Raw genomic sequence first — 129,178 nt, 5'->3', positions numbered from 1 at the left:
TCGCGAAAAAGATTTTCTATACTCTGAATTACATTTAATACTTAACTTTTCGGACAATTTATGTTAAGTAAATAGGCAATTTAAATAAACCTTAATCCTAATTTTACAGCATTAAGAGAGTTAATTAAAATAATTACCTATAATCCAGAGGATCCTTGTCTAAAAAGTTTCCCAAACCTCTTGGTGTCTTCTCATCACGTAAGAAAGAAACACCAGTAGCCAAACTGAATGATTCTGTTTCATCATAATGATTCAAATTAGCTAATAATTCTTCACCAAAACACACTCCTACTTCTACACCTCTTTTAATATTTAAACACTTATTCAACTGCGATGTTGGAAGTTGATCTTCTATTATATCTCCATCATGACGGTCTATTTGTATAGGTATCACTTCAGAAATCAAAACAACTATTAAGAACACATATTTGTTGATTAAAGTCATTATTATTGAATGTTTTTGATGTAACTTTACTTCTATTTACATCACATACTAATTTAGTAATTTTAGTTATTTCTTCTACTTTAGCTTTGATAGATCCTCCTTTGTGAAGTTTATTATTACGTATAACGTTATTGTAAGAACTGGTCCGTTTTATAAGCTTTCCTTGTTATGTCTGGTTGAATTCTGTCCATTGTTTTCTGAGGCCCGTCACGGGTACTTCCCACAGAAACGACAATGGGGTGAAAATTGGACGTGGATTTGCGTAGCAATCTCTGAGAGCTATTTGCATTGCGAATACAATACGTAATATGTTGTGTAATTTAAGTAACTTATAGTGATGTGATTTAATTTGTAACATTAGGTACGGATAATTTAAGTGCCCACATTTTTTGGAGCATGTTATGCTAGAAACAATGAAGGTTACATAAAACTAGCTGTCGTCCGCGAATCCGAATATCAGCGAATTTATAATATTAGTAAGATATCTGTGACATTCTTTATTCAGAGAAGACATAATGTAAGGTAGCAAGCTGTCATCCGCGACTCCGTCCGTGCGGAATTAAAAAAAAACTTAATTAGTAGCCTATGTGTTCTTCCAGACTAATTTCAGTGAAATCCCTTCTAAAAAACATCTAAACTTGCGCATTTTATAATTTTAGTAGAATTTTATCGACTTTATGAGTAAATTCACAACGATTTTGTAGAAAATTCGATGATTTTTTTTAATTTACGCTTTGCTTATTATTAAAAATTCTTTGGAAAACAAAATTTATAACAATGACATCATTAACTATTCAGAATTTTTGACGTTGAATGGCTTCATAAATGAATAATTGAATGGAAATATATTGTGGTCAATATTGTTGTTAATGGTAGCATGTGTCCTAGGTACAATCTCATGGTTGATAAAGTTGAACAGTACGGAACTAAAATAGGATGGTTTTCGAACTCTAATAGTACGTAGAGGGCCTCTGACCTCTTCATTGTCTCACAACCTGCTCAATCGACTGCGTCATACATTTGAACGTATCAAATTGCTAAGCAAAAGTCAACTCAATTTCTCAGGTGATAGAACTTAAATTCAAAGTCCATCGTTTTGTCCGATATAGCATTTAGGAAGGACAGACATGATGAAGTGAAAGTGTACATTTTTTTTTCTTACATGTCCGGTTCGGTTTAGTAAAAGTTTTGTTTGTCTGACGTAACATATTCCCAGACTTAACTCAGTGTGTGTTGTTTTAATATTATTACTTAAATGCATTTATATTAGTTAATCCTCTTAAGTCGACTTGATCCATTATTTAAGTCGACTTGGTTTGAAAATTTTGTAATTGACTCATCAATACTAATATTATAAAGAGAAAAGATTTGATACTTCATTTGTTTGTTTGCATTGAATAGGCTAGGAAACTACTGAACCGATTTGAGAAATACATTCACTGTTGGGAAGCTACACTATCCCCGGGTGACATAGGCTAATTTATTACTAGATTATTCGAAAATGCTATACATATAATGTACTACAATACATTATGTTTGTAGTACCTAGTTTTTTTAGTTGAATAGTTGAATATTTTGTAGTTGAATAACAGACAAAACAATTTTCTCATCGTTTAGACATGTAAAAAGCTACACTTCTTGGTAGTAACTTAGTGATTTTATATAAATATGAATGTTTTGTAAATTAATGTAAACCCATGATTAGAAAAAAAACTGAGTTTCTTTTGTTAAAAGGATAGGTCATTCGCCTTTCGTAAAATCAGATGAACTTATCTTTAAATGGCATTTTTTATAAACACAAACCCAATGAAGATAGTAATTCATGAATGGAATGGATCATGAATGAAACTTTAAATTTTTCATTAATTTTTTATTAATAATTTGTAACGTAGTTTGTAGGTAATTTGTAAATGCCTTTCCATTCCATGACCTTAAGCGGGGTCCCATACATTAGTCATTGACGAGCTTTCGCCTCAGACGCCAGAGGCGCTCAGGCTTTCTGTGTCTCACGTGTTTTATGTAATATCCCCCTCTATCCCCCTTTCTCGTACATACAAAACTAGTCTTACTATACACGAACTACATTTCAAATCAAATTAGAACTTATTGCTGATGTATTAGACTCAAATTTCCGTGATGTTCAGTTTTGTAATGGAATAAAAAGCCGTACAACAGGTTGCGTCTTTACGTAGAATTGAGTTGGAGATTTTATAACGATTGAGTCGGGATTTTTCAAAAAGGAATAAGGTCTAAAATTGCTTAACGTTTTTTGAATACATACATGACGATACAACTTTAATAATGCGGTTGTAAAATCCTATTCAAAGCTTTATTTTGAAAGTGTTAAGGTATATTTTAGTGTGCTCAAGGTTTTGTGATAATTAAGTTTGCATTGTATAGATTTAAAAGAAAAGCGGATGTAAACCGGACATAGGGACTCGTGTGAAGAGAAACTAAAGTCAGTTTTTATTCAATTTTCTGAAAAGGATGTCGTGGGTCGTTCGGCACACTTACATCTGACGTCAAATTACGTGAACCATTCAATAAAACGATTGTAAATTTTACATAATACAAGACTTTTGTGTAGTTATGTACCACTTTTGAGTGACTCAACCTTGGTGTGTTTCGCGTTCTTTTGTTTTCTTTTCAGATGTTTCTCTCTAAAAATATATTACAATAGTTTGCTTACAGTTTGTTTCTGAGACCAAAATATCTGTTTAAAACAATTTTTTAAATGGGAATTTTGGTCTCAGAAACCCAGGGTTAGTTAAATATTGAAACCATTCAATACGTTGATTACAATTGACCGTAGATTTTTTATAGCATAAGGAGGCAAACGAGCATCGGATCGTCTAACATTAATTGGTCCGACGCCCGCAGATACGTGGGCTGGCCTTTAAAATTAACATAAAATTTATGCCAAAAGCTATTCTCAGATTATGTTGTACTTATTGCTTTTTGTAGGACTCTTTAGATTGTCGTAGTTTTTTTTAAATATGCTAATATTAAATTCGTACTTTTATATACGTATACTTTTTAATTAATTATTAAATAATCGAGTTGAAACTAAACTTGCGTTATAACTAAAAAGACACAGAGCGAGTGACATTAATGTTTTTGAACATATAAAGTATAACTCGACTACTTAAAAATAGTCGCTTAGCTCAGGTATAAATAATATTTGATATATTTTTTAAGAATCGATATCCATAGTTAATTTAAATGATACACGATCGTTCTCAACCAGTAATGTTATACAACTTAATAAAACGAGAAAGCGAAAATCAATTTGTAAAAATTATGGGTGTGTTCAGTTCGTGTCATTAAATTACATCTTGTTTGAGCTACTTATTGGTAGTTTCATAATTTATAGGAAATTCTACAACTTTCGATTAATTTATAAATCAAGTTTGGCTCTAACACAATGACTTATGCCTTCCTTAGTATACTAGCTTATATAGTTAGCTATTTAGTTAATTAGCTAATTAGTTAGCTAGTTATATAGTATATTAATCCGTTCAGAATTAAAAAAAAAGCTTAATTAGTAGCCTATGTGTTCTTCCAGACTGTGTTCTACATTTATTTCAAATTTCATCGAGTTCCATGCAGCCGTTCTAGAGATGGAGAAGGAGAGCGTCGGTGCCTTAGGGGTTAAGCACTTGACTTGCAATCTGCAGGTCCTGGATTCGAATCCCGCCATTACCAATGTGTTTTTCGATTTTCGATTTACATATGTACATTTATCCGACGTTCTTACGGTGAAGGAAAACATCGTGATGCAACCTGCACATATCTGAAAAGAAATTCAATGATATGTGTGAAGTCAACCAACCCGCACTTGGCCAGCGTGGTTGACTATGGCCTAGTCACCCCTAACTTGGGGTAGGCTTCAAGACCCTCAGTGGGGACGTATACTGAGCTGATGATGATGTTCTGGAGATAACTTGTAACAGACATCTACTCATCCATCCAAACATTCGCGTTTATAATATTAGTAAGTTAGATAACCCAAGTTATAATTAATAAAAATCATATCAGTTAAAAGTGAATCTTCAGTTCCCACCGAATTCGAACCTGATCTAGTTAATACGCACAGGTTACAAGATATTTTTGAATTTAATAATGCCTCGAAGAAAATGAGATGGCTTTAGTCTATTGATAATTTTCACAAAAGTGAAATTAGTCTCAGAGCACCGCATGCAACAATGTGCTAATGAAATGTGACAATAGGCTCATATTCATAGCCATGTTTAACTTTTATTAATAAAGTAAAAAAGCTGATTGTTTCGAAATTTTATATTTCCAGCATTACGAGATTGTAATTGTATTTTTAAGGTGGGATAGTTCTGCCAGCGTCAAACGGAATTTCTTAATCTCTGCCCTAATTCTTTGGGTCATGGACGTGAGGTGTAGTTTTTGAGGGCGTCCTAATATTTGTGTATTATTAGGCCCTTATAAAATAATCAGCATTTATTTTTTATACCAGACGTACCTACACGGATTCGTCGTTTTAATTAATTATCAAAGGCGATAAAGTTGTTGCGTTACTTCTTTATAATTTTATGAAGATGGATTTATATAATAGTAATAAGTGACATGTGAAGGATCGTACTACACATACGCGCTTTATTATTTTAAATGAAGAGTTTCGTTCAATTCATTAAACTTGGTAATGCGTCGTTTGTCCGCTAAAAGCGTGATCGTTGCATACTAGATTTTCTGTTTTTTATACTTATAATCTACGCTAGACATAAGATTTATCTTTGATCTTTAAAAATGTTTAATAAACTCTGTTTTGACAAAAAAAGTTTTCATAAACTTAACTTTACTTACTTTAACACTTTGTGTAAGAGTTTCACAGTAAAGTGTACCACAAAACTTGAAACATTATGGGATAGGATAGGGCTCTCTTCGGTCTGATTAATTCCATAAATATATTATTATTAGAGTGATGTAAGAGCACTGACCATATATCACAGATATGTTCAAATATTTTTTCACCTAATTTACTTATAGGGAAAGCTCCTAATTTACAATGTAGGATTAGTATTTTACTAATATTATAAACTAGCTTTTACCCGCGACTCCGTCCGCGCGGAATAAAAAATAGAAAACGGGGTAAAAATTATCCTATGTCCTTTTCCTGGTTCTAAGCTACTTGCCCACCAATTTTCAGTCAAATCGATTCAGCCGTTCTTGAGTTATAAATAGTGTAACTAACACGACTTTCTTTTATATATATAGATGTAAATGTTTGTATGGATGTTTGTTTGAAGGTATCTCCGAAACGATTGAACGGATCTTGATACAATTTGGCATAGATGTAGAACATAGTCTGGAAGAAAACATATGTTACTTACTATGTTTTTTTTTTATTCCGCGCGGACGGAGTAGCGGGCAATAGCTAGTATTAAAATACATATAAACATGAAATTGAATAAATAATTGACACAAAACATTAAAGTGTTATTTAAAGTAGAAACTAATTACTTTCTGTAATTCATCAACAACTTTAATAACCCAACAAATTAGTTCCGAAGTTACATCGAATCACGTGACAATAAAACCGCCTAACAAATAATATACATCGAAGTCGTGCGTTAAAAAAGTACATGAACATTTCATGCGAAGTATATAGTATATAGAACATTTCCTTGTTCATGTATTTCGTTCGTGTTTTATTTAATAAAAAAAAATTAAAGCACCAATAGCCTAATAGTTAAAAGTACGATATACGACTGCGTAGTAGTGGATTCGAATCCAGCTATTCAACTATTTTAATCTCCGGTATTAAATTAAAAAGTCTTAGTACCCAGAAGTAAAGTCGCTTACTTTCGACTTGCCGACTCAAGCATTGGGCATTTGGTATGATTTCCGATACTTCATACTTATTATTCACATATTGACACTAGTAAGGTCAACATTGAATCACGTTTGAAATGTTAATCCAATGCTGAATACCAGTGTGCTAAATACCATACACACCATAAGTGCATGTAACAGATGGATATTTTCTTTAATACTTTTTAGTATACTTTAATAAACACTATTTTACGTATTATGATAATGATATGATTTTATAGTCTGTTAAGAAGATTATATTGAAACCACAGATTTCTATCATTTTTTTTAATATGAAACACTACATTGCTTCTACAAAACCTACTTATTTCAGTAAGTAAGTTTATGTTAGTAAGCAAATATAACGCAAGAAAACCAATGTCTTAAATGAAATTATTGACACACGAATATAGTATTAGTTTTTTAGTATACTAAAATCATGCGACATTGATCAATACTAATATTAAAAAGAGAAAAGATTTGATTGTTTGTTTGTTTGTATTGTATAGGCTGCGATATTACTGAACCGATTTGAAAAATTCTTCTACTGCTGAAGCTGCGCTTTCCCCGGGTTACATAGGTTTTCATATTTATTACTAGATTTTATCTAGATTACTATTCCGCGTGGACGAAGTTGCGAGTAACCAGTACATAATATAAAAAAAAACTTTCTGAAATAAAAAGAAAATTTTTATTAACAAACTTCTTCCCGTTATACTTTTTTCTAATAATGTACAGATGAAATCATTCTATTCAATCAAAGCATAGCTGTCGACGGAGAATTGGAACCGTTTGTACAGTCAAGTGAAAAAGTTTTATTCTTTTAATTATAGTATTTTACATATTCATATCATATTTACCTCTCGACAACAACATTTATAGTTACTTGGTGACAAACTCTTACAATACTAACCGAAGGTTCTGAGACCAAAATCTTTGTATAAACTATATCCCATCCCATCTTTGACAAAAAAGAGATATCAATGTGTTTTAGACGTTGATTTTGAACTCAGAAAGAAACCTATGGTAGGTGTTCCAAAGAGTTAACTTTAAAGCATTGAAGACAATATCAAAGGGTACTACAGAACTAAGAATACAGATTTTTCGAGATTCGGAACATTGTAATTGTAAGTAATTGTTACAATATCGGTTGAATTAAGACTATGATTTTTTTTTAAATTATAATCAGATGATAATTTTGTATTCTATACATAACTTTTTTATAACTTTAGCTGAGAAGAAAATATCGAGATATGTAAAGTACAATACAAATAGATACCCTTTATAAGACTTTTCTTCCCGATTGTACATACAACTGCATAAATGCATCGATGCATCCCTCTCGGTAACACCCACTGTAGCGTGACACTAAGCGCATATAAACGCCAACACTGTTCTAATTCCAAACAGAGTGCCAATAGGCAACGAAGTGCGAACGAAGCCAAAATGGTACCAAACTACCTCCTAATTCTGACTCTGGCAGTCGCCGTAACCGGCAGAACAGCTTCAACGCATCAGAACAAATTAGAAGAAGCCAGAAGTTCAGAGGACGGTGTTTTGGGTGATTTGAAGATCGCGTATGAAACATATAAAGATTGCAGTGGCAGTGAAATTGGTAATTGTCTCAAATTGAAATTAGCCAAAGCTCTAACAAGAATAACGAAGAGCGATGAAATAAATCTACTCAACGGAGTTACAATTTCAAAGGACAAGAATGCAATCGAAAATGTTGAAACTGAAGAAGCGATTCCAAGGAGTCTTGACGAGAACTCATTGGACAGCCTTATTTTGGACAAGATCGTTGGATTCATGCGAACTCATACCATCCAGGTAAAGTATAAACATTACACAAATAACATTAAAAAAACTATCTGGAAATTAACAGACAAAATTCCCAAAATTAACAGAGAAAATTTCCAATCCCTGTTTAAGTAACTATTATTCAATTGAGAGGTTGATAGTTAATCGTCAAATCCTTTCTCGTACTAAAATATAAATTTGACTCTAAAATTACATAACACTCACTGCTGATCAAAATCCAGACATAATATTAAATGCGAATTACTCTTTAAAGATTCTTACTTACTACATATTAAACAATATGAAGAGGTTTAAACATACAAAAAAAAAAAAACTTACTTTCAGAGCTTTTTTATTTTACTAAAAATCAACACTGGTTAATCACAAACAAGACAATCTAATTTCTTTAACCAATGTCAAACATATCCAAGTGTTCTATTATGACGTAACGTAAGTAATTATGACGTAAGTAACGGGGTTAATGTCAGATTACCCGTCACCCACAATAGAAATGAATCATGGTAATCATTATTCAACACGTGTTCTGACAATAAAAAATGTCAGTCTATTAAAATGTAATAGTAATAAAATTTGGATCCATGACGTGTTCAAATTAATTAAACGAATTTAATTTTACTGCCGAATTCTGACAACATGTAACATTAAAAAGTATCTATTTTATTATATTGAGATCAACTTTACTGGTCAAAAGGTCAAAAGTACAATTAAGTACAAAAGCACATAGGCGTCCCGATGTCAATGTCAAAAACGGCCAAACAAATCTAATAACAAAGTAAAAAGTATGGAACCGTTAATAACTTCTGATAAGTCGAGTACTAAAAGCACTGTTCCTTTGTCTATGGATTTTAGTCCGATTGTAACTTCTTTGCTATTTCTTATGCCTCAGTACTTATGTTTAACAAGTTTTTTCACAAAAATAATCACCATAACTATGCTATTATCAAACTATTGTAATAGCGGTCGCCTATGCCTTTGTCAGCGCCTACTTAAAAAAAAAGTAGCCTTAACATTACCATATTTATTAGTTTCCCATCAAAGTCCCGTCAAGTCAATAGAAATAATCGCGGACTTGCGGACAGACAGACAAAAATTTTAGAAATAGGATTTTCGTTATGAGAAAGCATGAATCATATTTTTTAAATAATATACTGAGCTACTTCAAGTATTAACAAATTTCTCCATTTCGAGTAAAGATTAGTGACACTTGGTAGCACATGACAACTAACTAGTAGTGTGCAAGCATTTTGTCACAGTTCGTGGAGCACTGTAACTAGTAAAGTCACTAGTTTAACGAGATGTGATCAAAAGAAATACATTATAAAGTTACACTGTGTCATACCGCACTATAACCATGCTCTTCCATTTTCAAACACCCGCATAAAATATATTGTTATAGCCTAACCAGGAATATAAAAACCCTCATCATATTGCGTCATATTGCGGACATGCAACTAACTTCACTATGCACATTACACAGCAGTGTAATGGAGAAGCTGATTGAAGCGCCCCCATGTCAGGATTTTTATATTCGTGGTTACGCTATACTTGTTTTTTTTTTTGTACAGAAGTAAGAAGAAGAATGTTATTTTCGAAAACCACATTGATGTTACTAACGATATTTAATGTAAAACTGTATTTTGCTGATCATTTATCATAAAATTGTCAATTATTTTACTTAGCGGAAGACCAAAATCTCTTTATAAAACACTAGCTTTTACCCGCGACTCCGTCCGCACGCACAATGCACACAAGATAAAAAAGTTCCTATTCTAAGCTACCTCCCCATCAATTTTCAGCTAAATCAGTTCTACCGATCTTGAGTTATAAATAGTGTAACTAACACGACTTTCTTTTATATATATATAGATATCGTCATCCCCGTCATTATCTTTAATAAAACAAAGATAACAGTATTTTTTTTAAAGAAGATTTAGGTCTCAAAAACCCACAGTTAACGATTAACGATTAATTGTTAAACTGCTTGCTAAAAAGTACCAAATCCAATCTTGATATATCACTAAAAAATCGTCAAATTGTATGTAGAATTCTAAAGCAAAATATCGCGCCAGAATCTTTATAAAATTAAAAAATTACCACTCCTATTTCTTCTAATAAATATTCATAGAAAAATATCAGCAAAAAAAAAATAACACCACGCAAAGAAGGGAAACCAAGTAATGATTATTCGAATAATAAATCACACGAAATCAATTCCACCACGAGAACGCATTAAAAAAATACAACATACCGTACACAACGCACCGTGACCGCTTTCACGGATCTTTATAATTTCACATTATTAATTCATATTTACAACTTTTTTCACTAGCACACTCTATTTAACCGCTCTTGTGACGCCCTACTTCACTAACAACCGTTACTAACTAATTAACTTGGACTTACTAATGCATTAACTATATACGAGTACATATGTATATACTGTATAATATAATATACTTTATAAATAGTCTAAACTACAAAATTCTTATATTTACGTGTTTACATTCGATAATCCGTAACTTTGACATTTCTTTAGCACGTAAATTATTGTAAAACTAGCTGTCGCCCGCTACTCCTTCCGCGCGGAATAAAAATAAACTTAATAAGTAGCCTATGTGTTCTTCCAGACTGTGATCTACATCTGGGCCAAATTTCATTAAGATCAGTTGAGCCGTTCCGGAGATACCTTCAAACAAACATCTATCCATCCATCTATACATTCGCATTTATAATATAAGTATGATAACAAAAATTAGCACTCAAAAATTCATAAATAGATTCAGTATGAATTCTCAAAGAATTTTCGGGCAAATAACAAGCATTAAATATTCAATTATCATGTTTTTAAAATAAAATAAATAGTGAAACACTAAGAAGAAATTATTGCCACAATGACTATATCTTTAAATGTGGAGGGGTACACTAATAAGGGTAGGTACAGTGAAAGATGGATAATGTGAAACGTGACTTGAATAAAAAGGGGATGACGACTTAAATACGAATGATAGATCTATTTTGAAAACGGAAATCTTGTATGTCTCACATAGAGTGGAATAAGGAAAGGAAGATGATGATGATGATAACAATGGAAGTTTTATTATTATCATTAACCGTGAATTGACATCCAACAATTTGACCCATAATTTATAATTTGATTACGTTACAGATCAAATTCCCAACCGGTTCTGATTTGCAAGGCGCATTCGAAGAAGGCCGAGGCAGGAGAAAGAAGATCGCTCCCCTGCTAGCGATTCCCCTGCTCATCGGCGGTATGATGGTACCCATCGCATTCGGTGCTCTTGCGTTACTCGCGGGCAAGGCTCTGATCGTGTCGAAGCTAGCGCTGGTGCTCGCCGGTATAATCGGCCTTAAGAAACTGCTGTCCTCTAGCAGTGGTGGAGAGGCACATGAGGTTGTTGTATCTGCAGGACATGGCGGCTCTGGGTGGAGCAGGTGAGATATTTTTTCATCTGTTATGTAAACTTTAAATTTATGTCTCGAATAACTGTTGTATAAAGCAGTACTTCAAAAGCGTTAAAGCTTGTTGGTTCTTTTAAGGAATTAAGTGGCTTTATCCTTCAAAATTGTCATGTCTTATTTTCAGTCCTATCTTTCTTTTTGTCTTATGTTCTTTTTTATCTAATGTTGGCATGACTCAGGTATAGCTTGTGAACGTATGTGGCATCTAGTCGCATATAATTGCTTCTTTGAGCTGCCTTTTCCATTTCTTTGGCTCTTTTATAAAAATAGAAATGGAAAGTACTTCTTTTTTATCTTCCTTCTATTTCTGGAGCCAATCTAGTAATATGTCTTATTTTACTGTATTAAATGTACTGACTCTTCTTTCTTTAATTTTAATTGTTCGAAAATTTGGAGGAAGAAATAATTATGAGTATTAAATTGTAATCGCTAATATTTATTCCCAATTTATTTCAGATCACTCGACAACGCCCACGACCTAGCTTACAAAGCATACGCGCACTAACCAAACCCACCAAAGACGTTGAATAAATTATTATAATAACTGAAAACTAATTTATTAATAAGCACTATTTATTTACACGTAAATGTGACACATGCATATAAAAAAAAATTGAAAAAATATATACAGATAGAAGAATACGAAAATATAATTAAAATACTATTTGATTTTATAGAAATAAGTACAAGAAACATAAAAAGTTATACATAAAAGCGTTATATACATCGGCCATTTTCGGATTTAGATATCTTTTCAAAACTTATATAAAATTACTAATTAATATATTTATTTTTAACTAAGTTATTTTAAAAGTACCTCAATACTCTTATTTATATATTAATATTATATTAAATTATATTTATTAAGATATACATATATTTAATTTTGTATATAACTTTAAATATTAATATACTAAGGTATATTGATAAAAGTCTTTGGATATGCTTTAATATTATAATGAAAGGAATTTTATAACTAGGATAAAAATGTTATTTAACTCATTTTATATATCGTATATATATATTTATATATTTATCTATCAGTATTATAATATATATTATATTTTAAAAGTTGTATATCACTAATATATATATGGAAATATAGTATGTGTGAGTTTTAAAGTATGCATAATATAGTATTAAAATATTATTTATTAAATAAAATGTACATATGTAAATATTATTTTGCATTTATTATATTTATTTATATATGATTCTTACAATTCCATTCAAAATGTAATTTGATATACGAATAAATAATATTATACGTACTTTATATTTTCTATAATATATATTACAGATCTCAATTATTTATTATTATTATTATATTCATACAAATTCTTTTATAAATGGTGCTAATAATAAATAATGCAAATATGATTTTTCATTTCATTGTTTATTTACAATGAATGTACCATGAAGTTCACATATCTATTTATTTATGTTCACAATAAATCAATTAAACAATTTGTTGCTCGGATTTTTTTTATTTATAATAATACCTTTTTTATTATGATACATTTTTTAAGCTAATTTTCATATGAGTTCTAAATTAAAGAGGAACGTAAATAGTGACTTTATCAGCTATGTTATTACATATATTACTTGTTACTATTTTTTCAAAAAAGAAATTCGTTTTATATAACAAGCTTAGTTACTAGGGAAGTCTTGAAAATTTATAAAAGAAAAAAAAACTTTCTAAATTCATATTAATCTTTGTAATTAAACATAAATTATTAATTCATTTTAAAATAACATCCTGTTTTGTCTTTGATACATTTCCGATTAATTCAGACTTTCAAATTATATTTAAAATTAAAATAAAATTTATGTCAAATGTATATTTATTATTTAGACTTTCACTGATCGTGTTACTCAATATACGATACGTCTAATATGGTGTTGCCAACGGTATCAGTCAATGAAGTTCATGCATAATGTAAACTGAATTCGCATTGTTGCCAAAATACGACACAATTTATGTCGGACACGGCGCAATGGTATTTATGTCGGACATATTTAATGATTTCCCTTGACCTTCATGTATACAAGTTATCATCATCAGCTCACTATACGTCTCCACTGAGGGGCTTGCCGACTACCATTAGTTTCCTAAACCGTCCTTCCCAAAGAACGTCGGTTAAATGTACATATGTACTCTTATGTAAATCGAAAAACACATTGGTACATGACGGGATTCAAACCCAGGACCTGCAGATTACAAGTCAAGTACTTAACCCTTGAGCCACCACAAAGACATTGTAATTTATATTTTGTATAAATTGTATTTATATTTAAACATTCGCATTTATATTATTAGTAAGAGCAAGAAGTAAAATAAGGTGCTAATGATGTCAAATCTTTTACCACACACAAACTATTCAATTTAATTATATTTTAATTATATTATTGTAAGTTCGTGAGGTCAATGAACTCCGGTGAAAGTATCAAATCTCCAGAAGTACTCAATGTATTAATAATTCCCTTCAATTACACATCTTCGATGGTTAGAAGAAAATTATAGGTATGTTTGGAGAGAAGATAATCAATGTTCAGATGATAGCAACAATTATATTTATTCGGGATACTACGGAGAGATGAAGACCTTAAATTAATATTTATTTATTGCGAAATAACCAATTTCAAACAAAATATGTGTAAATGAAGTCATGGGTAAAGTATAATAATAATAAAACGATTTTATCACAGCAATATGTTGGGACGTGATTGACGTTCACTTGTTTTCACTTTTGGTATAAATCAGGCAAAATTATAAACACTTTCCACACGATTTTCACAAATTAACAACAACTCAGTTACAGGTTGTGTGGGACTTTGTAATAATAAGTAAGGTTAGGTTTCCACCGAAACATAATATTTAAACAAGTGAAATAAGAATTAGATAGCCATTTTTTATGAATTTAAATTTTACTTGATTGTAAAACTAAACAACTTGAATAAAATTAAGTCAATCGCAATGTTTGTTTCAATATTTGTTCTCAGGACTAAACCTCACCAAATCCATTACTAGTTTTTCTAGATTCACATCGGAAACAATTTTATTTATATAGATGAAGACAGGATACTCTAAGCAATAAAGTTTCAACTCCATTTATGATAGGTTGCATTGAAAGCTGTCTTGCTACAACTCGAGTAATTAAACGACCTTATTTGTTCTTATTTACTTTTCTCACGTTGTCAATTACTAGACATGTATACATGGTATTAAGTACATATACCTTTCTCATCTTTTAATGTAAACTTAAGTTGCTTGACTGTATCAAACTACGTACAAGAAAGAATACAAATCGAATGACATCTGTCCAAAAACAAACAAAATACTATCTACGCGACTATTCTTCGTTAGTCGGGCAACAACGGTGAAGTACGTAGAAGATCTGCATTGATATGTTAATATTCCGTAGTCTGGTTATTTTTTAACCGACTGACAAAGAGGGTAATGTTTTTCCAGCGTATGTAAGTTCGTTTCTCTGTATGTTGGTTTGTTTAACTATTACAAAGTGACGACCTAGAGGCTACACGAATGAACCGATTTTGAAGAGGATGGTGTCATTTTTTTTTTTTAGTCGATTAAGCCAGCGCTTGAATACGATCCCACCTGATGTTAAGTGACGATGAGGTCGAAACATGTTTGTGGTTCAATTCATCTTCTTCCTCAGAAGGTCATAGAGTATCTTGCACCGGTAAATAATAAAACAAACAAATGACGTAAGAAATAACTTTCATCCATTAGAACCTCAGTTAGTCGACTTTTTTCTGGATTTTTATAATTAGGTAATTACTAATTTGAGAAAATACTCTACCATCTAGATCTAGATAACTAACAGTCTACTATTAAGTGAATCACGAAGGTCGGTGACTTTAATAGATTATGAAAAAAAAAACGAACAAAAAACGTGAGTTTGAGATAAAAAAAGTAATGAGGTTACATCACTAAAGTTATTCTGTGGTCAGATTTTTTCTTTCAAAAAAGAAAGCAAAGACCAGATGCAGTTGTAACTAATTTTTATAGTGTTACCATGTTATTTGATTTTGTGAGACATTTCCCATTTTACTAGGAAATTCCACATTATATTTATCGTAGCCATGTCCATATTTTCCAGGTAAAGTATACCATATAAATATAATATTATTTAACAAGAAAGGAAAATAATTATTTTAAAAAGTTACTCAGGTAGTTCAATTATTATTAACAGAGCTAACTTTTTATCAAAATTTACTAACATTTTACATGCAATCGTTTAATCGCCCCTATTTACTAATGGAATTATTTATTCCGTCTCAACTCTAAAATTTTATATATCAAATAACTCTTAAATTAATAACGCTTTTCTTTTCTTTTTAAGTATTTTTTTATTCATGAAATAATAAAGTTAAAAACAACATTTTCCTTAATTGATTTTAAAATGTATGGTCACATTAGCGTCACATGTCTACAAAACAACATTACATGATATAATTGTATTCGTTGTATGTCGAACGCATTATCCACTTACTAAGGATAAGATACTTAAGTGAATTAAGTAAATAGTCTGCAATCAAAGTCGTTGACTACTCTTAATTATAATATTTAGTTTAAAAAATAATTTAGTTCCAAAAAAACAATTATCGTAAACACTATTTTCTACAACTCTTTAAATTGACACTTGGCAAATATTATCGTAGTGGTAGCTAAAAGTTTAATTTACATCGATTTTTTTTTTGTTGGGACAAACCATCTACCTAAGAAATATTTATTCTGATTTATGAAGAATAATAGAAGATAGAACATTATATCTGTAAAGTGTTAGGTTTCTATTAAATATCCTCTCGTTGCGGACACCGCAATGAAGTGGACGTCGTTTTATGACGTACGTTTCACGACAACGTATAGTTCAACCAAAAGATCATGATACTTGATAATAATTTGCATTACTTTTAATTCTCCTCAATAATTTATTTTAACTGGAAGTCAAATTAAAAAGATGAACAAAAACTAAATACGTTTGAAATTAGATGGAAGTATTAACATCGGATTTCTTTTTATTCAATACAGCAGGTGTGTTAATATCGCGTCTTTGCCTCCTCCTCTAGCTTACGGGAGTATTCTTGTTTATGAAGGCATCAACTGAAATAATTAAGTATGCACACAATTTACTGAGTTATATCTATATATATTAACAAAATTAGAGTTCGAAAAGAGAGATCGAGAGAGAGAGAGAGAGAGAGAGAGAGAGAGAGAGAGAGTATTTGCATTGCTGATGACGAAAAACAATTTTAAAATTTGTCTGTTTGTCTGTCTGCATGGATTGATTTTAATGAGGCTTTAACGGAAAAGTAGCTGATGCATGCAGGAATATTATACGCTACTTTATTTTAAATTCCGCGATGGCGAAGTTCGCGGACAACCGCTAGTCTTGAATACAATGTAACATAAACGCAGTAAACAACATTTAATTCAGTATAAAGTAAAACAATAAAATTAACGAGAACTCAAGAACACTAATGGAAAGTATAACATGTGATTTTTGTTCAGTAGGCATTGTTTTTGATGAGAACACCAATATACTTATAAAACTTTGCTTTCTTTCATGGTAAATTATAATTGTTGCGTTTATGGGAAGTATGCGACTCTCACGCGGTTCATGTTTTAAATGCTAGTTGTGACCGGCCTAGTACGAATGATAATAAAAACAGTCTATATTTCTGTATGAAGCTTTCTTGTGATGAATATTTAACATATCCATTAAGTACAGATTTAATCTACCAATGTTTCTTATTAATTTGATTAGAACTAGCGTCGCCCGCTACTCCGTCCAGACTATATTCTACATCTGTACCAAATTTCATCAAGATCCCTTCAGCCGTTCCGGAGATATCTTCAAACAAACATCCGTATCCATCCGGATGAACGGATGGATAGATATCCATCCGTTCATCCATACGTCTATTTAAACATTTGCATGTATAATATTAGTAAGATTTATTCAGATTTGTAATACATATTTATTTTACGATCTTACTAGTGAAAAATAAGCTTTTAATTTGTTCTTCTCCGGTTTTATATAATTCCGAAATTTATATAGATCTTTAAAATTATAAATGCAAATATAATAAAGTATGTCTAGACATATGAGTCTTCATTAAAACACGTATCGTTTTCTTATTTAAAAATAAATTGTATCAAAAGTAAACGATTTCATTATACTTTCTTTACGTAGTTAAATATGGATTTGGGTATTTTGTTATTTGATCGTACAAGGTTTTGTACAGGTATTTTTATTCATCATCATCAGCTCACTATACGTCCCCACTGAGGGGCTCGGAGCCTACCCTAAGTTACGGGTGACTAGGCCATAGTCAACCATGCTGGCCTAGTGCGGGTTGATTTCACACATATCATTGAATTTCTCAGATATGTGCAGCATCACGATGTTTTCCTTCATTGTAAGAACATTCTATAAATGTACATATGTAAATCGAGACTGGAAAAACACATTTGTACATGGCCTGGATGGGATTCGAACCCAGGACCTGCAGATTGCAAGTCAAGTACTTAACCTTGAGCCACCGACGCTCTCTCATTATCTTGGTTAATGGTTTTCATTATCATTACGTAAAATAAGAATAAAAGATTTCTTTTATACTATTTTAAAAAAAAATATTTTTCCGACTGACAGAAGGTTAATTTTCATGGTTATAAGCCTTAACGATTGTACCGTTTTGAAAGTAAGAGATGATAATCTATTCGAAGTCTTTCCCAGAGATGAACATGAGTTAAGTCAGGATTGATGATTTTTAATTTAATTATTTACTTGTTATTTATATGAAACTCTCACTAGTAAGTCAAACTGAACTCAACATATAATAATATAGTAAAAAAAAGTATCTCCAAAACGGCTCTTGGATTTCGATGATGATGAAACTTGGCATAGAAGTAGAGCATAGTCTGGAAGAACACGTAGGCTGCTAATTAAGTTTTTTTAATTCCTCGCGGACAGAGTCGCAGGCGATATCTAGTCGATTATAAAAATAAAACGTGAACTAGATTCATAGTATCAAGAAAGTTTTTATCTAGTGTTGAACGCATCCGTGCCGTAGCCTGTCCTACGTAAGTAGTACCATTGATCCGTGAACAAGTACACACACATACAAAAACATTACTACTACATACATTCTATGTGAATGAACCCAAAATTCTAACACACATTAAATTGATCGTGTTAACGTGAAATTATTTCGTTGGTGCCGCTTTAATCGGACCGCCTTTGGGTTCACTTTTCTTGTCCGGCCGGTAGTGGGGTGATGCGTTTAAAACAGTCCGTCTTATGCACCGTAGCCACACTTTGTACTAAGCTTTCTGGGGTTGTAGACAAGATGAGAGGTTTACTCGCCCTATTTCTGGTCGCGACTGTGCGGGCTATGCCTGCCTTCGACCAAGATGCGAAAGAACAAGGATTGATGACCAGCGTTATGGGAGTTGTGAAGGAGTGTGTTGAAAACGACGTATCTTTGTGCTTAAAGGTACTTTAGTGTCTAGTGTAGTGTTGTGAAGTGTTTGTGTATTCCGTGATTACTAAGTTTATCTTTTGGTTGCAGGAGAAGGCTTTGAAATACGTTGAATCGCTGTCGACTGCTAGAGAGATGGATTTGGCTGATGGAGTAACACTTCTTGGTACTGGATCCCCGAGGTCGGCGAGGGCGTTTGAACCTTTATCTGATGAACCACAAGCAAGAGAAGCTCAAGTGGAATCAAGACTATTGGATTCAGCTGCTGACTTCTTAGAGAATCACGTTATACAGTTCAAACTACCAACATCAGCTGTTGAAGGCATGAAGCGATCCTTGGAAGAGGGTGAGTTTTAATACTGACATATATTATTATTTATTAGATGCAAAATAACGACTATTGCGGAACAATGTTCTAATAAAAAAAAGATCTAAATTGATGAACTAATTTTGATATAATTTAAATATCGAACAGTAAAAAAAAAACTTTTATCAAATTATGTATTCCGAATATTTCCATTTAAATTTATACAAATAGTACTGTTATAATTAGTACTAGTCTAGATTATACAAAAACTTATTTTTGACCTCAATATGATTCTTACTAAAAAAGTAAAAAAAAAAATGCTTTAAATATTTGCATCAATTAAATATTTCGTTACTTAATAAATTCAATCAGTTATGCAAATAAATCTAACTAATATGATAAATGCGAATGCTTAGATGGATGGATGGATGGATGTTTGTTACAAGGTATCTCCACAACGGCTCAACATACCTCGATAAAATTAGGCATAGATGTAGAACATAGTCTGGAAGAAAACATTAGCTACTAAATAAGTTTTTTTTTTAATTCCCTGCGGACGAAGTTGCCGGCGACAGTTAGTCTAAAATACAACACAAATCTCAGTTATTGGAACTTCGCCAAGTACTTTCGTTTTCAATACACAAACTATTACGTCAGTTACGAAACAAAAAGGAAGTAAGAAAATGAAATAAGAGACACAAATAAGTAAAACAAACAACAATGTGGGTCGGTAAACAGTAGAGAGAATAAAAGAAATGCTTAGTTAAATACGTTAGTTCACGGTCTGCGTTTCAATGTTAACCAAATAAAAGATAACGCTAATAGTTTGTATTTTTTAACGTAGTTTATACATCACATATTAACAATGCATTTTTAAATTAGACGGATATAATCTAACATTTTCTTTGAATTAAAAATAAATAAATAAAATTAGCTTATAATAAAAAAATATCCATAAATAACTAAAATTAGTGGGTAATTAGTATTTGTTCAAATTTTAGAAATAAATTGTCGTATATTTTTTATCTAATTAGGTTACTAAAAATAGCAACTAACCAGTAGGGTTAATTAATTAAATCTAGTATTTTTTTAATGTTTAATTAGTAATTCGACATTAACATGGGACATTTGATAAGCATTTTTTTTACACATAAGGTGAGAATGGAATGGTAAGGATGAATGGAAGAATGTATACATGTATATTGTATACATTCTTTGTCATAACTTAACTCCAGAACGACTAAACTCTGTCTCAGATCTCGATACAATTTGGAAGAGAAATAAATCATGTGACGTATAAACTTATAAGTAAGTTAGAAAACGTTATTTCAGATTTTTCAATTCAATGATGAAGTATGGAGCAATTGTTTAAAAGACTCTGAAATTTTTGTATTAACTTTCCGAAACAACTTTTACTTTCCGACGATCGGTTTTTGTTTAATTGATCTTAATATTTTCCTTTCTGTTAAATAACAATTTTAGTTACTTTCTCCCGCATCAAGGATCTGACGACTTTCACTGAGTCACTGGCCGCTATATTACCATAAGTACGTTTATACGGCCGTAAATGTGAACCAGTCCTTACTATTATGTCTGTCGAAAACTTATATTAAAAACTTTTATTTAAGCCACATTGCTTATCTGTATATGTGACTTACAGTGGATTTCTGAGATAAAAATCTCCGTTTAAAACATATTGTCATCCCTGTTTTGTCAATGATAATGAAAGGGATGACGATATCTTTTATATAGAAATTTCGGTCTCAGAAATCAACGGTAAAAACGGTACTCATAAGAAATAAATTAATTAAATAACGCAAATAAAAAAAATTAGATTACATAATTTCATCGCATTATATTAAACAGTTCCAAAGATTACCAAAAACAAATGAATTTAAACTAAATAAAGAAATCTACTTGTAAAATATCTGAAACTTGACTTCTATTTAAATTGATATAACATCCATTATTAATAAAAGGTACAAAAAGAATGGAATACTTTTGACCCAATTGTTTTGCAAATAAGTGTATTCGTATGCCTAACAGGTGTGTAATACGTGATCACACGTTAGTAAACACAACGCCCACTGGGTCAAGAAAGTGGAACTTAAAGTAGAACTCAAAGTGGAATTCCTATTACGGCCATTAGACGAGTTCCGTAGTCGGAATCCTTATGTTCCAAGCTTTCAAACCAGTTTCCTTGGTCAAGTCATCGTGAAATCTTACCATGATGTTCCGGAAAGAAAGTTGTTTCACCATTGATGGACAATTATGATTCATCATTGCTTACTGTCGAATCATTCAATCATTCATTATTGAATAGCGTAACTGTCATTCAGTTATTAATTTTAAGAAATCTTTTAATACATTTCTTTATTAAATAAAAACAAATTCGAAAGTTCAAAGTAATAATGAAAAAGAAGAAACATTACAAGAATAACGGAAGACTTATTTGTTTAACATTCGACCTAAACAGTAAAAAGAGTCCCTTCAAGTTCATTTTAAAACATTATAAATTACTGGCTACTGTCTGTGACTTCAGCCGCTTTGAAAAAAAAAATTGGGTCCTTGTGTACTATGAAAATAAAAGCAATTCTATTTCACGGGCAATTCACATTTTTCCAGAATGAAAAATAGCATACCATGACAGATTATAATCTACTTAAAGAAGAGAATGTGGTCATGACTTCTTCGAGTCATGTCGGGTTCGGTCAAGACTCGAAGAAGTCATGACCACATTCTCCTCTTTAAGATCTCCTCTTTAAAATCTATCTTAAGATTAATATAACAGAACCAAATTTTAATATTTATTTTACATTCCAGCTCGTGGCAAAAAGAAGAAGTTGAAGCAACTCATCCCACTCTTAGCGATCGCTAAACTGAAGATCATGGCCCTTATTCCTCTGTTCTTGGCTATCATCGCCTTTGCCGCCGTCAAGGCTCTCCTCCTCGCTAAGATCTCACTTCTAGTCGCTGGTATCATTGCATTGAAGAAGCTTCTAGCAAGTAAACACCAAGAAACTAGCTACGAGGTTGTAGCACATCCACATCACGAAGAGCACTTCGCAAGCAGTGGACATGGTTGGGGACGGTCTATCGATGATGCTCAGAACTTAGCGTACTCCGGTCATATTAAATCAGATTAAGCGATGCAGCCCCTTAAGACAAAGTAACATAAGCGATATCGGTAATCGGAAAATTAAAATGCTCGGTATTTCCAAACCAGTATCTAAATTACGGTCTTTCAAGAATAGAACACACATCACATCACGGGACTTTCACGTAATTATACATTTTGTCACACTTTGACCACGACTTAGGGACCTTCAAGAAGCAAGCATCATTTCCTCAAAGAGCGGCAGCGCACCCGCTTGTGTTGCGGATGCCCTATTATCTTATATAAAAAAACTATCGATATTGCTAATCGAATTTGACTTTGTATGGGCTTAGATGAGTCATAGCTATTTATGTTATTCTTAAGGAATATTTATTTGAGTATTTATTCAACGTTTTGATGAACGATTAAAAATAAGATTGTTGTTGTTTTCATAAAGTTGTTCTGAATTTGTATGATCTTGTATGTATACTATATTAGTATTGTATAACCCAATACGGTATCCGTATTCGTTGAATTTGTTTTAAAACAAATTTGTTGTATGTTTATGTATTTATTAATTTCATTCTAGTCCTATATTCTCATAATGTATAACTTATAGAATACTATTTCTATCCACCTGAATAATATTTTAAGTACTTTAAGTATATTTGTATATTTTTGTAAATATATTTTAGTTTAACTCTTTCCTCATAATTTCTGTATCTATAAATATTAATTATATAATATTATTATATTTTTATTCCTATTACATATTATTTTTCTATATTTCAATTGACTGTCATTATTTAAACATATTTTAGTATTATATTTACAGAAAATATATACACAAGTTACATATGACTATTGTATATTACTTATATTTCAGTATTTAGATATAATATATACTTGTTTTCTATTTCAGTATATACATATAATATATACTTGTTTTAAATGCACGCACGTTTGTTACAAATATTATTATCGATATATTGTTTAACGCACATTTTATTTACGCACGAGAAGATTCGTACAAATAAAGAACTGAAAAATAATACTTGTTTTCATTTAAGCTTTATAAAATAAATTAAACAAATTCGTAAAATCTCTTACGAATACTATGAATAAGGTCGGTTAGCGTGGTAAGTACACATTATGCGGAGAGATAATGATCTCATAAATAAGGAAGTAATGAGACTGAATGTGTATAGCTACAAATGAAGAGGATGACTGATGAAAGACTTCATGGGTTGTAAGAAAGAGTTGTTTAAGAAGGGAGTTATTTTAGATATGACGTATGATAGAGATGTATGGTAGAGTAGTACATGTGCCGACCCTCCGTAGGGACAAGGTCAAATTGGTTCTGATGATTATAGTCACTGCCATGAGAATTTTTAAGTTTAACCGATCATGCGTATATATACTTGGATATTATTCCAAAATACATTACCTGCTGGTGGACTACATTAGGTATTCAACAAGTGGCTATCCCGATAGCCTATTGATGAAACTTTTAATGAAAGGTATTTTCTTAAAGCAATATAACTGGGATGTTGCTCAAAAAACTTGCTCTATGCAGAGTTGTAATTATGTTTATTAGAACATTAACCACAAATAAAAACTGATAACAGAAAAATATCAACTCATATATCAGACAGGATAGAATTTTTCTAGATTTAAACTTAAACTTAAAAAAAAAAACTTCTAAGAAATTAAATTAATACAAGGCATTTTAGATTTTATTCCATTATCAAATAATATTAAATGATTTTATAGGATAAATTTTTATAAATAATGCTTTTATAAACCTAACCATAAGTTGTCACAGACCTTAACAAAATATACCAAAATTCATATTTGTCATTTTCCTCAATCTTTTACAAAAAAAAAAAAAAAAATAGAGATAACAATAAGTGTAAAAAGTATAGACGATTTTGCAATTTTAAAAAGTTCTCGAAAACACGTTTTAACCGATAAACACATGAATGGCAATAATCTCACATGTATCATCATAATTTTTAATGGCGTTATAATAATTAGATTACTTTTCAAAAAATCTTGACTGGAAAAAAACTAAACCATATGTAAATAACATAACTAAAGCACTGAAAATAAAACGAAAAAAATATTTAAACAAATTGATTTTGAAAAAATCTTGTCGAATCAAAATAATTGCGCAAGTATTGCTAGTGCGTCCACTTGTCGATAGATGTCACTGTTACAAATTTTTAAAATACATTTCAAAATGGTTTCTTGCAAAGCTTTTTGGGCAAACAAAACCATTATTATTATTATGAAATCCACTAATGTTATGAAAAAAACTACGATTTAAAATAATAATTCATTGTAACTTCGAATAATCTTACTTTACATTTATTACGGTCATTAAGTTCTTTGAGTTAAATATTATTTCAGGTGCTCAAAAGTTTGTAATAAATTTCTTTCAATTTTCATATTCCATATTTAAAACTTTATGCTATAAAAACACTTAAGAGATATTTAAAAAAATTTTACGAACTTGCTAACGTGTGTAAGAATCTCATTGAAACCAAACGTGAAAGTTTAAGGATGTCATAAATCTGAACTCACGTAATAATGACGCGACAACGACGACCTAATGTTTAACGGATGAGGTGAATAAAACAACTTTCATCCTTATGACTTCATTTGTTATTTAAAACATAAAATTATGTCATAACAAAATACGATATTTTTTTAATTAAGTTTGTTTTGTACAAAATAATGTCTGGTTTAATAAAACTATTTGTTTGCACTCCAATATTTGGTTTATTATTTTTAATTAGAATTTCAGTTATCATTTTGTTCATCTAGTCATCTACATGACCTTATTAAACATGGGGTCGACGCACAAGATTTTATAAACCTTATTACTTTGATTCATCTAGTAAGATGTGAATACTTTGCTAGTAATAAATAAAAATATAACGTAACTTAAGTTACATTAAGTAGACCGCATAGGCTAAGAAAACTTGAGTGATCAAGGATGTGTAAATTAATAGTAGATAATTACTAGTATGACAACTTTTCTAAAATAACTTATACAAAATATTTAGGTTTATAACTTTCTTCTAATATGATACTACCGGTTCAAATATGATCGCGGTTCCCACCTAAATATTTCATCAATGAGTGAATATTGTGTAACGCTTGATTCCGGTTACACCCATCGTAAACGCGAAACACAAACAAAGAAAGTCACGTATCGTAAGGTGTAAATATGTCATATCCTCTTTTTCATTTCAATGTACGTTTGTACGTATTAGTAATTTAGTAATAAAACATATTTTTTAACGAAATAGATGAAGAGAAATAGATATAAATCGTTTGTTGAATGTTTTCATTATTCTAACATGATTGTGTAAATTTTTTTTTTTTTGGTGACAATATCTAATATTGGACTTATAGGAATTATTGCAATGTTAAACTCTACTGGATTATAGCACATAGCCATGTCTATATTTCGTGAATAATTTTATATCAACAAGTGATTTTGTAGACACTCCCGTTTATGTCTTTTATATGACGGGACTAAAATGTACGATCCTTATTATTTCTAGCAACCAGTGGGCTAGCACGAAAATTTTCAAGAATTTGTTCGTTACGTCATCGATAAAATTTGTATTAGATAAAGTACAATGACAGATCTCATACAAATTTTGATCTATTATGTCGATGACTTTACGAAAACGAATGTCGAAAATATTCGTTTTGACCCTCAGAAGATTCACCTGCCTGGACTGGACTACCTTGGTACTTATACGATGTTCATGGTAGTGTATTGGTAAGGTTATCCCTCTATAAGGTTCTATTGGGTACTTAATTGTTAATATGACGTCACTTCGGTTAACATTAAAAATATTACATATTTCGTAAATTACATAAAACTATACCAAGATATTTGATAATTTAATCATTACATGACGATAAGAGAAATTCACTTTCAAGTTTTATCACAGAATAGCAATTCAACTTCCGTTGAGAAAACATTTAACTTAAGGAAACTAATGGAGTAAACGTTAGACAACGAGTATTGACTACGATAGTCATTTTATATAACTTAAACACTATTACGTGTAGTCATAGAGACTAGAATGACATTTTATACGAACTTGCGTTGATAGATGACTTGGTGCTAACTTAGCATTTAAGGGAAATTTCTCCCAATACTTAAACATTCAACTAGTGCCCGTAGGCGTATATTTTTGTCCTTACAGCCAAGTTCACATTTAGAAAATGCAGCTACGCGACAATCGATTCTGAAACTAAGTTTGTTGCTAGTAAGGTTCAATTTTGTATGTGTTTTCAATTCTTTGGATGTCGCATTGAATATGGATACTGGACAAATGCACTCTCACCGATTCAGATGTGATTGTCTGAACGTCAATAGAACCTTTTTGTTTTGTTTAAAGAGAATGGGTTCTTAAGTGTGATGTCTGAGAATCTTTTGAACTGGATTATTAATTACATGTGAACTGCTCAACCGTATGAGGCAAAGGATGAAAAGCTTCTAAACTTTTTCAAGTTTACATATACATTTAATAATGTAAAAGCTTCAAAGACCTTTTCTACACAAATACTATCTATTGTAAACTAAGGTTTGTTCAAACATTTGACGAAATTAATATAATTTAAAGATTTTCAAGGAACGCAGACACAATTCATCTATTTTTGACCAGTTAAAGACATAGTTCAGAAGGACAATGAAAATAACATTGTCCAAAACTGAATGGCATGAAAATAATCCATAAAACAGTTTTTATTTTGATTTGTTCTTGACAAACAATCTGTAATAAATAAACGCTGAAGTTTTTTATTAATTAGTACTATTATATTAAAACTTCCTAACTAACTTTAAAGGCTATATCCAAAAATAATAAAATTACCATTAGTATATTTCAAACAAAATAAATTAGAAAAATAATTACTCAAACAATTTCACATTGTATTCATTATGGCTAACCTAAGCTAAAATTACATAAACTCTCGTAAGTGAAATTTGCCCAAAAATACATAGGCGTTTTTTTTACGAAGTAATTACATAATTCGATAGTTTATATTCAGCAACTTTGTTCATATTTTGTTTCTACTAAACTTTCGCTTAAATGCTACGCCTTCAAATAGGCTCTATAATTTTTTTTACGGCATACAAATGGCATTTATTACGCCCAAGGATCGACACCTCGATGTTTAATGGGAAAATTATCAATGACTTTCGAAAGTTCGATGCACGAAAATGTCAGTACTTCTTATGCAAAAAAACATGAATGAATCGTAGTAATTTTAACATGAAATCACTTGCCGAACAAGTTTTTTTATATTGATTATAGATTTTGTTTTTGCATAATTACATATCTGTAGTAAAAAATTACGTATCATTAAAATTATTTCGAAAGATCAAACAGAAATCGATGAAAAAAAAAAAAAAAATCAATGTCTCGAAATTCAAATATTTTAAGGGAACTCTACCACTAGAATAAAAGTTGTTTACTGTTCACAATATTACTGCTTGATTACAAGATAAAATTGAAGTTAAAAAACAAAGTTACAATGTTTTCAACAAAAAGTGAATCCTTAGATTTAGTTGTAGAAATTATATAATACCATGCGTCATACATATTTTTAAAATATAGGTAAAAAATTATGTATCTAGCAATTTAAACAAATGAAATCTAAGTGCCATACTTTGTGACATAAACTTCAACTCACCGTAAGAAATTAAGTGAAAAGTAACTTAACATAAACTTAAAAATAGAAAAGTGAAAATGCGCGTCATCTGACCTGTAATGTGATGATAACATACTTATTCTAATACACCATTAAAAATAGCGGTGTAATGTTAATTTGTTTAATGTGCGCGAGATTCGTGTGCTTTGTGTTTCGTCATAGCCCCACACATCTGCCACTACGTGACATATGGCAGTTTGAGGAGGGGGGTACAAAATAAAACTCTCCGTCTTACAAGGTTCTATGACAATTGAACATTGGACATCGTGGAAGATGAAGGCGTTCGTGATATTATGTTTGGTGGCTGTCACCGTTGCCATGCCAACGGCCAAAGAAGATGGAGTCATGGAGAGGTTCATCTCTGCTCTAAGAGATTGCGTGGAAACCGATACGATGCTGTGTCTTAAGGTGTGTGAAGTGAAGTGTAGTGAAGTGACAGAGCATAGTGATAAGTGACGTCATTTAGTTCGGGAAAGATTAAACCTTTTTAGATGATAGAGAATAATTATTTAAAGTTAAATTAAGTTACTTCCAAATTATTGCAAAGAAAAGAGAATAACGATCATGTTATTTAACCGTTAATGATAAAGTGATTAAATTAAAACGATTCATTTCTATGAAGATCTAAGAAGCTTTAATCTTACTTACATTCTAGACTTCATACTTTTTTCCCGATAAAATAGCGTTTTTACAAAATAGAAATTTTTTAAATGGGATAAAACGGTTAATCAGATCTAGTTACATACTTATATCTCATATTTTCTCTCATGTCAATTATAAATGTCTCGCGTAAGCCGTTCTATAGTTCACACAATTAAACGAGAAAGCCTGGGTTTAATAGACAATGACGATCTGCAAAAAAATTAATTCAAGTCAATTCAATTTATCAAGCGTCTCAATTATGTTTAAGTCCTCGTTGATGAGTTAAGAAAGCAAAAATTGACTTATTAGCTTTTTCATTTTAATAGTTGAACTATTTACGAAAACTATATTAATTTTATTTTTTATTTTACAGGAGAAGGCGATGAAATTCACGGACAATCTTGCGGTGGCAAAGGATTTGAATTTAGTTGAAGGTGTGACCTTCGCAAAGACTGGCAGTCCAAGATCTGCGCGTAGCTATGAACCTTTGGACACAGATCCTAAGGCGAGAGAGATGCAAGTCGAAGAAAGGATAATGGATAATGTGGTTGATTTCTTAGAAAGCCATGCTCTGCAATTAAGAATGCCGAAATCTTTCATCGAAGATAACTCTGTCGAAGAGGAAGGTGAGAAATATATTTTAATTGACCTGCGAAACTGCCAGTGATCTATATAAATACAATATTTTACCAATTTCTTAAAAAATTACAAATCTATTTAATAATTTAATGCGTCTAGCATATGTTTATTTATATATTTTGGTGTTTTTTTCTTTATTTCTGCTTTTCCTTAAATTAATAAAACCTATAAAACATCGATATGCTTGATGTCAGTGATTTCAAGAGCAATAGCAAATGTCTTGTCAATCACTCTGATAATCTACAATTTTTTCTTTAAGTTTCATTTTTATTTCAGCATTTAATAATATTCTATCATAATTTACTTAAATGCTTATTAGTTATAAAATATTAGTTCATTTCAATACATTATTACTTATCTATCGTCCAGATAATATCACTACCTATGGCTAATTTATTCATGTTTAAAGTAAACGCACGGTTAGTTACTCTAGCCTTGGGTAATGTTAGTAATTTTTAAATCAAATAAAATATAATAATCATAAAATATAATATAATCTAAATGGATTCTTCTTATTCGGTTCTTCAGAAACTATTAGAATATCAACGATGAACGGTTGATCTTTCAAATTAAATTACAAATTATTGTTGATATTTTCATTAAAATGCAAAGCAAATAAATCAACAGAAAGTATTTAAAAAATAGATACAGTGATTTTAAAGTTGTTACAATCAACTTTACTCTTTTGTTTAATCTTAGTTACAAAAATTAACAGTTAAACAATTATTTACATTTCAATTCAACACTATGTCGCTACTTTAATAACCTATAGAGTTAATCCGGAGGCCTAATATTAGTCCTCTTTCTTTTCATACTCTTTTCTTATAAAGAAAGAATGGAATAGGGAATTAGCGGAGGAAGGGACGCATAGGAAACATTATCTGTCAATGCGTCCCTTCTTCCGCGGATTAAAGGTAGGCAACGCATATTCAATTGTTATTGTATGGATAATGGTCGCTTCGCTATTACGGCGATTTCAAGCTGCCGCTTGCACGTTTGCCATCTTATCTTACTTATATTGTGATTCTTGTCCAGGTCGTGGTAAGAAGAAGAAGAAGCTGAAGAAACTCCTTCCTATCTTAGCTCTGATTAAACTAAAGCTCGCTGCCTTAGTACCTTTATTCCTTGGTATCATCGCCTTCGCTGTCTTCAAGGCTTACCTCCTCGGCAAGATAGCTTTCATCGCCGCGGCTTTCGGAGCTTTGAAGAAGCTTTTAGAATCAAAGAAGAATAGTGGCTGGTCTGAACCTCCTCATGAGGAACATGGATGGGAAAGCGGCGGCGGATGGGGAAGATCCCAAGATGCCCAAAACTTAGCTTATGCTGCCCACGCTAAGCAATCATAGATTACAATTTAAGTTATTTATTTATTTATTCGTGTACACTAAGTCTTAAAGCGTTTTTTTATATCACGTATTTCAGTTTTATTTCTTTACTTAACCACCGTTTATGACACGTTTAATTTGTGTGTGTGAAAGAGGATTGTATGAACTTTACTGCACAGTATTTTTTATCATTTTTATGTATGTTTATTTTTTGTTTATTAAGTTCATGACTGATTTTAATTTAGTTTATGTATTTATGTAATTATGATATTTATGTAGTATATTTTTTATTTACGAAATGCTCTTTTTATAGGAGATATTAAGTAATACTGGTTGTTTTTACCAAATATTTATTTTTTAAGTTTTATGTTCCAAAGATATGGATTCTTTAAGTTATAATTTTTATGTTATATAAATATGTTAGAAGGATGTGTGCATTGAAAACGAGTCAAATATTTATTACCAATTTTTATATATATACATATATATCATATGAATATAACATTTTAAGTTATTAAATGAAACATTTGCAATAAATACATGAGAGTAATAAAAGTTTTATACAAGAATTCAAGAACTTATTTCACACCCAAAAAATCTATCTCACAACACAATTTTAAAAGGTAAAAAAAATAACTACATTAAAAATATATTTCAATGGAAAGTAGGTAACAGTCTTCCAAGTGATATCTTGGCATGTTTCCAACATCAGTTACCCTACAAAAGGTCATTGACATCCTTGAATATGCGATGAACTTTCCTACAAATTAGTGTCAAGTATATGCCTTCTGCATTCCAACAAAAAGTAAATAATCATACCTGTATATAAAACATATATTTTTATATATTAATTTTGGGAAATTCTTAATGAATATTTTATACCCATTGTATTGTAATATTGTTCTAGTATTCATTAGGGAAAGTGGTATTAATTTAAATACATTTGAAATAACTGCTTTATTAACTAAATTAGCTTAATAACAATGTTTCTGAGATTCGATAAAAAAAATTGACGCAGTGTATACCAGAATTAGTGAACCTTCACGTAGTACTCGTATAAAAATGCCAATTTTCTAAAGATCTAGCTAGACCTTTCTAAACTATACTAGAACTTAAATGTAATTTCTAAAGAAGTATATAACGTTAGATTTTACTAGCTTTAACAAAATGGGTACACATAAAAACTATTTATTATTTGTTGAAAGTTTTGTGCAATTAGTACTCGGTACATCAAACATTAACTTGTAGATAGCTTTGTCAACAGAAATTTATTTAAACAATAGGTTACTCAGCAAAGTTTCACAGGTCACACAAGTACAAATAACTTTCACTCTTAAGTTTAAAGAAAGTAGGTCTATAGTGGCATACACCGTGAGATGATATAAGCAGATGTGTTACGTTGTGTACAAAAAAAAACTTTCATTTTCAAGTAAAAGAATTTTCGATGCTTACACAATGTCCGTGTGTGACCGGACTGTTTCCTATATCTTATAGTATCGCTTCTGACTACGTGTGAAATTAAAAAAAGTCAGAAGCGAATGTGCTCTTCCAGACTGTAATGGTCTAAAAGAACACATAGGCTGCTTTACATCCTGAAAATAGTTGGATTTCCCGTGGGATACGTATTTTTCTATTTTTAAATATTTACTCGAAAATTCCACAACGATTCAACGCATCTTATTGAAATTTAGCACATAAATAGAACATAGTTTCGAATGACACATGAGATACTTTTTATCCACACAATACACTAAGTATGTTTTATATAATACTGCGCGGATGAGATCACGGGCAATCGGTAGTTTACAAATAAAGCGATGTACACATGACAGCCGAACTAATCCCTTATTATCGTATCGTTTTTATATAACTTAGAAGATTAACAACACTCAGAAACGTTAAGCGATCTCCTTAGTATAAGAGATTTACATACAACACTCAAAACAACAAAGGATCAGTGTATTTATGTATGTGTGAACGTGAGTATGAATAGATGCAACGCACTGCATCGCGTGAAATCGTCTGCTTAAATGTCTTGTGCGTTAGGGTTGCCAAGTCCAGTTATTTTTTCAATTGAAAAACAAAAACGAGTTACCTTTTCGATCTATAGAGGCTTTGAATTTTTCATTTTTATAGAATTTTCATTCGATGTGTTGCAAAAATTTAAACTGACAAAGATATATATATACATTGCTTTAAAAACCTCTGACGTCGTAAAACGATCTCTTCAGTAGTTCTTAAAATATTTATTTATTTATTTATTCTTTAGCACTTTTATAAGTACAAGGAGGACTTAATGCCTAAAGGCATTCTCTACCAGTCATCCGGTATATGAGAGGAAAGTATAATTATGTGCAGGGCAGATATGAATTGAAGATACTATTTTACTAATACAATATTATGTAATACAGTAATATATTAGAAATAATAAACAAGTAATATATTAGAAATAAAAAAAAATAGGGGACAAACATACAATTTTGTCATTGAAATAGATTTACAAACAGCTTTTTATAATTTTTAAACAAAACACGATATTAAACGAGTATAACTATGCATTTAGTGGTTGGAAGAATCCAAAATTGGCTTTAAACTTAGCATAGCAGTAACTTCAATCGAAACCCCCCTAAGTTACGTAAAAATTATTTATCTATGGATTTACCCTCAATTAGGAAGGGTATAACGGTTTTAGGTCGGATGACTAATAATAGAAATCTATATTTTCTGCCAGCCCTATATATGTGGGTCGTTAACGTATCAGGTTTGTTGGAACATAATGTGCACGACTGTACAGAGGCGGATGCAATCCGTAAACATCTATTTTCAACACGTCACGTCGTTATTATGATGGTATAAGGCGATGTTAAAACGATATAGCTTTTCACAGTTTTTAAGTTTAAGCATGGTAATGTTCAGTCATGGAATTATGGAAAATTAGTTTTCTTGAAAACAGCATAATAAGTAGGATACACTTGAGTCAATTTATTTAATCCTGGTTAAAAAAAAACAAACATAAAAACAATTTTTTTTTTTAAATAACTGTATTTAGAAATTGATTATTTAAAAACATCATAAGTACTCGAGACTATCTTTTGTATGGAACTGGACAGCAAGAAAAGTGTAATAATTTTCTTCGACCTAAATATACACAATACACTTCAGAATAACTCTTTAACGGTGTTTAAGGATGTTTGATGTGGACTGCCTCACGGAAGTTAGAAGTTATATTTATGTTCAAGTTAGTAATAAAATAATATCTCAAATTAAATTGTTCGAATTGAACTCATCAGCAAATTCTATTTGAAAATCTAATGATCTACCAAAGTAGTAACTTATTAAGTACTTTACCTTGTATCGTATTAGCTTATAATTAACATGTTAACTTTATTTATGTTTATTCATAAACGGTTTACGAAACTATAATTCATTTATTTCACGTCTTATATACATTATTTTAGTCGGTTGAGACAGTCACTTATGTACATATAATACCCGAAGCCCGTGACACTGAGTTGTAACCGCTTGAGGTGCGGTACAATGCGAAAGTTGAAACAACCGCACCCATCTTCTTAGGCACTTTAAATATCTTTCCTAAATGTGCGTTTCCACTGTCCAATTTCCTTGTATAAATACATAATGTAATAGCTACTATTCTCTTTGAAAACACATAGAAAAAAACTAAGGAATTTTTTCAATTATCTCAAGGTATCATAAGTTGTATTGTCATAGATATAAGTCAATGTCATCTATGTTATTAAGTGGGAAGTGACATTAAGAAAAGCGAGGGACTTCTTAGTCTGTTAGCATTTATGCAGTTGCATGTTGAACTTTATTTTTGCTTATCAAAGATTATAAGTTTTCACCTAGAGCTTTAAAAATACATTAAAAGAAAAGTGGGATTGACCAAGCCCATTTTACGTTTAAAATACCGTTGCTCAAGGTCACTCACATTTGTAACCAACACCCAGTTACTGAATCATCAGTAGACACTTTCTTTTTAGTGTCTAAGGAATTTGACTTTAATCATGAGCCTTAGACTATTTTACTTGATTTAAATGTTCTACCTTTTTCTTTAGAACTTAACTATGCATGTTGAAACTCTTTCCAAAGCAATGGTAGTTAACTTTATATTTTAATGCAGTTATTGTTTCACTTACGAAACAGATTCATGAAAATTAGGTCCAAGAATCAAGTAACTTATTTACTCAAGTTTTTTTTTAGCTAAATACGATCAATAATTTTACTTTCATATTTTTAAATGGAATACTATAATTAAAACAATTAAGAAATAATTTAATAGACATTATTAAACATTAGAAAGTATGAGATTAAGTAGGGCCGACGAAAAAAAGCAGTGACCCATTTTGTACATTTCATGTAAAAGACTTAAACGCGTTTATTTACATAGTCACATGTTGGTTAAAAAAGGAAATCCCATTATTTAGCAACCCAATTCATGGTGATTTTTAGGAACCCTCTTCCCATCGATAGGAACCTTCTTCGATCTTTTGTGAACGGAAATAAATTAACTTATACTTCTTTATTAAACGGCAGCAAATACTATTATAAAATTATAATACACTAAAAATATTGTGTTTTATAAATAAACTACTATTTAAAAAATAATTAAGTGTTTTAAAAAAGTAACATACACTTAAAAAATTCTTCTGCAATCTTTTTTTTTTTTTGCATTTATTTAAGCTAGACATAAGTTATAAAAGGTCTCGAATTTCGCGACAAGTAAAAAAAGCAATCGCATACTTTCACTGTAGAGGCGAGGCGCTTGTACGTAATGCAGGTATTGCATCAGCTATGGTTGTAACACAATTGTACACTTGAGCTCAATTACTTAATCGTTTTATAATAATTCATGGTCAGCGGTCGCTTACTTATTTGTAACTTAGAAATTATAGATGCACAGGAAAAAATAAGGTGTCATTTGTATTGTTATTTCTTATTAGTATTTTATATATAGTAAGGAATATTGTTGCTTAGCAGTTTCAAATGTGTCCTGATTACATCTTACAGTTTTTACTACTCGGGGAAAGTTATAAGTTGATGAAAAATTTCCGGCTATAAATTAATAAGGAAATTCAAAATAGTTTACTTACTTTTTATATACTATGTTATGTGTCATATTTGGTATTTTAATTTGAAAAACGTTAAAGTACAAGTTAATATTATAGTTAAGATAATATAATAGTAGCAAAATATATTGAGACTAGCGGTCGCCTACGACTTCGTCAGCGCAGATCAGCGGACAGACATACAGACGCACAGGCATAAAGAGGAAAATTAAAAAAAATTGGCCAGCAACCTAAATACATGATGTGTTCGACATTACATACATACATTCCAATTTTATTGATATATTTATGTATAGATAAATTACAATGTTTAAATGGATAGAGTAATTCGACAAAAGCCAAAATTTAAGCCACACATATATTAAACACGGTAAGAACGAAAAATAAATACGCAACGTACAAATTTGATATTTTCTCTGAGTTATCTTAGCTGTTTTACAACTTTATTATTAGTAATGTGGATAAATCTTGATTTCAAATCAGTTGTTGCAGTAATTTTAAACAAAAAAAAAAAACATAATTTCTTAATGAAAAAAAAAATAAACCCTTGAATGTCATTCGAATTTAACTGTGACCTTTTGGAATTTAGGGGAAGTGTACGAATGGAATTTCAATTCACCGATCACAGTTGTTCAGGCTCTACTAGGCTTCAAAATAGATTTTTAAGTTAAAATATCTTTTCCTCAACATATTCATTTTTATTAAGTACTTTTAAAGGTAGATAGGAAGTAGCTAACTTGTTTTATACCAGCCATACCACTTTCACTTAAAATACATAAATCAATAGCCATACACACCCATTCACATACTCACACACACATACCAAATACGATGTAATTACAGACAAAATAATCCGTATAATCCATTACCAATCTGAGGTAACTAATATCTCTTTCTATTCAAATTATATTTCCACTTTTATATAACCATGTGGTTTCTATGTGAATATTAAATGAATTGATTAATTAATAAAAATAATCTGAAAGCCTCTTAAACGATATTTAGATGTAACGTTATTTTCTAATATTTATTTTAATGGATTTGAAATTAAAATGTTGATAGTTTAACAATTAAAAATAAATAAATTAAAAAGTAAAAAAAAAATCTTAGTTTTAATAATTGCTGTATGAGCAAAATATTATTGAATGAAAACGAAAACAAATTCAAATCAAGAAATGGCCAGAAAGAAATGTGACTACGGAAAGTCAATCGAGGCCATACGACACTATCCTTTCCGGTTTCTTCGTGTTGACTATTATGACCTCCTATACGACGTATTAAAATTGGCTATATATATAAAAATAGAAAACGTTTATGCCAAAGTGAACAAGTATTTTTCTATTTTTTTTTCGGTTTCAGTTTTTATGAGTCAAAATAAAGACTTTTCATTTTTCATTTCCAATATTACATAATCGTTTTCACTGGACCCTGAGAAGTGTAAATGACACTTTTTCTTTCATTTCATTTACACTTAACAAACGCTAACTCGTATTGGGATGTCAGCAAACGCTTTCTAACATCCAATATTTATTTTTCTTATTATCCTTACGTGTACAGAACTTTGACGCGCGCCCCATCATTTAGCACAAGTCGTCAAACTGAACACACATACTTTGCGTCATCTTCAGTCATATAGTGGGGGTTTAAAGGATAAAATTCATCACATTTTTTGAAAGAAACCATAACCTGTTCAACATTGCTTCTTGTAATACATTACAAATGGGAATCATGTGGAAGATAACATTGAGTGTAGCTTTCTTAGCAACGGTGTATACCAGTCCTATAGAAAATGGAGTCGCGGAAAACTTAGTGGGCGCAGTCTCCGATTGTGTGGACGGAGACACGTCATTGTGCTTAAAGGTGAAAAGTGATTTAACGTGTTAAAGTGCAGTGATGTGGATAAAAAAGCAACGCGTCTTTTCTAAACATATTTCAAAGAGAAACAATTGCTTCTTCCGGATAACTTAAAAACTACTTAACGGATTTTTTCAATCCTTACATGATTATAAAGCTCTTCTGAATTTGAATAATCTAGGATTTTGTTTGTCTATCTACCAAAACAAAAGCCGGGACGACTTGCTAATGTTCCATGTGAACTATTAAAGAATTCCTTGTACATCAAGATAATCTCTTCAAACCATTTCTGTCTTTTAAAGCATCAATAAACCTAATTTATAAAGCTCAGTTCAGATTTAAATGTAAACTTAACATAAATATTAAACAATTAAAGTTATTTTTACATTAAACACATGTTAAGTAGGTTTATTGTGAAAAGTTGTGAACGTATTTTTCAATTGTTTCAGGAAAAAGCTTACAGACTAACAGAAAGATTAGCGGTGGCTAAGAGCTTAGACATCTATGAAGGCATCAGTCTAGTGAACACTGGCTCAGCTCGTAGTTCTCGAAGCTATGAGCCTTTAGTCGAAGATCCTAAGACGAGAGAAACACAACTGGAGGAGAGAATCGTTAATAATGTAGGCGACTTCTTAGACAATCATGTACTGCAGTTACGTTTGTCTGAGGATTCTGAAGGTCGTGATCTTGATGAAGAAGGTGAGACTTACAATTTACTAAAATCGATTTTTATATCATAGTGTAATAACTGTCTTACATCGCAATTTTTCCTATTAAGCACAAGTTAAGCACTCGTTAAGTTAATATTACTTGTTCCATAATTAGTATTTATATGTATGAACGGATGATTAATTTCAAATAAAATAATCCGTCAAAGTCTAATTATAATCAATAGAATATGTTCAAGAAAGCACGTTTTTCCATATTTATCTCTGACAGTATCTCAATAAAAACCTTAATCTTTGCCTTTAACAATTAATTAATTGTTCCAGCTCGTGGCAAAAAGAAGAAGAAGATCAAGCAACTCCTGCCTCTTCTTCTCCTCTTAAAAGTCAAACTGGCAGCACTCGTCCCACTCTTTCTCGGAATTATCGCTTTCGTAGCAGTTAAGGCTGTCTTCCTTGGAAAGATTGCATTTGCCATCAATGCTTTTAATTTGATCCGGAGGTTACTGAGTAAGAATAATCATGATTCAGGAGTCGTATCCTATGCAGCATCTCCTCAGCATCATGATGAGCATCCAGGGTACTCCTATGAACCAGCTGGTGGATGGAGCAGAAGAGTCAATGATGCCCAATCGCTGGCATACGCTGGTCAACTAGTAAATTAGAAGAAGAAAACGTTATATTATTTATTAGTGTGCATGTTTGTATTTATTTGTATGTGAAAGTACCTCAAATTAATTTATTAAAAAAATAAATTATTTCTTCCAATTAAAATAAAAATCTTTAATTTTTACAATCACATTTTTACATAAAAATTTTAATTATAGTGTATTTGTTATATAAATATATAACAAATGCATAGGTCTAAGCGTTGTCACACATTTTGCATAAACCTTACATAAAAGAAAGAAAAAGCGCGCATATCAGATATAAAATAAATATTAATGAAAGAATAACTATGTCACTCACAATGGCATAATGTCTTCTGCGTCTTGTATATGGCATCAATTACATTAAAATGTTAATGTGACCAAACGGGATAGTGGGGGAAATTTAGATAAAAAACTCTTACCAATCTGCCGATGAACACTGTCCAATCGGCCCCGCTTGAGGACGTACGTCAAAAATTAAATAAAAAAATTAAAAAAAGATGAAGTTTATCATATTATTAAGTGTTGTGGCTGTAGCAAGATGTGTGCCTTTGGCTCAAGAAGATTCAGTGATGAAATCGGTGATAGGAAACTTTGTGAATTGCATGAACAGTGATTTGAATATGTGCTTGAAGGTAATATCAGTGTTTTAAAAATATAAAGGAACGTTTTCTTAAGATCGAAGTTGAAAGGACCAACTGGTTTCGCATGTGACATTCCCTCACTTTCTTTGCGCGACTTACGTTTATATTGTGTTCGTGCTTATTCGACGATCAATAAAATTACAACAGTGTTATTCAGTTAAAAAAACAAGAGCTTTTAAAGTGAAAAACCGAAATATGAATAAGCTCCCAAAAAATCTAATCCAACTAAAAATCTTAGTGACGAACGAATTGTATAATTAATATGAATTAATTATTAAACATAATTAACTACGAATAAATTATTAAATTTTCAAAAAAACTATAGTGATTTTTCAATCTATAAAAAATAAAAGTAAAATAACAAAATATTAATAATTAAATTATTTCACAGGAACAAGCTTTAAAAGCTACCGAGAGGCTCGGCACAGTGAGAAAGCTCAACATTATTGAAGGAGTCACTCTTTACAACAACGGTCCTAAAGAAGCTAGAAGCTTGGAACCTTTAGCCACCGATCCTGAACTGAGAAGCAAACAGATTAACGAAAGACTTTGGGAAAGCGCCACAGATTTACTGACAAAAAGTGATTTAGAACTCAGTTTCAACGGCTCTGATGACGATGATGAAGAATCCAGGTCCCTTGATGAAGGTAAGCAAGCTATTGAAAACTATACAAAAAAAAATATATTATGCGTCAAAAATTAACTAGTTTTTCCCAGTTTGCAATTATAAAAAAAAATCATAAAGCTTGAATAAAACTCGTGCTTTAAATTAATTTCTCAAAAAGATTAGTGCAATATTAAAATATTTTTATATACTCTAAATTTATTATATAAATAGAAAAAAGTAATATAAATAAAACAATATTTCAGAGTAGTGGTTGTGCATTGTGGTCAAAATATATTAAAAGTTTTGTTTGTCCTTTAAAAAAACAAAGTTCCTTTTTTAGTTGACTCTATCAAACATTTTTTTTTAATTCAAGGACTCCTTGAAAATAATCTTAATATAAGTATTTCGTCAGTGAAATTTTACGGTAAGACAAAAACACTCTCACAAAAATATTCTCAAAGCACGCAGTGCGTAATTCAAGCAATTATAAATTTTAACAGACTTTCCAAAAACAGATGAGAATGTTGAGGCTTAATTAACTTAATATATTCTCATGTTGTTTTCACCATACAATTACATTCCCGTGACAATCATTAATACAAATTTTTATCATAGTATCACAGCAACGGAATTCTAGAAACATATATAACATAAAAAAATCATAGTCTGAAAGTTATTCGTTTAATATATGAGATGTGAAAAATTATATTATTATGTTAACTAAAAAAAAATCTGGTGAAATTTCTCTTTGTAGTTAGTTGTTTGTCCGGTGGTTATAAACTACTTTTCATTTTTGGTTAGTTTAACAGTTATTTTGATATGACACTTCGAAGAAAACACTGAACAGTTGAACTCCACTGCTGTAACTTGTATTAATACAAATTGACATCTCTTTATTTCTCTTTGACAAAACTGAGACCACAATACGTATTAATAAAAGTATCGTGACAGTGTAACTCTACGTTAATTCTGATTCCAGTTTGTTCCGTTATTGATTTATAATATTTTTAACGCATGACAAGTTTGGATGTTTAGATGGATGTTTAAGAGCTTTTAAAGTGAAAAACCAAAATTAGAATAAGCTCCCAAAAAATCTACTCCACCTAAAAATCTTAGTGACGAGTGGATAGTATAATTAATATCAATTAATTATTAAATATAATTAATTATGATTATCTTCAGGACGGCTCAACAGATATCGTTGAACATTATCGGAAACAATAAACGCATACTAATTAAATTATATTTTTAAATGGACATAAAAGCATAGTATCAAAATTTTTTAACAAAAGTTTAAATAAAAACTAAACTTATTTACATTTTAACGTAATTTTACTTTCATATATACAACACATTAAAATCGTATCAATCATGTCAATATTTGGGTTAGTTATTGAAGAAAAATCTTTATCTAATAAAATTAAATCTTTATCACATAAAACTAATGTACAAGATCAAATGTCGTCTCCATTAAAAGGAAAGTGATTGTTTTATTACAGCATATAAAATTATGAGAAGCTTTCACGTACATTTTATCACGTCTAAGTGTAATTTGAACTAGAGGTCAATAATAACCAGCTTAGGGAAATATTTAATGTTCAAACACATTACAGAATTCTTTGTCATCTTTTGGGTTAGGGAATACTACTTCAGTCGTTTATTTACCATTGCTGAATCCAAAATAGTCACCGTTTAATAAATGACGCTACTGAGTGCGTCAGTTAATCTATAATTTGTATTCTTTTAGAATAGTTTCTTTAACTGACTGTCTAATTTCAGCTGAAGGCCGTGGAAAGAAGAAGAAGCAGCTCAAGAAGAAGTTGAAACTCCTCATTCCTCTTGCCATCTTAGCCAAGGTTAAAGCTGTTGCCATCGCTATATTAGCACTTGTAGTTATCGCCGCATCCGTATTCAAGCTCGCTGTTATCGCTAAGATTGCGTTTATCGCCAAAGTTATCGCCATTGTGAAGGCTCTTATCGCCAAGAAGCATGCTCAAGAAGAGCATACCTGGGTCACTGCTCACGAGGAACATCCACCCCATGGAGGTTGGGATGGTGGTTGGTCCCGTTCTAAAAACGACGCTAGTAACTTAGCATACTCCGCGTATAGTCCATAGAATACAACCAAATAATTTATTCCGGGTAAAAAAAAATCGAAGCTATTTTTTGTTAAATACTTTTCGAAGCTATTTATTGATTAATTTATTGTGTGGATGTGAGTGTGTATGATTTTTTTTGTTGTTTTTTTTAGTTAATTTTGTTTTTCTTTTCGGTCATTTTATGTTGTTTTTCTTTTTGTTTTGTTTTTCGTAATAATCTGACTGAAAAGGATTTTTAATTTGTATGATGTCGGATTTTAGTATTTTGTGTTTTTAATTTTGTGATATTATTTTAATATATACTTATAAATATTTAGTATGTACTTATGTATATTATATATCTTCATAGTATTGTTATATATTAAATAATATTTATACATTTCTTATCAAGTTTATGTAAAATTTATGTACAAATGTTACATTTATAATTTCGTATATTTTCATGTTTATTTATTTTTTTGTTTTTTAAATTACGAAATATTTAATTCCTTTTATAGTTATATTTATTGTTATATAAAGTATATATGTATATTTCATTTTATAATTTTAGAAATCGTTGCCACCAATTTATGTTTTTTTTTATTTATTTTTTGTTGATTTTTAGTTATTTTTCTTTATTCGTTATCTTTTTTTGGTTTGTACGTATGTATGCGTGTAATTTATTAAAGATTTGTTAAATAATAAACTTCAATGAACATTATTACGTACTTTTTATAATTCCTTACTAATCCCGTAATAGATGTAACAGACAATATTGTAATATGGGAAAAGCTATCAAGTGTATTTAATTTTCTCCTTCATACTTAAATGAAAACAGTTACTGACGAATTCATTTATAATTTCAGATGAATGCCTAAACTTTTAAAATAAAGATAACATAACTTATAACCCATGTATGTAAAATTAGTAAATTATGCTCACGCTCAACATTTCATCATGTTAACTTATGTAATTTAAAAGAAAAAAAAACCATTTTTTTACCAAGTTACACATCCGAAGAGATATTTTAAGATATTTTAAATAATATAAAGATCACCATATACCGTTTGTATGCTAAATTAAAGTCACAATTTCTACGGCTCCTATGTAAACTATCGTATGTTTAAAACGAAATTTTTTGAAGACGAAACTTTAAACATTATAAGATTAATTACGACGCTTCAAATATAAACATAGAATCTACATACAAATCTATAGTTGTACTTTCTAAAGCTACTTTCAAATATATACAGAAATGAGTATTTATCAAGTAAATTAAAAAGAAACTTAGAACAGGTAAATCACAAAATTTTTACTTCCGATAATGTACGAAGGAGCGATTGAATTTGACTACGTTACACATAAGTCTAGTTCTACACAGAAACTCGTGTAGTAATTTTACTAGAAATCGAATTTATATAAAACTCATGTTAGCTCTATTGTTATTCCATTTAAGGCATTGTTTTAAAATTTATGACTCAATTTACAATCAAAATACTATATTGTTATACGACGCTCGATTTTACAAGAATTAAATGTATTGTACGTATCACGAATACTAACGGCAAAATGCCACCCAGGGAAAATGAAATGGAAAGCTACGAGATAGTAGACAAAATGTCTTTAACTTTGATTTCCACTGTCTAAATACCTGATTAAAAACATATACTCTTTTCAAATAATAGTATATGTTACCTTGTTCACACTTGTCTCAACTGTTTGTTATCAATTCCCGTTACTAACTAAGCTTAACGTTAATACAGTAAACTATCTATATTTCAATTTTATTTCCATAATTTATGAAGCTTCTTTTTATTATTGATGACATCAAATTACAATTATTTTTAGAGTTTATTTAACGCCTGATAAAAACGTTAGAGCAAAGAATATGTATCTCGCCGACCGGAAGTAAGTAACACTGAACTCGGCACGCCTTGGCCTTGAAAAGATCAATGTCGCCATCGCAATATTGCCGCATGATATTCTACAGGTGCTTATTCAATGTCATTTGTGCCTTGTAAACATAGATAACATTTTTGTATGTACTAAAATCACTAACTACTAATAAGTTTAAACTTATTTCTTTTCTTATTTTACTTTAATTACTTTATCCTATTCTATTGCTGTTTACTTCCTCTTATAAAGGTGAATGTCCCTATGACGCCTGCATACGATCATTATGTATTACGGAGGTGTCAGCTAATGATCGTAATTTTATGTTTTTGTACCACTATGCGTGTTTCCTTATTTCGTTGCGATAAGTATGTAGTGTTAATGGCACACTGGCCTATTACGTTAACAGTGTCGTCCATATCTGGTACATAGTAATATAGTAGTCTTTATTATAAACTAGAGATGCATACAATGTCAATCAAAAGAACGCATAATAAAAAAAAGCAAATGAATAAATCTATAGACTTATAAATTGTCCTTTCAACCTACAAAAATAGTGCACACTAGCGTACCTTTACGTAAAAGAGACTATAAGATAGAAGTGTATAAGAAATAGAATTTGCACTTGTAATTACCAATAAAGCACCCAATTTTAGCACATTTACCAATAGAGCTTCGTTCAATCATAGAACTACGCCTAATTAAATAACTATTCTAATTTAATGATATGAGCGTAAAGTCTGAAATGCACATGTCCACTTATTAAGTTGTTAGAAATAATTACAATTAGCACGTAAATTATGTCAAAATTAGTATGAATTTTTTCGTGTACTTTACGCCCGATAATTGTGACGCTGTACAAATTCTAATAAATGTTTTATCGATGACAACACTATAGCGATTGTCACAAATATTCATGATAGATCAGAACGATACGATCGAATCGTTCATAAAAAATCACATGAAAAGAAACCTATGACGTAATTCACAATACGATGTCTTTGCAACATTGCCAGCATTCTATTAACCTTGTACCGGAAAAACCAATACCCAATTATATTTACAAACCATGTTTTATATTAAAAATAATAGTTTGCATACTTTTGACCTTTCCACTAAGTTCCAACTTAAATGTCATTTCATATAAAAGATTTAAACGGGAGCATTTAAAAAGTCACTATTAAGTGTCACTAAAATTATTAAAGTTGTCAACAGCTATAGCTAACAGTCTTTGAGTAATTATGAATTAAGATAAAAAATTCGCTTATTATTTTTAGAATACATATTTAAAATACAAACACCACATAAATAAATACTAACTAAGTGAAAACTATTATTCACTTGATATTATTAGGTACTAATACTTTCAAAGCTTTATTTCTTGGGTACTAGGTGTCGCCCGTGACTCCATCCGCGGGGAATTAAAAAAAAAACGTAATAAGGAGTCTATATGTTCTTTCCGACTACGGTCTAAATCAACGACAAATTTCATCAAGATCCGTTGAGCGGTTTCGGAGACGTCTTCAAACAAACATCCGTCCATATGCATTTGTAATATTAGTAAGATGTGCTTTAATCGATTTGAAAGCTCGAATCAAGTATACGGCCTGCTTAATCAAGCTCTCACGCTCCGATGGTCGTTACTGCACGTAATGACTGTCATCTTACTTAAGCACTTGCTTCCTGTCACAGCATTTATAGGACTAGGTCACTAGAATTTTCCGTATTTTGTAAATTAAATAAAAACTGCCGTACTATTTTATTTTTCATAACTTTTTTAAATATTTTACTAAAATAATATGTATGTTGTCTTACTTTATTATTAGCTGTTTCTTAATCTAATAAATTTATAGTGTAATAAGAGAAAAATTATGATAAACTTTTTCGTAAAAGTTTGCCGTAAATTTTACATTACAGTTATAAGATCAGTAAAAAGCTCAGCACGGTTCTTTCATTCCACTTATACTGGATATTTCTGAAAAATAATTATGCAATACAAAAAAATTTAATATCACAGTATTTAATAGTAATTTCGATAGTGTATTATTAATATTAATTGAATAATTATTATTATTGTACGACATTTGCAAAGTAATCTAGCAATCAGTGTTTCATTCATACTTTTTAGAAATTCATTATATTAGCGTGACTTGTATTTTTTTATATATCAGTACGTAGCATATTCTTATGTTCAAATGTGACAGGATTTCTTAGAAAGCGTTTCTGTACGTATAACTCTATCAATTTCTATCTAAGATTAATCTAGAATTTTCAACGTTATAAATAAATAAATTTCTATTTGTGAACCAATGAACTATCGCAGTTGTAGGAATAGAGTGACATATAGCAAAATATTTACAAATTACACACTTTAATGTAGTGAATAAAGTAATTTAAATATACGCCTATAATTTAACGAACCTCTTTGGTATGAAATAGGCGAAACAAATGAATACGTGTGATAATTATTTTACCGATTTATGAAACAAGTAAAATTAGCAATTAATTAATTAAGATGTAGCATGGAAAGTTCTAATAGAGATAAACGGACGGTGTATTGTATAGGAGTTAGAAACTTTTGCCGTCTATCAAGCGATTACAACGTGTTATAGGCGGAATTTCTAATTTATCGCCACTTTCTCATCGCATATTTCCAATATGCCAACGAGCGTAAATATTCAAATAAATTTAAAATTAAAATATCGCCAGATTTAGTAGAAAATACGAAAGATTCAATTTTAAGTTTAGTATAATATTTAATGAAGATTATTGAGCGCCTATTACAAAAACAAAAGAGCGTTCGAAAATTATAAATTAATTAGAGGAAATACTATTATGTCGTCCTTCGATAGAGACTATTTTACTTAAGTCTGTGCTTAATTTAATTATTAATTTGGTATAAACAATAGATAACTTCATCAATAGAAAGTCAAACCTTTAAATATCTTAAAACCAGTTTCTTTGACTACTCGCACGTGGTCTATTCGACCGTTAACCTGTCGTAGAGATTTCTCGAATATCTTCTAATAACTATCGTTCATTTTTAAATGTGGAACAAACATTAATAAACAAATCAGAGAGAGTGAAAACGTTAGGTAATGCTGTTGGTAATTTAAAAATATCATACGAAAGAGTCAATAATACAAATGCTTTGCAACTTCACTATCAATAGCAGATAATATTACAAGTTTTACGGTGGATTTCCACTGCAAAAACAAATGTACAAAAAACATGCTGTCATCTGTTTTATTATCTTAAAGAAAACAGTGATTACAATCTTTATTAGAACAGGTGTTTCCATGGAAACCCACGCTTAGTTTAGACAAAGGCATTATGAAAATTTATAAATGTTAATAACATTTCTATACAAAAACAGACATCAATTTTTAAGATAATTCCATCGAAGTAACTATTATGTTAATTATGAATTCGATATCCGCATATTATGGTTTTAACTTTCTACTAACTTGGTTGTTAAATAAAGCTCTCTACGTGTTATTGGAGCTTTCAATTTATCAATACTTTCCCCGGAAGTATTTCCATAGAAATCGAAAGGAAACGAACAGTAAAACTCAAAAAACATTTATTTACGATATAGAGCAATAAGTTAATAACAATAAATTAAATAAATAAATTAAAAATAAATAAATCTTTGTACAATAGAGGTTACTGAGGTTACAATTTTTTTTTGGTAATTACTTTCTGTGGGGAGAGTACGCGCCGTAAGCTAAGTTCTGAGCTTCATCAATGTTCTTGTTCCAGTCGGAGCCGTAGCCTGAGCTATAGCCGTGACCATGACCAGCGTCATGTGAGAGATGTTCCACATGAACGGGATGATGAGACTCGTGGTGGTGGGCGTGTGGCACAACTTCATATGTCGTTTTGGTGTGGTCATGTTTCATACACCAGGCTACGAAGAGTATGACGGCAAGGACCAGAGCGATCTTGGCGGTGGCTAACGCCTTCAGAGCGATCAGTTTGACGATGAAGAGTTTTCCGAGGAGCATCTTAGCGGCAAGAAGTCCAATGATTCCCATACCGCCGCCTCCCTTCTTTCCACCTTTACCGCGACCTGAAAATAATTCAACATTTTATTGAAGTATGCTTACGTCATCATCAACCTGTCCTTATGCCTATGGAGTATTGGCACAGTATGTACTACTCCTCCATACATTTCTATCAGCAGTCATATATGTATTCAACCCCTTACACACAATTCATCCATACATTCTTTGGTCTTTCTATACCTTTGTAGCCATAACTACGATTCTTAATTTAAATGTGACGTATTATTAATGAATTATTTATCATCTGTTATCATTTTTCAATATTACGATGATGTTAGATATAGTCATAGTGACATTGGTCCTAAAAATAAAATTCATTTGGAAAAAAATTGAAATTTACCTTCTTCCAAGGACCTTTGAACGGTTTCTTTATCAGCGGGATTCATCTTGACCTCAAGAGCATGGGTTTCGAACAGGCTGACGACACCGTCCATAAGTCTGTAGTTAACTTCAGCATCTCTGGCGGTTGGGTCTACAGGTAAGGAGTCCAGTTTCTTAGGGGATCGTACATCTGGTTCTCCTTTCAAGACGACACCTTCAGCTATAGTTATTCTACGAGACGCCCTCAGATTATCGACCATTTTCAGCATTTTTTCCTGAGAAGAAAAAAAAATTTTTTCTAATTTTTATTGAACATTACATATTCAATAAAAATTAGGCAGCACTATTTCATTAATTAATATCGTTTGTTATTTAATTAATTAAAATTGATCACAAATTAATTTTAAGATAAAAACGTTTGATTAAATTCACTGGACACTAAATCACGTTTAACACTGAGCACTTTCACTTTAATAAAAAAATATTATGAACCTTAACACACAAGAGGTAATCCCCTTTGCAATCCTTGACGAAGCTTAAAGCTATTTCCATTGTATTATCTTCTTCGGCAGCAGCGAAGGCGCCTAAGGCGATCACAAGAACGAGAGTGAATTTCATTTTCGTAAAAAAAAATATTAATTTTTTATTTTCACTTTTCTAATTTTTCTGACATCGAGTGATGTCCGGCTGTGTTTGGTGAGATGGCGAAGCCGACATACAGTTTTATCATTTCCCCCCCACTCAGTCGTCTATTTGCTCCATACGAACCTCCCATCTGGGTTACAGATGAAATTCGAATCAGTTTGGACCCTAATGTTTATGCAAATAAGTATGCTTTGTAAATATTAGCGGTTATCTATTATATTTTCTATAAATATATTAAAAGATGGATGGTTTTTGTGGAATGTCTATAAAACGTTTTAAGAAGTTTTATCAAGTAATTTTTCACTATAGTTTCCAATTTACACTTTTAAGGTTATGTAAAAATATTCACAAGAAAAGGACATTTCTTTTATTTGACAAAAATTTAAATAATGTATGATTCGTTACGGGTATGTCATAGTTATAAAAAATATTATTAAACTAATTGAATATTTTAAGAAATAGTCAAATTACATTTAAATTTTTGTTGTAATATCAAGACAAAAATATATCCATTTTTAAGTTCCAAGAATATTACAAAGTAAATGAAATTATATTCAGTAGTTTAATAGTTTCTCTTTGAAAGTGTCTACAATCTTGGACGACGGGAAGTTATTTATTATCCTTAATCATATCTTGATTGTTGCTGGGTTAGAGATTTATTTAGTTTATTATTTATGCTACTCTAAAATTACTATTAAGAATATTGTATATCTGATAGTAATATTAGATAATCAATACCGATACTTGAACTTGATAACTTAAGTTAATTTTAGAATACGAATCAAAATGTACAGATAAAATATCATCTTACTAATATTATAAATGCGAATTTTTATATGGATGGATGAATGAATGTATGAAGGTATTTCTAGAACGGCTCAACGGATCTCGATGAAATTCGACATAAATATAGAACATAGTCTTGAAGAACACATAGGCTACTTATTACGTTTTTGGAACGAAATTCCTTATCGCGCGTTGTGAAAGGGGACTAGACGGAAAAAACTCTTACGAAAAGTTGTCACGACACTTTTTGCTATAGTATGTTAACGACGAATGAGCGCTACTTCACCATGGCAACGACGGGACAATATATAACGAAAATTTATAGAAATAAAATGTACTTCTTGTGAAGACTTAAGTTTTTTTTTTAATTCCACGCGGACGGTGTAGCTGACAGCTATTAGTTGTATAATTTCCACTGTCTAGATACATGGATATAAACATATCTATTTAATCACATATAAGAATTTAAATTGGTGTTTGGAGTTAAGATTAATGTTAATTACATTGTATTAAAACATCAAAGGTTAATCAAAGGTCATTAAGTAACACTGAATAAAAATAAAACTAATTAAAATTAATTTCTAAGTAGTTACGCTTGAGAAAGTGATGTATTTACATAGAAGATATTTTCTTTATTTATTAAAACAAACCATAAGTGCCAGTGACATCCATTACCAAAATCAATAGAAAACTCTTGTTTAACAATTGTATAACTTTATGTTAATGTTGTGTAGAATTCGATATAAGCGGCTTGCTTTTATGAAAATTCATTTGTCGCTCAGTGACTTTGATAAGAACATATATAGCAAAAATTATTGAAATTTACTTTGAAGTATTTAGTTTTTTTATTAAATCAACAATTAAGTGCACCAATTGCCTTTTTTTTTGAAAATTTTTATTAACAGAATTATTAATTATTAATTTAATTGTTGGCGGAACTAAATCAGAATTAATTATTACATGCCTTGAAAGGTCATTCATTATATTTACAATAATCGTCTTTGTTGTATTTTATTTAGTTTTTTTCATGTCGCACAATTTGCTGTAAATTTTAAAATAAACAGAATACAAATAATTAATAAAAAATTATTAAGTAAAAATTGTCCGAGTTCTATTATAACGTTCAGTCGTTGGAGATTACTGCTGATTCAAGAGGGATTATGCGTAGTAAGCACGTATTCATGCGGTTAAAAAGTAGGTAACAAATAGGTTGCTGGCGTATACCACTGTTAAATCATACATTGCATGTAATTAGTTATCATAAAAAACAAATAGTTTTTATTTTTGGAATTTAATAAATTAGCCTTTCCTAAATTTTTTTCGACTATTTTGAAAAAAAAATATCACGGCAACTCTCAATAATTAATTCTTTAGTTAATTGCCTATTTATAGCTTAAACTATAAAATTAAAGTCACATTAGAATCATCTAGTAATATGTAAGTTAATTTTCCACGGCTTTCAAGTAATTAACTGTACTGTAAGTGTGCTTCAAAGCATGTCAATAATCAATAACGCTTCATTAATCACTAGCTATGCTTAAAGCATGTTAAGAATACTCCTTCATATATTTAATTTAATATTAAGTATATTTTATCGCGTTTAAATTCAGCAAAACTATTATTTTTTAATACAAGAGGTCAAATGCAAGCTTTAAACAATTAAAATTAACTACTAAAGAAATAAAAATTCTTAAATTTATTTTCAAAAATACAATCGTATATTATATTTCCACTAAAAATCGAATTTTAAATGACTTTTCCCATCTATTACCTACTCTTCCATGACTCTAAAAATTATTATAGAAGGCAGTTAACCGGGTTTTTTTTTATGAGAAAAGTTATTTATGATAACTGCGGCATTTCACTTGTTTGACGCGACGATAGATAAGTACGGTTTACGTATTAAGTCTAACTTGTTGACAAATTTTATAACTACATATTATCACTATAACAGTGGTAGATCCCGCAATAACAATATTTGTTGGGTACACGAATTAGCCGGGTCGACTGGTGAAATACCACGACCACACAGAAGACAGGTGTGAAGTTGAAGCAATTCCGCGTTCCGTCTGATGAGTGTGGTGCAGGAGGCCTTATTTTAGTCCTCTTTCCCTTACCATCCTTTTCTTATTAGGAAAGAATGGGACGGTGAAGTGTATTCGGTGGAAGAGAGGACATAGGAAGGGGAAATATCCTCTTTCTGCGCGTCTTCTTCTCCGTTGATTAAACGTAGGCAATGCATCTGCATTTGCGGATGTCTATGGGCAACGGTCGCCTCGTTTATTCGGCGAATCCAGGTGGCCGTTTGCTCGTTTGCCACCGTTTGACATAAAAAAACACTTATTTTTTTCTTTCAGCGTATTTCAAAATTACTAACGTTTTCACAACGGTAAGTTGCATCTGGTTGCAAGTTGCATAAGAACTTGCGTTGACTGACCCAGCGTTGACGACTTATGTGCCTAGGTCATTGTCAAGTTTCAATATCGAAGTAACTTATGTTTGTCTTAAGTTAGAACGATACTAAGTATTTTTACAAGGTTGATAATAGATGTCAAGGGATTCTCAACATTTTGATTCTTAAATACTTGAATAAAAAGCAAAATAACAGTTAATTTTGTTTTTAATCGAATTATTAATAACTTACGTTAATACACAAGGTGACTTTTTAACGAATAACAGTATTTGATATCTATCATCTACAAGAAAGAAAGAAGTATAAAGTTGAACAAATATTTGAAGCTATGCTCGAAATTACACAAACATCTAATCCGCGTGTTATAAAAGACGAGGCGTGTGCGAGTTTTCAAATCTCATCGTCATGACAACCAGTCGACATAGATCTCACTCGGACTTTCGTTTTCTTACCTTAATTTTTACTTTCAACTAATTCTTTACTAGATTCTTTTCATCGGTGATGCTCAAACTGTATTGTGTTCTCATTTAATTCAAATATTCTTATTCAAAAAATCAAAGCAACATGAACTAATGTATTTATCACTCTAAAATGTATGAAGGAATTAAATATCTTGTTGTCTTAGCTCCTTCGTACACAAGGCAGTGTAAACTAATATTGTATCCTCGCGTTGAGAATATCGCGCTGCGCTCCTAAGGTCCTAATTGACCTTAACTTGAACTTAATTGATTTATCAAAACCCAGCGAATTTAGTCGCTAAAGGACTTACCCAATACGATGTCATAGAGGTACTTACACTGAGAACGTCATCGAATTTTCTCAGGATGATCTTGACACAGGTTGCGAACGACTGGTTTTGATAGCTTAAGAATAAAATGACATGAGTCATCGATGAATCTCAATGACATTATATTGCATAAGTTGCTAAGCGACTAAAATCAGGAGTTTTCGTTGTGATGTTATTCTAATTTTATTGTTACCTAGAGTTGCCGTTGATCAGTCTGGGTTACTAATTTTAAAAATTACGTCTTGCTTCTTTTTATGATGTTTACAAACGAAAAGAATAAATGTAACAATAAAAACAAAACACTGTACTAAAGAATTTTTTGTATAATTTGCTGTAGATTTAAAAAAAAAATTTACCTATAAACTACGAAAAAAAAAATCCACATTAAAAAAAAAATAATGACCAAAAGTTTGAGAGCCAATGACATATTATTTACACACCTCTTAATTTTAAACAAAGATGACATTCCAAATTTGAAAATACAGGTTTAGATGAATTATAAAATTAGGCAAGTATTTAAATAGTTGTAAGTATTGTTTATTATTAAGTTAGATCAGTGGTTGATCGGCTTAAAAACATAACTTTGGAGATGAATTTTTAAGGCTTGATAATTTTTCTGAACTACTTTAACCAATAATTATCTAATATCTGTTACTTACCCCTGTTAACCTATTTTATAAATTTTTCACAAGAAACGTCTTTATATTTTGACAAACAGTATTTGTGCTATTTGAATAAATCACATATTTTTCTTGTCCAAAAATATACAATATCTTTTAAAGCAGCTTTAAAAAAAGAAAATTTTTACAGCAATATAATTATAGTTATCCTGTATATATTTTTATATCATAAGGTGGCAAATGAACAAATGGCCACCTGAATACGCCTAATAAGCGAAGCGTTCACCGCCCATAAATATCCGCAATTGCAGATGAGTTGCCTACCTTTAATCGACAGAGGACGCACAGAAAGAGGATAAATCCTCTTGTTATGCGTCCCCTCCTCCATCAAATCCACTTTGCCTTCCCATCATTTCCTTATAAGAAAAGAGTAGGAGGGGAACGTGGACAGAAATTAGGCCTCCGACACGCATCAAACACGTGTTACAAAATTCATTCTGAAGTTTTTTTTTTTTTTTTTTTTCTTTCAAATAAAAGCCAGTTCACACGTGCTCGGACAATGAAAAATATGGTAATTTATGATTCAAATAATAGCTGCATAATCGCACCAAGTATCACGTTTATTATAATAGTAAATTGGGAGTCATAAAATTCTTAACGTTACAATGAAATAGCTTGGATTTTTCACATGCCATTGTTTAGCGGGTGTGAGGTTTTAGTGAAATTAACTTTCTTTCTAATAACATGGGAATATCAAAGGTTTTTGATTATCCCTCGTCTTTGAATTTAAAATTACTACGTACATTTCTAATTACATATTTGTAGGGACAAGAATGAAACTCTTTTTTGTATTAGTGGCCAACAACAACATGTGCTGCACTAATGCGCCGGCTAGAAAGCAAGACCACGCAAAAAGACAGGCGTGAAGTGGAAGAAATTCCGAGTTTCCTCTGATGAGTCCTCTTACCCTTCCAACCTTTTACTTATACGGCATTTCCTTATAAGAAAACGTTGAGAAGGGGATGCAGATTAGGTAGTGGAAAATATTCATTATCTGTGACTCCTCACCTCTGCCGATTAAAGGTAGGCAACGCATCTTCAAATAAAGATTGGCAACGGCCACTTCGGTATTTTGGTAAATTATAGATGTATTAATTAATACTTTTTAGCGAATAAATAAAAAATTAAATTCATTCAAGTAGTTTTATATAAAATCAGCCACGCCCTAGAACACTCCTACAATATACTACGGCTACTTTCACTTTCATTTCAACGGATATACGTAAATTTCATCGTCATCTTGATTGGCGGCATTCTACAACTGTTCCTTTTTACGCTATTTCATAACTCATATTTAGGAGATTCAACTTTCATTTGTTATATCCGGCTTGATGTTGTAACGGTCAAGGTCCTTTAACATCGAGTTTCCACTGTTGAAATACATTTAACAAAGAAGTTGTTTATCCTTTTTTTGTTCTTTTTATCCTTTTTTATTGTTGTTTATCCTTTTTTCTTTGTCCGTTTAAAGATTTTTTAGGCAATGGAAACTTACTCGACGACTTACTTATTTTTAGTGTCAGTGAAATGAAAATTATGTACTGCATTTTTGTTTTTAAAATCCTTATTTTCTGCTAGTTTATTTGCTTTACATGAATAATTCCAATTTTAATAATTTGAAATTGAATTGTGAATATCGTATCGAATGTTAATATTCAATTCGAAATCCGAGGCAAATAATTCGAATTTCGAATTTTAATAATTAACATTCCAAAATTTCTAATTAACATTTAAAATATTTTATTCGATTAAAGTTTCGAATCCAATATTAATATTATATTCATATTCATCGGAACCATTAAATCATATGTTTCAATTATTTGTACAACCCTAATAAGTAATATAGAGCTTATTAAAAAATAACTCTCGTCCAAAACCATAAAGAGACACTACGAAGCATTGCGAATATTAATATTACGTGTTATAATATAGTTTCACCATTTCACAATTAATTAAAAAAATATTACACAATATCAGTGTTCATTCACTGATCAAGATGGTACGGTCGTTGACTCTGTGGTTATAACACTTGTCTCAAAATTCAGGCGAAAGTCGCCCCAATTCGAATGATTTGCAAGTGATATGCAAACGTATTGGATCTGGCTATTGGGGTCATTGACATCACATAATTGGTATTACTTATTTACAATTTATATCCGAATAAATCAATTATACGAAGAACATTATAATCTTTGCATATTAAAATATGAATAATATTGTTTTCATTTTTAAGTATTTAAAAAAACATACAAAAAATGCTCACTTATATTTATAATTACTGCGACATTTTTTTTTTGGTGACATTTCAGAATTCACGAAGTCCACAGTGTTGTCGTTACTAAGTGTATAGTGTTTGGTCGTACTAGATGTTGCACGCGACACATTCCGCGCGGAATTAATTTTTTTTAAATTAGTAGCCTATGTCATTATTAATGTTGTTGTCAATATTCCAGACTATGTTCTACAGAGCCGTTCTGCAGATACCTTCTAAAAACATCATCCATCCATCCAAACATTCACATTTAATAGATATACATTTTGAATAAAAAAATAGAATAAGGATTATTTTCTTAAATGTCCTACTAAGGACTACGTTTTTAAAAGCCCACAACAAGGGTAAACAAAGGCTATTTTGGTAGAGAAAAACCGAAGAAGATAAGAATAGGTTATATGAAAGAGGATATTCGGGACTGATTTCAAATAAGACAACTAATAGAGATATATGGAAGAGTAGTACATACTGTGCCGAGCCTCCGTAGGACAGAAACATGACACATGTTATCTTCAAAGAAACGAACTTGCAAATGGTAAATAATTGTCATACTCCTACAAATATATACCTATTTAACGTTCACTTTCTTTAGCGTTCATTCTATAATAGGCAATTTTGTATTGCAATGTCGAATAGTATAATACAAATCGTACAATAAGATGATATGTATTCGTTGTACGATGCGATGCGCGTGAGGGAAAATCGTAACGTTAACGTGGAAATAGTCGGTTTGCGTTTTGTAGGTCGTCCGGAAACAATTGAAACGTAATTTTACATTTAGTTTGAACACGGGAATTGTCAGAGATCTCACGGTTTTGTTATAAAACCCTTATATAAATAGTACAAATATTACTATATGAGATTATAGATGGAATATGTACAAGAGCATACTAGAATAGAGTACGTAGAGAGTATTTTTTTGATCCTATATAAAAAAGGCAAGGAGATGATTGTTACAAATGGTTTGTTTAATTTTAAAATTGTGTTAATGCAACCTAACACAATCATAATGACCCTTTCATTGTCCTATATATCCATTTACTCAATAAAAAGTTCTTAGCTTAGTCTAATATTTCTTGTACAATTTAATACCGGAACTGGAAACTTCGCGATACGCGTAATAATAACTTCCGGTGAATTCGTTAACGTCTTCTCACGGTTCGATCAAATTTATTACTTTATAACGTGGACCAGATGTGTTGCTAATTGTAGTATACGAATGAAAGTTTTTTTTTATTACTCGCTAAATTATCGAACGAACGACATTTTGCGTGATCATATCGTTCATATTATGAAGAAAGTATTTAACGGATGCAATATTAAAATTACGTTGGAACTTATTAAGTAAGACTTGTGGTATTCCGTAATATTTTTTACTAAGTGAATCAAGCGAAAACAATACTATATTGATTTTTCTTATATTAAGAACATTCTGAATCTGTTAAGAATGTTTTTTTTTTTATAAAGTGAATCTAGTTAAACTCTAATTTTACTGAACCGATTTCAAAAATTCTTTTGCCATTAGAAAACTAAACGTTAGTTTCTGAAACCAAAATCTATCTATATATATAAAAGTAAGTCGTGTTAGTTACACTATTTATAACTCAAGAACGGCTGAATCGATTTGACTGAAAATTGGTGGGCAGGTAGCTTAGAACCAGGAAACGGACATAGGATAATTTTTACCCCGTTTTCTATTTTTTATTCCGCGCGAACGGAGTCGCGGGTAAAAGCTAGTCAATGTATGAAACATATCGTCATCCTTTGACAAAAGAGATAACAATATTGTTAAAGAATATTTTCGTATCAAAAACCTACATTGACTAAGTATATTATTCCTATATTTTTTATTTCACGCGTACGAAGTCCCGGGCAAAGCTTAGTAAAATACGAGGGAAATGTGGTAAGATAGATTCAAGTCTGATTTAATTCTATTTTTCCCAGAGAGATAAGTATGCGTTTAGGCATTTCTATCATACTAATATTATAAATGCGAATGTTTAGATGGATGGATGGGTGTTTGTTTGAAGGTATATCCGAAACGGCTCAACGGATCTTGACGAAATTTGGCACAGATGTGAACATAGTCTGGAAGAACGGACGGACGGAATCGCGAGAGACACCTAGTACGTTAATAAAAAGGGATTGATTTAAATTTCACTTGTTTAAGATTATTAATTTCGTTTACCTTGTAAAAATATAATCTGAGCACAAACTACCGAACTATAATTCTAATAAATTATTCACTATAATAAGAGTTAGAGAAAAAAATAAGGTCACGAATTTGTTATTATGAAAGAAATCCAATCGTTGAAAACAAGTTTCTATCAAACCTTTAATTAAATGAAAAAGCTTAATATAATTATCGCCACAAGCGGTAACTAACGAGCCTACAAAGATTATTACAGATTCCATTTATGAAACAACTTTTACAGATTGCTATCTGTTGTTTTCATAGTAAAGGAGAGAGATGGTAAGATGTTTTGATACATGTTTCGGCAGTGTTAACTCGTTTGTGTTTATAAATTAATTGATACAAATATGGACGTGCCATTCTGTCTGTCCATTTAAGTACGTTTTATATAATTATAAGTCATAGCACTATAATTTATAGTTTTTTATTTTAGGATTATGTAAATAATTTTAAAACATGTTTCTTAAGATTGACAAGAATAGTCGAATGGCGATTTAGAATTCATGACCGTATACTTTACTTGCTGTATCCCAAAGTCTTAGGCTATTGAGGTATTTAATTTGTAAGTTTTTTTTATATTAAACGTATGTCCTATTATGGTCATATGAAGCTTGTTCTTTTATTTTCTACTAATCTATACTAATATTATGTAGAAGAAAGATTTAACTGTTTCTTTGTATCCTTGCATAGAATTGGCTCCTTAACTATTGATCCAGTTTGAAAATTTCCTTCAGTGTTGGGAAGTTACACTATACCCAGGTGACATAGGTTATATTTATATTTTTTTTTAATTCGTGCGGACGGAGTCGCGGGCTACTGCTAGTATATAACTAGATATAAAAAGAAATGAGTTTATATATAAAAAATAAATGCATTGTAAAACTCATATACGATGACTTAGCAAAACTAAAATAGAAATTTGTTAGCCGTAAAACGTGTTACGATGCGAATTCACGCAAGTTATATAACATTAGAAACTAAACAATTAAGTATATAACACATGCTTAGTTCTTTACTTGAGTGTAAAAAACTCGTGACTTGAGAATAAGTGGATTCGTGAATATGTTAATGACACCGTAGAACTCTACTGTTGACACTTGACACTAGCAGTGGCCCGCGACTTCGTCAGCGCAAAATTAAAAAATTGTAACTGTTGGTTTCTGAGACCAAAATTTCCTCTATCAAACACATTGTCCCTTTTTTCCATATCATTGACAAACAAAGAGATGACAATATGTTTTCAACGGGAATTTTGTACTCAGAAACCTACGGTGTGTTACTCCCCCACACATCAGCTACCTTCCAGTCCTAGTCCCGACAAAATCGATCCAGCCGTTTCGTAGATCACCCAGAACAAATACGGATTTACGAAAAAACAGACTTTGAATTGCTTATTTTAACAACTGCAACTACCTTTTATAGATTAGGTTTAAATAAATTTTTTACTAAGCAGATTTAAATTTTAGGGTCACAGTCTAGGAACATATATGTCTACAAAGCGTGGTAGGTCTCAAATTACTTTTGTTTTTACGTTTTTCAATCAGTTATATAATACTTATATTATTATATTTTTTTATTATAGATTGAGTATCTATCACGAAACATCGCTATGTTTCTTAACAAAATAAGAATTAATATAGAACTTTAAACCATTCGTTCTATAAATAATGATAATTATAATAATGCTACCTGTCGCCCTCGACTCCGTCCGCGCGGAGTTAAAACAATAACGGAATAAGTAACCTATGTGTTCCAGACTATGTTTTACATCTGTGCCTTTCATCAGGATCCGTTGAGCCGTTCCGGAGATAACTTCTAACAAACATCCATCCAACCATACATGTAAACTTTCTCTTATTTACAATATTAGTAAGAAGTAAGATATAATTTGAATTTATTTGCAAAAGATTATAATCAGTTTAAACAATTTTCACGCAAACGTAAAACAAAGAAACTATTCTCGCTAACATTAATCCAGCCATAACGTTACGGTTATTATACGCGATTTAATTTAATCAAAAAGATAGACATATGCGTAAGATTGCATAATGACGTAAAATATACCGGATCTAAACTGGATAGTATCAATGTCACTGAGAGTTAATAGTGGTAGAGCCCGCAAAAAACATCAGTTGCACGAATGGGTCCACCGATGCAATACCAAGACCACACAGAAGACAGGGATGAAATGGAAATAATTCCGCGTACAGTCTGATAAGTGTACATATCGGAGGCCTAATTTTAGTCCCATTTTATAAAAAGGAAAGAAGGGAAGAATAGATTTGGAGGGTTAAGGGTCACTTAGGCGAAATATCCTCTTTCTGTACGTTACTTCCTCTGTTGATTAAAGGTAGGCAACACATCTACAAATGCGGATGTCTATGAGCAGCGGTCACTTCGCTATTTCGGCGAATTCCTGAGTAATGATACGGATGTCTATATAATTTAATACGAGTCTTGAACTAACTTATATAGAAACGGCTAAAACACTCACGTCTATATATCCGGTGTCTTGAACTGTGAAAACTTATGATAACATAATTCATTATAGAGTTTTAAGATTTTTATGTTGTAAAAAAATTGTGTCATTTAACTTTATTAACCAAACAGTGCCGAAACATCTGTAAAAAGATACAAACGTCTTTTACAAACTTACTAAACAAGATATTTATAATATGGAAATTATAGTAATTGAAAATTAAATCCTGCGTCATTAAGTTTAAAGCCTTGAGGCATCAACCTAGTCTAGTTAGTGTAATTTCACTAGTTGGCGGTGCATTTCACATCGGAACGGATTTGCATTTATATATGAATGTTGCTTAGACTTTAGTAAAGTTGCATTGTACCTGAATTACCTCCTAATAAGACCATTTTTGTATAAAATATAAATAATGTAGAATACAAATAGGGCGCCGGCTCTGTCATGCCAAGCCACCTCAAATTAGGTGAAGTTGTAAATGCCTTTTCAAGCCAAATAGTGATGTAACAGCCAAAAAATGGTACGGTGTCAAAATTTTTACAATTCGTTGACTAATTATATCCTTAGGGCCTTACGTATCTAGAACTTAGACAGTGCTTCAAAGGGTTAAAACACGTGTTGAACTAAACATTGTCTAACTATATTTTATATACAATACAGTTAGAGTACATAACTCTACCTAATAAACATATCGACAAACATGCGTACTTAGTACATCATAATATTTAAAATCTTCCGTACTATTCTGAAAATATTTAAATGTGCAACACTTTGCTGACAATACAATATTTATAATAAATTCAGTGGGACCTAGCACGATTATTGGTGACAATTTCCATCGTATCGTCATCGACAAAATTTATAAAATAATAATAATAATTTATTTATTTCAGATAGACATCCATTAATTGTTAGTACAGTTTTTTACTTAAAACTATGTTAGTAATAACTTATATCTAAAACAGTAACTTATGCATACAATATATTTTATAACAGCAAATGGGCATTAACTCAGTGCTTCCACAATGGGCTATCCACGCGATTCGCAAACACCTCCAGGATAATGTTATAACAAATAAATTAAAATTCGTTCAACACCCTTATAGGGTGGAATACACCAAAATCTCATACTAATTTTGATATAATCGACGATGATGATACGATGGCGATTGTCACAAATATTCGTGCATTTTATAAATTGAACTATTCTAATCTAGCTCATGTTATACTTTCATGATTATAAAATGAAATCATTAAAATCTTATTTCTAAAACAAAACTTTCCCCTAACACGAAAGTGTTCTAAGTTTTATTCTAGAATATATAAACTAAAATACTAATTTTTAAAATCACAACAAGAAATGTTTTAATTTTAATTAAAATTAAATCCAGTGTTCAAACATTGTTTATCGTATCATGCATAGAGCAATAATGTAGTCGTAGTCGTGCGTACTCTACAATTGTACTGCATACACCTCTCCCTTCAGTACTCTACGCGCGTACGCAATTCGGCGGGAACAGATCCGCAGTGGGGATACGTCCAATAAAAACAACATCGAACACTCCAGGCTTTACACTCTGTAACATCGCTACGGAATAGATACAATGAAGGCGATCCTTCTAGCACTCGTGTGTTTAGGTGTGACAGCCGCGAAACCGACCGGTGATGAAGATGTCGTTGGTTCAGTCATCGGTGTGGTGAAGAATTGTGCCGAAGAAGATGTTTCTTTGTGCCTCAAGGTGTGTGATAGTGAAGTGTTTAACAATGGATCCATTGTCCGGAATAAGTAGCTTTTGACCTACAAATCGGAACAAAGTGCATGTAACATGTTTTTAAATGGTTTTGTAGACCATTGTAACGTACTTAATTTCTAAAAACAATTACACTATTCAAAGTGTAACTATCATTATAAAAAAAAAATTAAATAAATTTTTCTGCAACACATCTATAGAATAAGTTGTACATTTATAACATAGACTAAAATATATTAATTAAATTTTCCATAACAGGAACGAGCACTCAAATACGCCGAGAATTTGGCAGCGGCTAGAGAAGTAAGCATCACTGATGGGATCAGCCTAATTGGAACTGGATCTTCAAGGTCGGCGCGGTCATTTGAACCCTTATCCGAGGAACCAAGGGCCAGAGAGAATCAAGTAGAGGGCAGACTTATAGACACCGCCCTTGACTTTTTCGAAAACCATGTCATACAATTGAGAGTACCGAAGGGAGCGGTCGAAGACGTGAAGAGGTCACTTGAGGAAGGTCAGTTATCGAGATTTTTATAAATATTTTATTCAACGTCTAAAAACAGTCTTGTAGGAAATTTTGTCTACTAATTTATCTCTTTACACGATTATACACACTTTACACTTAGCACGATATTATCTAAATCACAGCGCAAATTAAACAAAATGCCTTGATAAATGAACTAGACTTTCATAACTAAATCTATCATTTTAAATGTGTTTTAGGCTTAAGCATTAGCTCAGCGACCTATAATTTTTATACTGAATTAATTATAGATTTTTATAGAATGCTGTAAATATTTCTAGTTATTTTTGTCTATACATACACAGCTTTGAGCATCCTTTAACTACAAACATTTGAAGAATTTTACGTCTAATTTTTAATAGTCCAAAAATAGTATAATTATTTTAGATCACTATTTGCAGATTGAATAATTTTATATACATTCCGTAATTCTCAAATTCTTCGTATTTTTTTAAATCATTTTAACAAATGCTCTCCTTAAGTATTTAGACTCCTTAAGATTTTAAATTATTTCTAGCTATAGGACAATGTATATTCCCCAGACATCCATTAAGTGTTCTTTACAAAGAGGTTCAAATTAAAAAGTTATAGAGCGGACATAAAAAAACTTTTCAATACAAACATTTTAATTATATATGTATACTTTAAATGTACGTCAAAATTCATAAAATTAAGATAAGATGGCTGATAGAGATGTATACTGAGCCGACCCTCTATAAGGATAAGGGCAGGATAGGATACTTTAAATGTATTTCAAACTAGACAAATTGTAACAAGGAATGAATTAGGTTTTGATTCGTATTGTCCTGTCTATAAAGTTTAATGTTTTTCGCACTCTATTGCATTACTAGATTTTTATCAAGTAGAGTTTCAATTAATTATAATTATTTATGTTCACTGAATTAGTTTAACACGATCGTGAAAGTCATCTTTGGCGCTTTTAATTGGATATAATTCTTAGAGTAACTCATTATCCGTTAGAATACAGCGACTTTCTTTTTTTTAATAATCAATTAATTTTATTACGAAACAATAAGAGTGTAGCTAAGATTGTTATTTAACTTTACACTGTCAAAAAACACACTTAGAAAAACATCCATCCATTTTCATCTCTTTATTTATTTATTTATTTAATCACGCCAACAGCATACATATTAAATGGAAACATATTTAAAATTCACTGATACATTTTGTATAGTATGTATACTAATTACATCGGACATATGGGTAATACTAACTCTTTGAAAGAACAGAGATATCAAAAATGTTTCTGCAAGTGTTTCGGCAGTGAAAACCTACGGTTAGCTAGATAATGTAAACAAAATGAAAGTGAACATTTAATTCATTCTTATCTGTAACACACTTTATAAAATGTTTCTTTGTTTTTACTATCGCATTTTTAATTACGTAATATTTTATTACGTTATCTTTTAGCACAAATCCGTCAATCAAGTTAATGTTTTGTGAAAAAAAAACAGGTTAGTTTTCTTAAGTGAAAATTTTATTAAATGCTAGCTTGATAGATGACATAGAGTTCTTTATTATTTGATTATCTTGTTATTTACATTAGAAAAGATTGTTATCTCTTTTGTTTTCAAATAGAATGTAAAGCTCCATCTTCCAGCTCCATTGTCAGATAGAACTATATCATACTAATATTACGTTATCACTCGATTTATAAATGTACGCAAAATTCCAGTTCATTCAGTAATCGGGAAGTGAATCAATTTTTTTTTTAATTTGATGACAAACATCGGGACAATTGAAACTAAATAATAGGTAGTAAAAATTTATTACCGTGGATTTCTGAGACAAAAATCTCCGTTTAAAAAATGTTTGTATCTGTTTTCTGTGAAAGATAAAAACAGGAATGAAAGATATGATTTATATAAAGATTTTGGTAGCAGAAACCAACGATAACTCCTAGTTTAATACACAAAAAATATCAGAATAAAGTTTTGATAAAAAGTCCATTGTAAAATTACACAGCAAAGTAAAACTGATTCATTATATCTTGATAAGCGTTGCTATATTGATGTACACCAATATCTAATCAATAATGGTATGATTATAGTGGATTCGATTGTAAAATCAAGTTAAATATAGTGTACACTCGTAGATTAACTTAGTGCCGATCGATCATAGAAAAATGTATGGACTGAGATGAAATAGTTTTGAATCCAACCTATGGTTGTATTATCAGTTATAAAATAATATTAAAATTCAACTTACATTTGCTAGAAATTTGATTTTTAAAAGTCAAAGCGTAGTTCACTTCCCATTTGGGCCGATTATCCTCTGCGGAAGTATGGTTTTTGGTATGGACTAATTTTCGACCCCATTTTCTCAGAAACGCAAATAAACGTCCTCAACTATACACTAAATGTTAACTGCCAGCATTATGTAAACGCACTTGTATATTATTTCTGATGGTCATAACACCCACGTTGAATATTAACACTTCAACCTGCCACATAAACCTTTAAAATAGAAAGTTCTTTTTCATTGTAATTTAATTTGAACAGTAGGGGAAATTTATTTCCTACCCATTTCTGCAAACTGTATTTAAACGCTCACAATTAGGTCGAAAACTAATCATATCAACCTATCCTTACAACCTAAATTATAGTTCTGATGATAGTTTGCTGTATGATATTAGATTCTAAGTGGGAAGGGAATTAAATTCTTTGACTGGACTTAAATGTACATTGCATGTTAAACAATGTTAAGAAATTCTGAGATTTTCTTATACAAAGTTCATATCAGTAATCAAGACTAGAAGATGTATATAGAAATCTAATCATGAGGGTTTCTCTAACCTATTAACACGACTCATTATAGTCGAAAGCGGTACCTACATCTAGTTTTTGCTCTATGTGGGACTATGTAACTAGTTTGAGATTTCCGCTCTTTCTGTAGTAGGTAAAAGTCGCTTGAGGCGATATCTCAGACGAAATATGGTAGGCTTGGAAAGCTTTCGAATTGTAACGCTCGGTAATCGATGCAGCTTTCTAGATAAACGAGGTTGTTATGCAAACTGGACGTAACATTGTGAATTTCAATTGATCTGTTTAAATTTCAGTTGACGTTTGTCTTTTGAAATTCGAATTGCATTTTCTTATATTCAAATTAGTAATCGGAATTAGAAATTAACAAGTCGACTATACGTATCGCTTTTGAATTAAATCTTGACAATGTTAACTTAAAATAACTTTCTTTTATTCTACTTTTTTATTTAATTTGCATCTTCACTAAAGAGTTTTTTTTTACAAATCATTTATAAATCTCCTTGAATGATTTTAAGTTTACATAGGTTATAAAAGTATGTATGTTAAAGCCACTCTCATTTAATTGATGGTTATTTAAACAGTCCTTCAGTGTTCATTTGAATACCAAATCAACAAACATTAGGGATTACAACGGAGTACCAAGGGTCTGCTTTTTGTCCACTTAATGGTTGTAAGAGTGGTTTGGTTTGGTCGTAGCTTCTAGTCTATGTCGATATTCCCATTTCTCAATTTTTTTTTTTCATTGTTGGGAAGTTACACTATACCTGGGTGACATTGGCTAAATTTAATGCCGTGAGAACGAAGTCCCGGGCTACTGCTATTCTTTTATATTTTTTTAAAGTAACGTAATTTTGTCCTTCTTTCAGGCCGTGGTAAGAAGAAGAAGTTGAAACAGCTCCTTCCCATCTTTGCCCTTCTGCAGTTAAAAATCCAATCTCTTATCCCACTCTTCCTCGGCATCATCGCCTTTGCGGCAGTCAAGGGGTTAATGCTGGCTAAAGCAGCGTTACTTGCATCCGCTCTTCTGTTACTTAAGAAACTGTTGTCTAAGAACGAACATCACGAGAGCTACGAAGTGGTTGCCCATCCCCATCATGATGAACACTTCAGTCATGGCAGCGGTCATGGCGGTTGGGGAAGGTCGTCTCAAGATGCACAGAATCTAGCCTACAGTGCTTACTCCAACTAAACCTAAGACATTCCAAATTATTAGGTACTAAGTCTAACGGACCTCAAACGTTGAGAATTAATTTATTGTTATTTAATAATTTATTTAAATTATTTAACGAAACTGTAACTTAACTGTTCTTCTGCATCATCAAAAGCTTAATTACTACATTGTACCTGTTTTATTATTTAGTACAAAATGTTAATTATTTTAAGTTTTTTTTATTAGCTTTAATTTTTGTTAGATCTGTTTTTGTTTTTACATTCACTTGTTTTTTGTTTTGATTTCATTATTATTTATGCCTTTTGTAAATATGCTTCGTACGATTATTTATGTAAAATATTTTTTTTGCATCTTCATTTATCAATATAAAATATTTATGCGCTATTATGTATTTATATAAATATTTATTATATATATGTATATTAAATGGTGATGCTCTTCCAATTTATAACTTCGCTTTCACTTTTCAAATTAACTATTATAAATAATTCATATATCAATAAACATTCATAAATTATATTTTTTATTAAATTAACATAATAACTAAAGTCATTTAAATATCAAAAAATACATATTTAAAAAAAAAATCTTTGTTTTTTTTTTCGTTTTCGTTTCGTTTGACTTCTACCGTGAAACCTTAATTGGCGGTAAATATGTAACTTGAAATAAAATGTACATAAGAAAAGTTATAACTATTTTGAAATCTTATTTCCATACTCAGAGAAATTTATTGATCAATTAAACAATTCCTTAGTGCAGATTTCAATTTGTTAACAAATAAGGGACTCTACATTTATTACAGCTGCCTAATTAAAGTGTTACATGGAAAGATCAATAACTCTGAAAAAAAATAATTGCCTACTTACTATAGGTTTTGGAATATGGTTTACAAAATGTTACATAAATAAAACTTACCTCATTTTAATACGATTTAATCAAGATAGAGACCGCAAAAGTGATAAATCCTACTTACATTATAAATACGAATGTTTAAATCGGTGGGTGGATGTATGGATGGATGTTTGAAGATATCCTACGAGATAAGGAAGATATCTCCAAAACGGCTAACGGATCTCTATGAAATTTGATAAAATATAGAATATAGTCTGGAAGAGTACATAAGCTACTTTATATTTATTCACCATGCGTACGGTGTCGCGGGCGACAGCTAGTATTAACATAAAACGAATAATATGCATCGCTATTAATCGCGAAATTGTATACGATTCTAAGAGAAATTCTTGCGCTCATGAACATATTATAAGGTCAAGTGTCAATCGTAATGAACAGCCAAAGGCGAGAAAGTTTTCACCTGCCAAAGGTCAAGAAGCTTTCGCCATCTTACTAAGTTAAAAAAAATAATAATCTCGATGTCGATACGATTGTTACAAATATTCATGCTATTCCCACAGTTCAATATCATTGCCGCCAGATGATAATAAATTCTATGTGAAAAACATAAAATATTTTACATTCTCAATATAAAAATGCGTCTAGCAATTTCTAGATTTATGTTTAATTGTGGATAATATTTTAATACTAGCTGTCATCCGCGACTTCTTGTGCGTGGAATTAAAAAAAAAACATAATTAGTAGCCTATGTGTTCTTCCAAACTATGTTCTACATCTGTGTCAAATTTCACCATGATCCATTGAGCCGTTCCGAAAATACCTTCAAACAAATATCCATTCAACAAAACATTCGCATTTATAATATTAGTAAGATTACTAAGTGTATTTACATTTTAAGGAACGAAATAAAATTTTGAATTTAGAATATTTACAATCTCTAATAATAATCTTATATTAAAAGAGTACTCGATAATTCGATGCTATTCTTTATTCGATTGTGAATTTTCAATACAATATAGGTTTGAGAATGTGAGAAAGTGAATTCTTCGTTTAAGGCCTTTCGTTGCATCATACTAAGTGTGACCTAGATGCAAGGCCGTAGGTCTAGGTATGCGTTCCCATTTAATATATTTACAAAAGTGATAAACCTCAATCGCTTAGCTTAGCTCAGGTTCACTTCTTTATATACCAGGGTTCCCGAAACGAAATGTAGTGTACAAGAAATGAAATGACCATCGCGGTCTGTAAATTAAATAAAAAAAAAAAAAATTTGAGAGGTGTCAAGGGACACCCGGATGGAACGAAGTTCCTTTCGATTAATTAGTGAAAGAACCAATGTTTATTCTATGAATAAAAAACTTAAGTCTTCACAAGAAGTACATTTTATTTCTATGAATTTTCGTTTTATATTGTCACGTCGTTGCCATGGTGAAGTAGCGCTCATTCGTCGTTAACATACTTACTATAGCAAAAGTGTCGTGACAACTTTTCGTAAGAATTTTTCCGTCTAGCCCCCTTTCACAACGCGCGATAAGGAACTTCGTTCCAAAAATATTTATCAAACAAATTACGAAAATAACAAAGGTATTTTTTATCAATAAAAAAATTACATTAATTATTGCGAACTTAAAGCGTCTGAAGTTTGGAGTAAAATTTGTGTAAGCCATTGACGTTTAACCTTGGATATGTTCACAAGTAAAGCGAGATCGAAATTTCTTCTTAATGAAGTTAAACTTCGAAAATACAGCTTCCTATATTGACGTCAACAAAGGCAATGCAAAAAAAAAGAGGAATAAACATGGACTTCTAAAGAATTAGGTACAAAGTTATCATTTTCAATTCATTATTTTTAATGTGAAAAAAAAACCAAATACATTTTGTGTTACTTATAGAAATTCCTAACAAAACACGGTAACCTACAATAAACCAGATTAGCCGCGCCTAACTTAACTACCAAGTCAACGGTTAACTCGACTCATGCATACTGATAAGGTAAAATATCCAATTCATACAAGTCATCATCCTTTAGTAAACCACAGTATAAATAACTAATATTTAAAACTAACGCATAATTTGAAAAAAGTTCTTAAATTATACTCCACTTTATATCAAAACTATTCGTCATCGCGACTCAGATACCGCGGAATAAAAAAAAACTTTACTAGTAGCCTATGTGTTTTTCCAGACTATGTTCTATATGTCAAATTTCAGCGAGATCCTCCCGTTGTGGAAAGACCTTCCAATAAATGTCAGTCCAAACATCTAAACTTTTGTATTCAAATATTAGTAAGGTTAAGGCTAATTATTGCGTGTGGTATGGTTAATTATTTTAAACTTAATGTATGCTTAGAGTTTATTCTGTCCTAATTGTTATAAAGTTTACGATAATTTCTATATATGTACCTTAAAATTAAAAGAACGATAGATCAGTACATTTCTCATAGATTTGCTAATACACTTGTAATCAAATATGTTTTAGCACTTGACAACTAGAATTTTTTCTTTCTAGTAATTTTCTTAAATATGTAGTGAAACTTTAATTAGTTTAATAATAAATTCCACAAAAGTCATTATTGAAAATTTATCACAGCAGGGTCGGCGTTAGAACAATTATCTACGAATTACACTGTCTCACACCCTGTGATCCTTAACGTCCAAAATTCAATGTAAAAAAAAGAGGGCGACGTAGAAATCTTAGTGCACTAGAACAGCTAACAGGTTATTTTCCCCCAGTATTTGGTTTTATATGTAAGAGAAGTTTAATAAAGGAAAACTGGCAGAAATGGCAGAGATTTTCTTTCTATTTACTTTCCCCTGTTTCTCTATCTCTCAAACTTTAAGAAAATCAAATGTAAAAAAATTCAAGATATTACGAAATACAGCGCCATCTACAAGAAATATGTTAAACTACGTTCATGGTCGTTTTTGTTTACTTTTGAATACGTGGTAAGCTTATGAATGAACGTCGAAGTAAGTTCAAGGTATCACCGTGAAAGGAAACGAGCGCTGGCGTCGCGACAATGAACTTTATATTGGTTACAGTACTGCTATTGTTAATAAGTTGACGAAAGAATTTTTTTATACATCAGTTATTTAGTTTATACGCTTATTCTGATGAATGAATCAAATATAGTCTAAATTAACGTATTAGATTCTAGCTAATAGAACATTAAATTTCGCTTGATCTTATAAGTGTGATATTATGAAATAAAAATATGAAACAGTGGAATAAATCTCAGAATTTAGTAACCATTTTTACATAATTCTGTTCACACATTGGTGTGAAATAAAAGTGTATGAATGAAAAGAATCAACACATCTCAGTATGGTTTCGTTCATTAAATCTCACAGTATGGTATACGCTACGAGTTTGTTTTATTGTTCGTTTCGTATACAAGATGGCGTAACCGTTTTTTTTTTTATTTTACCAAGTTTCACTCATTGGTTCAAGTAACACGCTACATATTATGTACGTTACAAATCAAAAGATAATGACTTGAATTTGACAAATAAAATTTTAAAGATAAACATTCGTTATGTTATACTCTAATTAATTTTTTTTTAAAGTACATCTCTGGAGTGAAATTAATGATTTCTCTTAGTCTACCATAAATAGTGGAGTAATGTCCCAGCTTTTCTGCCCTCCTTTAAGAATATAACGTTTTCTATTCTATGCGATCACAACTTGAACGAAAGTCACGTAAGGTACAAGATTAAACTCTATGATTTTTGTGAGCTTCACTGGTTGAAGTCAGGTGATGGATAACGTGCGTAAAGCGTGGCCCCTAAATTCTTTTTATTTCAACGATACCTAATTTTTTTTTCTAGCGTATGTTGCCGAAGTGCGAACCGCGACAAAGTTTGAATAGCGTTCTAGTTACCTATTTTTATTATAGGAATTTTTATTCCTATGTTTTTATGAAGTTTAAAATTATGCTGATAATACGCATGGAAGGGAATAAGTATAGTGTATTGTATAGGTAGTGTTCATCATCGTGATCATCATCATCATCGTCAGCCCTTGTCTGCCTACTGCTGGACTTATTACTCCCTTTATAAGAAGTATTGATTCAAAGATAATTTCTGGGCTTGTATGTTATTGGAACTTTGAATTATTTCGTAACATAAATTAACCATATTATTCGTAAGAGTTACCCACATTAAACTGGCCGCACTGCCCTGCCGTAATACAGTTTTATACTAGTACGGAGGGCAGCTGAATAATTTGCTATGTAACAAATTAAAAAAAAAACTAACCTAACTGTATAAAGATAGTATGAGTCACAAGAGAGTTCGTAACCATTGACTCCCACTGCCAAAACATCGGTACCTTGTAATCTATCTTTTTTAAAAAGGAAAAGAGAGGAATAACAAATGTAATGGAGACCCACGGTATGATAAACTACCTGACTATAAATTGATGACCGCAAGTTGACACTTGAGATCCACACAAGTCGTAAATTTTACTTTTCATAAAATGCCATAAAACGGATGTGATGATTTCACTAACTTACCTTTCTCTAACAGCTAGAGGGCAAACTGACGACCTGGAAATAAGGAAAGCTCTGTTTAGTTCAAGTGTATGTATGGGAACGATTAATAAATATATTTAGAGATTGTAAATAAAGATAACCTTTGTGATAGACAGAATTATTAGTCGACTTCAAAAAGAAGGAGGTTATCAATTCGACTGTTTTTTTTTTATGTGTGTTACTGCGAATCTCCGCCCCTGGTGGTCCGATTTTGATAAAAATTATTTTAATCGATAGGAAGTGCTTGCAGATGGGTCCCATTTTTTTTTTAAATAAGTAGAAGACTAGTAGATTTTGAATATAGCTTCAAAACTTGTTGCGAAAATTAGGGACTTTATTCATAAAACATTTTTTTTTTCTACATTTGAAATGATCTTGAACTTTCTTACAAAATATATCATGGAGCTATTAGAAATACATACATATTATATTTATAAGCTTGGATTAAGCATGATTTACAATAGAGTCTGGTAGATAGTATAGTAAAAAAAACTTGAGAGGTGTCAACGGACACCCGGATGGAACGAAGTTCCTTTCAATTAATTAGTGAAGGAACCAATGTTTATTCTATGAATAAAAAACTTAAGTCTTCACAAGAAGTACATTTTATTTCTATGAATTTTCGTTTTATATTGTCACGTCGTTGCCATGGTGAAGTAGCGCTAATTCGTCGTTAACATACTTACTATAGCAAAAAGTGTCGTGACAACTTTTCGTAAGAATTTTTTCCGTCTAGCCCCCTTTCACAACGCGCGATAAGGAACTTCGTTCCAAAAACAAAATAGAAAAACATCAATTAAACCTAGTAGTTATTGTATAAAAACATTGCTTTAACTTTAAATGCGAATGTAGTTTACTGCACCGGATGTCTCCGCTATCAGATAAACAAGCCGAGTTTCTAGATAATGCATTAAGATTTCCCATTCGACTTACGTTGGCCAGCAATATTGTACTTAAGTTAGCGTAAAGTGACGCACCAAGTTACAAATAAGTAACGCTGTAATTGCTGACAGCAAAATTATTAGCATGAAATTAAGTAAGGCAGTTTTAATACTAATAATAGCAACTATCTATTGTTAAGCGGAATTGTTTAAAGCGATTCCTGTCGCCGAGTTCCGTCATCAGAAGAGACGACAGACCACCAGACTAGGTCTACTTCTTACTCTAGCCTAAAAATCCGTTTTGATTAAGATAATTATTATTAAGTGCTAATCAATAACTTGGTAGAAATTAGATAAGTATCTAAACTATGGAGAAGGTTTATTATGTTACGCTCAATTTTACTTCTCTTTCCATTTTACTCTTTAAAAACTAGCTACTCGTAAAGATAATTTCAAGAAAATATTTACGGCTTTATAATGAAGGGAAAACATAGAATATAGGTTTTTTATGTTACCTACAGACACTCTAGTTTTATTAATTATATAGATGTAGGCTTATCTTTTATAACTTTACCATTTATCAAGTTGTGTTAGAATATAGATTAATGGTAACATGTAAAAATTACTTTCAGATTATCAAGTCTCTCTATCTTACAACAAGTGCACGTTAATTAGACGCTGTTTATATGCAAATTTATTGAAATTGGGTAAATTAAATGAACTAAGTAGTTAGGTAGACAATTTTAGTAAAAAGAGAATGTAAGAAAGATCATCGGTGGCTTATTTGTTATGCGTTTGAACGCACTGGACCTAACTAAATGTCCAGGTTCAATCCCCGCCGTATACCGATATATCTTTGGATTTTAAAATTTCTTATGTAAATTTATCCAACGCTCTTACGATGAAGGAAAACCACGAAAAAATTTAAAATTGTGTGTGAAGTCAACCCAGACTGGCCCAGCGTGGTTGACTATGGCCTATAACGTGGGGAGGCTTCGAGCCCATCGGTGGGATATATATGAGCTATCTACGATTATAGCTAGATAAACATAAATATATGTTGGTAATGTCTATCTTTAGTCATAATCGTGTTTAGTGTCGAATGTTGTAATTGTGTAGAACTTTAATAAAATAAATACTGTTTATTGTATGCGTTATTAAAGACTTCGTCATAAGTAACTACATAAGTAGCCTATGTGTTCTTCCAGACTATGTTCTACATGTGTGCCAAACTTCATTAAGATCCGTCGAGATACCTTCTAACAAACATCCATCCATCTAAACTTTCGCATTTACAATATTAATAAGATTAGTCTCTCATTTTTCGAAGTATGAAGATTTTTTTAATTTTTTTTAAATTAAAACTATCTTCGTGCATTCTTCTCATACATAAACTGTGTCAAATTTCACGAATATCTGTTCTCGGAATTTTAAAATGGGTAAAAACTAATGACGTTAATTATCATATGGATAGCGCAATTAAAATGCACAACATGAATTAATAATTTAATAACATCAATTTGTACAACAAAAAAATAAAATGCGAACAATTTAATAACATTAAGTAATGCAACAAAAATACTTACAAAAAAAGTAAAGTATTTAACATATATATATATATATATCTTTGCGTATACAACCCGTGGAAAAGGTATATAAGAAATAATACATAAATAATTGTAGCTTTACATAATAATAAATAAGTCTTAATATAATAAACTTAAAATGTACTTAAAAAATTAAAGCCAAGTACTGGTCCAGGAAACCATATAGACGCTATTACTATAATACATAATCAAATATTATATAATTTTACATAATCTTAGGCGTATATAATACATAAATATAAATACAAAATGCCTATAAGGCATACTAAGAAGAGAATAGTGACTTGCGCTATCAATGGCAGATAATTGAAAGCTTAAATAATCAGTCAAAATAAATAAAATGTATCCATCACATTCACACAACGAACAATAAATAATTCAACATGAAGAGGTCGTAGAGAAATCGTCACGGGAACGAGGTCATTGAACTGGGGCGAGCTATTGAGGTTTTTGCGCGGAATATGCCAAGCTTTGAGATTCTATGGAACGTCCCCATCCGCTTGCGTGACCTCCACCGCTACTGTAACCACCAGTATCACCTCCGTAGCCACTCGCACCGCCATAATCATGACTCGACGTGTGACTGGATGTATGATGTGGATGAGCAATCACCTCGTATGTCACATGCTTCTGTTGTGATAGCAATTTCTTCAATCCTATAACTGCGGACAGGACTAATGCCAGTTTTCCTATTAACAACGCCTTCCCTGCTATCAACGCAATCGCTCCTAGCGCCAAAGGCAATATAGCCATCATCTTCAACACCACAGCGGCGATCAACGGGCCGAAGATTTTAGCAGCTTTCTTCTTCTTCCCTCTTCCTTCTTCCGTAACATCATTGTCTTCTGTTAAACTCGACACTGTATCTTCAAAGGCACGTCCTGCACTGGAAACCGCGTCGATGACATCCGAACCTTTGACTTCAACACGAATAGCGTGAGTTTCCAAATATCTTTTCAACCTTGAAACCGGATCTAACGATCTTGGCGCTCCGAAATCCACGGGCGCATCATTAGCCCTTACAACTGTAACTCCATCTGATAACGGGAAGGTTTCCTTTTGTCCGATCACTTTGTCTAGATACGAGAAGAATTTATATTTTAAACATGATGTTGATTCTTTCTTGAGGCATTCGCCGATGCTTTCCGTATCATTTATTGTGGGGCCTGTGTCTTGTGCGGGGAGCGCGACGCACGCGGCGATGATTGCAAAGACCGCGCAAGTCCTCCACATTGTGAGCTGTCTGTACTGTGACTGTGCGCCGGCGCGAATGTTATTACCTTAAATACCCCTCCGCTACCCCTCAGGAGGCTGTACGTCGATGAAAAAACTCACCGAAATCATGTACTTTCTCAGTAGTCTGGAAGTAAAAGTGAAGTCCAGGTTTCATAATACATACTAGGTTACGTGAAAGCCTGAGAATTTAAGCGGTCATTGCGAAGATCGTGAACTTGAAACTTGTACGTGTGTATTATAATATATTGGGTAATGTGTTTATAAAAAAGTAGTCAGTCAAGTCATTAAAAAAAAGTATATCTATTGAAATGATTGTTTGAAAGTGAATTGTATAAATTTTTGATATTATAATCCATTTTTTTAAAGCGAGGGAGCTAATCGAGTGGCGGGAACACCGTTGTGATCATCGAAGTCTGTTGACATCATTATATGAATATTTACCAGTAAAAATGACATTAGACAAATTATAAATGTTGGTTAATTAATAAAAAAAGCTAACTCTAGCTTTAGCCAGAAATTATATTTATATATATGAACATATTTACTGCTTATTCTATTTATATTTTTTCGTAAATAGACTGAATGATGACTCGCTAAAGTCATAAGTAATCGACTGTATTGATGTTAACCGTTCAATTTGCGATCCGTAAGCATATCTAAAATAGATATGAACGCTTCAACTGCTTGGAACATGTTTCAATATATTATTCTTCATTTGTATTATTCGTGATCGATTTAAATGTGAAACAAAAGACTGTCTGGTCCAATCTATTTGACAAACAAATTTTGAACTTGAGAAAAACAGAAGAACAACAACGTCAGCATTCATGATTTTGGTTAATTTAGATCATTAGTGTTTTACAAGTCATTAGTTTTGTAAGTACATAAAATAATATATTTTTTTTTAGAAAATCCATCAATAAGGTGCCAACAATTTATTCCCGTCCACAACAAAAAGGAGTTGTTAGTAACAAATCGAGTAGAAATCAGCACAGAACCCGTTTGCGAGGGCAGGTAATGCTATGAAAGTTTGTAGTACATTGAATTACTTGTATACGAACACTGTACTATAATCACGCATTTTATATAAGTTTGATAAATATCATACAAATCAAGTACCTACTTCCTTCACTTTTTCCCAGTTATGGTGAAATTTTTACACAAGACATTGTTAGAAGAATTATTTAAAAATATTAAGACGATTTTAATTATTTTACATACTATGAAACTAGGATTAGGAAAATAGTGTAGGAACATATTAGATATTAAATTCTATCGAAGTCTCAAGAATTTTGTTTATCTACTAGCGGTCGCCAGCATCTTCACCAGGGTTGAAATTTTTTTGTTTAAAAGGAGTCTATAATATACCCACTTCCATTGGCTACCTTCCCGTAAAATTTCCATTAAAATCAGGTCAGCCGTTACGGTGCTTACCCGGACCCATTACAGATTTGCGGAAAGACCAAAATCTTTCGATATTTAAATTGATAGATTTATACCAACTATCGTAACTATCTAAATGCAAGTTGCTATAAAATAACATCTTGTTACATAGTATTGTATAATACAAGACAGCTCGCTCTACAAATTGTCATAATGAATAAAAATAGTAAAAAAGTACAGTCACGAAGTGTGTCAGCAGAGAAACAAACAAAACACGACAAAGTGAAGGCCGTATTTCTGTTAGGTCTTATTTTATAGTTTGCCGACGGCTTAGGCCTTAGTTAATGTGTAGAGAGTAGAGTCGCGGCAACAGCTAGTTAATAAGGAATTAAAAAACAAAAGAATCACAATATGAAAATTTGTCTGTCAGATTTTAGGCTGCAGAAAAACTAAGCTCATTAAAGTATAGAAAAACATGAGGTTGATAGTAGCTTACATTTCACTATAATATTATCATTATATTGAAGGACTTACTTTGAATAATATTTTAGGAATTTTACTCTAAAACCAAGTAAAAGAACTAGATGCATTATAACTTTCGGCTTACATTTTTAGAATGTATAATCTTCAAATTTTGAGAGAGCGTAAACACTTGAAGTAAAAGTTTATCTTCGTCACGGCTGGTGACTGCTTACCGGATATATTATTGTATATTAAAATGATTACTGACTTGGGTTCTTCGAAATATACATATTTTTTTGATAACTCAACTCTAAATAATTTAAGAGAGTGTAGTATTTTTTGCTAGGTTACTAAGATACAATTTACCAACATAGTATCGTGGATACTTCTAAGGCTAGCGGTCGCCTACGACTCCGTCGGTGCAGATTTAAAAAATGTTGCCTGTAATATTGCCATATACATGAGCTACCTTCCAGTGAAAATACCGTCAAAATCGGTCCAGCCGTTTCGGAGATAAACCGGAACAAATTTTCAGACAAAAATTTTACTAACTGGATTTTTGTTATGCACAATTCAATTACATCAAGTTTGTAAATTGTTTTTGTTTTTTCGAAATAACACAGACACTATGATTTTATTATTTGTATAGATGTTTGTAAAGTATAAAACAAAGAGGTAGGATGAAGTTAACAAGGAGATATTTCAGTAGGTGAATTAATGTAAAATTGCTTCTACTGACTTCGTTATAGTTTTAGTATTACCCGAGAGCAAAATGATAGATACTCAATATCATATTATAATTTTTTTTAAAAATCGGACCCACCTGAAAGCACTACGTTTTGATTAAAACCATTTTTATAGAAACTGGAACACTAGGGGCGGAGTTTCGCGGTAACACACATAAAAAATACAGTCGAATTGATAACCTCATTTTTTTTGAAGCCGGCTAAAAAAAGGAACAATCACTATTGCACTCTTCATCTCCCAGCCCTTTTCCCTACAGAATAATGATACCGTAACAACTAATTTTCCATATAATTGAAAGATTTTTAATTTTTAATACCTACCTTAAGTTAATATAGAATTAGAAACATGTAATCCTAGGCTAAGTTTGTTCTTTCTATGTAATAAATAAATAAATAAATAAAAAAATCAGATACGATGGCTGCTCTATCAGCTATCATAACTGAAATTCATTAGTTTCTTACGTATATCCTCTTTCACACAATCCATTACATTCTTTGGTCTTCTCCTATCTTTGTAGCCATCCACAATCTCAAAGTTTTGTGTTATTAAGTCTATCATCTGCGCTAACCTAATGTAGCACTAATTTATCAATATCGGTTTGTAAGTTAGTATTTCATGACGTGGGAGCAGACATCATAATGATATCCAGGTTACTAGTCGAGGTCGTGCGATTTACTGATTACTGCCTCTCAGACGAGCTTGGGAAAATGTAACGTTGTTTTATAGTGTCTTTTTTTAACTTTCTTTTAACATGAATATGTTATGCCATCTGATATGAGACGATTCTCATATCCAAAAGAATCTATATCGACGCTGGAAAGCATAAACGCTGTAACCCTTGAAATCGCGAATATGTTTTTCACACGTTAATAATTTCAACCATTATCAAACGATAATGATTTTATTATAGGTTAGCACAAACTACACAACATTGCTAAATACCGCATGCTTGTAAGCGTATCAGCTCACGAGTTATCATTTTTTGGCTCTGCTGTAAAGTTCATACTTTCGGGGTTACAGCGTTTACGCTTTCTAGCGTCGATATGTCTATCTCTAAACCAGGATATTCTTTGAGTTCACAATTCTGGTTATGTCGAATCCCTCTGTCCTTATCCCATTTATGGGTCAGCACACCAAGTTTACGTCTTCTACATCGATCTTCAACCATTTTAAATTATATGAAGATCTGTCTTTCTGTCTTATGTGTCTGAAGAATGACCTTCTGACAGTGATTTTCGACTACCAATACTTCTACAAAAAAACATATTTTATCTTTACGTTTTCAAAATACCAACTGATGTTCGATAAAATTTATGGGACCTAAAACAAATCACCTTTCACGTTAAGAATTTGTAAAGTTTTAATAAACCTATTTACAATCGGATCTTAGTCATACGAACTCGGGGCTGATATCGTTAGAAGTCACCACACGTATATCGATAGTGGAATTTTTGGCTGTTCCCACAACACACAATGAGCACACTTCCGTCTATAGTATTCGTAATAATTTCTGTTAACACGTTCAGTGTTAGTAACTGCTGTAATCAGAGTCCCCTTAGTGTGTATTTTTTTAGGAACTTAGCTAAGAGCCTCTCTCAATGACTAACTGAACAACAGTCAAATCTCTTCGTTGCAGACTCTGTATTTTAGTAAGTCTTAGGACGTCAAAGGAAGAAGAAAAAATTAGGTTAGCCTAACCAATTTTCACACAGATAATATTGACCTCGGAAACCCATGGTTTATGGTGTAACGTAACTTTTGTTGCTGTTATATTATGTCGTGTGTCAGTTATATGCAATTATGTATAGCAAAATTATGTACAGGACGCAAGTATCAGCAACACTTAACAACATTTTAACCGTTCTCTTGCGCACTCGGAGATACTCCTTTCACTTTCAACTGTACGCAGAGTTCAATGACATTGTGAACAAGTTCAAGTGGCCTGTGTCTAGGTTGAAAGATCTATTACTCGACGGGATCTTTCTAACTCTACATTTCAGTAGCGTAATCCTAGGCTTATGCTAACACGAGACCAGAATGCCTGTAACCTACCTCATTGTTGCCACACGCCTGTTAGTTTCTGCATTGCAATTACTTCTGAAAATTTTTTTAAAACTAAAAAAGTTACATTTTGTGTGAAGATGACCTTTAAACTTCAAAGTGAAAGTTCAATTGTTTCGCTACACGCACTTGACAATGTCGTTAGAAGAATGAACGTGATATTATTTTGTAGTTACATTTAATAATTACGCTATACACTGAATAATTTTATATGATACTAGCTGTCGCCCGCGACACCGTCCGCGTGGAAATAAAAAAAAACGTAATATGTATTCTTCCAGACTATATTCTACATCTATGCCAAATTTCATCAAGATCCATTAAGCCGTTCTGAAGATATCTTCAAACAAACATCCATCCATCTACCTATCTATCTAATTCGCACATATAACTTTAATTACGATATCGTTTATTTTTAACAGGCTTTACTCGTTAGTATGTAAAAAAAACGTAATGTTGTGATATGTAGGAATTGAAGTAATGCGACCGTGGGTAAGTCAATGATTGTCAATCTGCATGAGGGAATTGTACGTAGCAATGAGAAATGAAATGAGAAAGCTTATGTAAATTATAGAGTCTAGTTATATTACTAGTGGTTACCCATTAATCGAAATTCGAGCATAATTTCTGCATTTCTTTAATTTGACTTCAATTGTATCAAATTTCACGTTTTATCCTTTCGCAAAAATTACTTAAAAGGGGATATTACAAAGGTTTAATTCACGTATTATTATTATTACTGTAAAGGAAAAAGGTGCGAACGGGTAACAGAATCACTGAGGTGATCATTGACGCCCATGGACATACCAGAGGAACTGCAGATGCGTTGCCGGCCTTTGCAAATGTGATAATATAATGTAAAAATACTTTAGACAGTTTTAATAAAATTCCTTCGTAATTAAAAAACGTTAGTTGTTAAAAGTCGGTTGCTTTGCACAGTTCAAAGCGGTTTCCGACAGTAAGTCAATTGTATTGGTTACGGTCAACAAATTATTCAAAGTCACAGGTTAGAATTTTTACTTGAATGTAGTCGTGAAACAATCGTTTCGTTACAAATTTTAAAAAAAAATTAACTTTATGTTAAAAAATGAAGTTAAAGTATAGCACTTCTAAATTAAATGACTATACTAAAAATGTCTAGTATGCTAAAGATTAGATTAGATTATATTAAATTCGTTAAAAAAATATATACATAGATTACAGTTTGGAATAACACATAAGCGAAATTCAGTAAATACTGTTTATACTTATTATAATAAAATTATTACTGAAGTGTCTGCATGTAATATCGAAAAAAAAACTGATATTTCGTATAACGACGTATTTGCGTTGTTGATAACGAAAAACCAATTTTTGACATTATTGTCTATTATGGTTATTAGTCTATCTGTACGTTTGTGTGTCTGTCTCCAAGGCCACGTTTTCGGGTAATCTCCGTAACGGCTGGATCGATTTTGACAGGATTTGGATGCGAAGGTAACTGATGCACGTCTAGCGTTGCCAGGCGTTCGGATAAAGCCGGACATAAGTAGGCTTTTTGATTGCATGTCCGGCCAAAATAAACACGGCTTTTGTTAGGCTTCTTACATTTCCCAAACGAGATTGCACCTATTAATACTGAGTCAAAATCCTAAATAATATAGGGTGTCCGACCTTTCAACCCAAATGTCCAGCCAAACTGGCTGGTCTATCCGGCTAGTAGGTTTGGCGACCTGGCAACCCTATGGACGTCATATTATAAGCTACTTTTTAGCCGACTTCAAAAAGAAGGAGGTTATCAATTCGACTGTATTTTTTTTATGTGTGTTACTGCGAATCTCCGCCCCTGGTGATCCGATTTTGAAAAAAAATATTTTAATCGAAAGGAAGTGCTTGCAGATGGGTCCCTTTTTTTTAAATAACTAGAAGACTAGTAGATTTTGAATATAGCTTCAAAATTTGTTGCGAAAATTAGGGACATTTTTGCTTTCAGCGCTTACGTAGGCTAAACTATAGGACCTACATAAAAATGTTGTATGGACGAATTGTAGCTCTTTGAATGTGCTAAATAAAAGTCCGCGATAACATATATCTATCTTTTTTTTTGTATCCTGCGCTGACAAAGTCGCATGCGACCATTAGTTAGTAAACAAAGACATCATCTAGCTACCGTATGAGCACTCGATTGCAATGTAATAGTTAATACATCAATCCGGTTCATAGTCTCAATTTTGTATAGAAAGTAACATTGTGGAACGATTTACCTCGAAACATAGATACCGGGCGCGTGCGATGTACCTGTTAGCTACATAGAGTAGTTGTTAAAAAGAAAAAAAAAGAAAATAAATAATATAATAAATTAAATTAATATTTGTTTGATATAAAAATTATGTTTGAAAATAATAGACATTACATAGATTAATTAAATATGAAATTTCCTTGTACTAAGTTCGAAGTAAGTACATATGTGTAATATACACATCCTATTTAAGTCTATACTATGTACACAGAAGGTGTAAAGATTTCACGCGTTCGGACATCCCGACTTGGGTCCGGGCAGTCATTCAACGGATACGACCATTACGGGAGAGAAGCCGAGACGATTTTCTAACAAATGTCTTTTAACCGGATTTAGCTTGGTAACGTCAGAAAAAAATAAGCATTCGTTATTTTATACTAAAAAAGTTGCGCGACATAAAAATACGTGTTAAAAATAGCAATACTTAACTACTTTTTTTGTAGGTAAAAATGTTGTTTTTTTCATTTTAGACATATTTGAAACAATGAGTTGTAGTCTGTGAAAATAAAAGGGTTGCCTAATTAAAACATTGTAATTTAAACGTAGAATGTGCCGTACGGAAGGAAGATAACTAATATTTACAAATTCAATACTAATCGTTAGCTTCTGAAACCAAAATCTCTATAAAAATATATCGTCATGTTTTAAAGGGGGTTTTAGACGCGGAAACCCACGATAAGTGTTTGAAATTTATTGGTGTGACAAAGTAATAACTAGCAATTAAGAAACTAAAAATTTTATAGTAAGTTTAATTATTAAGTACAATTAATAATTCTGTTAAATAAAATTAATTAATTAAACGCAATCTAATTTGATTTTTTCTGTCAACGGTACCGCACTTGGCGCAGCGGCAATGGCCTTGTTGGTATAGAAAACTTGGCGAACGGGAGCTCACTTGCTTTATATAGATTACCTGAGCCCGTGCTCTCTAACATATTATAGCTCAGAATAACAACGTCACGGTTATGCACACTCTGTGGTTAAATTAACTAGACGTCGCTAGGTCTTAATTTGATTACATTATTATAACTTAAATAGACAAAGTTAATAAGAACCAAGATCGCATCACCACGCAGTCACCATGTTTACACTCCTATCCTTGGTAGGGGAAATAACCTTGGTCATAAAATCTAGTAACTAATCGTGGATGGAGATCAAAATCCCCGCTTTAAACATATTGTTATCTTTGTTTTGTCAAAGATAGTAATATGATAATTATATGTTTTACACAACGGAAAATAAATTTCAGTTTATTTTCCGTAATTAAAATTCAGTTTAAATCAAATTTCAGGAATGCACCAACGTTTAAAAATAGTGACATCTAAATCAATTTTCTGAAACTATTTGCAATGAAAAAGAATGTAAACTAAGAGTTACAGATAATTGTACTAGATGGCGCTAATTTATAATTAATTCTTCAAAGTTACTTTAGCACTTTGAAAATGGGAATTGAGAATTGAACATTTTTAATAGTTTAGATAGGTAACAGCACATTTGTTTAGCCAGGGCTCATTTGCCTTCCATGAGCACCAGTGCAAATAAGTATTTAAACAAAATAGCTATTATTTTAGTACAGGCGCCCAAATATAATATATTAAAGACTTGCATGGTAAGTTTTTTTAATATTTTATAGCAAGCAGATACACTTGAAATAAAGCACCATAAAATAACGAAAACAATTTTATTTCAATTAACAATAGTGGATTTAAATAAATTAATTAAATAAGTTATTTCTTACAAATACGTAATATTCTTAATACAACATATTTCTTTACTTTAAAGACTCATTTATTTTCTTGTTTGTACTGTGTCCATCCTCGGTAAGGTAATGGTGTGTCTATGTCTCTCCTCTTCCGGTGATGTCCGTGCCCAGCGTAAATCACTTGGTGATCGTCATGGTCGTCGTTTGAAGCTAGTTTCTTGACCCCTACGATAGCTGACAGCATTAATGCTAGCGCTGATACAGCAAGTGCCTGGAATATGATAGCATGTTACGATGCGTGTTTTTCGACCAGTTCTAAAATGATATTACCTTGCCATATTTATTTTTCCTACGTACATTTGTGAATCAGCAAGAAAGGCTAGGGACATATCCCCTCCAATTAAGTTTTGGTAGAGGACTATATTTAATAAACTATATACTTGAGTTTTACTCATAATATTATTATGAACATTCGGAATCAGTTAAAACATAGTAAGTAACTATCATTGTATGTAATATCTGAAAGTGCTATTACATTATTTGACATATAATAAAAGTCTACTATAAAGGTACGATTAGACTATGACATAAATTTCTACATAAATGTCAAATTAAAGTCTGTTTACAGATTTCTACATAGCAATGGACTCGACATCAATTATTGTGTTACAAACAAGACACTCGTGTTCATAGAGATACATTCGATGTATATATTAAGTATATAGTGTTGTAGTCTGATCGTACGTCAAATATATATACAAAAAGCTTAGATTTTTTATAATGTATATGTACAATATTCAACATTTGAAAGTAGCTAACGCGGTCACAACAAAACGAAGAATAACGCGTTTCACTTTGCCACGCGACGTGACCATCGAGATGTGTTTTCCACTTTTCTTATTATATGTACCTGTGTTGTATACTGTTGTACATTTTTCTAATTATAGTACGAACATGTAAACTGTGTGCACACTTTTCTAGTTGCATGTATCTAAAAATTGTAACTGTATTAAAGCTTAGAATTTTATTACTTCTGAATTTTTAACCAAAGGATTTTTTTAAACCGATCTTAAATGTATAGAGAGTTATTAAGGAATTGTTCCCGAACCAAAAATTACTCTGTTTATCTCTAATTATTTTTGAAGATAGACATGTATAGATTTGTACAGTCGGATAGAAACCCCGGATTATCGTGCCCCAAAACAAACGAAATACGAGTATTTTTCACACAAAGTACACAGATCAAAAAAAAATATAATTGCGCTTAAAAACAAATAAAACACGTTATTTTTCACTTATAGACTTTCACTTTCTTAGAGATGTCTGTAATGAATATACCTTCATTGTTAATAGTCCCAGACCGCCGATTCCCGCTGCGCCAACAGTCTTCGCGAACATGAGGCCCAGCAGCGCCATTCCGCCTCCGCCGTCACCCTTGCCTCTACCAGTCGCTGGAAATTTTACCATCGTTTCTTCTTCAACAAAGTATTTCAATTAATGTCAACTTGAGTAATGTCTTAACAAACTACACGGTAAATTTCCACTGGGTTAAAGTTATTGACGTCTCTCTCATTCTGTTTGTAAGAACGCAGATAATATTATGTTGTACAGTGTTTTCGGCTTAGATCTTCATACAAAAACTATTAATATTTCACTAAGGCTATAAGAACTTAATTTATTAATAATCATAGTATATTAAATTGTGTAACAAAATTAAAACGTTTATTGTAAAGATTTTTTACAATATGTGGCTCGCATATTTCCGAAGGTATCTCGAGGTTCATCATGCACTAAGTTACTAAAATTTAATTCAATACTTACCATTGTTATTCTTGTACGATTCATCTACAACCTTCAAGGATTCAGCCAATAAATTAGTGATTTTATCCTTTTCAATTATATTCGGTAATTTAACATGTAACTCGTGTCCTTGTAGAAATTTCGCCATTCGGGATAATGGCGAGTTATCGAAAGATCTGCCTTCATCTTCTATATTATTAGACACCGGTATACTGACTAATTTAACACCATCTGTTATGTCAAAATCTCCATCCAATAAAGAAGCTAAGCTTAAAGATATGAGAGTTAAAAGCACAGAAGCTTTTCGATACATTTTGTCTAAAAGATGTTCGATAAATAAGTTGGAAAAGGAGGTATGAACGCTTTTATAGTGATAGCTTTCAAAAAAATGAAAAACTAAATCGCAATTGCTCTTGCGACGCGAGAGTAAAAAGAATGTGGGTTATTCTGTAACGTTTCGTTACTGATTTTAACAAGATTCAAATTAGCAATACTTTTATTGCTGCGTTATGTTGTGCTTCAGATGTCAGCAGTGGTAATAAACTGTATTTCTACATTTAATTTTTCATAGCTCTGTGACTAAATTAAATTAACGAAAGTATTACAAATAAAATTGAATTATTTGTGTTTGGTCATGTATAAAATAAACAAAGTAATTATGTTGTATTAGTCTTAAAAATACTGATGTTTTATATTTAACGTACAATTTTTAAAATGATAGTTGCAGAATAAGACAACAGACGACATTGAAACATAAACACAAATAAAACAAAAGCAATAGTTTGTTGTAAGCGATAATATTAGTTGGATGTGGCAAACCATTTAACAAACTTTTGACGTATTTTTTTTTTACTTTGAAATCTTTTTTCAAAAAACATTCACAAACACATTTTTTTACTATTATAACGTTTTACGCTTTAATAGTTTTTGATCCCATTTGTAATATAAAAAAAAAAACTTGAGAGGTGTCAAGGGACACCCGGATGGAACGAAGTTCCTTTCGATTAATTAGTGAAGGAGCCAATGTTTATTCTATGAATAAAAAACTTAAGTCTTCACAAGAAGTACATTTTATTTCTATGAATTTTCGTTATATATTGTCACGTTGTTGCCATGGTGAAGTAGCGCTCATTCGTCGTTAACATACTTACTATAGCAAAAAGTGTCGTGACAACTTTTCGTAAGAATTTTTCCGTCTAACCCCCTTTCACAACGCGCGATAAGGAACTTCGTTCCACAAAAATACATTAAAAAACTTTAAAACATATATTAATTGATTTATATTTCTCTGATAAAATAAAATATGTATGTATGTAAATCTGTGAGAGTAAAAAAGCCATATCCAATTTTAATTATCTATGTCGTCGGCAGTGAAATAATAGTTCAAACGAGTGACTTCCGCCGGCGGCGGCTAGAAATAACCGCGAAGGTTTTTCTCTATTTACATGAGTATCGAGTGAGAGTGGTAAGACTGAAAGTTGAAACGAATTTAAGGGCCGCGCAATATCGTGATTATTATAAGAATACTAGCTGTCGCCCGCGACTCCGTCCGCGCGCACTTAAAAAATGGGGAGGGGGGTTATGAAAAATAGAAGTTGGCCGATTCTCAGACCTACTGAATATGCTCACAAAATTTCATGAGAATCGGTCAAGCCGTTTCGGAGGAGTACGGGAACGAAAACTGTGACACGAGAATTTTATATATTAGATTTAGACGATTTCCTGTAAGAAAACTACAGTTAAGTACTACTTAAGTAACATTAAATGATTCTACGTGTGACAGAAACCAAGAATCAACACATAACAGTGGTAGACGCCAGCAATTACTGTACCAGTTGCATGAATGGGTTGGTTTTACCGGTGCGATACCGCGACCACAAATAAGACAGGCTTGTAGTGGAAGCAATTCCGCGTTTCGTCCGATGAGTGTGGTGCCGGAGGCTTAATTTTAGTTCTCTTCCCCTTCCCACCCTTTTCTTATACAGGAATGGATGGTTATAGGATGAGGAGTTGTTGAATGAGGGGACGCATAGTAAGGAGAAATATTCGCTTTCTATGCGTTCCTGTCCTCCGTTGATTAATGGTAGGCAACGCAGTTCCTCTAATGTTGCGGATGTCTATGGGCGTCAACGATCACCTCGGTGTTCCGGCCGCTCGTTTGCCCCCTTCTCTTATAAAAAAAATCTGCAATTGCGGATGTCTATGGGCTGCGGATACTTCGCATTTTCAACGAATCAGGTGTTCGCTTGCTCGTTTGCCACCTCATGATATCATCATCATCTCCCTGGCCTTTTCCCACTGACGTGGGGTCGGCACACAAGGTTATAAAACCTTAAAGTTTTGGCTTAGTTTTTACGGCTGGCCGCCTACCTGTCGCCAATCCTTCTTGGGAGGAACTCTACTTATTAACAATGAATTATAAAACATAAATCATAAGAAAACAAACAGTAGACACAAACTCTAAAAACTATAAATTCTATAAAACTATATATTTGATATAAAAAATAATAATTGGTCGACATTGTGTAGTAAAGCATTTTTATTCTATATACTAAACGGTTTTAAAGAACGAACAAAATTCATGTATAGCAAACTTCGCTTATTAAACATTTCGCTTTAGCTATGTGTTAAAGGTAGGTGAAGATTAATTTGATTCTAGGTCGTTGCGACAACCATATTATGTTACCGAGCCATTAGAGTTTCCATCAAAGGGAACGAACAACTTGACTTCAATTTAATATTATTACAGCAGTTGATTACAGCGATGTCTTTGTTGTGTTATAGGTAAATTATTGAGTTTTCACTACCGAAACACCGAAACAAAAACATTAAGGTTTCTATAGACAACAATAAGAAAGGTTGTTTATAAGTTGCATACCTTCAATTTTATAGTTCAGTGGAAAGGAAAGGCATTTTCCGAGGTTTGAGTTATAGAATTTTCATTGCATTTTAATTTCTCAAACGATGGTATTTTTAGTAATTGTATTTAACTCTTCTTCCTTCAACAATAGGTTACATAACAGAGATTAGTCCGAATCTAGATCTTAAAATTCAAAGAGACGGACAAGGACAGATATAGTCTAAAAAATCTGACGCAACAGTGAAAGTATAACGCAATAGATTGGCGCAATAGAAAGCCTGTAGTACATACTATTTACTCTTTTTAATTCAGCAATGGCATTTGTCGACTATCATATCGGTTTATTTCTTTTGAATTTTTTATTGGCAATCGAAAGTTATGTAGGTACCTTCCTCATGATGGAATGTTCAACATTTATTTTTATTTATTTTGTTGATTAAATTTACTTGTAATGAAATAATTTATTTATCAATTAAGGATGTTTATTTAAGTAAATGAACTTAAGTGTGAGATTTGAATGCTTTATACAAGAACATTTTGATAATGAGTGGATGGTCCATAATTATGTGTTTGTATATTTGTTAAGTAGACAAAAATTCAGAAAAAATTGTTCAATGGATCCTTATATATTTTTTTCATATATTAAAAGTTTGCAAACGAGCAAGTGGCCACCTGAATTCGCCGAAATAGCGAATCGACCGCTACCCATAGACATCCGCAATTACAAAAACATTGCCTATCTTTAATCAACAGAGAAGGGAACAACATAATTAAAATATTTTCCTTCTTATGTCACTCCTCTTCTCATACTTTTCTTGTTAAAAAAAGGACGGGATGGGGAAGAAGAGTAAAAAATCTTACATATACATATTGGTGAAGTTTTCGAACTATGGATAAATATGCTTCTTTAGTCACATTTTATCATAATTTACACAAAAAATTCTGTAAATTATGACGTCATTAAATTCTCTTATTACGAGTAGGTACTGCGGGCATTATAGCAATGGGCGTAAGAGATTCGTTATAGAAATTAATATACAGAGATTATTGGAAATGTCAAGTATGTTACAGAGGTACTTATGAAATATTAAATCAAACATGTGTGGTATGACGTGGTTGCTTTGTATGTAATTAAGTTGTCTCTCCGTAGTAATAATAACCACTTGAGTATTAATTACACCATAACTGAGACGTGTGGAGATGTTATACCAACTTAAAACGGCAGTTGACAACAGAGAGCATGTATAGGACATATCTTCTAATATAAAATGGTTCAAAACTATAAAATAACCAATGAAAATGAAAATAAAAATGAAAATCTTTATTATTGTGCACTAAATTTACAATATTAACTAGTGAAAACTGATTTAAGGAACAAAGGACTTCCCTTACATGAAATTACATCGTTCTTTGTGAAAACAATACATCGTAGATTGTAGAACAATAGACCAATGGCAAAAGAATTCTAACTTTATATGATTACATGCAAAGGAAACGATTTATTGTATCTATTTAACTTCACGATATATGTAAATTTGCGACTTCCAATGTGTTCCGTGTAGGAACGGAAAAGTCTGACTCTGAGTAGAATCGGGCCAATTATGTCCGCACGAATGCCATTGAGCCTTGTCAACCGTAACGCCACAACACGTCGCGGAGCCTGAAGAAACTAATGCTAATATTTATGTCAAAGAGTAGTCAACGAAATAGAATTAAAAATATCCAAGAGTTGATTTTATTGATCCCACAGGGATCTTATGACATTTTTTGAGATTGCCAGTCCCCGTGTCCTACAAGTTTTAAAGGTTAACAGTGAGGTAAAATTTCCAACCTTAATTCTTTCCAAAGTCGTCTATGATGCTTGTGCATTGTTCTCTTAGCAATTCCTTACTATTTAAATTGATTCGTTCAAGATATTTTTATTATACGCGTGATATTTTTATGGAATTACGAAATTAGGAAAATGGTATATAAACTGTGCAGCTGCCGCTCCATAACGCTGTTAAGATGACGTTGTTAGTTCACATATTTTCCGAAGGCCACATCCTTGTGGAACTAAAGCAATCGTGTCTTGTATAACTTTCTATGTCTAAGTAAGTTTTTCATATTTTCTGACAGAATAAACCGCGATAACATCTACTCTTACTAAGATATCCTTTTAGAATTATTAGAATTCTTTTAAATTCTATATGTTTAGATCACTACTTACAATTAAAAGCAAAAAACATTACCATTCTATCAGTCAGGAAAAAACTGTTATACTTGAATGAAAGAAAAACAGAATAGCATGGTCATATTAACTTGTCTTATCTGTATTACAAAGTTTTTGCTCTAGGAAATCAGTTTATCGAGTATTTGCGCGTGTAATGCTTTGTTCCTTCTTTCAATTTATCGTCCATTTCCTAATTTACTTATTTACACGTACATTTAGTTTTATAATTGGGATATAACTGTCTTTTTGAAACAAAAAACGACGTAAATAGAAATTCATACTTAACATTTTTCAAATAATTTAAAACTCTTTCTCCCACAGACATACTTCTCCAGATGGTTTTTTTTCTGCTAACTCTCATTTACCGTCTTTAAAAAGGACGAGGTTCTCAATTTGTCTTAATGTTTTTTTTTTTTATTTATGTTACTTCGTAATTCCGCTCCTAGTTGTCAGAATAACTTCAGTAGTTTTTTACTAACCAATTCATGGACATTAAGAGATAAATACGATATTTTACTATGTTTTGTCTATAGTAGTTACCTAAAACCAACGCTTGAACAACCCTCCCCCCATCTTTCTTTCAACTTTCAATATTTTTAAATATAAATAGGCCAAAATAAAAATATTTTCCTTCGACAAATAAGATTATAGAATCAAATATTTGAGTACATATATTAGATATATTGAGTACGTGTATATGTAGATGCATGATTGTAGAAGAGGTGAGAAAAGAGTCTGCGATCTCTGCCTACCACTTTGGGTTTTGGGCATAATTTGTATGGTTTTATATTAGTAAAAGAATAGGTATTCCAAATAAACAAAAAAATTAAGTACTAAATAAAGTTGAAATATGCCACAAATTGAAAAGATACGATCATCAAAGTTCAAAGTAACTCCGTCGTAAACTTGACAAATACAGTTGACGCAAAATACTGTTCAATAAGTGTCATGCGTGTTTATGAATTAAATCCCGATCATTTCAGTTTATAGTTTGGTTACATTACAATTGTAGCGTTATCAAAACAAACTCATAATAAATTAAAATGTGTGTGAACTAGCATCTTGTTATGGCTATAAAATCTAATAAAATAAGGAACAATATTTTAAACATCTTCATTTAAATCTGAAAAATTATTTTAATTTATTTTAAGTAAGTTTTCCTTCGATTTTGACTTAAAAGAAGCAATATTTAATAGACCTTATCACAGCTTGTAATACTGTCATAATACATTGAGAGAAAAAAAACTTAAACAAAAACAAAAACGCATTAAAACGGAACCCTAAAATTAACAGGATGGAAACGTATTTTTATTTTAACGGAGCGGAGGCGCGATAAAAGCATTAAAGATAAAAATTTGAATAGAATTTCTGGTAATCTTTATTTCTTTTTGAATTACGCCGCGTTTAATTTCAATATAAATTATGAAAACAATTTCGCACAATTGTCACAGATTTTGGTTATGATTGGGATTTATTTTTTATTTTTTTGATATTCATGTTCTACTTCTTGTTTTGCATAAATTTTGTAAGTTCTAATTTCATATAATTGATAGTGCGTCTCTCAGAGCATTTCTAATCTTTGTTTTTTGCCTTATCTTCTCGCTTCGTACTTTGAAAATTTTTCTGATCTGCAATATGCTTCTTTCCATTGCTTTCTGTGTATTTTCTATCTTTTGTTTTATCTTCTTTGTGTATATCCAGGTTTGGCATCCATATAATAGGCATGGCATGATACACGTGTCCATCACTGTTTTTTTCATGTTTAAGTTATAATTTCCTTTTAATATTTCTTTTAACGACCAAAACTTTTTCCATGTTAAAGATATTCTTCTCGTTACTTCTTCTAAGTTGCTATTTACGTCGAATGAGACTTGTTTTCCTAAATAAATGTAGCTATCGACATATTCTATTGTGTGTCCGTTTGTCTGTATTAGTCTTTTGTCGCTGTTAGTCATTATTTTTGTCTTATTCGGATTCATGTCAAGTCCAACCTTTTTGCTTTCCTGATCGAGTGTTGTTATCATTTCTTCTAGATCTTTAGGTGTTTCAGCAATAATTGCAATATCGTCTGCAAATCTCAGATGGCTTAGGTATTTACCATTTATCATTACGCCTTTTCCTGTCCAGTTTATGTTTTTAAATATATCTTGAAGAACCGCTATAAAAATTTTCGGTGAAAGCGGGTCTCCTTGTTTTACACCTCGTTCAATTTTGAAGGGTTCTCCACTAGTTTCAAGTCTTACTTTGCCCATGCTATTTTTGTATATATTTTTTATTATGTTGATATATTTTTTGTTTATTTTTAGCGAGTTAAGTGCAATGAAATGAAAGTATGTAAAATTTTCAAAGTACGAAGCGAGAAGATAAGGCAAAAAACAAAGATTAGAAATGCTCTGAGAGAAACACTATCAATAAAGTGGAAGTGGGCGGGTCACATAGCACGTTGCAAAGACAGAAGGTGGACAGTAGAAACCACCAAATGGAAAGGTCCATCAGGCGCAAGAAAAGTCGGCAGACCAAAACAACGTTGGGAAGATGATATAGTACAAGAGGTGGGAAGAGATTGGATCAAACAGGGAAGAGATAGGGACAGGTGGAAAAGGTTGGAGGAGGCCTATACTCAGAAAGGGGTCCAAATATTGGAATAAAAAGGCTAAATAAAATAAAAATAAAATAAATTTCATATAATATGCATATAATTCAAATTTTCAGTAGTAAAATATTTTTTATTATATTTTCTTATTAGTTAAATGTAATCTCAATACTTTTATGCTATCTGTACTTTTGAAAGTAAAATATCATTTTACCAAACTTTTTTTAATCGAAACCGTAAAGTGCGTAACGCGTATCAATTTTTTTCAACTCCAATATTTGCAACGAATTAACAATACTGTACTCTATGCGGAAAACCGATGTAGGATTTTCAAATACATCGATAAATATTGGAAAGAAAAGTGGTATACTTAAATAAATAGGAACACATGCACACGAGGCGCTGGGGAATAAAAAAAAATAATGCACACACGATCCGCTAAAATCAGTGCAGCGTGACGTAGGATAAAAATCATCAACGGACCAAACAAAGTCTCATTGACAAATGAACCACCGATGTAGGTGGTACGTAACTAGGTGACCTACAAATGGATTGGTGAAGATAAGTGACATTGTGTTTGGTGACAATACAGTGTAGCAAAATGACTGGAATTTACATAATCGCTGTTTTTCTGATCGGGCAAGTTAGCGCGGAGGTGGTAGAATTGAGTTGCGCGGACAACGCAACATGTCTAAATAATTTGGGTAGGCAGTTGTATACGAGTATAAAGCAACATAAAACAGTAAGATTGTTCGATTTGATAACTATAGAGCCGTTAAGGACAAGGGAATCAAGGTCGTATAAAGGCCCATTGACACGGTTGCTGACAAGTCATGCTATTAGCTTCGATTGGAATGACTTCACCTTCAGATTATCGAATCCAGAAGATAAGGACGATTCTATGGATTTAGAAGTGTTCGAGAATAGATCCAGTAAAGGTGAGATAGTGCACCTTACTATAATTAAATTATTTTTCAGTAAACGTGAGTTTCCACTGCCTGTATAAGACATATTTGCATCCCTTTAATTGTCTTTGAATAAACAGAGACAATAAAAAGCTTTCGTACACGTATTTTGGCTGTGGGAACTCCTACGATAATAAATAGCCGTAATTCTTTATATAGACCGACAAAAGTCAAACTAAATTACTCGCTCACTAGCGCCCCCATCTCAATGTCAAAAAAGCATTACAAGATCCTTGTAGATATGTAGCTGTCATGTCATATTTATATTTAATTATCTATGTTTCTTTTACCGGCACATATAAATTTGTTATAATATTTTTATTGAATTTTAAATCGTAAGTAAATCCATAAATTGTCACGAGTCAAAATTGGTTGAGTCTTTTAGGCTCAAAGTGAACTTACACAAATTTAACTTAAGTCTACATAATACGTACATATGTATGTCTTAAGTTTACAGACAAGGAAATTTCAATCACTAACAGTCAAATTTAATATTCCCAAGTCTAAAGTTTTTGGTCTAAATTAGGGTAACGTTCAATATATCCTCGTAATATTATTAATTTCTTATGTATACCTACCAACTCGTAGGGAAAAGGAAAAATGAAAGCACTTCTAAACCATTATAAAGAAAAAAAAAATGAAAAAAATATCAGCTCGTGAGGGAATTGAACCCCCGACCACCACTGTTAAATAAACGGGTGCTCTGACCGCTGAGCTAACGAGCCATGCGCAGAGGCAATAAAATAAGCTGTTAAACACAAATTTTCTGTGCACCTGATTTGCACTGTACTCGATAGATGGCGTTATCTTATTAAAAATAAAGTAGCATACAGATTCGTGCTTAACATCACTTAAAATCGTTTTTAAAAAATATGTCGATAATTATTCAAACACAGTAGTTATCTAGTACGAATACAATCTATTCAGATCTTTGATATGAATTATTCACACGGGTTTCTTCGGCCGCACGATTCCATCACGCGATTCAAGAACAAGTAGTCCATAAAAATTAGACATTGTGACGGATCTTAAAATGTTGGAGATACAATAAGTACGTATCCGGTTTTAATTAGTACCGATATACCGCTATTTAAGACTGTTTTTTTTAAAGATTGACAAAAAACAACATAAGATTTTTTAAAATAAATCACACTGTACTTTTTAAGCTAAAATAAACTCGGATAATGTTTGAAAGTGAACGACAATTTCGGAATTAAAAAAACCAACAGCTCGATTTAAATGAATAATTTGAAATTAATTATTTAAAGCGGACCATTCTTAGGAAGATACTTAATAACTCCAAAGGAATTTAGAATACATTTACTTTATGTCGATTTACAATGTGAATTGAATTTAGAGAGAGACTCTAGAGATTTTCTAATCTTTCAAAAAGCTTCCCTTAGTGATGATCATTAGAACGGCTCTTATTGTGTGTAAATGTTATAGTAGTTATTTTTAATATGTTACTGATATAAATGCGACTGCTTAGATGGATGGATAGATGTACGTTTGTTGGAAGGTATCTTCGAAACAGGTCAACGAATCTTGATGAAATTTGGCTCAGATATAGAACATAGTTTGGAAGAACACATAGGCTACTTATAATTATTTTTTAATTCCGTGTGGACCGAGTCGCGGGCGACAGCTAGTGTTTTATATGTGAAAACTATATATTGGTACGTTTCATCCTTTAGATCTCGTAAACTTCATATCAAGTCATATAAATAGACACTTCAGGTACTCGAGACGAAGTATCTATAAAACTTTGTGTTCAGTTTACATTACGTAGGTAAAAACTTAGGTAGTAAATAAGTACTAGATGTGTTTTGACATCAAAATACATAAAATGTGCACGATACCACTGAAATAAGATTCGAACATATTTAATAGGGAATTTTCAGGGGGTGATCGAATGTTATAGCTCAATTCTAGTCCTCTTCCCCATGTCAGGATGCGGCCAAAAGAATTCGGCTAAATAAAGAAGTTACCGCTGCCCATACTCATCTGTATTTGTTGATGCCTTGCGGCTAATGACTCCTCTTTGGAGGAGGATTTCCTCTTCCAAGGCATCACCTCCGTCCTCTGTCAAGTCCACTCCCACTTCCCATCCTTTCCTTATAAGTAATAAAAGAAAGTGGAAGAGGAGATCTTCATTTCAAGGAAAAGATGGTAAATAAATATCATACAATAAGGTTGGTGAAGGATTTTTTTTCTTTACGTTCCAGTTTCAGTCCATTAAATGTAGACAATGTTTCTCCTACCTATAAACTTTGAACCAATTGAGTCTGAGCGCCTATTTACCTTAATTAGGCGACTACTGTACCTTTGCCTCCTTTTACTATATAAAATACTAGCTGTCGCTCGCGACTTCGTCCGCGTGAAGTTAAAAAAAAGAACTTAATTATTAGCCTATGTATTCTTCAAGACTACGTTCTAAAACGTAGCCAAATTTCATCAGCGTTTTGCCGTTCTGAAGATACCTTCTAACCAACGTCCATCCATCCATTTGAAAATTATCGTCAACAAAAGTGTATCAAAATTCTTCTATGAACTAACTTCAATAAAATAACTTTACAATATCGTTGAGCACGGATTTTAAGAGCATTAGCTTTCCACGTTCTATAATAGCTTCACATTGTTAAACCAATGGGATAAGTTTTTACGCGTTCGTATTTCACTCTCGTTGTCTCATAAAGTTGTACGATAAAAGCATTACGTTCCAACCCTTCTGCGTCTGATAAATGTGATAGCATACGGCTACCTATATGTAATGTAAAACATCAACTATAAAAATTTATGATGTCATAAAATTTACGATCACAACGACTTTGGCAGGTATAAATATGAAGTAAGCCACGGATAAGTAGGTCTATGAGGTCCCAATGAGGAGAAAATTCTTGACGCTGGTGCCACCTACTTGAAGCTTTCAGTTTTTGTCCCCATTCTGAGCCTAAATATTTTCAACATAGAAAAATTGCATACATTTCGCTTAATTTTGTAAATTTGTAAATTAAATTATTACCGCAAAAAAAAAAAAAATTTCCTCACATACCTATGTTACATTAACTACCCATTTTATACTATATCATTCCACTATACTACTCACGATTTTAAGAAAAAAAAAAATTGAAAAAAAGATTTAGCGTAATGGCCGCCATGTTTGGTGACAATTTGTAGAACAGCGCCATCTATTGACCCAAGTATGGATCGTTATGGATTTCCGTTCTACAGATACATGTTATACAATGATGAATAGTATAATATGAACAGAAGTTATACAAATAAACTATCTTACTAATATTATAAATGCGAAAGTATGGATGGATATTTGTTTGAATCTCTGTAACGGCTCAACGGATCTTGATGAAATTTGAGACATCGAACATAGTCTGGTAGAACACATAGACTATTTAGTTGTTTTTTTTTTTTTTGTCGCGGGCAAAAGCTAGTATGAAATAAACGTTTGAATAATATTTAAGGAAGTGTAACAATAATTAGAACAAGTATATTAAGTTACAATGGAATATTCCAGATTACTGAACACGATATTAAATTACATATATTTGAGACGGATGTGTGGTTAATGTTTATGTGATAATTAGTTTGTGATATCACAACGTTCATTTAATATAATTATGACGGTATTCTATTTCAATGTTACTTATTACTGGCTGACACCCGCGACTCCAAAAGACAAAAAACTTTATGAGTAGCATATGTGTTCTTCCAGACTATGTTCTACATCTGTGCCAAATTTCATCAAGATCTGTTCAGCCGTTCCGGAGATACCTTCAAACAAATATCAATCCATCCATCTATCTAAACTTCGCATTTATAATATTAGTAAGATTTAGAATTAATAAATAGTTTTTATTGTTCTAAATAAACAGATTTCCTAAAACGAGAATATTATCAGAGATAACAAATAGCTTTGAAAATATAGAGTCTTAGCAGCTTTATTTCATCGTTAGTTACTTAAGCTTAAATATAATCATTGGTATTAATGTGTAATCTTAAGTTAAAGTTGCACTCAAATTTTACTAAAACTAAGTAAAATATAAATTTGTTTTTCAGATGATCCAGAGACGGTCCCAAAGAAGGCAGTTGTTAAAGCAGAAGATGAGTTGGAAGATAAACTACCAAAGAGTCGTATTAGTAAGTAGACTGAACTCAGATAAACTACAAAGGAGATACTATTCTCCTTAAAAAAAGCTTATAGTAAAAAACACTCGTCGGAAGTAAAAAAAAAAACTGACTGATTTTACACATATAAAAAATATATAGTCGAATTGATATTTGACATAGTCGTACTGGCGGAATCGTTGGAGGATCTCAGTCGTATGCTCACCGATCTCAATACCGCTTCACGGTGCGTGGGGCTAAGGATGAATCTTGACAAGACGAAAGTCATGTTCAACGAGCAAATCGTCCCAGGCCCGATTTCCATCGGGAATGCGGCCGTCGAAGTGGTAAACGACTATGTCTACCTTGGACAGGTCATACAGCTTGGACGGGGTAACTTCAACAAAGAGATTGATAGACGCATACGACTGGGCTGGGCAGCATTTGGAAAATTTCGTTCCGTCCTCACCTCGCAAATACCTCAATGCCTGAAGACGAAAGTCTCAGTCGCACTGGTTAATGCGTCCTCCCCACAATGACCTACGGTGCGGAGACCTGGACTTTGACGGCGGGGCTAGCCCATAAGTTAAAAGTCGCTCAGCGGGCGATGGAGAGAATTATGCTCGGTGTTTCTCTACGGGATAAAATCCGGAACGAAGAAATTCGACGGAGAACCAATGTAAACGACATAATTCTCCAAGTCAGTAGGCTGAAATGGCAATGGGCCGGTCACATATGTCGGGCCAACGACGCCAGATGGGGAAGAAAGGTCCTAGAATGGAGGCCACGGCAGGGGACTAGGAGTGTGGGGCGTCCTCCTTCCAGGTGGACCGACGACATAATCCGCACGGCGGGAAGTTGTTGGATGCGAAAGGCGGAGGACCGCGTACTGTGGAAGGCATTGGGAAAGGCCTATGCCCAGCAGTGGGCAGATAAAGGCTGTTGATGATGATGATGATGATGATGAATTGATAACCTCCTTCGTTTTGAAGTCGGGTAAAATCTCAACGAAACAAATAGAATTGAAAGACACCTCACTAATACAAAATTGGTACACTCATGTAGACTAAAGACAGGATATCACTATGTACATGACTTACAAACAAAATCACATACGAAGAACGTATTTAAATACACCCAAAAAACATTAACCTCTTAAATTAGTCGGGTAAAAATAAGAAATTTTTATACCAAATTTGATCACCATTAATTATGAGAACAGAAAAAAAAATTATAAACATTCGTGACATTAATAAGTGAATATTAGACTTAAAATTTTAATTAATTATTTAACATCACAATAATTCGTTCACGTAAATACTATCCACATTTATTCCTGGAAATCTCACCACAAAACGCTCAGATGATGTTTTAAAATAGACGATAGAGATTGAGAGATAGAGTATTTCCATTAACGATGTTGCAAAAGGTTAAGGAATTTAACTAATTATAGAAATTAATAAATAAGTGTAATCTTACTTCTTACTAATCTCACTATTGTACTTACTAATATTATAAATGAGAAAGTTTAGGTGGATGGATGTATGGATGGATGTATGGATGGATATTTATTTGATGATATCTCCGTAACGGCACAACGGATCTTGATGAAAGTTAGCATAGACGTACAGGGTTTGGAAGAACACATAAGCTACTAAGTTTTTTTTTTTTAAGTTAAATTCCGAGGGAACGGAGTTGCGGGCAAAAGCTTGTATTATTATAACATTCATAAGATTAATTTGGATAAGATTGTTGATAAACGAACTTCGTTTATTAATTTTAAATCCAAATTAATTTCTTTTTTTTTCATAACCAGTAAACCGTAACTCCAATATTTTAATTTTCGTACTTAGTTTTCGTACCACTATAATAGTACAAGAATGCTTATAAACAAACATTTTAAGTTTACTTGTCCAATGAAATTATATGTACACACGTACACTAATAAGTACGTGTTTTTAGGTGAAATTTTCTTTTAAAACAAACGCAAAATGAGATCACGCGCGTCTTTTGTTGTTGTATAAATATTTAGGAAAGCGTGAAGGCATCATTCACCACTAACGAAATAACTGTAAAACATACTTTTATCTCTGTTATTTCTGAAAGAATGAAAGGTACGACAATACGTTTTTCTATTTCTATTTTTCGTAGCGAAAACCCAAGGTTACCTTATTCCTTTCCTCTTTCCAAGGTTCCTCATGTATTGCAAATGTAAGTAATGTTTATTTAAAATCGAATAAGCAGTTTGTTTTATTTCTTCTCCGACGAATCGTCTCGATTCCTTATTCTGAATAAACTTAGAAACTACTAAACATATTTTAAAAATAATTTTATGTAAGGAAAACTTTTATTCTAGGTTATTTTTATACTTTATCTTGCTAGTTTGCTATTATAGAATTTAGATGCGAAATAAAATTTAATCTTTAACAACATCATCAAATTTTTCAAACAACGAATATCGATCTATTAACCACAATTATTATGTCTAGACTGATTATAAATTACCGAAATTATCAACCTATCAGCAACATAACAATTCAACATTAAATAGCATTTTTTCGTAAGAATACCAAACAACGCATAGCTGAATTCTTCCTAACAATAGACATTGGTATACACAATTTGAAACTAACTGAAATACATTAGATTCCTTTTAAGTTGTCGCGAATAATTCATGTGATTTCACATTGCGGTTCTCGGTAACGATCTCTAAGTTCGCGTGCGTATTACAGAAATATTTACACGAATGAACCGTTCACTTTCGTGTCTTTGCTTTGAGCCATTTACATTTTATCACGAATTGAGAAGAATTTTACTGTCTTAACTTGAAATGTAATAACTAGATTTTTTAAACAAATGTTGATGAATCTGCAAAATTATTAAATGGCATGAAATTTGTGAAAGAACGTCGGTGGCTCAGGGGTTAAGCACTTGACTTACAATCTGCAGGTTCTGGATTCGAATCCCGCCATGTACCAAAGTCTTTCGATTATCGATTTATCATAATACCTATGTACAATTTATCCAACGTTCTTACGGTGAAGCAAAACATCTTGATGCAACCTACACATATATGAGAAGAAATTCAATGATATGTGTGAAGTCAACAAACCCGCACTTAGCCAGCGTGGTTGACTATGGCCTATTCACCCCTGACTTGGGGTAGGTTCTGAGCTCCTCCGTGGGGACGTATAGTGAGCTGATGATGTATGAAATTTGTACTTTGTACAAATCTTTTAAGTGTCAAAATGATTCCTTTTTATAATTGTTAAGATTTAAAGAAAGGGTTACCAATAATATTCTTGTTTATTATCAAATTAAATGCTACTTAAACTCTACATTTTTATAAACATTTACTCTACTTATTTCCATTATCTCTATTCGTTTATTATCAGGAATTTGTCGTAAAAAGGCAATCGTTGGTACAAATCCGAGTAAACACGAAATGTCGTAAAATGTACGACCACTTATATCCAGTCGTAAAATAGTTACCATATCTTACAATGATACCATACAATGTTCCAATACTCCTTTAGTATTGCTACTATCTTGATTTGCGATGTAATTTTACGATAGTATTCCCTATTACAATGGAATATATTCCATAACGGGATTGCAAAATATAAGATTTAATTGTTCTCTTGTACAGTCAGCTGCATACATCTTACTAATAGTAGTAGTAGAAATTTTTTTTTCGTACCAAAAAATACGTACCAAACAAAATCGTTAAAATCTTCATAATAAATCGAAAACCTAATAAACTTTATCACCTTAATACACGAAAATTTACTAACTGAAATTCAGTAATATATCAATCAATTAGTTTGTTGACAATGAAAACAAAAATGGAGCTTTTGGTAAATGGATTTATGACCCCTATCAACCCCCCTGTCTCAACTACCCCTACTTATATCAATAAACAAATAATTTCTTACGATCGTAAATCTCAAGGAATACAAATTTACAAGTTAGTAGGTGGCACTTGAAAACAACAGCGTTAACAAAATAGATTCGATAAGTCGTAAATTGCTTTTAATGTAAACAAAGGACTTACGCATTTATAGTTTTATGATTCACAACAAATATCAAAATAACGGCGGGTAGTATAGAACACAACTTCAAGTTCTTGTCTTGATAATAATCCTGTTATCAATGTTATTTAACTACAGTAAATCTTTTAAACTAATAAACTAAATGAACACAATATAAACATATCAGTTAATTAAGATTTAAATCCACACTCGGATAAACAAGCGTCACTTTCCAAGATCCGGTTGTAAACAGATTTGACACAGAACTCAACTCAACTGTTACTAACAATCTTGTAATTAAAATAGAAAACGGTGAACATATAATAGATACCTAGTTGAAATTAATTAAGACAATGACTTTGATGGATCCTACTAATAGAATTGGAACTAGGCTTTTGAAGAAAATTACCTTCGTCCTTTTCGAATTAAATTAAACAAGATCTTTTTAAAATTAAAATATCTTGTTTAAATAAGCATCTAGAATGGAATATAGTTTTAATAAAAGAACACTTTTATAATGAATACTAAAATAACTCGAAAAGTCTCATTTCTATCTTTAAAATATACTAGCAGTCGCCCTCGACTTCATCCACGCGGAGTTAAGAAATTAGTGTATCTTTGTATCTTTCAGACTATGGTCTACAAGAATGACAAATTTCAGCTATTCTGGAGATACGTAATAACAAACATAAATCGATACATCTAAACTTTCGCATTTATAATATACTAGCTTTTACCCGCGACTCCGTCCGCGCGGAACAAAAAAAAATGCACACAAGATAAGAAGTTCCTATGTCCGTCTCCTAGTTCTAAGCTACCTTCTCATCAATTTTCAGCGAAATCAGTTTGACCGATCTTGAGTTATAATAGTGTAACTAACACGACTTTATTTAATATAACACTAGCTTTTACCCGCAACTCCGTCCGCGCGGTATAAAAAATAGAATACGGGGTAAAAATTATCCTATGTCCTTTTCCTGGTTCTAAGCTACTTGTCCACCAATTTTCTGTCAAATCGATTCAGCCGTTCTTGAGTTATAAATAGTGTAACTAACACGACTTTCTTTTATATATATAGATATAGATTTAAGATGTTTACGTTTCACTTAGAAAATTCAATCCAGTTCAAAATTAGAAGATTACAGTTTAATTAAATAGAATTTTGAATGGTTTGTTAAAAAATGCTAGATTCTTTTTTGTAAGAATACCTTTCTAGCTATTTATAAAACAGTAATTCATGACTTTAAAATACATACAAAACTAACTATCGCCTGCGCATCCGTCCGCACGGAATTGAAAAAAAAAAAAACGTAATAAGTAGCCTATGTATTCCTCCATTCTATGTACTACATCTATGCCAAATTTCATCGAGATCCGTTAAGCTATTCTGGAAATAACTTCAAACGAACATCCATCCATCTAAACTTTCGTATTTATAATATTAGTAAGATGTAATTTTTTATATTTTCAAATGCATTGTACCTTTTGTTTTATCAAAATACAGTAAACAATAAACGTTCTTTTAAAATCTTTTAACATTTTCCTCAGTTTTCTCATATATTAATATTCAAACATTATATTGCCACGCATGTTTCCCCCTATGTAAATATTAAAATAGGCCACACACGTTCGGTTTTACTTGATCTTACAGTCAAAACCAACATTAACTATAACTGAGTTTCGTAGCACATATAACTGCACAGTTTAGTCATACACACAATAATACCTTCCTGTACTTTATGTAGGTAAGGTTGAAAACCGCCATTTAAAACCTAAGGTGTATTGCTAGCATTATAGCCACCCTCACCTTCATTCTTAGTTCTAACGAGAGGTATGTGTTTAGAATTCTGATTTTATTACATCCGCAATTTCATACAAGATTGAAGATATATTTGATATTCTCTTACATTATGAAAATTTCGTAAAATATTTAAAGCTATCCTATAGGCAGTAAAAAGATTTTTTATCACGGAAAATGTTTAATAACTAAGATTTTATTCAAAACTTATTTTTGTAATGAACCGTCCGCGCGCAGTTAAAAAAAACTAAATGGGGGGGGGGGGGGTTTATGAAAATTAGATGTTGGCCGATTCTCAGACCTTCTGAATATGCTCACAAAATTTCATGAGAATCGGTCAAGCCCTTTCGGAGGAGTACGGGAACGAAAACTGTGACACGAGAATTTTATATATTAGATTAAAATCGTTTGATTATTGCTACCTTAAAAAAAACAAATCGTTGGTTTCTGATACCAAAATCCGCGTTTAAAATTTGTTGTTATCTCTGTTTTGTTAAAGATAATGATGGAGATTAAGATATGACTTATACAGAGATTTTGGTCTCAGAAACCAACAATCAATAAATTAAAATAAATCTATATATATAAAAGAAAGTCGTGTTAGTTACACTATTTATAACTCAAGAACGGCTAAATCTATTTGACTGAAAATTGGTGGGCAGGTAGCTTAGAACCAGGAAACGGACATAGGATCATTTTTACCCCGTTTTCTATTTTTTATTCCGCGCGGACGGAGTCGCGGGTAAAAGCTAGTTATCTATAAATTATTAACAGAAATGATTTTATAAAACACACAATAATTGCTATTTCACTTATCTCTAAAATTATTAACGAATATTGATAGATAAAAAAAAAAATCATAACTTTAATAACCTAAAATAAACTATAATTTTATTTCCAGAGAGAAAACGACCAAAGAAGAAGGTCCTCCAAGCAGTCATACCACTTCTGTTCGGCATGAAGTCAACTGGTGCTATACTATTTGCTATGGCTCTAGTGACTGCGATCACTATGAAAGCGTTCTTCGCAAGTAAACTGGCACTCCTTGTTACGATTGGCATGGCTATGAAGAAGTTATACGAAAGTTATAGTAATGGGTGAGTATTTTGATTACTGGCAATTATGTATTAAAATTATATATATTCAAATTAAAGAAGTAAATAGTCACGTGTCTGTACCATTTTAGTAGAGGATTTGTTTGATCTTAAAGTAGTTTTTTTAAAAATCGATTTATATATAATAGTGAACAATATTAGATAAGATGTACTGTTTTATATTGGTGCTCCCACATTGCCGTTAGAAAAAGTTTAGTAACGTTAGTAAACATTTTTTGGCAAACATTTAATCACAAATGTTAAAAATGTTCTCATGTTAGAAAATGTTTACAACAATGTTTATAAACATTTTCTAACGGCAATGTGGGAGCACCATTAAGTTAACAAATTATAACAAAATAAAACATGTGTAACTTTCTTTTCAACTAATCTTTTAAGCAACCATCAATGCCCAAATCCTTGAGATAGTCTGTGGTACTATATTTTCCTCTAGCTTTTAGCGTTTCGCGCATCGAATAAGGGCGCCTTTTATTCTTTTTTAAACAAAAACTTTAAGCCATTCCAATGAGCAAATCATCTTCCATTTTCGTGTAGACGCTCTCAGAACGCAAACAAACTGCGAGCCAATACCAGATTTTAAATGTTATAAAATGTTAGTAAACATTTTCTATTAGTGTAGGAGCACTTATAACATGTAACAGTTCCTAACAAAATGTAACAATTGACGACATTTGTGAGTAAATGTTTTTATGTTAGAAAATGTTTACAAACATTTTCTAACGGTAATGTGGGAGCACCATTTGACACAAGATTAGATTAGACTTCACTTGTTTTGGATGGTACTCACAATTTGACAAATGACCTTGACTGACTATTGTACTTGACAATGTAGATGCTTTATCACTAACCAAACCTATTTGACACCAAAATCTGTATAAAACATATCGTCATCTCACAAAACAGTTATAATAATTTAACTCACGATAAGTAGTTTATAATTTAGGCAAGAAGTAATAAACAAAAGACTTGGTGAATTATACAGATAATTCGATCGACCGATGATGATGTAAAAATCTTTAAGGATCATTAAAATCAGATTAATTTTTGGACGTATAGAAATACTTCAATTTCATCCACATTTTGATGACACCGATATTAATTTAACTTTACATAAATAGACTGAATATATAACTGAAACTGTAACCGAAGAATACGATGTAAATTTGACACGACCAAACAGACAAACTAATGAAATGCAGATATAAAATTACTGACCAATTAAATTTCTTTGAATTGCAGCATCGGTTTGCCAAATAATCCATATCTATACTCGCAATATCCGATCGATTTTCCGAGCGCATCATCGCAAGGGTACTCCGTAAACGGAGTCCACACGCAATTTGCTTCCCCAGACATGTACAATCCCACAGCCGTGGGTTCCCAGTCTCATTCGCATGAGATAATACATCAGAATGAAGTCACTGCACAGCAGTCGCAGCAAGCGCCGACCTTACTGCTAAACTCGACAAGATCCGCTTCAGAAAGATGGGATGGTAAGTCAAAATTACTAAAATTTCTCGAACCGATTCTTGGCTCAGTAAGAAACGTATTCGAGCCCCTCGCAAATGTTTTCTACGCGATGCCAGCAACATTCCGCGGACTCAATTCTGATGTGACAACGGCCAGCAGTGAAACTAACGTCGATGATAATAATATAAAAGAATTTCTCATTCCTCAACCGAGACACATAGCTCAAAGGAAAATGAATTACAGAATGGCACCGAGAACGAAAAAATACACCGAACTGAAAGTAAATTTAGAGAGACTAAGGCAGAATAAAGATTTACCCGACTATTTAAAGACAAAAAAATATAAATATAATTACCCTGTTACATATTATTATCCTAGAGTGAAATATTTTGTTAATCCTAATATATTCATTACAAAACCTAATAATAGTCGTTTGTCACAGTATCGAAAAGAAACTATGAGAAAAAACGAATCAGTAACAGAAAAATATGATGATTTTATCACAGAATCAAGTGATTGGAAACCTATTATTATGCCACAGGTTACAAACGTTACTTTGAAAGTAAATAATACGAATATTAAAGTAAAAAAAGCTAAAAAGAGAAATACAAGGCGTAAAAATAAACGATCCAAAAGAGACGTTAAGAAAAATAACTTAGTACCTACTATTTTCAAAGATCAGTTAGAATTAGGAAATGATAAAAAAATTATTGCTTTTAGCAGAGGATTTATTAGTATTTTTGGTAGCAGTCTTCTTGATTTTTTAATTGATCCTATGTCTGTTATTTTTAAACATGCTGGAGAAATTACTAAAGATTTATTAGAAGCTTCAAAGAAAAAGAAAAAACCACCGACGTATTATTCTATAGCTTATAATGTGGTTCTATATAGTTTGGACGCAATAGCTGGTATGTTTGATATAACGAATGAACTTAAAGATCAATATCTCGGAAATCTTACAAACAAGAAAAATAAAAGTAAAAGTAAAATTAAACCCAAAGATAAGAAGAAGAAACCAATAATTAAAATAACTAGCAAATTTTAAACAGCAATATGATTTCGTTCCATAAAAGATGAAGATTGTGTAGAAATTGCATTTATTCAAGCATTTAGAATATTTAGCGGTAATTTGGTGATGGTTTCCTATAATTATTTCTAAGCTGATTGGTTATATTGTAAATATTATGTACATTATTTAATGTACTGTACTTGACAATTGTTTTATTTCAAAGCATACAGATTTTACCGTGAAATTCGAGTGACATAACACTTGTAAGAAAACATACTCAACATACCCTAATTTTCTCTAATTTTCTCTAATTTTTCTACGAGAAAGTGACGGATACAACTATGTTTTTATACAAGTGTGTTCACAGTGGAAACCCAATCTTAGACTGTTTTAAACTTGATTGTATTGCTAACGAAATAAGAAAATTGTCGATGAGAATTTGCAAGTTATTTTTGCACAGAGAATTTTCATTGTATAATAATGATTGTATTATGCAGGGTACCGGGGACGTCCAATGTTTTATGGAACCTCGCGCGCTACTTCAGAATCCTATTCGGCTCACCAGAAATCCCGCCGCTAAACAATTCAGCGTCGATGTCGATGCCAATGTACGCAATGCCACAAATGTACGGCCCGACAATGCCGATGCCGACTATGGCCATGCCAACTAATCAATAACAAAATTGGACTTCTGGACGTAACCTTTGGACGGAAAGGACCAAGTGGCTTTAATTTGTGACCGCTAAATGTCAGATTGCCACGTCGACAACTTGGTCCCTTCAATTTTACGAGTGCGACGTGGTAATCTGACATTTAGCTATTGTTAAGTAGTCGCAGTGCTTTAAGTTACTGGACCTTATTCTTAAATATAAAGTTCCTTGACTCTCTTTACTTAAATCGGTCAAGATAGCTTAAAGCATTGTGTGACTCTTGCCCTTTAGATGAATAAATTCTAAGTAAATCTTCTTAGTTTAAATCTGAGATCGTAGCGCGAACCCGTCGACTTTATTTATTTTGATAGTAGTTTAATTTATTTTATTAAGAAATATTGTTTTAAGATTATTTATTCTGCACTGAAAGAAATAAAACATGAAAATACACATTCTTTTATTTTCTACAAAATTCTAATTTCAGGAGAGCAGTTGACACCATAGCGTTGGTGGATCAGGGGTTGGGCACTTGACTTGTAATCTACAGGTCATGGGTTCGAACATGTACCAATGTGTTAATCGATTTTTGAGTTACATATGTACATGTAATGTATTCTTACGATGAAGGAAAACATCGGGATGCAACCTGTACATGTTTGCAAAGAAAAACAAAGATACGTATTAAAGACAACCAACCCGTACTGGGCCAGCGTGATTGACTAAGGCCTAGTCACGTAACAGTCAAATAATGTTACACGACATTAAAAGCACTAATTACGTATTTCAATATATGGTTAATAACATTTCGAAAGATTTGGCAGTAGCGAAGTATAATTATGGAAAACAGATAAAACTGCTAGAATGAAAATCCAATTCCATATTCCTCGTTTTCAACTTTATGAAATTACCACTTCTTAGTAACTTCTTTGGCTCATAAAGATTTTAATAAGGTATGGATAAAGTTTAGACGTTTGCCTTTATAAATTGAAAATTTTTAAAATGATAAGAATTTACACACGAATTCAGGCAAGTTTCATAAGTGTATTCCTAGCAAAAATATTATTTTGTGACAATCGCCTTCGTATCCTCAAAATTAGTATGAGATTTTTGGTGTACTTTACGCCAGATATACAAATTTTATCGATTAGGTACGATACGATGGCGATTGTCACAATTATTCGTGCTAGGCCTACTGTTATTAAATAATTCATTCATTTTGCCGCAGAGATATTACGAAAAATCTTGGTTATTGAAATTTGGCATAGATGTACAACATAGTCTGGAAGAACATGTAGGCTACTAATTTGTTTTTTTTTTTTTAATCCGCGCGGACGGAGTCGCGGGTGACAGCTAGTGTATGATAAGGTGACAAACAAGCAAGCAGTCATCTGAATTCTCCAAAATAGCAAAGCGACCGCTGCCCATGGATATCCGCAATTTCAGATACGTTGCGTGTTGAACGTCGCCATCCCTGTCGTTGTGACATAACATATATAAGTTTTAAACGGAGATTGTGGTTTCGGAAACCCACGGTAAAGGTCATCGTTGACTATCTTTTCAAAATCTTGAGAACATTACTTATAATCAAAATACATAGTAAGCTAGCTTAGCAATAAAATCAAACAAATAGGCAAGATCCTTAACATTCCATTATTTTGATGCGCAATTCAATAAAGCCGAGTCGAAGGCATCATAAAATATTTTTACGAGCCTTGCCTAACGACTAAGCTGGACTGTTGCTAGTCAACTATTTAGAAATCACTACTGTTTTGTTGTACATTTGTTGATATTAGCGTAAAATTCTATGGTCTGGTGAAATACCACGACCATACAGAAGACAGGCGTGAAGTGGAGGCAATTGCGCGTTTCGTCTGACACGTGTGCATGCTGGAGACCTAAAGTTAGATCCCTTTTACTTACCACCTTTTTTACAAGGAAAGGATGGGAAGGGGACATCTTATTTTTCTGCGCGTCCCCTTCTCCATCAATTAATGGTAGGCAATGCATCAGTACGTCTATGGACTGTCTATGGACAGCGGTCTCCTCGCTATTTCGGCTTATTCAGGTGGCCGCTTCCTTGTTGGCCAGCAAAATAAAGCAAGCAATGTAAAGCAAAAGTAAGTTAAATTAAATAAGTAAAGAGAATAGAAGTGTTATGGTAAAGAATCTAATAAAGATTTCTTAAGGTTTTTTATTATTTAGTTAGTTATTTATCGACAGGAGTGTACTTAAAAAAAACACGTCAATTATTATTTCAAAATGAAAAAAATAATACTTAAAATGTAACAAAAATATTAACACGAAAAGCAAAAGAAAGTTCAAACGTGTACCGAATTCCTTCTTCGAAACTTTTTACATTATAAAACTTCGTAATCAAAGTTGATACAAATTATAATAAAGTTATCAAAACGAATGATTTTTTGAAGATGTTTTTTGAATATATCACAAGAAACGTGAATTTATTAATATTAATTTAAAAGACAGTATTTAGAATATGAATATATTTACATTAAAATACCAAGAAATCATAAAAATTATTTACACATTGACTTATGTTTTCTTAGTCGTTAACGTAATCTTGAAATGGTAGATGTGGCTAATGGTATCACTTTCAAACCAAAAAGACACTTAAGGACTAGAAAACTATTTATTCCAACTTAATATATAACAGTTATCAGATAACTAGACATGTTACTTCTTAAAGCGATTTTAACAGAATTAATAATTATGACATAATCCAATGTGACCAAATAAAACTGATATTCCAAATTTAAATTAATTCAAACATAATACATAAAACCAAACACGTCAGAGTTAACATTAAAAGAGTATGAATAATCTGAGATTACCAGTCAACAAACCCCCGTAATCTCAGATATACATCATAGCACCAGACAAGTACAAAAAACCCAAAAATATTTACAAGTTATCAACAAAACAAACCACCAATCATAAAACAATAACACACTCTCAACAAAAACCAAAACTCTTAATAATAACTACAACCACAAAAATACAAGAAAAACACAATACACTATAAAGGAAGAGAAGATATTAAACATTCTGTAAAAAGTTTCTCTGAAAATTTCCATTTGAATTCCGTTATATTAATTTGACTTTGTACTAACAGTCAGACAAGTCCAAAACTGAGCAAGAGAAATGCAAAATAATAAAAATCTCCTCCTCTAACAAAAATAATTTTTTACCCCATGCTTCCATTTTATTAATGGATAGTAATTCCTTAGTTGTCGTTGTGATCGCAATCTCCTCATTACTTTTCAAAATAATTTCAAAACCCGCAGCAATTATTTTCAAAGCAATCTTTTGTTTCCAGCTATGGTAGTTAGAATCTTTTGCTAATAATGGTATGACGGGCTCGTCCATCTTTGAAAATTTCTTCGCAGCTGTCACTCTTGCTCAAAAAATTGGAAAAACCCCAAAAAAATATGAAGGGCCCATAAACTCTTGAAATGGTAGATGTGGCTAATGGGATCACTGTTTATTTCAACTTACATATTTTGTTAAGTTTATTTTTGATGAAACAAGATCAGTATGGAATATATATAAAAATAAAATAGTTATGTCAGATAACAAGACATCTTACTTCTTAAAGCGATTTTTCAATTGCGATTTTAATTCAAAATAATATTGATATTCCAAATTTAAAGTAAATCAAACATAATACATAAAACCAAACAGGTCAGAGTTAACATCAAAAGAGTATGTATAATCTGAGATTACCAGTCAACACGTAAGACTAGCTTTTGCTCGTGACTGTCTGCGCGGAATATATAAAAATAATAGCTTAAGTGTTCTTCCAGACTGCATTCTACATCTATGCCAAATTTCGCCGAGATTCGTAGAGCTGTTCTGGAGATACGTAATGACAAACATTGATCCATCCATCAATAATAACATATTTGTTGATGATTATAATGAATGTTTATTCGAATTTATGTTACTAGTAAGATGTCAAACGAGCAAGCGATCTCCTATTATCGCTGAAATAGCGCTGTGACCGTTGCCCATAGCCATCTAACACACGTTAAAAATGTTCACATGCGTAACCTAGTTTAAATGGACAGAGATAATTATGTACACAATAGATAAGTAATAGTAAGATATAGAAAATGACATAAAAGAAAAAAACATAACATGATAGCTACAGTCCCGAATGGACTTTGTGACACTTTTATGACATTGAAATGAGGGTTCTAGTATGCTGTCATAATTTAGTTTGACTTATGCTCATCGAGTCAGATGTCCTTATAGGTCTTTACAACTTATTCGTTTTTCAAAATTTCAAAGTATTTGTAGTTTTATGAATCAAAGAATAATAATACTGAAAGAGTATTTCGTTGTAATGATCCATTTCATCCTGAAAGATTATCCTCCGCTCATTTACGATAGAAGCTTTTTCGTGCCAGTATTGCCTCGTCTTTGTGTTGCCAAATTCACTTGTTATGTATCTCATAATATTAAATGTTGCCATATTCATAATACGTGTTACTTTGGAAAACAAGATTATCGCTGAAGATGTTAAAAAAGTAATTGGATATTTGTGTTAAAGTCGGTTTCACCATTTGACGAAATTCATAAATATTTACTCCATTAGTCGCCTAAAACATAAAGATATAATTTAAATCGATGTAAGTAAGCTTGTAAGAAAACAAAAGAAAGAAAAATGTCGACTCACTTGAGTTTACACTCAGTTATACAGCAGAGAACTTAGCAACGATTTATTTTAGACGGGTTATATTAAGCAATATGTATGTTTAATGGTTGAAAGCTTATAGGTACAATCAATAAAGACATTGATTACAAATAATAATAATAAAAAAACCAAGTTATAACAATATTAAAATCATGTAATTGTCAAATAAAAGAAAGCAATACTTTTTAAAAACAAAGTTCCATCATCAGACCCTGGTCACCATTGGAAGACAAATTACTCATCACGACGATTCATATGAGCTCCAACTCGAGGGTTTGAGTCATTCATTGCGAAGTTCCTATGGCCACCTTTCAGCTCCATCATCAACTCAGCACCATGTCATCATAATATTGTATTGTCACTCGATTTACACATGTGTGTAAAATTTCAACTCAATCGGTAACCGGAGAGTGGATCAAATTCGAAATGGAAACTAAACAAAAGCTCGTAAAAATTAATGTTTATATCTTACGCATTCCTAAGCTACTGTTAAAAACGACTTTTTGTTTAATACATTATATTACTAAATGTATCTTTAACAACAAAAGTAATATAATAAGGAAGTACCTTCCTGGTTCTAACCCATTCAAAATAGGCTTTTCAGGAAACCTTTTATTTCCGTAATTGTTACCCTTAACTTTATTAAATTGCTTTCCGACTTTGCTCCTTCTAACTTAAAGTAAAATAAGCATAATAAGTGTGCAATTTTATAAATACAGTTACAATAGTCCTTCATCGATTGGAATAGAGTTTATAATCTCTTGTTCGAGTTCGTAATTTAATTTTCTAGAATGGGATAGTTTTTCAGACTCGAGAAAACTTGTAGGTTTTTGTTATAGTATTAAAAAAATATACATAAAATGCTTGTAGGCAAATTTGAATAACAACATTTTTGGATTCCTTTGTCCGGTAAAAAGGTTGTATTTTGGATTACTGTAACGAGGCACAAAATAGAAAAGAACAGCAAAATATTAGATAAACATTTTTGCTCGTTCAATTTTAGTAGGCGTTTTGCTCTGCGAAATGTTCGTCGTTATTTGCTACTAAAAATGGATGTTTTATAAATAAATATTTTCTTAGATGATCCCACTTATTTGCAGCGGATTTTCTTGGAAAACAGAAAATTCCGATAAATGCCTCGAATATCTATTTTGAGTTAAGATACAAAGCTTCTTACAAAAACTACATCTTGTTGTAATTATAATAAAAAGAAATATTACACAAATTAAATGCGTCGTAATAACCATATTAGGTTTGATAATGTCTCATAAATTACATAAATTACCTCACAAACTTTGGATCACCCAATATTACATAAACTATCAATCAGAAGAGTAATGGGTTGCCTAAATGTAGGAAAAGGGAGAAGAAATCTCAAAGAAGGGAATAAAATATAAACCTAGCGGCATTTCACTAATCAGATAAAACTTCGAACTAATGCTTTACGTCTACATCGTTCGACGACCCCTAAGGAAACTATTAAATATTTAGTGAATAAGATATTTACATATATGGATTCTTGAGCTTCGGGTTATTTAACATTTGGCGTATTCAAAAACAAATAGCATCTGGTACATTACCTATTGACTATAATACAAATTATTTTTTCATCTATACCGGAATCAAATCAAAATCCTAAACTGTTTAAACTTTCGTGAGACATCATAATTAATTAATTAAGAAACGGCTTAACTCACGTTTGATCGTCCGGTGACGGCACCGACTAGTTACTGTAGACAAACTTATAATTTACGCTAATAGTCGTAAGTTACAAAAGTTCTTTTTGAAAAAAATTTTTCACATAACTTCATGTAACAATCTCTCTCTGCGCATCGTTTCCTCACTCCTGAGGGTCGTGACTTCTCCTCTTGACCCTCTCGCGAAGGTTGGTTTTCCACTATGTGCGGTTCTCAGCGATGTGGATGGCATTATGTTCGCTGGAGTCGAGTGCGGTGCATATGTGGTCAGTCCAGCGCATAGGCGCCCTCTGAGTCTCTTCCCGCGATTTTTCCCATAATTATAATTTTTCTAGGTTTTCGGGGGATCGTCTAGCGACGAGACCGAAATATTACAGAATGCGACTGAGGTATACCGTGGAAAGGCTTATAGTGACTTTAAGCTCTTTTAGGATCAAGTAGTTTGGCCTGCGTGCATTCCACGGTATTCTCAGCATTTTCCGTCAACACCACATCTCGAAATAGCTACCCTTAATTTCCACAAAGTAACCAAAAAGTCAAAAATCTTAATGGCCGCGATGTATAATTTGACGTTCTGTTTATTAAATTTTTCAATCGTAATATTCGTATAATTAACTGTTTATATATTTTTTGTCTCATAAAGACCATATTTATTCCTATATACACGATCTTGTTCAGTTATTTCGCGTGACAATAATGCCGTGTTACTTTCCACATTAAGAGCTACTCGTTCGTTCGAAAGTAATTTTTTTCTTAACAATTTTCCCCGCTTTAATGTGACGGCTGCGTTAAATTATTCATGTTCGAAGTGTAGACGTATTGACTCTCGTTTATTTTTACATTTATTAAAATGTTATTATTCTTTGGACTCGAAATGTGCTGTGAAAATATGAATAAGATAATTACAATATTAACTAGTAATTAAAGTGTTCTAAAGTTTCTAAGTAAACAATTTAAATTTAAAAATAATTTTTGATCCTATAGTCAAATTATTTTAAATAATTTTTTGGGACATAGTTGTATTTCCAAGGTTAACACTGTATTATAAATAAATAAATAAATAAATAAGTAAATAAATATTATAAACTAGCTTTTACCCGCGACTCCGTCCGCGCGGAATAAAAAAAAAATAGAAAACGGGGTAAAAATTATCCTATGTCCGTTTCCTGGTTCTAAGCTACCTGCCCACCAATTTTCAGTCAAATCGATTCAGCCGTTCTTGAGTTATAAATGGTGTAACTAACACAACTTTCTTTTATATATATAGATAAACAGAGTGTTCAGAAAAGTTACAATTCAAGATTATAATATAAATATTATAATTATTTAATACAAATTATCTTTAAAGCTTAATTTGAGCGTAAAACATTCTTTATTAGCATTTAATATTACTTATATCTAAATTGATAAATTAAGTAGTATTTATGCGTTATTTATGATAACTTCAACATAATTTTTCTATGAAAACTTTTTGCTATCTCAGTTTTTTTTTCAAATTGAATGAGAGGGTTCTCGCGAAATTTTTTACACGCACGGTCGCGTTGTTTAATGGTCTGCCCTCGGCGGTATTTCCAAACCAGTACGACTTAGGGTCCTTCAAGAAGCGAGCGTATATCTTTCTTAAAGGCCAGCCACGAATCTGCAGTTGTTCTAGTGTTGCGGATGTCCATGGGCGTCGATGATCACCTTGGTGTTCCCGCCGCTTGTTTGCCCCCTTCTCTTATAAAAAAAAGGCAGAGTGAAAACCCAATGTTACAAAACAAATAAATAGTACTCCTATTTGCGTCATTGTGTTATTTTAAATCGCAACACTTTTAAATACAACTCGTGTGACATTTATTGAACAAATACTCGACTTTAAGTGTTGCAATACTCAAAACGCATTAGTCACTTCGTATCTAGCTTGCTTCTGTAGATAAGCTTGTTGAAATCTTGTTTCCATTGAAAATTTCACAAATATAACGTTAATTGTCCCATTTAGAGCGTCGGTGCTCAGAGGTTAAGCACTTGACTTGTAATCTGCTGGTCCTGGGTTCGAATCGCGCTATTTACCAATGTGTTTTTCGATTTTCGATTTACATATGTACATTTATCCGCACAATCTGCACATATCTGAGAAGAAATTCAAAGATATGTGTGAAGTCAACCAATCCGTACTGGGCCAGCGTTGATTATGGCCTAGTCACCCCTAAACTTTGGGAGGCTCCGAGCCTCTTGGTGGGGACGTATAGAGAGCTGATTATGAAATGATGAATATCCCGTTTAAATAAACGCCTGAATCTTGAAAAAAAATCATCTGTGAAGTGAAGGTGATTTTGAATAATAGTTAAGAATCGTGGTTTAACTCACGTAACTATTCATCAAGGCGAGGGTGAGTGGATCACTGTCCTGCATGACGCGATCGCAATATAGCTTGTTAATCTACTCACCATGAATAAGGACTCCTTGTGAGGTCTGAAACTAAACGGTACCTACATCGAAATACAAGTGAGTTAAACCATGATCTTTAATTAGTTTTAGTATGTTAGATGTGAGTGAAGTCAAACAATCCGCATTAGGCTAGTGAGTTTGACAAAGACCTAATTAGCCCTAATATAGGGTAAGATCCACATTTTGTTGGTGACGTCTTAAAGTTGGTGACAACAAATCGATATTAAAACAGTATTTAATTCGGAGACACTTTTTCGACACAAACATCGACAAATAAAATCCAATTTGCAAAGTGTCCTATAATTTTGTTTTTCAAATCACATAATTGGTAACATAAAATTTTATTCAACACTGTTACCATAAAGTAAGGCAGTTACACTAAACATTATTAATTGTACTACGAAAACAGCAAAAGTGGAAAAAATACTATTGATTTCGTCATAGTTCAGATAACAAATAAGACTACCTGACGTCGACATGGGACATCTGCGAGGCCAGTTCCACCTCCAAACTCCACCATCATCATTATAGTTGAAGTTTCCTTCAACCCCGTGGAGTATGTTGCTGCGGCCTCGGGGTTGCATACAGCCTTTTTGGACATTGTTATAAAATATTTTTCTTATATTTGACATTTCTCATTCATTTCATCTCTACCATCGGACGTTTAGACATACGGAAGGAATCCATCCTTGAGATAGACGTACTGCGCGTTCGAACAAAGAGGTTTGAATCATCGTTCCTTGTACGTACTGCAAAGGAATGGAACCAGTTGCCGGTGTCAGTTTTTCTGTCCATGTATTCCGACAAGTAGAGTGAATAAGCCACTTTCGACCGTATCATCAATTAACATCAAATAGGATCGTGGTCAAGCGCTAGCTTATCTATATATATAAAAGAAAGTTGTGTTAGTTACACCATTTATAACTCAAGAACGGCTGAATCGATTTGACTGAAAATTGGTGGGCAGGTAGCTTAGGACCAGGAAAAGGACATAGGATAATTTTTACCCCGTTTTTTATTTTTTATTCCGCGCGGACGGAGTCGCGGGTAAAAGCTAGTTCAATATAAAAAATACGACATTAATAAAGGCCAAGACATTTTTTTTATTAATATTAATACCGACAAAGTTATGTGACAATGTCGGCATAGGTCAAACTAAATTGTGATAACTCATTAGCTCCCCTCTTTTAAGGTCAAAAATTGTCACGTTATTCTTTTCGTACTGTGTCTGTCATTTTATTTGTTTTATTTTATATCATTTACAATATACGTTTTTATATGATTTCTGATGGAACTAACCGCTGTAACAATCTCTCACGTGTTCAGATATCCTTGTTTGATTATACTAAAAAAAAATACCGTAGGATTCTACTGCCGTGTGTGATACTTGTATTAATACAAATTCAAAGAGAATGAAAGGATGACAATATGACAAAAAGGTGTCACGACAATGAAGTTCTACAGTTATATAGAATGACAGAAGATTTGAATCTTAAAATCCCGTTAAAAATGAAGTTCTATAGTGCAAACGAAAATTTGATTTTCTATTGCTTACAAACATAGAAATGGTATAACTTCTGAATACTATGACAACGAGACTATTAGTACATTACACTTTCAATTATTGATTTTCCTAAATACAGAAACTAGAAAGAAACTAAAATGAACTCCGAAACGCAAGTGTGTGGCATATTTTATGCCACCCCACTAGATGTTCATTCATGCGTTGTCATATAAGACTGTGGTTGTTGCATTTCTGCATTTATTCTACAACGTGAAGTGAAGTTGTAGAAATCGTGTAATAGATCGATAAGTGACAAATTGACAGTGAAGTGAGGGACTTTAATTTAGAAAAATGAAGAGCGCGTATTTATTATCAATTTTACTTATCGGATTCGTGAGGTCGAGTGAGGTCGACAATGAGGTTGGTTTTATTATTATATTTCGAAACAAAAGAGTTAAGTTCATCTCTTCTGATATCCCGCTGTAAGTCTTGTGGATTGATAGATTTATGATTTATGCTAAGTTGAAAACTTTGTAGTGTTCTTGGGGATGTGTAAGTTTTTATAATAAGTTTCTACTGCCGAAACATGTCATTTAAGCGTTGATTGAGATCAATAATGAAAGAAGGACTTTATATAAAACTAGCTGTCGCCCGCGACTCCGTCCACGCGCAGTTAAAAAAAAACTTAATAGGGGTATGAAAAATAGATGTTGGCCGATTCTCAGACCTACTGAATATGCTCACAAAATTTCATGAGAATCGGTCAAGCCGTTTCGGAGGAGTACGGGAACGAACATTGTGACACGAGAATTTTATATATAAGAAGATTTCGTTTGATTATTAAAATTTAAATTTAATTAAATTATTTGAAACTGTATGAAAGTTATACGAAGAATAAATTCAGAATTTCCAAAATTTATTTCTGTTTACAAAAGTAAATGAGACACAGTACTTATCATCAGCCTGCCCTTTTCTGTACGTAGTATGGACGCTTTATACTACCTTCATACATCTGTGTCAGCTGTTTTATCTGAAATAAATTCTTTCTTACACAAATCCTCTTGCAATTCATACTTTCTTCGGTTATCATCTAACTTTTTAAATCTGTTTAATCCAATTAAATGATCTAGTAATAAATTTCACTATGAAATAAACGCTGTGATGTTGTTATGTTCAATGATTGATGTGTAACTTCTATGCTTTACCGCACGAGAATGTTGATGCTACGAGATTTATGTCGCCTTATAAATTATTAACGATGATATACTGCAAGCGCGGTATAACCGGTGTATGGAACATTTCTAGGAAATGATGCTTTTCTTCGTCTTAGTTAAACGCATCTGTTGAAGTACCTGTCTCTTAATTCGATATACCAACGATTGGATTGATTTTAACGTAACTTTTACGGAAAGGTAGCTAATGTGTGCGGGAGTAGCTTAGGTTAATTTTTTTGTTCATTTTATAATTCCGTGCTGACAAAGTCTCGAGTGTCTACGTGTTAAGACTTTTTACATGTGCTTTTAGTCTTCTTCATCTATATATATAAAAGAAAGTCGTGTTAGTTACACTATTTATAACTCAAGAACGGCTGAATCGATTTGACTGAAAATTGGTGGGCAGGTAGCTTAGAACAAGGAAACGGACATAGGATAATTTTTACCCCGTTTTCTATTTTTTATTCCGCGCGGACGGAGTCGCGGATAAAAGCTAGTTAAATAATATATTATTGTTTTATTTCTTTTACGAATGACTCTTATAAATATTAACATCTCTATGATTATAATACAATTGCTTGTAAAATGCTTGTACAATTGTTTCCGCAGTGGAAACGTATATTAAATCAAGAAATGTGATGGTTGAGCGGATTATCTTCTACCGTGTTTTCTAACGGACTTCATAGCTTCAGCCGCTAATTGTATTAACAATCCATTAACTTTATAGACCGTGTTGTTTATCATTTAATATTCTTTCATTGTAACAAAACCAAAACAAAAGACGTCATACAAATACTTGTAGATAAATATTTTAGAAAAAGAAACATTTCTAAAATATTTATCAACTAGCTTTTAGCCGCGACTCCGTCCGCGCGGAATAAAAAGATAGAAAACGGGGTAAAAATTATCCTATGTCCTTAACCTGGTTCTAAGCTACCTGCCCACCAATTTTCAGTCAAATCGATTCAGCCGTTCTTGAGTTATAAATAGTGTAACTAACACGACTTTCTTTTATATATATAGATAAGTATTTGTATAACTTCTTTTGTTTTGGTTTTGTTACTTCATACACCAAAATATTTATAACTATAAAATACTAGCTTTTACCCGCGACTCCGTCCGCGCGGATTTTTATAAAAATAACCTAATAAGTAGCCTATACCCATAGGACTATATTCTACACCTGTACCAAATTTCAGTAGTTCCAGAAATTCAAACAAACATCAATCCATCTAAAAATTCACATTTATAATATTATTAGTGACTATCCAGTGTCAAAAAAAAAATTACGTTTTACGTTCAATACGTGCACTCTCTAAGCAACTAATTTAGGTCACATTCAACCTATACAAGGGTATCAATTATACAGGGAAAGTGGAAAACTGGCTCAGCGCTGTCAATTCCCAGAGCTATTGGCTTCAAGTTAAGGCGATGTTTGCTCTTTGCCCGTAATATCATTGAGAGGCATATTTATAATGAGTAATTTCGTGCATGTTTTACTTATGTTAAAATAATTGCAACCATTTAAGCGATTCTTATTTATTCCTATACGTCTTTTGTGCCTGATTTACATTATTCCAGTATAGTAGGACATTATTACATCATTTATTAGTACTGGAATGGACCGTTTTTTCTTTCTCGTTCAGTTATTTTTTACGTTATGCCAGTTGTATTCCAGCACTGATTTTGAGCTACTGTACTGGAATAATGTAAACCAAGCATCAGATCTAACGCCAAAGCGTGATACGATTTTACGTGAAAATGTTTAGACAAATCGGAATGATGTAATAAATTTCACTAATTCTTTTTTAAATAAACTAATATGTTGTATAACAGGTTTTTCGGTAGTGAAAACTCATAGGTAACTGACTCTATAAACAACTACGTTTATGATTTTGCATCATCCATTTACTTTCAATGCTTTTTTAGGTAGACAATTGAAGTAGAAAATTTTTGACGTAACGAAATGTGCTGTACACACAGACATACGCAGAGTCAAAAATTTCGTAGGATAATAGAATTTATAATATAGAATTCGTTTCAGAGTATAATTAAAAATGAAACTTCCCCTTAAAAGTATAGAAGTGTAGAAGCTATACCTGTTTCAATATCTAGCCTTCATCGAGTTTCACCTTAACCTTGACATTGGAAACCAAAGTATTACTATTATTGGTTCTTATTCCGTTTAAATAAAGATTATTTTCCTTTAATTTTTTTGAGAATTGTCATATTGTATTCGATGACTATGAAAGTGTTTGTGATGATTAGTTTTTACATTGAAAGTATTTGGCATTGTTTAAATTCTTCTCACGAGTCTGGACAATTGTAGTACAAACTGTGTAATACGATGATTATAATTTCTTCTAATGCTTTGATGATATTTATTGAATTACAGTTAACGTTGGAAAAAAGTTAGAAGCTATCAGATTTCTTATATTTACAATGAGTTGTTAAACATTTACAATTTTATAAGAGAGTAAACAGCACTTTTGTCTACTGCAACCCTCAGACTATCAAAATAACATTTTGTATTTCTTTCTTCTGAAACACAATAGATAGCATTTCCTTTTTTTTATGTTTCCCTTTTTTCGTATGCTCGGAAAATGTTGATTAAATCTTTTATACTTTTATAAATTTAAATAATATCTCATATCTTTCTCCCAGTTAAGATCAGAAGAATCAGTGCAACGTAGTTTGAACAACAAATGCGTCGCTCGGGAAATTTCGTCCTGTCTCGCCGCAGAGCTTGTCGGGTACGCGGATAAAATACTGAAGACTGCCTCAATCCAGCTGACGGACGATATGATGATCGTTGACGAAAGGTAATTTAATAATAATAGTTCAAAGGTTTTAACTTTTTGAAATGAAAGAAGCAGGCGGACAAATGATATCGCAAAAATAGCGAAGGTACACCCCATAAATATTTGCAGTAAGTGAAATGGTTGCAGATGCTTCAACTAGCTTAGGTAACTTTAATATACTTAAAGCTGAAACATAACTATAGTTCAAAAAGGTATAGATACAAATTTCTAAAGAAATAATGAAAGAAGTCAGACAAAGGATACCTTATCCTTACCCACATTTGAAATTAGTAGGTGTAATAATGGAATGATTTTAAGTGGTTATATCGACCCACTTAAAATAAAAAAGATTGAAGTAATAAGGATGATGTGTGAAGTTGGTATTGAGCTTATTTATTATAACTACATATAAAATTTACAAGAGTAGAAGATTAAAAAATTTCTACCCCAGTTCATCTATCTAAAGTAAATACAGGTTTGAATATTCAAATTTTAAATACGTTGTACTTTTAGCAACGGTGCGGCAGCTAAAATGCCAATAAAATCTGAATCCTTGGCGCGAGCTGGTAAATCTGTAGAAGATAAAGCACAAGAGATCATCATTAATAAATTGTGGAACTTCGCAACCACGCGGTCTTTGAGATATAGACTGTTGGATAACGCTGATGTTGTTATTTCTGGTAAACAAGAGAAAGATGGAAGCTTTGGAGTTGGTGAGTAAAATAAGTTACTATTGAAGTAACACTGTTTGTTAATTAAATAACCGGAATTACTGTAACCATATAAAACTAAGGGGAAGAATACGAAGATAATGCCACCTCACTAGTAAAAATCGGTTTAGTTGTTTAGGCTTCAGGTAACCCTCCAGCGTTCAACTACAGTGGCCGTAGAGGACATCGGGCTCCGACTGAAAAGTTCCGAGTCAGTCGGGTAAAAATATTGACAAACTGTTAATGTGAAAGTTTGAATGTATGGATGCTGATGACGTAAGTCCAAAACGGATTAGCGGATCTGGATGAAATTTTTAATAGAGTTACTTATACTAAGTCGAATGTGAATTGCGATTTCTGGGGATAAATTAAAATAGGATAGAAATTTTCTGGGGACATTTACTTATTATAATGATATTACCACTTTTATTCATAAATCACAATAATTGTGAAAATCAATTCGTATAAATTGAAAAACTTAGTATTAAATATAAATCTTGGATAATCTTGGAATTTTCTTAATATATAATTAAATCATAAATTTTAGGGACACTTTTATTGTTTTTTTTGTCATAAATCTCAACTAAATAACAAGGTAATTTAGAATTAAACTTAAAAATTCTTGTTCATTTGTTACATCTAGACATGAATTATGGTTAATAAATTTTATTAAAAACACCTCCGGGATAAAATACAATTTTCCTTAAATAATATCTTTAACAGTATCAATTAATTTAGTTACTTGATTTAAGTCTACAGTCTCTTTATTTTTAATGATGATAAAGAGCCAGTCCATCTGATAATTTAGAGGACAAAAAGACTGACTTATACTGGCACATTTGTTATCTTGGTTTTTTTTTTAAATTATAACGTGGCAAAAGAGCAATCGGTCACCTGAATCCGCCTAAATAGCGAAGCGACCGCTGCCCATAGACATCCGCAATTGAAGATGCGTTGCCTACCTTTAATAAACAGAGGAGAGGATACACAGGAAGAGGATATATCCTCTTCCTATGCGTCTCATCCTCCGTCAAATTCACTTACCCGTCCCATCCTTTCCTTATAAGAAAATGGTGGGAAAGGAACGTGGACTAAAATTAGTCCTTCGGCGCCATACTCATACCTGCCTTCTGTGTGGTCGTGGTATTTTACCGGTCGACCCGACCCATTCGTGCACCTAACAAATATTGTTGTTACGGGATCTATCATTATTAAACAACTGTCTCTTTTTTTAAATAATAATGACAAGAATGACGATATGATGTAATAAATTAGCTTCGACAGTCGAAGCCAATAGTAATAATTATATTTTCGTTTCAGGTGTTTCAATGAAAGCACCAAAAGCAATTGAAACAGGAAGAGCCAGAAACAAGAACATGGGTCCGTTATTGGCTGCAGCAGCTATGAAGTTTGGTCTACTCGGGGCCCTCACATTTAAAGGCCTGTACTTAATGGTCGGGAAGGCCCTCCTAGTCTCCAAAATAGCTTTGCTGTTGGCTACAATCATTGGACTCAAAAGATTATTCTCTCCTCAGGTGATAGATTAGATTATATCTCGTTTTTGCATGAATTGTTATTTATTAAAACTGATGGATAATAAAAAGTTGCATTTGTCATTAAATGTCATTTTTATTTTTCATCAGTTTTTTTGCATGAATGTGTGCATGTGCATGAATAAAATATTTTTGATAATTAAATTAGTCTTTTATTACCTTTATCACTTACCGTTGGTTTCCGAGACCAATATATCTATAAAACATATCGTTACCCTTGTCATTATTTTTGACAAAACAGAGATATTAATATGTTTTAAACGAAGATGTTAGTCTCAGCGACCCACGATTATAGGATTCTATATTTATAACTAATATCGAAGACTAATTGCTACTACTGAGGGCGTCGGTGGTTCAAGGGGTTAAGCATTCAACTTGTAAGCATGTGACTGTGTGTCAAGTCTTCGAATCCCTTCATACACTAATGTGTTATTCTATTTTCGATTCAATACTAATTTGTAAAATATTTATTTACTGCATAGTACTCGTATAAAAATGTCCTTTTTTGAATTATGCACCGAATTATTAAGGTGAATATATACTAGAGCATTTTCTCAAGCATTTCTATGTAATGTAACGTTTTAACGAATGATAAGATACAGACAAATGCATAGTTTCCAAAGCACGTCTGGTTCGTGAAAGGGTGATACACAACAAATCATAGAGCGGCTCGTTGTTTTGTTACAAGTAAATGCTCTAATCTATACCCACCTTTATACTTCTATGGGCTTGTTTTGCTACAAATTAGTATGTTTAATATTTTAACTAATCACTTGTATTTAAATATCGTCACAATTTTGAACTATTTCATAATCTCAATCACATTCATCCTATCTATTTGTAAATTTTTATATTACTTTCCGAACCTAATTTTTTACATTTTCAGGCTTCACGTAAATTATCAATCACTAGGAACTATTGTTGACACAAAGTTAAATATTGTATTAACATAGTTGGAAGTATTTAGTACTGTTTATTTGATTAAGGATTTTTTTTGATAACGTTAAATAAAAGTAAGAATTGATTCCTGGCTTGTTTAACTTTAACCTATTTTGTCAATCATTTTTTTTTAATTTTCCTTTAATCTATCTTTTTAGCAATAATTTGATGCCTTTTTGTCACAGTTCTATTCTTAACTTTTTGTCGCTATCCTTCATAATGGAAAATGGTTTTCTGTCCAATTTTTCTATAGTCAATTAAAATGTTGATTCTACTGTTATGAGAAGAGATTGAACAAAATAATTGAAGTATTTATGGGAATTTAACCTCCTACTTCCAGACTGGCGTAGCTGTGACTGGGACAACTATTGAAAACCACTAGATTGGGCATTTAGAAAGTTGTAGATAAAAACAGAGTTGATAATTAATTAACAAAAACAATTTACCTATAATTGTGCGAAAACTTTCCAGGCTATCAACAAAAAGGACTAAACATATGGGTGATTGAGACCTGATTGGAAATTGTGGCGAGTGGTTTAAGATTTTACCTCAACCTATTAATAAAGATTGACATGAAACTGACAAATCAACTATAGAGTTACGATTCTATTAGAATGGACAAAAAGAAAAATGTCTTTTTTTGGCCAGTTACTTGTCAATTTCGAAATATATTTTTCGTGGTGGAGATGTAAATAAAAAAAAAGTTAATTTATTTATTTATTGTTTAATACTAATTTGCTCTAACGTGTATAAATATAAGCTATTTCGCATTTAAAAAATAATAATTTATAATGTTACATAATTTGCTATTAATGTACTAACGAACATGTATTGTGAATTAAACGAATTAATCACTAATAATATAATTTTAATCTAACTCCTTAACCCTAAGGCCTCCGTACACAAGGATACGTAAATCTTTGAAACTATAATTATATCCCTACGTCTCGAGTATCGCGTCGCGCGTGCTCCGTACACAAAACAATGAATTGTCGACTTGATGTTCGATCAGTACAGGCATATTAACTACGCGGCTGACGACAGTGACACAATGACCTGAAGTATTTTGTATTTACAAATTTGCTCTGCCTTGAAACTCGAAGCGACTTTTTTTCACGACGACAAACAGGTAGCAAGCGATGGTTTTAGCGATGTCAAATAGAAATGTTGATGATGCGTGTTTGTATACAAACCTCTATTATATTGTAAGTAGCCACGTAGCGACTAAAATTGCCTAGGTCTGAAAATTTACATCGCCTTGTGTACTAACAGCCTAACAGTATTACAAAAACTTTACTAAAAGCTGTTTATATTTGGTTAATGCTTTATTTATTAATGAATCTTGATGAAATTCGTACAGATGTAGAACATAGCCTATGTGAGGCTACTTATAAAGTTTATTTTTAATGCCGCGCGGACAGAGTCGCGGGCGACAGCTAGTATTGTATAAATTATCTATTCGAACGTAAACCTTAAATAAAATACGAAGGGATGATGGTACGAGTGATATTTTAAAAGGAAAGAGATCACGAAACTATATAGGGTAAATTTTGTATCACTAACTGAAGATTACAAAAATATATATATATTCTGTGAGGCCATTTAGCGCACAAATTAAATTTTGTTTGATGCCTGCCGTAAGTAAAGAAGATACTTTGTTCGTGGTTTCGCGATTTTTGAGGGTAAGGGTTTTATTACTTGCATTAAAATAGTTCAATCAAATTAGGCAATACATCTACAAAGTATTTTATTACTGATATCTATGGATTATTATTAACGCCTATGAAAATATTTTGCACAGCAGAAAGATGTGACATTGGAGGTATTCACCGACTCGGATACGTATCAAGACTGGAGCGATAAACATTCAGAAAATATAATATACAATGAAAAACATAATATTGATAGAAAAGATATATATTATGAATAAAGTTATACGAAGTAAGAGTATATTTTAATTTAATCTGCTATACTATATTCTATAAAGAAATCTAATTACAGTGGAATATCTGTGGATGGATTGATGGAACATAGATAAGTCAAAATCCT

General features: G+C 31.8%; 12 protein-coding genes across 15 annotated transcripts in view; 8 read left to right on the top strand and 4 right to left on the bottom strand.

Annotated features, from left to right (window-relative positions):
* LOC106716253 overlaps positions 1 to 525 on the bottom strand; it is a 2,374-nt gene extending 1,849 nt beyond the window's left edge. For both annotated transcript variants that reach the window (XM_045684049.1, XM_045684050.1), the window contains exon 1: positions 138 to 525. In XM_045684049.1, coding sequence (XP_045540005.1) covers positions 138 to 445 — 308 coding nt within the window. In that variant the 5' untranslated portion in view covers positions 446 to 525. The remainder of the gene's footprint in view (positions 1 to 137) is intronic.
* A 7,107-nt stretch (positions 526 to 7,632) lies between these two features.
* LOC106708278 lies at positions 7,633 to 12,232 on the top strand. The gene is made up of 3 exons (XM_014499760.2): positions 7,633 to 8,116; positions 11,274 to 11,560; positions 12,044 to 12,232. The coding sequence occupies exons 1-3, from the start codon at positions 7,733 to 7,735 to the stop codon at positions 12,090 to 12,092; spliced, it is 720 nt and encodes a 239-aa protein (XP_014355246.1). The 5' UTR covers positions 7,633 to 7,732; the 3' UTR covers positions 12,093 to 12,232.
* A 6,680-nt stretch (positions 12,233 to 18,912) lies between these two features.
* LOC106708596 lies at positions 18,913 to 22,562 on the top strand. The gene is made up of 3 exons (XM_014500137.2): positions 18,913 to 19,111; positions 19,187 to 19,442; positions 22,227 to 22,562. The coding sequence occupies exons 1-3, from the start codon at positions 18,965 to 18,967 to the stop codon at positions 22,547 to 22,549; spliced, it is 726 nt and encodes a 241-aa protein (XP_014355623.1). The 5' UTR covers positions 18,913 to 18,964; the 3' UTR covers positions 22,550 to 22,562.
* Positions 22,563 to 28,474: 5,912 nt separating this feature from the next.
* Positions 28,475 to 30,935, top strand: LOC106708586. The gene is made up of 3 exons (XM_014500126.2): positions 28,475 to 28,650; positions 29,258 to 29,510; positions 30,559 to 30,935. The coding sequence occupies exons 1-3, from the start codon at positions 28,486 to 28,488 to the stop codon at positions 30,867 to 30,869; spliced, it is 729 nt and encodes a 242-aa protein (XP_014355612.2). The 5' UTR covers positions 28,475 to 28,485; the 3' UTR covers positions 30,870 to 30,935.
* A 6,664-nt stretch (positions 30,936 to 37,599) lies between these two features.
* On the top strand, positions 37,600 to 39,180 carry LOC106708237. The gene is made up of 3 exons (XM_014499718.2): positions 37,600 to 37,795; positions 38,239 to 38,488; positions 38,782 to 39,180. The coding sequence occupies exons 1-3, from the start codon at positions 37,655 to 37,657 to the stop codon at positions 39,117 to 39,119; spliced, it is 729 nt and encodes a 242-aa protein (XP_014355204.2). The 5' UTR covers positions 37,600 to 37,654; the 3' UTR covers positions 39,120 to 39,180.
* A 351-nt stretch (positions 39,181 to 39,531) lies between these two features.
* Positions 39,532 to 42,525, top strand: LOC106708245. Its single transcript, XM_014499728.2, has 3 exons — positions 39,532 to 39,739; positions 40,140 to 40,395; positions 42,135 to 42,525. The coding sequence occupies exons 1-3, from the start codon at positions 39,605 to 39,607 to the stop codon at positions 42,470 to 42,472; spliced, it is 729 nt and encodes a 242-aa protein (XP_014355214.2). The 5' UTR covers positions 39,532 to 39,604; the 3' UTR covers positions 42,473 to 42,525.
* A 5,456-nt stretch (positions 42,526 to 47,981) lies between these two features.
* LOC106708387 lies at positions 47,982 to 49,398 on the bottom strand. Its single transcript, XM_014499882.2, has 3 exons — positions 49,207 to 49,398; positions 48,734 to 48,989; positions 47,982 to 48,398 (listed from the first exon to the last, which is right to left on the bottom strand). The coding sequence occupies exons 1-3, from the start codon at positions 49,330 to 49,332 to the stop codon at positions 48,022 to 48,024; spliced, it is 759 nt and encodes a 252-aa protein (XP_014355368.2). The 5' UTR covers positions 49,333 to 49,398; the 3' UTR covers positions 47,982 to 48,021.
* A 13,130-nt stretch (positions 49,399 to 62,528) lies between these two features.
* On the top strand, positions 62,529 to 67,294 carry LOC106708266. The gene is made up of 3 exons (XM_014499749.2): positions 62,529 to 62,706; positions 62,977 to 63,232; positions 66,897 to 67,294. Exons 1-3 carry the CDS (start codon positions 62,572 to 62,574, stop codon positions 67,217 to 67,219), a joined length of 714 nt encoding a protein of 237 aa, XP_014355235.1. The 5' UTR covers positions 62,529 to 62,571; the 3' UTR covers positions 67,220 to 67,294.
* Positions 67,295 to 75,273: 7,979 nt separating this feature from the next.
* LOC106708340 lies at positions 75,274 to 76,325 on the bottom strand. The gene has a single exon (XM_014499825.2). The coding sequence runs from the start codon at positions 76,304 to 76,306 to the stop codon at positions 75,512 to 75,514; it is 795 nt and encodes a 264-aa protein (XP_014355311.2). The 5' UTR covers positions 76,307 to 76,325; the 3' UTR covers positions 75,274 to 75,511.
* Positions 76,326 to 85,024: 8,699 nt separating this feature from the next.
* LOC106708415 lies at positions 85,025 to 87,062 on the bottom strand. Its single transcript, XM_014499926.2, has 3 exons — positions 86,764 to 87,062; positions 86,281 to 86,393; positions 85,025 to 85,213 (listed from the first exon to the last, which is right to left on the bottom strand). The coding sequence occupies exons 1-3, from the start codon at positions 87,053 to 87,055 to the stop codon at positions 85,025 to 85,027; spliced, it is 594 nt and encodes a 197-aa protein (XP_014355412.2). The 5' UTR covers positions 87,056 to 87,062.
* A 7,740-nt stretch (positions 87,063 to 94,802) lies between these two features.
* LOC106708570 lies at positions 94,803 to 109,940 on the top strand. Of its 2 annotated transcripts, XM_014500110.2 has the most exons (5): positions 94,803 to 95,345; positions 99,447 to 99,527; positions 106,225 to 106,420; positions 107,678 to 107,931; positions 109,415 to 109,573. In XM_014500110.2, exons 1-5 carry the CDS (start codon positions 95,009 to 95,011, stop codon positions 109,495 to 109,497), a joined length of 951 nt encoding a protein of 316 aa, XP_014355596.2. In that variant the 5' UTR covers positions 94,803 to 95,008; the 3' UTR covers positions 109,498 to 109,573. The 2 variants fall into 2 exon arrangements, with proteins under 2 accessions (XP_014355596.2, XP_014355604.2); XM_014500118.2 differs by lacking the exon at positions 107,678 to 107,931 and having other exon boundaries at positions 94,805 to 95,345; positions 109,415 to 109,940.
* Positions 109,941 to 120,183: 10,243 nt separating this feature from the next.
* On the top strand, positions 120,184 to 127,782 carry LOC106708361. Of its 2 annotated transcripts, none has more exons than XM_014499860.2 (5): positions 120,184 to 120,332; positions 123,791 to 123,948; positions 124,441 to 124,640; positions 125,958 to 126,172; positions 127,601 to 127,782. In XM_014499860.2, the coding sequence occupies exons 1-5, from the start codon at positions 120,264 to 120,266 to the stop codon at positions 127,619 to 127,621; spliced, it is 663 nt and encodes a 220-aa protein (XP_014355346.1). In that variant the 5' UTR covers positions 120,184 to 120,263; the 3' UTR covers positions 127,622 to 127,782. The 2 variants fall into 2 exon arrangements, with proteins under 2 accessions (XP_014355346.1, XP_014355339.1); XM_014499853.2 differs by lacking the exon at positions 127,601 to 127,782 and adding an exon at positions 127,470 to 127,594.
* Positions 127,783 to 129,178: the final 1,396 nt, after the last annotated feature.

Source organism: Papilio machaon, chromosome 24, assembly GCF_912999745.1.
Source record: "Papilio machaon chromosome 24, ilPapMach1.1, whole genome shotgun sequence".
Taxonomy (NCBI): domain Eukaryota; kingdom Metazoa; phylum Arthropoda; class Insecta; order Lepidoptera; family Papilionidae; genus Papilio; species Papilio machaon.
Note: the sequence above shows the minus strand (reverse complement) of the source record. Positions and strands in the feature narration are given on the sequence as shown.

What these genes read in the sequence shown, in the direction of transcription:
- LOC106708586 (XM_014500126.2), top strand. Translation starts at nt 28,486, where the DNA reads ATGACAATTGAACATTGGACATCGTGGAAGATGAAGGCGTTCGTGATA. An exon ending in ATACGATGCTGTGTCTTAAG is followed by an intron (nt 28,651 to 29,257) that starts GTGTGTGAAGTG and finishes TTTATTTTACAG; the next exon opens with GAGAAGGCGATGAAATTCAC. An exon ending in TAACTCTGTCGAAGAGGAAG is followed by an intron (nt 29,511 to 30,558) that starts GTGAGAAATATA and finishes ATTCTTGTCCAG; the next exon opens with GTCGTGGTAAGAAGAAGAAG.
- LOC106708278 (XM_014499760.2), top strand. Translation starts at nt 7,733, where the DNA reads ATGGTACCAAACTACCTCCTAATTCTGACTCTGGCAGTCGCCGTAACC. An exon ending in TGCGAACTCATACCATCCAG is followed by an intron (nt 8,117 to 11,273) that starts GTAAAGTATAAA and finishes ATTACGTTACAG; the next exon opens with ATCAAATTCCCAACCGGTTC. An exon ending in GGCGGCTCTGGGTGGAGCAG is followed by an intron (nt 11,561 to 12,043) that starts GTGAGATATTTT and finishes AATTTATTTCAG; the next exon opens with ATCACTCGACAACGCCCACG.
- LOC106708596 (XM_014500137.2), top strand. Translation starts at nt 18,965, where the DNA reads ATGAGAGGTTTACTCGCCCTATTTCTGGTCGCGACTGTGCGGGCTATG. An exon ending in ACGTATCTTTGTGCTTAAAG is followed by an intron (nt 19,112 to 19,186) that starts GTACTTTAGTGT and finishes TTTTGGTTGCAG; the next exon opens with GAGAAGGCTTTGAAATACGT. An exon ending in GAAGCGATCCTTGGAAGAGG is followed by an intron (nt 19,443 to 22,226) that starts GTGAGTTTTAAT and finishes TTTACATTCCAG; the next exon opens with CTCGTGGCAAAAAGAAGAAG.
- LOC106708237 (XM_014499718.2), top strand. Translation starts at nt 37,655, where the DNA reads ATGGGAATCATGTGGAAGATAACATTGAGTGTAGCTTTCTTAGCAACG. An exon ending in ACACGTCATTGTGCTTAAAG is followed by an intron (nt 37,796 to 38,238) that starts GTGAAAAGTGAT and finishes CAATTGTTTCAG; the next exon opens with GAAAAAGCTTACAGACTAAC. An exon ending in TCGTGATCTTGATGAAGAAG is followed by an intron (nt 38,489 to 38,781) that starts GTGAGACTTACA and finishes TAATTGTTCCAG; the next exon opens with CTCGTGGCAAAAAGAAGAAG.
- LOC106708387 (XM_014499882.2), bottom strand. Translation starts at nt 49,332, where the DNA reads ATGAAATTCACTCTCGTTCTTGTGATCGCCTTAGGCGCCTTCGCTGCT. An exon ending in ATTACCTCTTGTGTGTTAAG is followed by an intron (nt 48,990 to 49,206) that starts GTTCATAATATT and finishes TTTTCTTCTCAG; the next exon opens with GAAAAAATGCTGAAAATGGT. An exon ending in TCAAAGGTCCTTGGAAGAAG is followed by an intron (nt 48,399 to 48,733) that starts GTAAATTTCAAT and finishes AATTATTTTCAG; the next exon opens with GTCGCGGTAAAGGTGGAAAG.
- LOC106708266 (XM_014499749.2), top strand. Translation starts at nt 62,572, where the DNA reads ATGAAGGCGATCCTTCTAGCACTCGTGTGTTTAGGTGTGACAGCCGCG. An exon ending in ATGTTTCTTTGTGCCTCAAG is followed by an intron (nt 62,707 to 62,976) that starts GTGTGTGATAGT and finishes TTTCCATAACAG; the next exon opens with GAACGAGCACTCAAATACGC. An exon ending in GAAGAGGTCACTTGAGGAAG is followed by an intron (nt 63,233 to 66,896) that starts GTCAGTTATCGA and finishes TCCTTCTTTCAG; the next exon opens with GCCGTGGTAAGAAGAAGAAG.
- LOC106708340 (XM_014499825.2), bottom strand. Translation starts at nt 76,306, where the DNA reads ATGTGGAGGACTTGCGCGGTCTTTGCAATCATCGCCGCGTGCGTCGCG.
- LOC106708245 (XM_014499728.2), top strand. Translation starts at nt 39,605, where the DNA reads ATGAAGTTTATCATATTATTAAGTGTTGTGGCTGTAGCAAGATGTGTG. An exon ending in ATTTGAATATGTGCTTGAAG is followed by an intron (nt 39,740 to 40,139) that starts GTAATATCAGTG and finishes ATTATTTCACAG; the next exon opens with GAACAAGCTTTAAAAGCTAC. An exon ending in ATCCAGGTCCCTTGATGAAG is followed by an intron (nt 40,396 to 42,134) that starts GTAAGCAAGCTA and finishes GTCTAATTTCAG; the next exon opens with CTGAAGGCCGTGGAAAGAAG.
- LOC106708361 (XM_014499853.2), top strand. Translation starts at nt 120,264, where the DNA reads ATGAAGAGCGCGTATTTATTATCAATTTTACTTATCGGATTCGTGAGG. An exon ending in AGATGGAAGCTTTGGAGTTG is followed by an intron (nt 124,641 to 125,957) that starts GTGAGTAAAATA and finishes TTTTCGTTTCAG; the next exon opens with GTGTTTCAATGAAAGCACCA. An exon ending in AAAGATTATTCTCTCCTCAG is followed by an intron (nt 126,173 to 127,469) that starts GTGATAGATTAG and finishes TCCTACTTCCAG; the next exon opens with ACTGGCGTAGCTGTGACTGG.
- LOC106708570 (XM_014500110.2), top strand. Translation starts at nt 95,009, where the DNA reads ATGACTGGAATTTACATAATCGCTGTTTTTCTGATCGGGCAAGTTAGC. An exon ending in CGAGAATAGATCCAGTAAAG is followed by an intron (nt 95,346 to 99,446) that starts GTGAGATAGTGC and finishes TTTGTTTTTCAG; the next exon opens with ATGATCCAGAGACGGTCCCA. An exon ending in TACGAAAGTTATAGTAATGG is followed by an intron (nt 106,421 to 107,677) that starts GTGAGTATTTTG and finishes TTTGAATTGCAG; the next exon opens with CATCGGTTTGCCAAATAATC.
- LOC106708415 (XM_014499926.2), bottom strand. Translation starts at nt 87,055, where the DNA reads ATGTATCGAAAAGCTTCTGTGCTTTTAACTCTCATATCTTTAAGCTTA. An exon ending in ATCGTACAAGAATAACAATG is followed by an intron (nt 86,394 to 86,763) that starts GTAAGTATTGAA and finishes TAAAATTTCCAG; the next exon opens with CGACTGGTAGAGGCAAGGGT. An exon ending in TGGGACTATTAACAATGAAG is followed by an intron (nt 85,214 to 86,280) that starts GTATATTCATTA and finishes ATCATATTCCAG; the next exon opens with GCACTTGCTGTATCAGCGCT.